Source organism: Mixophyes fleayi, chromosome 3 (genome assembly GCF_038048845.1).
Source record: "Mixophyes fleayi isolate aMixFle1 chromosome 3, aMixFle1.hap1, whole genome shotgun sequence".
Taxonomy (NCBI): Eukaryota; Metazoa; Chordata; class Amphibia; order Anura; family Limnodynastidae; genus Mixophyes; species Mixophyes fleayi.
Window position 1 is genome coordinate 120,362,941 of NC_134404.1, and position 115,981 is coordinate 120,478,921.

Genomic DNA, 115,981 nt, shown 5'->3' on the forward strand with positions numbered 1-115,981 from the left:
AAATACTCCTACTCCTTTTGTCACAATATATAATAGCTATGCACATATAATAAAGAAAATACAAAAATCAGATAAATGATTTAATAGGTTAAAGAACATATTCACCAACTTAACTAGCATGTATATTCTCCCATTCAATAAGATGATTAACATTTATACCCTCTCTAAAATTAGGTCTAATTATACTTAAAAGTGAAAGTCATCATTAAAGCAGTTAGTGTTCCCAGCTGGCTACATATTGTTTGCTTTAATACATTAAAAACTTGGTAGAGGTCTCTTAGGTGATCATAAAACCTTGTGAAAATGTTTACCAAACAAATATGCATGTGTGGTGCTTCTGGGTGGTTGTCAATGACAGGTGCTACTTTTCTACTTCTGAAGAGATTGACACTAAACAAAATGCATAGAGAAGTGAGACTACAAATTGCTGTAGGAAAAGAACCCAAGCAGCTGGACACTTTTAAAATAACAATATTTATTATTGTGAGCAAGGGGAACAGATAGGAAGGGCAGAACATAATCATTTTCACAACATCTTAATTGACCCAAAACTATAAATTATTGCTTAATTTATTCTAAGAAAGTATGTAGCATGATTAGATTAGCCAACAAACTAGTCAATAATTTACTTAAAAAGAGTAAAAACAAATAAATAAAAAATAGGTTGACTTATAATTTAGTCAAAAAGATTACATTCCAGTTAGCAATTTTACTATACATATAATCATCTAGTATTAACCTAATCTTAACAAGTAAATATATACAAACTTTACTAGGGTAAACTATATTACTTATAATTTAAGACCATATGCCCTTTTTTATTCAATAATTAGCCTGATAAGAATAAAAATCCTCTGACAGTCTCTACCATCCAGGTATGGGTAGTGATTTCAAAGGGATTTTACATCTTCTGCCTTTCCTGTGGAGTTGTGCCATAAACATCCTTTTGAAGACTGTGAAAGAGTCATCCCTGTCATGTCTCCTTCAGAGAGTCAGCCTATGTTCTCCCTCCTTGCATGTGTCTATGATGCCATGTATATCTTGTTCTCTGAAAGACCATGGGGTAATTTGTACTAAAATGACTGCCTTGATTGCATCCTTCTTCCAGGAGTCTTGAGCTCTGGATCTCATGAAAGACTGGAAAGTTTTAATTCAGAGAGGTTATCCCAATGATTAGGCTTCTTTGTGGAGAACCATTGTGTGAGCCTGATATCTACAGACTTTTTATGGAGCCAGCACTGGTAGGGGGTCCAAATATAAGAGGGCAGTGCCCTGGTCCTTGTCCAGCCCCCAGGAGATAATGGCTGCCAGTCAGGTAGCCAACAGAGATAGCTCCCCTCCCAGAAGCAACAAGTGTGAAAACCAGAACCAAGATAAATAGCTGTGTCCCAAGACCAGTAGACAGATTTGGCTTTGAATTTAGTGGAGGCTTAAAGTCAGTAGTTAGAGGTTACAGCTCCTGCAGGACTGACTAAGAAAAAGCTCTGGATCTCATGAAAAAACTGTAGAGGGTTAATTCAGTGTGGTTACCACAACTAACTTTAATTATTGGTGATTATTCTCCACTGTCAAGAACATTGTGCAAGTCTGATATCTCCAGAATTTGTGGAGCTATTGTTTCAATATTCTTTTGAAACATGAAATCCAAATTACCTGAACACAACCGTGCAATAATTAATGAAGGAGAAGAAAATGAGATGGTGAGTTTAGTCTTATCTGACTGATTTTTAATGTGTAGTTGTCAAAAATTATAATACAGTATTATTTGAAAATATATTACTTTTAAGTTGGCCTTCTGTTGAACCCCAAGTCACTTTGGTCAAAGCCTTATTTACATGCATTTGGCCAGGGAGCTTGGGTAATTGTCATCCTGCAGTTTAGGTCATGCGGTTTATTTCAAACTACAGTGGGATTATTTACTAAAACAATTTTTAGCATTATTAGCAAAAATGAAATAAAGAAATTAAAACAAGTTTATTGAAGGGACATTCATTATATTCATTACACTTCTTGTTAGACTGTGTGCTGTGTATACAGGAAAAATGTTCATGTAAGTGATAAAAACACATTGCATTATTATTGGATAAAGATTATGAACCATGCTTTTGCTTCTATGGAACAAATTTTCTATCTTAAGCAATGTATTTTAGGATGTGATACCCATAAAAATGTATTTCTACATATATTTACCTATCTCTGACCAGGGAGATTAAAAAATGTGACTCCTGTACTTGGTATGTCTGGAGATCTCAGGGGTCAGGGACAATGGCTGCATTCCTGTCTGATCCTTAGGATAATTGTCATTGTGCTAATCAGATAATAAAGATGAATTTCTTATCTCTTTTTAAGTTAAACATAACTGCATTAATGGAAATTTTTTAAACCACTATTTAAAAAAAATAAAATAAAAAAAAATCACATGTAAAACATAAATACGTACATTGTATTAATATACATTATACTTGTACTCTTAACTTTCCTGACGTTCTGTCTCCCCTATCAAATGGGCACTATTCCCTTAAACCCCCCCCCCTTACTTGTTACTGACTGAGTGATTATCGTCTCTAACCTCCTTTTCTGACCTTCAGTTCCTTCTCTTCACTTTCCACTCTTTGATCTGTGTCTTATATCTCTCCCCAATTCTCTGTAAGGGGAAGATCTATCAATGGGTGATTTTGACCAACTCTTTTACTAAATCTTCTATTCTATTTCTGTCTTCTATTTTAATAAACTTACCTGTCACCCAGTGGCGGAACTATCATTGGTGCAACAGGTGCAGTGCACCAGGGCCAAAGAAGATAATTGGGCCAGTTGCATGGCATATGCAGAGAATCGGGAGCCCCAGTTACCTCATGCCCACCTCCCTGCAGAGGGGCCCACAGCTCGCTAGTTCTGCTTTTGCTGCCCCCTACCGCTATTTTCAGCTGTTGGACACTTATTACTAGAGATGGGCGGGCTCGGTTCCCTGAGATCCGAATCCATCCGAATTTCACCTATCCGAGTACCGAGCCGAGCACACTCAGCACTCTGCCGCCCGTTCGGTATCGAAATCGAGGCAAAAAGTCATTGTGACGTATTCGTCTTTCTGAGGTCAGTTCTCGCGAGATTTGAACAGCATAAATACCCACCTTCACAGCAATCCATCGCCATTTGACAGAGGGAGAGAGCAGGGTTAGGTCACAGGCTATATCAGCGCAGGGACAGAGCAATAATTGTACACATTATTGTTTCAATTCTTTTCTATACAATTCTAATATTAATACTAATTGTATTAGCAATTGGTAGAGCAGTAAGAGAGAAGGATAGAGGAGGCTTTTTTTCAATTTTTGGCACTCCAAGTGCTTTTGGGGTGTCCCATATTCCCCAGTGTTTTACAGTAATTTTTCTGGCTGTCAAAAGTCATATTTGTCAGCAGTATCTATAGAAAACAATATTTTGCACTACAAGTGCTTTGGGGTGTCCCATATTCCCCAGTGTGAAACAATAATTTTTCTGTCTGAAATGTCAGACAGTCCCTTTCCTTACTGGGAAGAAAAGCAGGCCATTTGGAAACCCATGTACAAACTTGCTTTGCAATACCTAAGCTGACCACCCTCCAGTGTGTACTCTGAATGAGTATTCAGCACAGCCGGGAACTTAGTCAGTGATCGCCGTAGAAGGTTACTTCCTAAAAATGTGGAGAAAATTATGTTTATAAAAATGAACTACATCTTCCACGAGGAAGGCCTTCACCATACCGTCCATTTCTTTAGATATTTAACTATAAGTGTAGGATGTAATATACATCCAAAGACGATGGCTGCATTGCCAATATGCATAGATGGAGAGGAAGACAATCTGGTTTGTGTTTAGAATTAATGAAGGCCTACCAAAAACCCCAAAACATTGATTTTTAAACAAAATAGCAAAACAAAACCAACCAAAACCAAAACACGCAATGGCGGTTTGGCAAAACCAAAACCAAAACACGACGGTAATCCAGATCCAAAACCAAAACCAAAACACGGGGGTCAGTGAGCATCTCTACTTCTTACTTATTATCTGGTGACCACCAGACAATAAAACCCTACACTGTAAATATTGACAAGAGTACAACCACACCAAAAAATTACTTGTATTATATTCTGTACTATCCCTGAGATACTCTTCAAATTTTCCACTTATTTCGGAAGAGTAGATTAATGGGAGGTGCTACCACTGTAGCAAGTTCATAACCTATCGACCAAAAAAGAAGAAAGAAGTTAATCTAATCTTAACTTAAATCATAACTTTTATTAATTTAAAATGAATTTTTAATCTCATTAGAAACCAGCAAAATAAAATTAAAATTGAATGTGTACAAGAAAATAAAATCTATTATTTTAACTGTATAATGTTGACTTCTAACTGTATTCAATATCAATCTATATGGCTATATTGTATGTCTGTTTCGAACAAATGTTTATTATCTTTACGTAATTAAACATAATAAACCCCTGCCACACAGGGCAGGGAGGTGATCCGTTACTCCTCTGGGGAGCAGGAGAGAAGGAAACTGTTACACAGAGAGGTAAGTTGCTACAGTTGGGGAATAATGAGTTGTATGTAGACTGGGTTGGAGACACAGAGGATGCAGAAATAATACCTGGAGGTATGAGTGTGGTGCTCTTTGCAACCTGGATGACACCATCCTTGAAAAAGTTCTGAGTGAGGTGAACACACAGGAAGACACAGGTGAACGTGTAAGAAAACTGTTCTTCAGTCAAACAATTGTCAAAACAATATGGAAGGACTACAAGTTAAATGTTTATTAGAAAACTAGCTGAAGTACCCGGCGTTGCCAGGTTTAAATCTTCAAGTTATTAAGTTATCAGTGAGATGGATGTAACGGTCAACCTTTTAAAAATAATTAGCAGCATAGCAGCTCTTCCAACACACCCATGAGGTGACTGCCCAGTGTTGTTTATGTTTTTATTTTAAATCCTCATCATTAGTTACTTATACAGCGCCACTAATTCTGCAGCGCTGTACAGAGAACTCATTCACACCAGTCCGTGCCCCATTGGAGCTTACAATCTAAATCCCCTAACTTACACACACACACACACACACACACACAGACAGACAGAGAGACTAAGGGCAATTTAATAGCAGCCAATTAACCTACCAGTATGTTTTTGGAGTGTTAGAGGAAACCCACACAAACACAGGGAAAACATACAAACTCCACACACATAAGGCCATGGTCGGGAATTAAACTCAAGACCCCAGTGTGAGGCAGAAGTGCTAACCACTGGGCCACTGTCATCCAAATCCATCCAGTTGAAGGCCCACAACAGGCTCTCCGGGTCAAAGTTCTGCCCAGCATACACAATGGGAGATCTGACCGGGACCTTAACCCCCTAATATGTCTTCTGGGATCCATTGTTACCAGTCTGTGAAATTTTTGTCCAAATCCATCCAGTGGAAAGTTCAGAATATTCTTCCTGGGTCAAAGTTCTACCCAGCGTACACCAATCGGAGGTCCGACCAGGACCTTAACCCATTAAAACCTGGCCAGGATCCAACTGGACCACATTGCATTGGTTTCATCCCAATCCGTGCAGGTATGTAAGAATGCAGGCTCAGAACAGGCTCCACAGGTCAAAGTAGTCAAGCAAGGTCACTCGGTGTTGCAGGGGTCCGATATATAATGTGTAATAGTTTGTATATCTTAGCAACTTATTTTGTAAATAAACCAAAAATGCTATTTAGAAAAAAAGATTTGTTGCTTGGCCGCATTGTCGTTATGTCGTAAGATTTGGCAGCCTTACCTTGAGAACTGTGGTATTCTCCAACAAACAAACAAAAACAAACATCTTTTTTATATATAGTTAAACTTCGAAAGATACAGCAAGAATAGAGTAGGTATTCCATATGTATCATTGATGTATTAGTCTGATCACCTTGTATTAAATTGTATGCCTACATTTCTCCACAGTGCATTATTTCATTATTTTTGTTCAGCATATAACTTGAGATATCTTGAAAAACTTTTTATATCTTCAGATGTTTACTTTTGCTGAACAAAACATATTTAATGTAAGCTGATCACAAAATCACAAACATACATTAGGTGAAGCTTGTGGCACTATATATGATCATACTACTGGTGTACTGTAGGTTATTTAATAACAATAGTAATAAAAAAAATCCTTCCAGCTACATGTCTATTATTTTGTCATCTTTCTTATCTCTTTATCCTAGTTTATAGCATAAGTTTGTTAGATGGCACTAGAGACAGCTTTTGGGACTTTTGCACTGCTTAGAATATACTACCAAGACAAAAGCACTATACAAAGTAGTAGTACAAACAGGGAAGACATAATTCATTCCATATACTGACAAACAAATATTTGCATATGATTAGTGAGTGTACAGTCTAGAAAGACAAACCTTGGAGATACTTTTGAAGTTTGTTACTAAACCATCTATTATTATTTTATTATAACTGTAGATTTAGCAGCTTGCCTTTCAGCTATAACTTTTGAGGATATTAGAATTTAGGTATAACATAAAACATAGAAAATATCTGGAAATAATTTGTACTGAACATTGTTTTGATATTTTATCTTTATAGACTGTGGGTAATGTTGAACTGTTTACAATCGGATAATATAGCCCTCTATGGCTCTTACTACAAATGTAAATCTTAACTGTGTTTTGTCAATAGGAAATCTTTGGCTACAGAGTGAGTGTTCCCTGGATTATCCTGTGTGTGATTGGTTACTGTATATCAGGTGGAATTCTTCTATTACTCTTTTATTGGAAACCTGAGTGGAGCGTGTGGGCAAACTGTGTCCCATCTTCTCTGGAGAAAGCCAATGTGGTTTTATTAAGATCAACCGTGAGTATTAAATAATATATAATAAATGTATCATGTCTCCCATCTTTAAAATCCTTTCCCCAAGCCCCAAAAAACCTGTGGATATTGCTGCATGAGTAGTTGAGCAAATTGGAGGGTGTGAAGGAGTGAAATTTATTTATTTTATTAAGATGGTGGGAGTTATTCTTTTATCACAAATGCATTACATATGGGATCCTCTTTATCAAATGCATATTTAACTTAGAATGCTTAGTGTTCTAATTAATATTGCTTATGTATCTCTATTATCAGGATTAATGAGACTAGGCACTTGAAATGTATTAAATTAAATTTGATAATTTAATCAAATTATTTAAAAAAAAAGACATACAGTATATGTGTAAAATACTAGCTTGTAGACAATTCAAGGTCAATATTCCTGTAAACTGTACAAGTGTATTTGTCACTTATACTGTATGTTTCTGTGGTATAGCAGGCACTGTTGTCCATTATGAGGAGACAGGCAGGTGTCAAACATGTTAATTTTAATGTCAGAGGTGCAAGAAATACACAGTAGCAGTAAAAGTAATCATTGTCTAAAACGATCAAATGTAGATTACCAAATCATTCAATAATTCATCAAACTGAAGTAGATGGAAGTGTGTTTAGTAATTCTATGAATAAAGCCTAACAAACCTGCGACTGCCTTAAATGCATGTACTGGAAACGTCTTTCTGCTCTGTGAGATCAAAATTGTAATATGTGTGTAAATTAACCAAACCATTGTTTTTCTTATGCTCTAATTCAAAAAGATAATTTGCTCATAATGGGCCTCATTTTGATTTGAACCAAACTGAGGTCTTAGCGTATAGTATGCTTTTATTCTCCTGCGCAAGTGCACAGATCACTAGTTCCGAAACTACTAGTTTATGCGCGTACAACTCGTCATGAGCTCCAATGTGTGTATTTCTTTGTACACAGATGTAATTTCTCAGATATGTAATTGTTTGCTTGAAATCTTTACTCTATGAACCCTTAAACACCAAAAAAATTGTGATATTTATCAATTGAGAAACCACCAACTACACTACATGGGTGTTCCGATATTCTGTTACTAAAAATCCTGAGACCTAGTCCCACATTTAATCAGCATGAATATCTGCCAACTAGGATGAAAGAAAGAAATACACAAGGAAGAAGGTGCGTTGGATTACCCTGGAGGCATTTAAAGACTCACTTTTGAGTGGATCACAGTGTTCTGTCATTTCTGATGAAGACTCCATAGTGAATAGAGCCATAAGAAGGCCAGATCTTAAAGTAAGTCATTCTGTTGTTTTGCAGGAAAGCTGAATTTTTTATTCAATGGATCGACCCAACCATTTGAGGGTTTCGGCATTGTATGTAAATGCACTCAATGGGCCTGAGTCAGTAAGTAGAGTAAAGCATAAAAAAGGAGTTACTTTGCACCTGGGCAAAACCATGTTGCATTGGAGGGGGAAGTAAATTTAAAATGTGGGAACAGATTTATAGTTGGGGTAGGGCATGTCCTAGATCAACTTTAAATTTCAGTGTGAAGTTAAAGCTATCAAGTATTTGTGTGCTATGTGAAAAAACAACCAGTATTTAACTTATGTGCAAAATAATAAACTCATTTGCACCCCTTGCATTGTAACATGGTTTGTCCTGGAGAACATTTACGCCTTTTTTTTGCCTTTCTTTCCTTAATTACTCAGGCCCTTTGTCTCAATGTCTTAGTGGCTGTATATATTTGCAGTTTAGCACATTTTATTTTGTGCCCAGTTAGACCAGCTTTATATAGTTATTGTATCCTTCTCTGATCTGGTTTTGTCTGTATTTCTTACATACAGTTTTCTTAGCATCTATAATAACCATCAATTCCTTGGAAAATGATGAATGGGTTTCTCCTACTTTTGCTTTTACGAACACATCCTGCCCAAAGTTATTTTGCATTTAATTTAAAAAATGGGGATTTGGGGGACTATTTATTAATATGTGGCATTAAAGTTGATTTATTTTTTTTCCTCTGCTTTCCACAGCAAAAAAAAAAGACCTAAAGCTGCAATTTATCACTTGAATATACCTGGGGCAGCTGATACTGACCCAAAGCGGTAATGGGTAACTCACCACTTCACTGGGCCAGTCTTAGGGATATGCGCTTGGGCTGTCAGTTCTACTTGGCAAATCTAAAAAATTAGAAACATATTTAAGATAATAAAAATAAAATAGTACTAAAGTATTCACTTTTGAAGAAAGGCTTTATTTAAATAATGTTTCCATTTATTTTCCTCTGTTATCGCCATCCTTACACATGCTAAATTAAATATACAAATCAAGATGCTTTTAATGCGTACTGTACATACAACGTATTTTATATTCTATAATATATACACTGATCAGCCACAACTTTAAAACCACTGACAATTGAAGTGAATAACAATGCTATAATGTCACATCTGTCAAGGAGTGGGATATATTAGGCGGCAGATTAACAGTCAGTTCTTGAAGTTTATGTGTTGGAAGCAATTTAAGGATCTGAATAACTTTGACAAGGGCCAAATTGTGATGGCTAAATGACTGGGTCAGAGCATCTCCAAAACGGCAGGTCTTGGTGGGTGGTGGGTGCAGTGATTAGTACCTACCAAAAGTGGTCCAAGGAAGGATAACTACTGAACCGGTGACAGGTTCATGGGCACCCAAGGGTCATTGATGAACATAGGAAGAGATGGCTAGCCCGTCTGGTACAATCCCATAGAAGGGCCGCTGTAGCAAAAAATTGCTGAAAAAGTTAATGCTGGCTGTGATAGAAAGGTGTCAGAACACATCTTGATTTGTATGGAGCTGCATAGCTGCAGACCGGTCAAAGTGCAAATGCTGACCCCTGTCCACCATCGAAACCACTTACAATGGACAGGTGAGCACCAGATCTGGACCATGGAGAAATGGAAGAAGGTAGACTGGTCTGATTAATCACGTTTTCTTTTACATCATATGGATGGCTGGGTGCATGTGCGTTGTTTACCTGGGGAAGAGATGGCACCAGGATGCACTATGGGAAAAGGCAAGCTGGCAGAGGCAGTGTGATGCTTTGGGCAATATTCTGCTGGGAAACCTTGGGTCCTGGCATTCATGTGGATGTTACATTGACACATACCACCTAATTAATCATTGTTGCTGACCAAGTACACACCTTCATTTAAATTGAATTCCCTAATGGCAGTTGCCTCTTTCAGCAGGAAAATGCGCCCTGCCACACTGCAAAAATTGTTCAGGAATAGGTTGAGAAACATGACATAGAGTACAAGTTGTTCACTTTGCCTCCAAATTCCTCAGATCGCAATCCGATTGAGCATCTGTGGGATGTGCTGTAGAAAAAAAGTAAGAGTCATGGAGGTCCCACCTCACAACTCACTTAAAGGATCTTGTCTTGGAGCCAGATACCTCAGAACACCTTCAGAGGTCTTGTAGAGTCCATAAATTGATAGATCAGAGATGTTTTGGCGGCACAAGGGGGACCTACACAGTCAGATGGCTTTAAAGCAGGCCTGTCCAACCTGCGGCCCTCCAGATATTGTGAAACTACAAGTCCCAGAATGCCCTTCCAGCTATCAACAGGTTGTCTACTGGCAAAGCATGCTGGGGCATGTAGTTTCACAACACCTGGAGGGCCGCAGGTTGGACAGGCCTGCTTTAAACTTATGGCTGATTGGTGTGTGCATATATTTATATTTATTTTTTTTTAATGTTAGTTGTTTGCATCATGCCATATGATTTCTTAGTGAATTAAAATGTTGTTGCATCCTTATGAAAATGGCTACAAATACACTTTAAATTATGTTTTATGCTCACTCTAAAGGAAAATTCTGTTTACAGGTAAAATTCATACGTGTGCAGAAAATTCGATATGTCTGGGACAATTCTAAAAAGAAATTTGAGAAAATTGGGTAAGTAGAACTCAAAAGAATCAGAACACTGTGTTTACTGGTAATAGAGCACTATGGTGTTGTACGTGTATCTTCATACACAGTGCTGGTCTCAATTTACCAACCTGTGAAGCCCCATAAAAGGGGAGTGGCATTGCTTCTCTCCTGTGACTCTGTCAGCTTACTAGACTATGATCTCAGTAATTTAAAATGTTTTATTAGTCTCTGCAGAATTACCTGGTCTATGGCACTGCTATAGACCAATACATAGGCGGTCAGTACCTCTGCTATAGGGGACTACGCTTGGGAGGTAAGCCCCTACTGTACTATACTCCACTCACATGATGCTCTACTCGTTCCTTTAGTCACATCACTCATAGAATGGAACTGGAACACAAATGGAAATGGTTATTTCTATAGGCAGAATCATTGTTAACAGCATGAAATGAAACCGCCCTGATCAAACCTTTCCCACTCATCTGGTCAAGCCAAGACCTTTGACTGCCCCTTGCTTCTGTGAAATATGTGGACAACCACCTGACCACCAACTTCACCCCAAATCTGGCCATACTTTATCTTCCTCATGGTCCTGAAACCTTCTATTAACCTTATAATAGCAAGCACTACATATAGTATATGCTCTCCAAATTACAGTCTACTTCTATATTCAACATCATTCATCCATGTATTGCTTACAAGTTTATGAATTTCGACTTTTTTCTGTTATGTAAAGTAAAATAATGTGTTGAGTTTTCCTAATCCTATGCATTCTGCTGTGCAGAGGTATGATACACAGAATTGTAGAAGGTGAATTATATACAAATGTATTTTTAGTAAATAGACAATATATCACACAAAGTATGCATTCTGTTTACATGAAATTATTTCTGTAATGGCAGAACTTTGGAAGAAGAACACTCTTGCCATAGCATACATACAAAATATGGACCTGGTCTGAAGAAAGAGGAGCAAGACATTAGGTAAGAAGAACTTCAACTTCTGTGTCTCTTTGTAACAACACAACAGTTATATGCTTATTTTATAAAGTATCCTAAGTTCTAATATGAGTAAACCTCGATGAAGCTATCCCTATATCTTGTTTATACCAATGCTAAAACAGTGTAAGACATACTCATTAGAGATGCTTGAGTTTGTTTCATTAAATGAGCTCTAAAGTTCAAAAACATTGTTCAAATTCAAACTTCTGATAGCCTAAAAAATGTAATAGGCTTGAACATGTTCTAGCATAAATGGCAACAATGTGTTGTATTTTTAAAGGTTTTCCATGCAAACTTGTGAACTCAAGCACAGTAATTTTTTTTTTAAAAAAATAGGCATTTAAGCTTGTTGAGCAGGCAACAATGGTATTTTAATACCTTTTTCTTTCATTGTGAGCTGTGAGCTCAGCAGTGGAACTCAAAATGAACCAACACAAAAATCATGATTGCACCTCAAACATGTTTGAGGTCCTTAAACCAGCCATATTCAGTTTGATTTTTTAACAGGATCACATAATTTGAGCATCTGTTATAATGCAAATTAGAAAATGTACCGGTAGAAGAAAAAACAAAACAAGGTCAAAAAAAGAACGCTGCTTGGTACTATTCTCTTGAAAAGACAGTAACAGTAAGTGAGGTCGACAGATGACAAATGTCTGAAGTGCAACATGTTCTAAGTGTGTTGACCCAGAGGAAGGCAAAATAAGACTAGTAATTAATAAATGAAAAAGTCACATTTTATATATAAAATGTAATTCAATACAAACACAAAATACAAATTAAATAGAAACATCTGTTATTTTCTCTTTGAAAGTCAAAGGGGTAATTTGTTTCCAGAAGTCCAAATAGAAATAGTAGTTAAGTAATGTGAATACATGACCTCGACTTGATATATTCTAGCTGCAGCGTTTATAATTTGGGTACTCAGCTGGAGAGGTTAATACACAATCAGCCAATCAGAAGCCACTCGATAGTGCTGCATATAGTCATCGCCTTCGTTGTGTATTGTTAGATCATCTCTCCAGCTCTTGCAAGAGAATCACTTCCTAAAATATGTATCTGCTGATGCTGTGTTGCAATTAAGTGACTATGCCTTTACTTTAGTCAGCGTGAAGATGGTCTGGTCACATTTTCTCTTACTTCATGTGGACGGCTGGGTGCGTTGTTTACCTGGGAAAGAGATGGCACCAGGATGCACTAAGAGAAGAAGGCACGCTGGTGGAGGCAGTGGGATGCTCTGGGCAATGTTCTGCTGGGAAACCTTGGGTCCTGGTAAACATTGTTGCTGACCAAGTACACCATTCATGGCAAAAAATATATATTGGCACAAGATTATGAATATGATAGAAGGACAAACTGCACGGGATCTGCAAACCCGTAAGTAAAGGTATATATATAAAGGAACAGATTGCAGTACGTCCTCAGATCATAAAATCACTGGCACTGTAATGTGGTATAAAAATATTTTATTAAAACAAATACATAATATTTAGATGATATTAAACACCACCTCTTGAGGATATTAACAACAGTATAGGTGCACCTATATTAATCCAGATATAAATTCCTCAAAGAGCAATGTAAATGGTGATACTACACCAGGCTCATTCCTTTGACCAGCCAAATAATTTCAGAAAGGAGCTCAAAAAACATATCAGTTCTTAATCCTTGTGAATCTCCTTGATACCTTGATTAGATGGTAACTACTCCCAATATTGTCATGTGTGGCAGTAGTAATACCAAAAGGTATTTAATAGTAGTCCCGCAAAGTGTTCTATAGGTAATCAATTGGAGGTAAGTTATGGAGGTATAGATTTTGTTAGAGGTGTAGATATATCCAGAATAACAATGTTCATCGGGTTATTGGAACAGATAGATAAATTCCTTACCAGATACCTGGATTGTATAATGAATATAGATCCTTTCCAACCTCGTATGCACCACGATGAAGGGTGCTAGTGAAAAATCTTCCTCCCAAAATGATTTACCTATTTGGTGGTTCCGGAGCGTAGTTGGTACAAATACCTCTTTCACACACCTTTCCGATATTGTGGATTCCACCGTGTGTAGTGAGAGTCTCCCAAATCAGTCGTGTACATAACATGGAGCCTGGATAAAATCATGCAGTTGGTTAAAGCTGGTAGCTGGGAAACCTTGGGTCCTGGTAAACATTGTTGCTGACCAGTTGGCTGGTAGCTGGTAGCTGGTAGCTTTAACCAACTGCAGGATTTTATCCAGGCTCCATGTTATGTACACGACTGATTTGGGAGACTCTCACTACACACGGTGGAATCCACAATATCGGAAAGGTGTGTGAAAGAGGTATTTGTACCAACTACGCTCCGGAACCACCAAATAGGTAAATCATTTTGGGAGGAAGATTTTTCACTAGCACCCTTCATCGTGGTGCATACGAGGTTGGAAAGGATCTATACCGGGTGATTCATTATACAATCCAGGTATCTGGTAAGGAATTTATCTATCTGTTCCAATAACCCGATGAACATTGTTATTCTGGATATATCTACACCTCTAACAAAATCTATACCTCCATAACTTACCTCCAATTGATTACCTATATGAATACTTTGCGGGACTACTATTAAATACCTTTTGGTATTACTACTGCCACACATGACAATATTGGGAGTAGTTACCATTCATGGCAACAGTATTTCCTGATGGCAGTGGCCTCTTTCAGTAGGATAATGTGCCATGCCACACTGCAAAAATTGTTCAGGAATGGATTGAGGAACATGACAAAGAGTTCAAGGTGTTCACTTGGTCTCCCAATTCCTCAGAACTCAGATATCAGATATCGAGCATCTGTGGGATGTGCTGAAAAAACAAGTAAGAGCCATGGAGGCCCTATCTCACAACTTGCAAGACTTAAAATATCTGCTGCTAATATCTTGGTGCAAAGATAAAAGAAGAAGAAAGGCCTGCACTAGGCAAGGACTCGCCGCATTGCTATTTCATATTTTAACAGAGGGGGTGGTCTTACAACTTGGTAGGAACATATTTACTTTAAGACAAGCATTGAAAAAAACAAAGGCACTCCAGTCCAAAAAATCCTAAATTAGTTTCACAGTGTTAAAAGCACTTTTATTAGTAGCCAAAACGTAAAAATATTCACACATTCACATTTACCAGGTCTGCAGTGGTGAGATATTAAAATAAAGATCTAGCAAGTATAAAACAGAAAGAAATAAAGTGCTCCTAAAAAAAGTGATCCTAATAAAATTAATATATTATGGGGTCTCATTTCTTTGTTTCCCATTCAGTTTAAAGAGTTTATTGTATTACATGTCCTACACATTATTTAAACCACACAGTCTCCCATTAGTGTATATATTTCAGGTATATTACATGTTTATTATAATGCACAAAGTAAATTTGCCAGCGAGGCTTTGACTGTCGAAACGTATGTAACTATAACGGAGACAGATAGTGCAGATATAGTAATAGACATGAAAGATATGTGCTAATAAAGACATGGGAGACTGTCTGGTTTAAATACTGCACAATATATTATGTACATCTGTTATATAAAAACCTCATGTTGGGTATTATATGATCATTAAAACACCACGATATACTAAATAAAATTAAATATAAGTATGATTGTCCCTTATGTCTTACATTCTTTGAAATTTTAAATAGGAGCAAATAAATTGAATGTGAAAAAAAGAAATGAGACCATGCAGTAGTTTAATTTTATTAGGATTAATGTTATAAGTTAACTACAGGGATGTTAGTTTGGTGACATCTGAATGACTTAAAATTAGAGTCCGCTATATGTGGACCTCAGTCTCAGACATTACATTCTGGCCCCACCTTTGGGTTTTATATAAATCATTTTATCAGAGCAATTTATTTATTTCTGTTTTTCACTTTCTAGATCTTTATTTTAATATTTCACCATTATAGACCCGGTAAATGTAAATGTGTAAATATTTTTGAATTTTGACTAGTAATAAAAGTGCTTTTAACACTGTGAAACCAATATAGGAATATTGTGGACTGGAGTGCCTTCGCTAATCTTGGTGCCAGACACCACAGAACAGTGTGCAGCAAGGAAATAGGTATTTTATGCAAAAATATATTGACGTACGTTCAATCTTAAACTAATTTTATTGTTTTACAAATAGGAATGGAATCTTTGGATATTGATATTCACTCATTATATCTTAAAATGGCCCTCCTAGTATCTAAATACATAGAATACAATTAATATTATTACTATACAATATACTACATCTAATACATTAGGTAAAATCTATTGACATGTAAGTATGATACAATCTGCTTTAGCAATGACAATATGAGATCTTATGTCATTTATTATTTCATTATTTCTTATAGGAGATTAGTGTGTGGACATAACACTATTGAAGTTGAAGTTGCTCCACTATGGAAATTATTCATTAATAAAGTATGTACACATATTTATATACATCACATTATTACTGAATTACATTAACAGTTTATTATTACGAGACTGGTGAGAAAAACTGATTTTTATCTCTTTCTGTCATACATAGGTATTACATTTATTCTACGTGTATCAGTTCTTCACTGTGGTTTTGTGGCTGGCTGAAGGATACCTGGGTTATGCAATTGCAATTCTACTATTATGTATCTGTACTATCACCTTATCTCTGATGGAACTCAGACAGGTATATTGATAACTCATTTCTGCTTTCTCACTAGCAAAACAATGATGTGTAATAGAAACAATTGAAAATTGGATTTTTCAAACATGATCCTTAAATCCAGTTTATTTAACTTAATAAATATTTTAAATCTGAAGTTTTCATTGGTGAACAAATCTGAACCTACTTTCTTTGTCTCGTAATACTGATCACACATATAGAGACAAATGACATATTTTGCAGAGCCTAACCTCAAAACAACCATGTTTCATGGGATCCATGTAGTCTGTTTAAATACTAGGAGACAATACACACATGAAAAGTGGTCATCAGCCATCAGGATTTTCAAATCTGTGTGATCACGTTAGACTAGTAGATGTGATCAATTTAGGTCAACAGCCAGCAATTTTGGTCCAAACGATCTAGATAGGATGCAAAAATTGTCATGTGTGTGACCAGCTTAGGCGTTAGCTACTGTTTTCCACAAGAGAGTCCTAGGCATAGAGGACTCACTAGTGAGCTCTTACATGTCTGACACTAGGAAATATGTATTTTATCCGCCTGCACCCCACCTGAGCATATAAGGATGCTAACCTTCCGTTATTGCTGATTCAGTGCAGTACAAACAATATTGCACAACTTTTTCCAGCTTGATCCAGGACAACTTTTAGCAACAGCAATCAGTTCTCAGGAATTTCTTCCTTACTGCTATGCATTTTACTTTAGAGTTTGATACCTTGTCATAAAGAAGTGGATATGATTTTACAGGCATTTTCTATATTTTAATTAAACAGCAATCTACAAAGCTCCACAATTTGGTCAAAGCTCATAATAATATGAAGGTGACTGTGAGTCCACGAGACAAAGGTATTATTTATAATTTCTCACTCTTATAACAATAACTTCAAATTAAAATATAGCATGTAATAGTGCAATAAAGTATAAAGTAATTATCTTGAAAAGCATCTGTGGCACGACCCTTTAGTTTACTTTTCATATCTCAGAAATTGCAAATACAATTGCAAAATACATAAGTTATTTAATCAAGTGAAGTATAACAGATTATAGCGAGACTGCAAATGCAACAAGAATTTATAAAGAGTTACAGACTATGGTGTAGAATTAATTATTAATAATAGTCCAGGCAGCACGTCAGTTTGTGTAGTGAAGAAAAAGCTTAAGGCACAAAGTTGGGAAATAAGTCCACGTTACCCTAAAACATCTAAATATATATGGCAATACAGCCATAGAGTGCAAAGTATTTATTTATCCATACAGAAAACATCGCCCTTATTCTTTATGGGTAAATAAACTTTTCATTTAACGGCTGTATTTGTGCTGCTTTCTTCTATGTCCAAAATTTAGACACTTGACAATAGATAAGATGCATATGGAATCATAAACTAATATTATGTTATTGGCACTACATAGTCATTGTGTTGAGATAACATGTCATATACTGGTAATATTATCACAGTTTATTGTTAGTTCTGTATACTAGTTAGGTAATACATTTCTCTGTTATTGTCATTCACAAATATGTTATGTAACTTACATTTCATAGTTTAATCAATTAGCGAAAACCTCCATAATTAAAAATGTGGTTATTGCAATTATGTGCCCTGTTGCTCTAAAGCAGGCCTGTCCAACCTGCGGCCCTCCAGATGTTGTAAAACTACAAGCCCCAGCATGCTTTGCCAGTAGACAACCAGTTGATAGCTGGAAGGGCATGCTGGGACTTGTAGTTTCACAAGTATCTGGAGGGCCGCAGGTTGGACAGGCCTGCTCTAAAGCATTATTTTTCATGAGTAAAGTTCAGATATTTTTAAGATTACTTTACTAAATAGTGATTTATCTATTGGAAGATGGGAAAAAAAAGTTATTTATCTATTGTTGATATATAAATAAAATTAAAAATGTAATGACTAAAAATGATACAAGATATATTAGCCATACACACTTTTTTGCATTGCACATATCTACAGACATCATTTCTGCCTCACATAATAAAATGATTAATGCGTTATTCAGTTGATGTCTCTATTTCTTTGTCCCCCTTGAAGATTGCAGTCAAGTCGAATCTCCTCATTTGGTCCCAGGGGATATTGTTGTTTTATCTGGCAATTTTTTTTTCATGTCATGCGATGCGATTTTACTCAATGGGACGTGTATTGTGAATGAGGGGATGCTAACAGGTAGGTGAGAGCTGGCATTCCCAGAATCTGTTTCATATGATTAGAGAGCAGTAATATAGATGCCACAATTCTGTGTGTTACTGGTGTCACATATAGTGTCACCAGTTCAGGAGTTGTTAAAATATTACTATCTTTATTGTAGCAATGACACGCATATTTAAACAAGGTAATGGAGACACAGTGACTGGAGAGCAGAATGGTAACAGCAATAAATGTTAATCTGTGATGAAGGAATATGAGAAATATAGTAGCGATGAACTGGTAATGTATCCATGGATGATAACAGTAGTCCACGGACACATACTAGAATACAGGATACAGCAGTCAGTGAGATACTGGATAGGACACCAGTAGCAGGACCTCTGACACAGTGGATGATATACTGGTAGTAAGACTCTAGAATACAGCCTGACACAGATGTAGCGAGGTATACAGGATACAGTCAGTGAGATACTGGATAGGATACCAGTAGCAGGACCTCTGACACAGTGGATGATATACTGGTAGTAAGACTCTAGAATACAGCCTGACATTGATGTAGCGAGGTATACAGGATACAGTCAGTGAGATACTGGATAGAACACCAGTAGCAGGACCTCTGACACAGTGGATGATTTAATGGTACTAAGACTCTAGAATACAGCCTGACATTGATGTTGTGAGGTATACAGAATACAGTCAGTGAGATACTGGATTGGACACCAGTAGCAGGACCTCTGACTCAGTGGATGAACTACTGGTAGCGAGTCTCTGGAAATCAGAATTATAAGAAGATAACTAGGCACCTGAAGCTTGGGTATACTGTACCATTGTAAGTAGGAAGTACAGTCTCTGAAGCACAAGTTTAAGCACAGTTTCTGGGGCAAGGGATTCTCAGGAACAGTTTAGCTCAGTGGTATCAGCAAGCCAGATTATCGCAAAGGCTGCCTAAAAGAGCTGCAGGGTCTGGTTTATGGAAGACACATTGAAATTGTAAGAATTGTTCACAGAGGAAAGTATTAAAAGTCCAGACACAGGTAATTATAAATACCTGCTGGGAAATCGAGCAGTGTATAGTTTAGCTGCTGCATTGTTGGGCAACAAGTAAAGTAATTGATGCAGCAATCCTTCTTGTGGATGTCCATTTTGTATATTAAAGTTTTACATACAAGAGTGAGGATTCCAGTCCTGATGGTATAATCTTATTTACATTGTGACGGCACATTCTCATGGTAAATTGCTCCAGATAATTTTCTTACACCAGTATCATTTATACAATATAAAAATAAAATGCTTAACAAATAAACCTATATTCCAACATTGCATGCCATTTGTCCTTATCTACAAGTTAAATCTCTGTTAGGATTGGAACCCAGGGCTCCTGCCTCTGTGGACTGCTGCTCTGCTTACTGAGCTTTTCTGGGTGCTGGACAGTTCCTTGTCTTTACTCAGTGTTCTAGATCAGTTCCAGTGATCTCCTGATCTTCCAGCTCCACCCCTTGACTTCCTATAAAAGCCTGGCCAGTTCCTCTCTCCAGTGCCTGATTATTGTGCTCTGTGCCTGTGATCTAGCTCCTGCTCCTGTTGCTGTTCCTGTCTACCTGCATATACTACACGTGTACCGACTTAGGCTTGCCCTCCACTACGCTTCTGCCTCAACCTTTGGACCGCTACGCCTCTCTGTGTACCAAACCCAGCTTGTTTGACCTTTCTTCCATCTCATCTCCTGTTAGCCAGCCTTCCTCCTTGCCACTGGGCTCCTATCCAGTCTCCGGACCGTGACAGAATATTCAGGCCCAAAAATGGATCCCGCGGGAGTAGCTGCGCTAAATACTCTGAAAAACCAAGTAAAGGAGTTGCATGAGTTTGTCTGCATTTCTCAGAACAAGATCAGAGAACTAGAAGCCCTTGCTAAAGCTCAGCAGGAACAAATAGCTCAATTGCAGAAAGAATTAAAAGATTATGACGCCACTGCTGCACAAGTTTCACGTGCTATCTACACAGTTCAAAGATGATAAGATGAAGATCTTTTTCATAATCAATCTCCTGATAGGGGAAGCCCTAGCCTGGGTCTCTCCTTACATTGAACAAGTGCTATTCTGCAAGATCTGGAATTGTTTACGTCCGCCATGGGGCAAGTCTTTGATAATCCTAACCGATGTGCCACCGCTGAAGCTAAACTCCATAGACTGCGACAAGGAAGACGCTCGGTGGCTGAGTATACCACTGAATTCCGATGCTTGGTTGCAGACACTACATGGAATGATTCTGCAAAAAAAAAGTCAGTTCCGTCGCGGCCTTTCTGAGCAAGTAAAGGATGAACTGGCCAGAGTAGACACCCCTGATGATCTGGATGATTTTTTCCAGCTGTGCATTCGTATTGATCAAATGCTAAGTGAGAGGAAAAATGAAAGATTAAGAGCCTTCGGTATGAGCAGTAATTTGCATCAGTTTAATAGACCTACAGTGTTCAAAGCTGCACCATCAGACAATCCAAGCATCTCTTCCGAACCAATGCAAATTGATGCAATTAGGAAACCACTCAGTTTTAATGAGAAACAGAGACGTCGGGAGGAGAATCTTTGTTTATATTGTGGTGAGCAAGGACATTATGCCTTCACTTGCCCAAATAAGATTCGCCAGACCATCGCTATGACTGACTTAAAGCAAATGGACTCCAAAGAGTCTAGTAAATCCAGTTCCATCTCGCAATCACTTAATCCCTTGGCTCTTGAAAACGGAGATCCTCTGCCTCAACAATCACATTTTGTTATCCCAATAACACTTTCATCCTGGTCTCTTTTAATTTGCAGTTTGGCTATGCTTGACTCGGGTGCTGGTGGCAATTTAATGGATATCACCTTTGCACAGGAAAACTGCATTGAATCAAAGAGTACACAAGCTCCTGTAAATCTGGAGACTCTAGATGGATCCCCTTTGTCTTCTGGGCCAGTAATTCACGAAACAATCCAGCTACAAATGACTATTGAACCAGGACATCAGGAGGCTATGAGCTTTCATTTGATTGCTTCACCTAAATTTCCCATAATACTGGGAATCCCCTGGCTGTCTACCCATAATCCTTCTGTCAACTGGGATACTCGCACTTTATCCTTTCCTTCTGAGCACTGCAAACTAAACTGCCCATCTAGAACTGTGGTATCGGTTAACCAGCAGGTCACCGAACTTCCTTCTAAAGATTTGAAATTGCCTCCGCAATACAGTGAATTTTTAGATGTCTGTGATAAAAAGAATGCAGATATATTACCTCCTCATCGCCCTTATGACTGTCCCATTGAGCTGTTACCAGGATCATCCATACCTTTTGGGCGACTTTATTCTCTATCCGAACCGGAGTTAAAATTCCTTCGGGAATTTCTAGATGAAAACTTAAAGGCTTCATTCGCCATTCTACTTCACCTGCTGGTGCCGCCTTATTCTTCGTTGAAAAGAAAGATTCTACCTTACGCCCCTGTATCGATTATAGGGAACTCAATAAGATTACAGTTAAGAATCGTTATCCACTCCCCTTAATTCCTGAATTGTTGGAGGGCTAACAGAAGGCAAAGATCTTTACAAATCTTGATTTGCGTGGGGCATACAATCTTGTTCGTATTCGACTCGGGGATGAGTGGAAAACCGCCTTCCAGACAAGATATGGACATTTTGAGTCTTTGGTCATGCCTTTTGGCCTATGTAATGCCCCTGCAACTTTTCAGCATTTCATCAATGATGTCTTAAGAGACTTATTAGATCAATTTGTTGTTGCCTATCTGGACGACATTCTTATATTCTCTAATAATCTGGAGGAACATCGCAAACATGTCTGTACTGTATTCGAAAGACTTCGGAGGAACCAATTGTATATCAGATTGGAAAAGTGTGAATTTGAACAAGCCAAGATTCAGTTCTTAGGATACATAATTTCCCCTGATGGTCTGAGCATGGATCCCAGTAAGATCGATGCAGTCATTAACTGGCCTGTACCTAAGAACGAAAAACAACTACAACGGTTTATTGATTTTGCCAATTTTTACCGAAAATTCATAAGAAACTTTTCTGGAATTGTTTCTCCTATTACACAACTTAAAAAGAAGGGGCGTTCCTTTTGAATGGTCACCTGAAGCTCAAGAAGCCTTTACCCGACTTAAGACTCTTTTCACATCAGCACCAATCCTGATACATCCAAATCCTGAATTACCCTTTATTATCAAAGTTGATGCCTCTGATTTTGCAGTGGGAGCAATTCTTTCTCAACGTGTCGGCGAGAAGATGTTGTTGCATCCTTGTTCTTATTTTTCTCGCCAGATGACATCTGCTGAGAAAACTATGATATTGGGAACAAGGAATTACTGGCCATTAAGTGTGCTTTCTCAGAATGCAGACACCTTCTTGAGGGTTCTATCCACCCTGTGACATTCCTTACTGATCACAGAAATCTTCAATTTTTACGCACCGCTAAACAATTGTCTCCTAGACAGGCCAGATGGACTTTATTCTTCTCTCGCTTTAACTTCACAATTTCTTACCGACTCGGATCCAGAAACGGCAAAGCAGATGCACTCTCAAGAATGTTCTCTGATCCGCATCTAGAAAAAGATTCTGGAAAGACTATCCTACCTAAGCACAACTTCTTAGGGGCTACTGTTCCTACGGATTTACTCTCTCTTTTGAAGAAAGGTCATGACACTGATCCTTTCCTCAGAAGTCCTACTTCAGATGTTAATTTAACTTTTAATAATGGCTATTGGACTCAGCTTCATCGCCTTTATGTACCCGAGTCAGTACGAATTGAAGTACTGAAATTAGTCCATGATTCCAAACCCGCTGGACATTTAGGAGTATACAGGACTCAAGAATTATTGACACGTTCCTTCTGGTGGCCAAAGTGTAAAAGCGATGTTAAAAAATATGTTTCATCGTGTCTGACATGCGCCCGAAACAAGACTCCTCGCTCCTCACCACTAGGTTTGCTGCAACCTCTTCCCATTCCATCTCGCCCCTGGAGCTCTATCTCAATAGATTTCATAGTTGATCTACCTCCTTCGAAAGGGATGACAACAATTCTGGTGGTAGTGGACCGTCTAACTAAGATGGCTCATTTTATTCCTGCTAGAGGAGTACCCACTGCTGAACAGACTGCAGAGCTTCTAATTCAGGAAATATTTAGGCTTCATGGCATCCCTGATGACATAGTCTTTGATCGTGGTGTTCAGTTCACTTCTAAGCTCTGGAAAAGTTTTTGCACTGCTTTGGGAATAAAAATTAATATGTCCTCCGCTTTCCACCCACAGTCTAATGGACAGACTGAAAGGACTAATCAGACACTTGAACAATATTTGAGATGTTTTATTAGGTACCTTCAAGATGATTGGATGAATTTTCTTTCCACTGCTGATTTTTCTTATAATAACTCTGAACACAGTTCAATTTCCCACACTCCTTTCTTTGCCAACTTTGGACTCCATCCAACGTTTATTCCAAATCTCCCAGTTTCCACATCAATTCCAACAGTGACTGATAGAATTAGAACATTACAAGAAGTTCAAAAAAGGCTTATTGAAAATTTGAGAGAAGCCCAGGAACATTACAGACAAGCTGCCAACAGACACCGTAGAGCTGTACCCAATTTTCATGTTGGAGACAAGGTCTGGCTATCCACTAAAAACCTTAAACAGTGGATACCCTCACCAAAATTGGGTCAAAGTTTATTGGGCCATTCAAAATTCTATCCCAAATTGGTCAAGTTGTCTTCCGCTTAGATCTTCCTACCTCTATGAAAATACATCCGGTATTCCATACTTCCCTGCTCAAACCCTTTCGAGACAACCCCTTCCCTGCTCGGATTTCTGCCCCACCACCACCAGTCATGGTCGAAGGAGAAGAAGAATTTATTGTTGAAGAGATCCTGGGCTCCAGAATGCACAGAAATAAATTACAATATTTGGTAAAATGGAGGGGATATGGTCTAGAAGAAAATTTGTGGGAGCCTGCAGAAAATGTCCATGCCTCAAGATTGACCGGACTGTTTCACCAGAGACATCTTGGTAAGCCAGCTCCTGAGACGTCCAGAGGACGTACTGGAAGGAGGGGAGTACTGTCAGGATTCGAAACCAGGGCTCCCCCCTCCGTGGACTGCTGCTCTGCTGACTGAGCTATTCTGTCTTCTGGACAGTTCCTTGTCTTTATTCAGTGTTCTAGATCAGTTCCAGTGATCTCCTGATATTCCAGCATGCCTTAGCTCCACCCCTTGACTTCCTATAAAAGCCTGGCCAGTTCCTCTCTCCAGTGCCTGATTATTGTGCTCTCTGCCTGTGATCTAGCTCCTGCTCCTGTTGCTGTTCTTGTCTACCTGCATATACTACACGTGTACCGACCTCGGCTTGCCCTCCACTACGCTTCTGCCTCAACCTTTGGACCGCTACGCCTCTCTGTGTACCAAACCCAGCTTGTTTGACCTTTCTTCCATCTCATCTCCTGTTAGCCAGCCTTCCTCCCTGCCACTGGGCTCCTATCCAGTCTCCGGTCCGTGACAATCTCTTACTCTCAAATGTGTCTGCCACACTCCTAAACATCATGTTCACTCTTTGTTGTAGTGTTTTCTTGTTTTTATTTTTTTTGTACTTTTTATATGTTGATTTACACTGGAAGTTAGTGCCTAACCTTAACTTTCTGGACTCCCCAGGTGAATGTATTCCTGTGACTAAAACACAACTGCCACATGGAGATGACACAATGCCATGGAAACAGTACAGTGGAGAAGATTATAAGCGCCATATCCTGTTCTGTGGAACTGAGGTGATACGGACTGAATTTACTGCACAGGGCCCAGCCAGAGCTGTTGTGCTAAGGACTGGTGAGTCTAATTATAGAAACACTAACCTTGCCGAAGTCCTATGAACAGGTCTTTTACCCATTTATTGAAAATAATAATGTTTGGAATAAAGGCGCAATTATCAGGGAATGTGGAAGGTATAGGTTTTCTCCAGTTATGCTGATTCAAACACACATCGGTGTTGTTAGTTCCTCCCCACCCCACTCCATGCATTTCCCAGTGCATGCGTTTTCGATGTTGAATGGTAGAGGCATTACGATGTGTGTGAAATAGCCCATTGCAGGAAGTATGCAGACTGGACCATTGACAGTTCAAAATGGTGCATACCAGGTAAGTAAAACTGTGTATTCTATCTTATTATATAGTAAACTCCACTCCAGTGTTTGGAAGAAGGTACTTTTTAAGCTAAATATAATTTCAAGATTTAGGCATGAATTTAGGTTTGGGCTAAAGCTTGTAGTATCAGAATACTTAGTACTTGGGCTAACGTTAAAAAAAAAAATGTGTAGTTTAAGATTAAAAGACATATTCATGTTTTGTTTGTTTAATTAATGTCTCCCAATGTGCATAGTTATTAGGCTTTCTGTCTTCATCTAATGGAAAGAATAATCATATATTTCTAGCAGATATACTTGTGAGCTGGAGATTTCTTCTGGCATGTACTAAATTAATAATAAAAGAAGGGAAGTCTGAATTCTAAACCTCCTACCTTCCATGATTACTACAATAAGACTTGGAAGACAGCTATGACTGTTATTAAGCGCTGTGTAACACAGTCTATTCCCAGAGCTGCAGAGGAGATATGTTTTTTGTCAGTCATTAAATATAAAAATACCGCTTAAGGTTAGTATATTTTTAACATGATATTTTTTAATTATCTATGGCAAACAAAAAGCCACTTTAAATGTGAGACCCCTTTTCCAACAAGGTGTCTTTTACCTTCCTTGGACACCTGATTGGTAGGCGAGAGGTTCCTTTATGGATCTCTTCTACTCAGGATCCATTATTGTGAAGTCTAATGGTAAGCTGTCTGTCACAGTGGGGCAGATATCCCTTTTTCTCATCAACCAGCAGCTGTGCTCACACTTGGGATATAGCAGTTGTAATCTCTAAGCAACAACAGATTACATATACTGTAAACTACCTTACCCTAGACTCTGTTTTTGTTTGTTGTACTTGCAGACAGCAGTTATTGGAAATGGTTCTGCATTACTCTCTAATATCTCTTCCCGGCAGGATAATATATTTTCAAAGAAAAATTATATTCAAGCATTGCTTACTGTGTTAATAATGTACAATTTTGACACATCTGTGAGCCTGTGGACTATTATATTTTGTTGTGTATATTTAATACACACCGGAAAAAAGATTAGCCTCTATTTGTCAATGATCAATATCTTATTATATTGCTTACTATATTCAATTTTTGTTATTGATCATTTCGATTTTTAGAGGGGGTATTTGTTCAATATTAGCTCAAAGCTAATTTTTAACTAGACGATCAGAATGTATTGGATCGAGGCACTCCAAACCACTGAAAATTTAAATATCAAAACTAAATTATATAAAGTATCAAACCTTTCTCAAATTTATTAAAGAACTTGGCAGTGAATTATTTTAAAACAATAAAGTGAATTAAGAAAAAGTGCTTGAGAAATATGAATTGTAGTTGCTTTGCTACGATTCCGTCAGACAGGTTGGGAAAGAGAATTTGCCAAAGGACTTATTTTATGTGCCTTATTCATCTAATTTGATTAATGTTTAAATACAAGTAATATTCTTATATTGATTGATTAAATATTCAATTTTTCACATCATTTTGATTGACTGCCAAATGTATTCCTACATAATAGATTAAATAATTTATTTGTATCACTCAATTTTCTGTGGTGTTTTTCATGTTTTCACATTGTGTATCAGTTAATTGTTCACAAGTTACCACCCACTATATATGTTGTATAATCATCCTATAAATATTTATTTCTGTTTTACATATAATTTATTAATGCTGCAATTAAATAGTCATTGCAACATTTCTGTGTTCTCTCATTTAGTATTACTTCATTAGTTAAGAAACCATATTCAAAAAAATAGATATACCATTTTTCTTGGCCTGCATCATGTCTTTATGTACCAAAATCTATATGACAATACTAATTGAATGTTGTACCAGTTTTTTCATATGTATCATTCTAATATATAGCTTATTTTATTGCACATGTTATAATAATGTCTTATCTTTGTTTCAGTTCTTTAGAAATTAGATTGCTGATTCTTGAATGTAACAAGTGTTCGTACATATGTTCGTACATAGGTATAAATAAACACCACTAACATACACAGTTGAGCAGTTGCTGATTGACAACAGTAATTTTGATATAATAGCTAGGACATTATCATGATAATAATATTCTAGATGTGTGAATATTATATATAATATACTGTATTTAGCTTGTATTTTGTATATATTTAATGTTTGTGATGTTTACACATATGCGTGTATGTAATTTATATTTTCTTTATTTTTATATGTGGAAATCTGTATAGGAAATTTGTGACTTAGTAGTCAATGTTTTCTCTCTTGGTTTTTTTCTTAGGCTTTAATACAACTAAGGGGGATATGGTAAGATCCATATTGTATCCAAAGCCCTTAAACTTCAAACTACACAGAGATGTTAAATGGTTTTTCATATTTTTGGGATTTCTTGCCATTGTTGGCATTATATATGCTGTGATCATATTTGTACAGAGACAGGTAATACAATTTTTATCATAATTATTTCATTTTCGATTGAGATGTGATTTTATTCCAAAATGTTATAGAACATCAACAACATAACTGAACATAAAGGGTACATAACGTACATAAAATCTGTTATATAGATATTTTTGCAACATTGAGGTATTGTCAATACCAATAGAATTGTACATTTTATTTTTTTTAGATTCTTTATAAAATAAATGCAAATTACTAATTGATTAATGTGGGTAACTCCTGTTCTTCTGCATCTGTACTTGTGGAACTGTTTCCATAAATGTCCTATTTAGTCCTCTTCAATCTGGCAGTGGAATTACAGGACACTGAAAGGTACTTTTCCCTGCTAGCAAGTGTCTAACCTTTTGCATCTGTCCTAGGAAAAGACATTCTTACCAAATATTGCTGGTTTTAGAGATGAGTGGTTCAGATTCTGAGAAATCCGCAGATCCGAGTTTTGGGGTTCCGAGTCATACCAACTCATAATTTGTTTTTATGTGACAAAATCGTATCTGAAAACGAGGCAAAACATCATTTCTGGGAAAATTCTGTAACTCGCGAGTTTTAGAACAATATCGTTCATATATAACCCTCCCTCATGTTTTCATCTGCTGTTTTAGAACAGACAGAGTGCGGGGAGGAAGGTAGCTAGCAGGCTGTGCTCCAAAAATTGCATGAAGCAAGTAACTAGAGTGTTAGGGTGAAAGAACAGATTTGCATAGAAAATGATAGCTGTGATTATTTAAAGCAATTTATTTATATAGAGATCAGTCTTCTAGAATAGTTTGCTGATCATACTAGTATAGACTCCAATCTGCACTAGTGTTTCTATTTAGTGGGACATCAGTCTTAACTAGTATTTATATTTAGCAGAGAAAAACAGGGTGCTGTTGCTGTATGCAACACCCCAAACATCAATTAGAATTAGTTTTTCTAAAAAATCCACAGTGTTTTTGAGGAAAAAGCAATCTTGTGAGGGGCAGTCTTAGTGACATCTTTGAAGAGCAGCCAAAAAACAGGGTGATGTGTGAGCAGCACCCCCAAAAACAAATATATTTATTGTTTCATTTTAAAGTGTTTCTAGTGAAAGCAATTTTGTGAGTGGCAGTCTCAGTGACATTTTTATGAAGCAGGCAAAAAATTGGGCGTTGTTTGAGTGTGACCAGCAGTGCAGCACACCCCCCAAAAAATATATTTCTTTCTTTTAAAATCTTTTCTCATCTCTAGCAAAGTAATTTTGTGATGGACAGCCTCAGTGAACAGTTTACTAAGCGGGCAAAAAAGAGGGTGCTGTTTGAGTGTGAGCAGCATACTCCCCAAGATTTCTTTCTTTTTTTTAAAGAACTAATTGTCTAAATTTGAATAGTATTGTGGAGCAGTGTCAGAAGAATCGTAAAGTAATATTCCTTCCTTTCCCTATATCATTGAGTGTTCATGTGTGTGGTGGCAGCTACAAGTAGCTCCAAATTTTTCCAGTAGCATTACTCCTCTTAGCAACCAAAGATCACGCTACATATCAGGAGCATCCCAATACCAGTACTAGCAGTAGCTACGACCTCTACTAGTAGAAAAGGTCACGCGGAAAGATAGTGTAAGAAAGTGTCCTCAAAATACAAACACTGTTTGTCAAATTTAATTCAAAGAGAACATCAACTCTTGATGAAAGGTGGATTAAGAGAGAAGTTTCTGATGAATGCGTTCATTTGTACAAAAAAATGAAAATAGCTAATATTTCATACACCACCCACAGTGGCAAGAAAAGGCTCAGATCATGCCCACTTTTACTAGTAAGGTTCCTGCTACTGCTGATGCATGTACTGGAATGCCCATTGCAAAAAAACATGCACTACATGGTCATGCTTTTACCTTCATTTCCCATGCACCACCTTCTCTCTGAGTGTATGTCTGACACCTCCAAAACAGAAAAATCAGTGCATGAAAAGAAGCTGAACAACAACTTGGGCACTCACAGAATCCTGAGTGCTATATGTGAGTCTGACATTTCAGATTCTGACACTGTAATTATAGTGCTTCCTCCTTCCCAGATTTCTCAACCATTTAAAAATGTGAGGATGAGTTGTGATGAAGATTATTTAGACTTAGAAATTAAGTCTGCTCCTTTGGAACTTACAATTGTCCAAGTGGATGAGCGAGATAATTGTGTATCTGAAAATGATGAAAGTGTTTTACTTGAACAACATAATGAGGATGATGATAAAGATTGTGTTGAACTAAAGCAGCCACCAGTGGTACCACCTCATGCCCATTATAAGTAAATTGTCATGCCAGGGCATAAGCCCAAAAATAGCACCTCTTGTAAATATTTTTATTCAAACTCAGGGAACAATTGTCAAGGCATCTGTAACCTTTGTGACGCTTAAATAAGAAGAGGTAGGGATTTGATCAACTAGGCACCTCAACCCTGTTACGCCATTTAGAGCAAGTTCATTCAAGCTGTTTTTCAAAAGGTGGAAAATTGTGTAGAGTAGCAACCAACCCAGTATCAGGTAGCAGCCGAATGGATAGACGACTCATAAAGTCCTCACCCCGTCAACACCTTCATCATCAACCTCCTCATTGTTAGTAAGTAGTACAGTATCCAGTTTTCCAAGTCCAACTGACTCCCCTAATGCAATCCCTGATTATCAAGAGACATCCTTGGCACTACAGCTGCTGCTAGTGGGGGTGATACATCTATACAGAAGTGGGCCATGTAGAGTAAGCAGCATAATTGTACACAGCAATTCCTCAGCGGTATGGGAGGTTAAACAAACAGTAATTCAGTCCCTAGAAAATGCCACTTTACCGACTGTCCACCTAATTACGGATATGTGAACAAGTGGTACAGGTCAAGCCAAAGATTACATGACTGTGACAGCACACTGGCTAAATGTTTTGCCATCAGTAGAACTGGTAGCTTTACCATTATCCTCCTTTTCCATTCAGAATAGGATTGCTAAAATACAATGGCAGGTCATTCACAGATAAGACACTCTTTGTATCGCGGGATTCACAAACAAACATACCGATGTCAATCTGTTGCAAAATGGCTCACCCCACTTAGACTCTACTCAGGATTCTTCATTGCCGATAACAGAGTGAACATTGTATGTGCGCTACAACAGAGAGCTTTACACACACAATAAACTTTGTGCTGCAGAATTTCTTAAAAAATCAGAGGTCAGGACAGGTGATGCTGTTCGTGGCACGTTAAATTTCTGTGCAGTTTCGGCATTCAGCGACTGCATGTAGAACATTGCAGTGGCTGCAAAAAAATTTCACTCGCCATGCCACCAACTGAAGCAAGCTGTTGTAACAAGATAGAATGCCACACTTTATATGCTTTAGCAACCAGAGGCACAGCGACAAGCCTACACATCAAGCCATGAGATGTGAGGGGAGACGATATGCTACCTTCCTCCAGCACATTGGAGATGTGCTGTTTTATGCAAGCTATTGAAACCATTTGAAATGGTAAGAAATAAAAGGAGCTCAGACCCTGCCAGCCTGAATCAAGTCATATCCCTAAACAAATTACTGGAAAAGTAGCTGGAGAAGTTGAATGAGGAAATGAAACGTCTGCAAAGTATGTTGGCATTGTAGATCAAGTGCTTTATTCACTTTGCCAGGCTTTGCAGAATCTTGAAATTGGATCAATACATTTTGACAACCATGTTTTGTTATAGGTTTAAGTCATATGTAATGTCTTTCTTGCCAACTTAGACAAATCTTCACAGATGCAACAGCTCCTCGTGAGAAAGTTGTCGACTCAAGTCGCACATAACACATCCCCTGCTTCAGCTTCTTCTAAAAATGCTACTGCCAGACAAAAACTTCCCTTTTCATCATGTCACACAGATGAGGAGTCAACACAGCACACCAATATAAAAAGCTTGTGACATCTGGTCAGACTTAAAAGAAATGGCCAAATATATTGATAACTTTACCACATCTTAATCTGATACACCTTTTATTAGTAGAATGGTGAAGAATTACTTTAATAAAAAAATAGAAATTAGCATATCAGACAATCCCTTTCAATTCTGGTAGGATAAAAGGCAATTTGGAGTCCCTTGTACAAACTAGCTAGCCATACAACTAGTGTTCATCAAAATGAACTACAAACTGTATGAAGAATATCATTCTTACCGCCAATTACAAACAGAATCTGTAAGATTCCAGTGGGGATAAACTAATATTGTGTGATGATGATCTTAACATCAGTGATCAGGGTGAAAATGAGGGTGATGACCTTGTCACCATAGAGAGAAATGACCACTGTTAGCCAAATGCCCATTAGTAATTTGTTAAAATCCTTATCCATATATGCTCACTGTTATGGGAGCCCAAACAAATCAAGTACTTTAGCTACAAAAGTGTCAGTCCCTGTTGCTGAAGTGCTTGGTGTGTTAAAATATGTGCATGTCCTTTTTTAACATATCCCAAGGACAATTCCTTCTTGCACTATTTTACATTATGGCCTTGGTTTATGATCTTGTGAAAAAAGCTATGTGTTCAAAAGCTAGACATTCATTTAGTCGACATTCAGAAAGTTGACAACATTAAGTCGTCAATTCACATGGTTAGAGTTAGGAATAGGGCTAGGGACAGGGTTAATGATGGGGCTAGAGATGGGTCTAAGGACAGGGTTAAGGATAGGCCTAGGAACAGGGTTATGGATAGGGCTAGGGACAGGGTTAGAGATAGTGATATTATTGTCAACCTAATAATACTGTTTACATTTAATTGTTGGCCTATTAATGAAGTCTACATTTCAATTGTTACCCTAAGAATATTGTCTGTCATTATTGTCAAGTTTCCTACCCTGTCTATATTAGAGTGCCCATAGAAATGATGATCATGTAATCAGGGGAGGGCTGGCATATTTCAGCCCGGGGGGCAAGCACACAGCAGTGGCCCATCCTTAAAGTGTGTTTTTTGGTACAATATATATTTATCTATATAAAAAGAGGCTATTGTAGTGTTGCTTAATCCATATATACATTTTTATGCCCATTCCCAGAGCTGGATTACGGCTCTGGGGAAGGGGCCTGGGCACTTTAGACTGGGTAACCCCCTATGATGTAGCATGGTTATCATTTTAGACAAATACACAGGCAATACTGTGTGCACTACTGTTAGATGCACACAATTCTGCCTTCACAAGCAGTACACAGTGAAGCGGAACAATCCCTGGCATTAAATTAATATATCACCCACGTTTTATAATTGGGCCCCCGCCTTCTGCCCAGCACCATTAGCCACACATGCCCCCCCTGCCTTCAGCACTTTTAGCCACACATGCCCCCCCCCTGCCTCCAGCACCATTATCCACATATGTCCCCCTCTGCCCCCAGCACCTTCAGCCACACATGTCCCCCTCTTCCCCCAGCACCTTCAGCCACAATTGCCCCCCTCTGCCCCAGCACCTTTAGCCACAAATGCCTCCCTCTGCCCCCAGTACCTTCAGCCACACATGTCCCCCTCTGCCCCCAGCACCTTCAGCCACACATGTCCCCCTCTGCCCCAGCACCTTTAGTCACAAATGCCCCCCCTCTGCCCCAAGCACCTTTATCCACAAATGCCCCCTCTGCCCCAGCACCTTTAGCCACAAATGCCCCCCTCTGCCCCAGCACCTTTAGCCACAAATGCCTCCCTCTGCCCCCAGCACCTTCAGCCACACATGTCCCCCTCTGCCCCCAGCACCTTCAGCCACACATGTCCCCCTCTGCCCCCAGCACCTTTAGTCGCAAATGCCCCCCCTCTGCCCCAAGCACCTTTATCCACAAATGCCCCCTCTGCCCCAGCACCTTTAGCCACAAATGCCCCCTCTCTGCCCCAAGCACCTTTAGCCACAAATGCACCTCCTCTGCTCCAGCACCTTTAGCCACAAATGCCCCCCCTCTGCCCAAGCACCTTTAGCCACAAATGCCCCCCCTGTGCCCCAGCATCTTTAGCCACAAATACCCCCTCTGCCCCAGCACCTTTAGCCACAATTGCCCCCCCTCTGCCCCAGCACCTTCAGCCACACATGTCCCCCTCAGCCCCCAACACCTTCAGCCACAAATGCCCCCCTCTGCCCCAGCACCTTTAGCTACACATGTCCCCCTATAACCTGCAGCATCAATCGCTAACTCCCCCCTTCCTCTTATCTTTTTCTACACGAGTGGCTCAAGGGACAGAGGGAAATGCTGCAGCTCCTGCACAGTTCCATCAGCCCCGCCCACACTTCCTACCATGTGACCATTGCGGTCACATGACCTGATGGTGTGAGCTGCCTGCTACTGAGATGCGATGGAGACATCCTTTGCAGTCTGTGCAGGGGCTGTCACATCGCAGAGTACTCACTGCGGGGGCATCATCCATTCACAGAATATTGTACTACAAGCTGTAGTACAATATTCTGTGAATGAATGATCCTGCTGCAGAGAGTACTACGTGATGTGACAGCCCCTGCACAGACCGCAAAGGCTGTCTCTGTCGCATTATCACTGGACCACCAGATGGCCCAAAATAGAATATTATTGTCTGGCGCGGGTGCCATATGCCCCCCGGGCCAGCCCGCCACTGCATGTAACGGTCGAACATATATATCACACCCGTGTTGGAGGGCCTTGGTCTATCACCATCTGTTAAATGTCTACTGATGCCACCGCTGTCCATCTAATGACCTCTCCTACTGTTGCTGCTGTTGTTATCCACTGTGTTGCTGCTCTCCTTCTGCAATTTGTCACACATGATAAATACTTGGTGTACCTTTTTGAAAATGTAATTGATCTAGACATCAGTGATGAGGATGATGATGGGGTAATGACATTGCATCATCACTAGAGAAGATGACCACTGTTAACTAAATGACCATTAGTAATTTGTTACATTTCTGATCTATTCTCTCCAGTTCAACAACCAAAATGTTTACTTTTGTGGGGGCCCAAACAAATCAAGCACTTCAGTCACAAAGGTGGCATTCCCTGTTGCTGAAGTGCTTGGTTTGTCAAACTATCTGCATGTCCATTTTAACCTACGGGTGGATGGGCCCGGGTGGGTGGGACCAAGGGCAATTCCATCTTGCACTATTTAACATTATATCCTTGGTCTATCACTATCACTAGTAAGTAAAATGATTTTTATACTTTTTACTAGAGTAATTCGTTCCCCATTACACGTCTATAAACAAAAACAAAAAATAGAAACTATGTGCCTCTTATGAATTCTCTCACTATTAGCCCAATTGAGGCAAGTGGGTGCAAGCTGGGGCAAACATTACCAGTGAGGTATTTCTTAAAGTTTGAGAACCACTGCTTTACACTGTAGTTTGTATAGAAATAATATAAAATACTGTATACATTGTTGCCAACTCATTATTTTGATAATAGGTTTCTGCATGGAGAATTATCATGGAGTCACTCGTTCTTTTGACATCTGCAATTTGCCCAATCATACCAGCTGCTCTGACGGTTGGGATTCTCTACGCTCAAAGCAGATTAAAGAAAAAGAGTGTATTTTGCATCAGTCCAGACAGAATTAACATGTGCGGCCAGCTCAACCTCTTTTGCTTTGATAAAGTAAATATATTGTAAAATGTTTCTATACTTTGTCTGGATTATCCTTATGCTTTATACAATTACGCCACTTGCATTCAGGAGAATAGACTTCTAGGTAATGTCATTTATATGGCAGTCCATTTTTATCAATGCTTTATCTACTGGGGCTTGTCAGTGTGAAATAGATTGGAGCTGACATAGAAAATCCACACAAAGAAAACTTGTTTCAACCTTCATAGAACTCCTCATTCAAAGAAATAACTTTCTGCTCAGAATGTGAAGTACTACATGGATAATAGGTTTCATCATGAATAATTATCGTGGAGTCACTCTTTCCTTTGACATCTGCAATTTGCCCAATCATACCAGCTGCTCTGACAGTTGGGAATCTCTACACTTAAAGCAGATTAAATAAATTGCCCCTGCGGAAAACCCCTTATCTCCATGTTCCATAATTATTACATGCAGATATTGCTCACCCTATGAAAATCCAGTTTGCTATGAAAATCCATGTTCAGCCCATTAAAAAAGTCCTTGATTGCTTACTTGAGCTGCTTTGCTGAAATGTATATGACCCAAGTTCAATGGAAGTTAAACCAACAATCAACAAGTAAAATGATGTAATGTTTTATTTATTAAAATATTATGTTGTTTCTATGCATGTGCAGCTAATTTAAGCCAGGTATATGCACCGTACCTTGGAGTATGGGTTAGTTGTTAGTGAATTACAGCAAACCTAGATGGTGTTTTCTAAGCATAAAACATTACTACACATATTAATTAACTACAATTGAGAAATTGATAATTGATCATCTTTGCAACATCAAGTTCTTTTTTATTAATATCTAACTTCAAAGTTAGCCTTTAGCTAATCACCCGCAGACATAACTGACCTGATAACCTATAGCAGAACAGGCAATCTAAAACTATTTGTGACCTCGGAAGAAAAGTTGTCAATAACCTGTTACTTTTGTATGTTTACTATAACCATTTTATGTAATGCTTTTTTACTATGTCATTTGTGAATGTTCTCTTCATATTTCTTTTTCATCTAGACTGGCACTTTAACGGAAGATGGACTTGATTTAATGGGCATTATACTATCAGATGGCACATGGTACTGTTTATTACTACTTATGCTTAGATATCATCTTATTAGTTTACTACTTAGGTGATGAATAGAATGTTTAGAGAGAATCAGACTGCTTCCAAAATATTTGGTCAGTATATTGTATAGATTATTTTTAGAATACATAGTATATGTCTTAGGCTTTTAGATATTTATTTACTGATTTTAATCTTATTTCAATATTTAGTTTTCAGGATATGCTTAGACACGACCAGATGAATGCGCTAACCTGGGGGCCTATGTTTTGTGCTATGACATGCTGTCACTCCCTGATCATGGTTGATGGGAAATTACAAGGTAACCCTTTGGATCTGAAAATGTTTGAAGCCACTGGCTGGGTAATATTGAACTAGCTACGCATCATACTACCACTTACTTTAGTTCCATATAACTAAAATTATGAGCTTGTAATAATGTTATTTCTCTATGGCATGTTTCCAGGTGTTAGAAGAAACCTGCACAGACAATAATGAAGGAGATACAACCCAGAACATGAGTATCCGACCTGGGTCAGATGCATGGATTGTAAGTTCTCAAATCATGGAGAGATACTAAAACTGCAATATAACAACATTTATATAACAACTGTTTATATTTAGGACATAACGGCTGTATTTATATTTTGTACAATACCTCTTTTTCTGAGCTGTACCTCTACCCTTCTCCACATGTAGAATTTCAAATCAGTTCATAGAACACAAATGTGAATTCAGGGTATTTTGGTCATACTCAAAGTTTTAATCCATATATCAACAATTTGATATATCGGATACAGTAATGGTGTTGACTATGCACAAATCCACTTGCAGTAAAGGTGGAATAATGGGTAAATGAGGGTTTAGCTGGGCAAGGGCAAGGACTAAGGGCAATGACTAATTGGCCTTCATACTAATCTGGTCCAGTACACTTGCTGGATTAGTGCATGTTAATAAGCATCAGTTAGCTGTACATTACTCATACATGCCAGTTGCAATTTTTTGCTTTCTGCCTTTGGAGAATAAGGATTAAAATAAGGAGTCAAAATAATGTTTATTGCTAAAAGAGCTAATACAAGTGTATACTATTCCATTCTTTGCAGGATATTCAGCAACATAAAATAATAATTTTCATATTACATGTATGTTATTATATGCTTTATAGAATACAATGGAAGGAGTAAAAGTTATGTTCCAGTACCCATTCTCCTCCGCCATGCAACGTATGTCTGTTATTACTGAGGTTATAGGAGTGGATGGGTTGCTTGTTTACATGAAGGGAGCTCCTGAGATGGTGACCAGTTTTTGCAGACCAGAAACAGGTATAGTATCATATTTTTATTCATTTCATTTTAGAAGCTCACTACAACAATATCAAAACAGTATCTAATAACAATAATATAAAATGTATAAGTAACAAATGCTATGCTATAATTGAAGTTAATATTTTTGAAATAGTATTTAACCCTATTATCTACTAATTGTAAACTTTAAAATAAGTAGAAAGAATGGGAGCAGATCATTGTGTCCTGGATGAATAGGTAATGTCGGAAGGTATTATAATTGTATGTGAAGAGCCCTATCACTGGCAAAAAAATCTTTAAAACTATTTATTTTACTTAACTTTTTTAATATGCAGTTCCCAAAGATTTTTTGAATGAACTGGAGATCTACACGTTTCAGGGCTTAAGAGTCATTGGGGTAGCATCCAAACTTCTCAAGAATGGATATCGTGAAAATTTAGACAGTATTGATAGGTGAGTTAAGAATAACTGACAAATGCAGGTTGGTGTTAGTCTGAGATGTAGAACAATAGCATTGCTTATATGTATTTACAATAAGTTCAGAATAGAATAGAAATGTCTAGCACACCTTTATCTGAGCCTAAAGTTTTAGAATTATATATATATATAGATGTCAGGGCATATTTACCAGTCAGATTTTATATATAACTATGTCATCAATATTGCCACATATTTGCACCCCAAATAAGTACAATCCCAAATAAAAATCTAAAAATATCCGAACTTTTTAAACACACTTGTAAATCAGGTCAGCAGAGTACTGCCATCTGAATATGTGTGGTCATCTGCCAAACACAAAAACAGGCCCTCATGATAACTGGTTGCCCCCATTAAGCATCAAGTAGCTGACTCTGTCCAATTAGGCAACCCACACGTGTGACCAAAATGGAAATTAATTCTGTCTCTTGGTGGAGTGACAGGATTGACCTATGTGTGGCCAGTTTAGAGTAATTATTGATTATTATTATTATCCTTTAATTTTATGGTGCCACAAAAGGCCAATGGTGCTGTACATAGAGCATGGACAAAACATGGCATACAGGGTATTACTAAAACAGAGTGCAATTAAAAATCCAATTCAGCTACGATATAGTGGTATGGGTGAGTACCAGAAAGCATAGAAGCAAGGGAAGGGGAGGAGGAGAGGTGAGGTATGAAACAGGCTGACCTGAGCCCAGCGGTGAGCACAACTAACAGGGACAGAGCAGTGATGGGGAGAGGAAGGAAAAGGAGAAGAGGAAAACCAAGGGCAAATGCAAAAATTAAGCTGGGAAGCCAAAGGCAGAGGTGGCAGAAGGAGGAGGACACAAGGAAAACAGGGCCCGGCTCGTGGGAGCTCACAATCTAAAGAGAAGGGGCCAAATGACAGGAAATGAGGAGGGGTGTCAGCGTGATGGGATCATATTCAGGAGGGGGAGATGAGCAAAGAGGTAGTAAGAGGAGCAGAGGAGGAAAGATGGAGATGAGTGAAAGAGAGTCAAGAAAAGGCAGGAGAGGAGGGGACAGAGGAGATTAGACAGATGACGGGTGGACTTTCCTGAACAGGTGGGTTTTGAGGGAACATTTGAAGATTAGCAGTTTAGGAGATGGCCTGATAGAATGTGGGAGATCATTCCAGAGAAGAGGGACAGTACAGGAGAAAACTTGTATGCGGGATTGAGACGTGGTAACCAGATGATAGGTTAGATGGGACTCGATGGCAGATTGTAGCGGACAAGAGGGAGTATTAATGGAGGTGAGGTTGGAGACATAAGGAGGAGTAGAGTTAGAGAGGGCTTTGTATGTAAGGGAGAGGAGTGGGAGCCAGTGCATAGCTTGACAGAGAGGGCAGGCAAATGTAGACGGCGAGAGAGGATTAGTCAGGCAGCAACTGAGTATGAACTGAAGAGGAGTAAGTCAGGAGTGGGGAGACCAGTAACTAGGAAGTTGCAGTAATCCAGGTGGGGGATGATCAGAGAATGGATGAGAGTTTTGGTGGTATCACTGGAAAGGAAGGGAAGGGTCTGATATGGGCGATATTGCGAAGAAGGAAGCAGCAAGATTGGATAAGGGATTGGATGTGGAGGGTAAAGGAGAGGGAAGTGTCAAGAGTAACACACACAGGCAACAAATTTGGGGAGAAGAGAAGATTTTGGTATTATCAATAGTGATGAAGAAGATGAGAGGGGTGTAGTGTCTAGAAGGATGGAAAACTATAAGGATGGACTTGGCCATTGTTGACTTTGAGGAAATGTTGGGACATTCAGAAGGAGATGGCAATCCTAATAATTAACTAACTTTATAAAAGTAACTGGTAAATAACCCATTGTTTCAATGTTTTTGTATCACTCTGAAGAAATGAAGTTGAATGTGACATGGAGTTTCTCGGTTTGCTAATATTAGAAAATCGTCTTAAACCAGAAACCAAGCCAGTCCTGGATGAACTGAATGCAGCCAACATCAGGACTGTTATGATCACAGGTGTGAATATAAGAAAGAGACATACTTTCAGCTTACAGTATATATGAGCATTCATAGTCTGTGAGGAATACCATATATATCATTGTAATTCAAATGTAATAGATACAATAATAACATTTTTAACTCGATAAGTAACACAGTATGCATACCTCTCATACTCTGGATTGCAAAACTGGGACAATTTAGGCCACACAAAAGATCAATTCATGTCTTTCAAAGGGACATTGTACATTGCCATGATATATCACATAACGGTTCACAAAAAGGAGGGGGGTTTAGGTCCGCTCAAAGGATTGGACTATCCTCACTACCATATACATATAATTATTAATTTGTATTCTGTGAGGGGGAGCTTCCACAACTAAGCAAATAGATATCAGTTTACAATGTGGATTTAGCCACAGGATTAGAGTTGAATATTGGAACACTCCAGTCCACTAGCAATCATAAAAACAGTTTTATTAATGACACATTAAAACATTTTTATTCAAGTCTTGATTCTTAGCCAGGTCATTAAGGAGGCGTAAATATTAAAATCAGATCAATAAAAAGGATATAGAGAATTGTGAAATAAAATAAAAATTATTTTCAGACCCTTCTGTGGAGCCGTCAGAGATTTATGGCTAGATTTACTAAACTGCGGGTTTGGAAAAGTGGAGATGTTGCCTATAGCAACCAATCAGATTCTAGCTTTCATTTATTTAGTGCATTCTACAAAATGACAGGTAGAATCTAATTGGTTGTTATAGGTAACATCTCCACTTTTTCAAACCTACAGTTTAGTAAATATACCCCCTAGTATCATTGTTTATGTTAAACCTTATTGTGTGATATAACTCAGTTTCTTGTGATTAAGATATGGGTATAATCCTACAAATGTCCAGAATATTAACTCAGCAGAGATTAACTCGGATTGACAACACATATCATATTACATAGTAACACACATCATCTCATCTCTTAATACTTGATTGTCACTGGTGTTATCTGTATAGGGCAAGTAGTCGGAGATATCTATAAAATGACTAACATATTCCTATGTGTTATTAACCAATATAGGGAGTGGTGCTTATCAAATAATCATGGCAGAGGTAGAACAGAGTAGGGAAAGGGAATTGGGATTTATGTGTCCAAGCTGGATCCCTTTGTAAAGATTTCCCTGTGTGATAACCCCCTTTCTATTGCACTTAGCTTGGGTTTTATCTATAATAGGGTATAGGTAAAATAATGCAGGTATCCCTATCTGTTCATACAACTCTTTCCAAAGATAAGATTTCTATGTTTGGCAAACAATTTGTAAAGTGGCAAACAGTATTTAGAAATAGTATCTTGGTCTTGTATGTATCAATGCCTTCAGATGTAATCACGTGGACATAATCAGCAACTCCTGCTGGTCTGTCCACAATACTTTCGTGTTGCTTCAATTACACACAATTTATCCACCATATATTGACTACTAGTCTATTAGCCTCACATATGTATCACCATGCACAGACTACTTCATTTCCCTCACATCTGTGTCACTATTTGGTGTACCCGAAGCCTCATATCAACTCTAATCCTGTGGCTAAGTCCACATTGTAAACCTATAACACATTACTGTAATATGACAGATCTTACATTTGTGCATAAATTCAACTGTGCAGAAAAATTGTTCTTTTCTATGCAGGATAATATATCAATCAATATATGTTAGATAAAAATATTTAGGGTAATATTTACTAACGAACACTGCTCAAATGTGCAAATCTAAAACCACAGCAACCAAACAACAATTTTAACTTTTATCTTACTACTGTATGTAGTCAAGTAAAGGAAATATCAGGCATGGTTGCTATGGTTTTAAATCAGATTTGCATTTTGAGCAATTTTAGTTAACACCCTTCAATACCTGCATGAATATAGGTTATATCTTCGGCTACCACTGCAGTAAAAGAACAAGCAATTGATATGAAAATTAGCTGGAGCATAGTACACAATGGTAATAACAGTTACATTCTCTGGTCTACAGGTGACAATACACAAACAGCGACTACAGTTGCCAAAAACTGTGGCATGATTCCTGAAGGCAGCCAAGTGATTCTGGTGGAGGCTCGTGGTCCTGAAGGCTGTTCTCCAGCCTTTGTTACCTACAAACTTCTGGAATATCCACAGAGTGAACAAAATGAATATCAATGTCAGGTGGTGGCAGCATTTTATCTTCATTATTACCATGTTTTAGGAATTCGGGACCAAATCAAAGTTTTTGGGTGCTATCTATCATTATAGCATTCTCCTGCACAATCAACACACAATCATGTTTTCAACTGAGAAACCTTGATTTAAACTTATTCAAATATGTAAAGAAAACATAGAAACACACTGTATCATCAGGTTAGGAATACTAGAGAAACTTCAGTTTGAAATTGAATAACAGATGAAGTCCTACAGACAAACAGACCTTTACTCAAATACTTGTGTTTTACTGGGTAGCTTAAATCTACAGTATATGAATTTAGCTATTTAGATAATTTGTTAGATAACACTTTAACTGCTAGATAGTACATAACTGAAGCTGCTACATAGCAACATTCTGGTTTATACTATTTATGTTGCTTAGTTACATGTGTAAAATATAAGCCAGCAAAAATATTCATACACAGGACTGCCAAGAGGAATTTGGGACCCTGATACAGTAATTTTTGCCCCTTCCCCCCACTAGATGAGCAGTAAAAGGGCTGTGTGCCAATGAAGGGGGTGTGGCCACATTGTGCGCCTCTTTAAAAATGACCTATTATGTACTAAAAAGGTGTTGCTCTCACCTACCATGTAATGCAGCTTTCACAACCTGGTACTGGATCCTTGTATGCATCCTGGAATGTTTGGACCTGTTTGGAAAATGGATAGGTACATGAAATATTGAAAACCGTGCAATAAGTGAACACAATACAGAACAGAGATCACGCTTTATATAATACATACATTATTATAATACAGTACATTTATCATGCCACCCCCGGCACATAACACAACCCCCAGCCATCCCCCAGACACATCATGCCACCACCCACAAACACATTTTAACCCTTCACCCACACGCATTATAACCCTTCCCCCAGACACATTATGACATTGACGCCCCACCCAGCATACTTACTTGTGTTGGTGCAGAGTGGAAACGTTCAGCAGAGTGAGTAGGGAATCCCTTAGTCTTGTAAATTTCCATAATCTTGCAAGATTAGAGCTCCTCAGTTTACACTCTGCAGTCTGTCCAGGGACTGGGAGCAGCCGAAAGCTCCCCCCCCTAACCAAGCCTGTACTCCCCCCCGCCCCCCCCCCTCTAGGGGTGCACACGTACGCACGTACCCGCCTCCTGATGGGTGTGCAGGGCAGACCTGTAAATGTTCTCATATACCTTCTGCAGTGACTGGCTGAAGAATTTACCATATTGTTTGGGATAATTAAAGTTTGATTATTCCATGATAAATATAAAAAAGTAAATAAATTATATGATTGTTAACAGGATATTTCCATCAATATTGAAGAAATGTTGAACACCAAGAAACAGAGCAGTGATTATCATTTTTCAATGAATGGGCAAACGTATGAAAATCTGGAGAAACACTTTGATGAATTATTACCAAAAGTAAGTGAAGTTAGGTTTTCATATAGACTATGCAACTTCATTTATCCTTTATTGTAACAATAATTTCCCATCTCATCAGTATTGATTGATACAATACATGCCATATATTCCACACTATGGCTTGATTAGAAAAAGCCTCACGTTTACAGTCTGAAGGAAAGTGTAAAATTACGGCTGCAAATTCTCTGCCTTACACATGTATTAATACACTATAAATATGCAGCTGCATCAAGATACACCCAAAACTATATTCAGGTGGCTGGAATTAAGATACGTCAATTATCATCAACAAATTGATCACCAACAGCATGCATGTATTTTAATTAAAAGTGTATCAAACATGTATCGGGATACTAAGATTACAATCCTGAATTATTAGAACAACAAAATAATAATACATTGACACAAACTATGTATAAGAAAAGGATTTAATAGTAATAATCATATATATGAATTAGCATTAATTAAGTTGTTAAACAAATGCATTCCTCGGAATCACTGTATGGAGACTCCATATCCAACAAGCAACCCTCAAGTTAATTCATGCATCACAGAATACTGAAACAGGGCCTGATTCATTAACGAAAGTTAAGCAAAATGAAGTAAGTAAGGCAAAACCATGTTGGATTGGAGGGGGAGGTAAATTTAAAATGTGATGGCAGATTTATATTTGGGGTGGGGCATCAAGTATTTGTGTGCTACATAAAAAAAACAGCCAGTATTTAACTTATGTGCAAAATAATAAACTGATTTGCACCCCTTGCATTGCAACATGGTTTTGTCCACAAAACTTAAGTAAGAAAACTTACTCAATTTTTTACTTAACTTTCCTTAATAAATCAAGCCCACAGAGGAGATCTGGTACAGCAAGAGACAACCGTTACAATGACATTGTTAAAGCCATAGCAGTTGAGGCACCAGCTAACGGGCCCTGAAGCATAAGTGGGTTGGACTGAGAGAAAAACAGAAGCCTCTACACATACACAAGCCACCTATGTCTGCATATTGTTACATGGATTCCACCATTGTGAAAGGCATTAAGGAATGTCTCTGGTATACATATAATATGAGTTATTATTCATTATGTTTCATTCTCACTTAAAATAGGAGTAAGAAAATATACATAAGTATATAGGATATCAATAGCGTACAATAATACGTTAACACATAATTCCTCATTTTCGCTACTTTTAGCATCTGTTTTTGCATTAAATTCAAAAGTAACAAAATAACAATAGTGTTGCATTGTCTTACACAGCTACTAATGAATGGTACAGTTTTTGCAAGAATGTCCCCTGGGCAGAAATCGACTATTATTGATGAATTTAGAAAACTTGAGCAAGTGTTTCTGTAATTATATGGAATTACCTATCCAAAAATGTCTAACTTCTACTTTCAAACACACAGAAAGGCAACTATAATCCATTCTAGCTACAATAAAACTAAACTGAAAGCAAAATCTTTTTATACTGTAGAATAGAGTGATCTAGTGTGCTTAGTATGTATGCTCCTGAAGTTACCCCAATATAGAACTTTTCCAAACATTTGATGAAACCTCCCTGTTTCTGTACATTTATTATCTAGTTTTATGTCTTCAGGTCTTTGGATCTTTCAAGGTTTCTGGATGTCCTATTTCTATTTAATTGATCTCATAAATGTTTTAATTAGACTGAGGTATATTGACCGATTTAGAGTTTTTACACGCAGGTCCTCATTTGCAAACTGCAGAATTCTCCTTGGTGCTATCTTGCACCTAGATTTGCATATATTTGTGATTAGGTTTCCCACAAAGCACCTGGGATTGAAGAGCAAGAATAGGGACATTTTGCACTTTGGCAGAAAGCGCTTTTCTAGGTGCTATACAGATCTTCAAACACACAAAAGTGCCACATGTACTAAAGACAGCTCCAACTTCCCATCATTCTCATAATGAAATTAAGCCATGAATTAGGTTAAAATAAGCAGTATTTTGGGAGTAACATCAACTTTAATTTAACAAAAGGAGTGTTTCTTAAGTGGCTGGAGATTGAAGTTTTGATGCTACGTTTACACTTTTCATAGTTCACCTCTTAAGATTGTGCTACATTTAGTACTCTATCAGTTTTCAGAGGTATCTCATAATAGTGGAGAGTACATTTGCGCCTTGATGTGCTCCATGGAGACCATTTAGGTGCATTAGAGCAAAAACAAGGCATGTATCTTATTTGACATTTTGGGGCATATTCAATTGTCCGCGGGATTGCCGAAAATCCTGCGGTCCGCGCACGATTACTGATATTATGGTAATCGTGCGTGGAAAAACATGTAATACGGTAATTTACTTGCTGTATTTCAGCTCGCAGCTCCCTGAGCCACGAGCTGAAATCCAGCTACAAATTACCGTATTACATGTATTACTTTTTCAGCGGCGGGATTTTCAGTGATCCCACCGACAATTGAATATGCCCCTTTGTGTGCAAAAAACAACAGTGGACAGTTTTGTAGAAAGCTACAGGATATAAACTTACATCCCATCATACATTCCCCCTGTGGTCTTAACCAAAAAGTAAACTATAAATAAATGAAATAGAGAGAGAGCAGGATGCCAAAGAACAATACCAAGCACACAGCTACTATGAGCAGGCAGATAACCACTATAGTGACCATGCAGCACAAAAGTGAAAGACTTCTCCAGAAGAAGAAGGTTTGGTTGATATAAATGGTGAGGGACTGTTATGGTTGCCAGCAGTTGACTTTCATTCTTTCATCTGTGTATTCTCATTCCAACCATACCAGACCACCAAAAGTTGAGCAGAAATGCTATTTCACAATGACTGCTTTTATATTGGTAAATATTTATGGTTCTGCCTGACAGTAGCCACTCCCCGCAAACCAGTTACAATAGTTATTCCACTTGCTTATGTTTCCATTTCTCCCCAGCACATATTGGCAGGGCCATCTTTAACTATCTTCTATGTCATTATGTGTAATTTATGTGTCATGATTCCTCAATGTACAGCCCTGCATAATATGTCAGTGCTCAATAAATAAAGAACAATATAATAATAATATAATATATAGCGGAAGTTTGCTTATTCATATAAGGTGAGCTAATAAGGATATTATTAACATATTCTATTTTTTTGTTATATACTTATTGCAGTGTCACAAATTGTAAAGCTGCTGATACATAAAATGAGTTATAAAATTAATTGAACAATTTTGTTTTCCAGCTATTATGTAGGGATGTGTGGAGATGGAGCCAATGACTGTGCAGTAAGTACACCAGCATACACAATTGTAAATTTTTACCTTTACATTACTTGTGTTCTTTCATTTAATATAAGGTGTAGTATTTCCTAGTTGCTAACTAACCTGGAATTTCACAACTTACATCATCATCATGTCCCTGGCAATGCACAATTCTTTTACAGATGTTCACTTTCATAGATGTAATTTTCAATATTTTTAATACACCCCACTGTACCATAATGACAATATACAAACTCTTAACCCATGCAAAGTTACATCAATACAATAATCAGATTTGAGTAAAAATATAAGCATCCACTTGCTATAGGACTTCAGTAGTATAATGCTGAACTTATGGCAAAGAGATACAATTTATGTCTGTTAAAGGTATACAATTTACATGACATAAAGGAAAGCCAAGGAAAAGTAGGCCATTACATGGAAGACAGCACCTGTTTTGACAAGTGCTGCAGCAATTCAAGGTTGCCAAGAGGAATTTGGGGCTCTGGTACAGCATCTTTTTGCCCCCCCTCCGCTAGTGATAAGAAAGGTAACTGTATGCCGCCGTGCAGTGGCAGCTCCAAAGGGGCGTGGTCAACATGGGGCATGGCTGCACTTCTCTAGGCATGACATATTGTGGGGGATTCAATTGCCGGCAATGAGACAGGGTTAACCTGAAACAAATAATATGAGGGGTGGTACTGGGAAGAGCAATAGGTGTGAATCTGACACCCTGGCCCAGAGCTGGATTAAGGCTCTGGGGGGCCTGGGGCACTTTAGACAGGTGGTCCCAATGATGTAACATGGTTATCATTTTATTTTAGACAAATGTTATACAATACAGAGGCAATACTGTGTGCACTACTGTTAGCTGCACGCAGTTCTGCCTTCACAAGCAGTACATGGTGAAGTGGGACATACCTCCCAACTGTCCTTGTAGTTGGACCAAATCCTGACTAATCTAAACAGTCACCCAAATTCGGGACTGTCTCACCAAATTCAGGACAGTTGGTAGACTGTCCTGTTCTCTCCTACCTGTTTTTATCACTTTTACCACTTGTGGCTGCTGGTGTCTTTAGCTCAGTTGCTGCTTGTCTTGCTCCTGGAATGTTGGATTCCCTATTTGGAAAAAAAATTGGGTACATGAGATTTAGAAAACTCCAACCAGTCCTGGTATTAAATTAGTAGCACTCACGTTTTATAATTATGCCTCCTTTCATCCCCAACATTAAAATAATAATATTCACATTTGCTAAATAGATCAATATCCCTCCAACCAGCCCCAACATTAAATTAATAGAATTCCCATTTAATATATAAACCTATTTCTCTCCCTCCAAACAGCCCCAGCAATAAATTAATTAGCATTTACTTTTAACAAATATAACCATTTTCCAAAACCATTCCAGCATTAAATAATTCATATTCAAATGTAATAAATCAACATCATTATCATAATTTATTTATATAGCGCCACTAATTCTGCAGCAATGTGCAGAGAACTCATTCCATCAGTACCTGCCCCATTGGAGCGTACAGTCTAAATTCTCTAACACACACACACACACACACACACAGACAGACAGAGAAACTAGGGTAAATTTGATAGCAGCCAATTAACCTACTAGCCCTAATAGCCCACCTCCCCAAAATCAGCCCCATATTAAATTAATAGCCCCAAACCACCCCAGCATTAAATTAAAGGTCCTGTCCCCTTACCTTAAATTAATAGGCCCCAATATTAAATTAAATATCCCCACCAATAAATTAAATTGCCCCATCATTACCCCACAAATTAAATAGTACCCATTAAATAATTAGACCCCACCTGCACTCCACCATTAAATAGCCTACCTCCCACACTATATTAAGACCCACCCTTCCCTCACATATTATATTAACATACTGTCCCCCCTCAGACACACTATATTAACATAACACACATAGGGGGGAATTCAATGTGTCCACGCTCAATGTGGCATTAATTCTATCACCGTTATTACGATAATTTTAACCCTGACTTCTGCTCCCGGCTCCCTGAGCTGCGAGCAAAAACCAGCATTAAAGGTTACCGTATTAACGGTAATAGTGCGCACTATTACCGTAATATTGGTAATACTGCGTAGACCACTCTCTGCGCACTATTACTATTGAATTCCCCCAATACACTATATTAACATACTGCAATAGAAATGATAAATACAAATACATTTGAGTTCAGGTAAAAGACAGTCCATAGGGTATGTAGAACGATGTCTAGCAAACACAATGGCACACATGGTTTAGTATTACTGTAAAGCAAAAGCATTATGGTCCAGCAAGGAAACTAATTAAAGTGGATGCTGCAAACCAAGAGATGCACATAGTCAGTTTAAAAATCACCAAAGGAGAAATGTGTGTCAGGAGAGCTGGGAACTAGTTCGGAAAGAGTGGGAGTGTCTGGAACTGGAATAATAATAGGGAGAGAAGTATGGAAGATTTTGATAGTATGCAAGGAATAGTAAGGGAGGGTGACTCAGGAACAAGTTATTCACTGATGCAAGAAGAAAGGAGGTTGGGAGGTTGTAGAAGTGGATTGAGATAAACTAAGATCATTGAAAGTGGTTGCAGACTTCCGTAATGTATTTTAAATATACTGGCTTAAACAATTTAATATTAACAGGGGACCTCAGTTTCAGTCTTTTCTGTTGCACATTCCAGAGTAATGGTGAGACGAATATTATGGCACCTCTACCGAAATGCATTAGGGCAGGCTTTCACAAATCTAGTACTAAGGGAGCCCTAACAGTGCATGTTTTTCATATCTCCTTGCTGGAGCACAGGTGTATTCATTACTGACTGACACATTGTAACACACCTACAGGTGGTACTAAGTATTTAATTTGTTACTTGAAAAACATACACAGTTAGGGGTCCCTGAGGACTGGATATGGAAAACCTGCACAGTTAGGGTTACCTGAGGACTGGATATGCAAAACATGCACTGTTAAGGCTCCCTGAGGACTGGATATGGAAAACATGCACAGTTAGGGTTCCCTGAGGACTGGATAAGGAAAACATGCACTGTTAGGGCTCTCTGAGGACTGGATATGGAAAACCTGCACAGTTAGGGTTCCCTGAGGACTGGGTATGGAAAACATGCACTGTTAGGGCTCTCTGAGGACTGGATTTGGGAAACACTATGTCACGATCCAGGACTCACTTGAGCCTGTGTGATGTTTGTGTGACTAAGGGGTAATAAAAAATAACCAACTGGTCTATTTAAAAACATTAATATTTTTTCTCACTATGCCACACACTATCTTTCTGTCTCACCAATTATGCCACCACCAAAGTTTTTAAGAAGAGCTGACACTCTTACTCAGGAAATCTTCGGTTCTCCCTCAAAAGTTAAAACTAATCTATCACCATTTACTCTCCTCAGAGTTATCATAAGCCAAAATGATCTCCCCTGTCTCAAATATGTAGCGTTTTGGAAACCAAGCTGTTTGACACGTGATTTCGTAAGTACACAGAGACCTGAACATAAGTGTGATTTAATATGGAAAGTAAATCTTCAATGCTTAAGATAAAACAGTTAACAAATGACATACAAACATATATTTGTAAAGCGCTATGGAATTTGCTGGCACTCTATAAATAAATGATGATGATGATATTGCAATAGTATCTTTTAAAAATAAAAAGGAAAAACACAGAAATGATAAACTTACGAATGATCAAGATTCTGTTTCCTGGGAGAAGCAGAATAAAGGGACACTCTTCAATATAACATTGACTTTCCGAAAGCGAGTCCATGTTAGATTCACAAGACATTTTAACATGCTGCAGGTGTCCACAGCCACCCTTCCTTTGACATCCAAACTAGAAAGACTGTGTAAATGAAAATTAGGGGTTTATGACCGATGTACAAACACCTTTCAGTGCAGGTTTTATTTATCTTGTCTGAACTTCTTGCCAGAATAGCTTACATAGATATTTCTACTTTCACACAACAGCTCATAAATTTGCCTTCATTTGCATAACCAACTTGTGTCCTTATTTCACCAGTTTGTCATTAACACTTAGACATCTTGACTGCTAAGCCAGGCAGCTGGGTTAAGATATTCCAGTTGTTTGTTGCATTTCACTGCCCTTAGAGAGATGTTTCAAAGACTTCAAATTTTGCGATCTGGTTCATAAATGATATTTGGGAACTCATCAGGAACCAGTGTCTGGGCCCTGTTATCTGTAAACACCTCCTGGGGAAAATAGAAGAGTTTAACAGAATCAAGGGGCTACATTCATTTAGATTCAGTTTTTCATATTTTTTTCCTTGGCTGGACATAGAGCTCATCTGAGCCATATCATGCTAGTAATATAGATCAATTCAGAAACCCATATTTACAGTTTTATATGACTAGTAATTAGCTTGCGTATAACACACTGCATTAAAATATTGCACATTTTCAGAAAAATCAGTAAACCGCTTTCAAGAGCAAAAGTTTCAGAAATATTAGTAGACAGACAATCAACATTATACTGCAGACGTTTGCCTCAGATATCTCTATATGTACAGAGAACTGTATTTGCATTTTGTCTGTAGTGTACGGTGATCAATCCTACAGCTGAAGTTCAGTGTTGGGTGGAGAAGGATAAACCAGTGATAAAGATCAGAGCTTTGTGGTAAAGCATATCCAATATACAATGATATGAATTAGCACATTGGTTGTATAGTCATTTAGGGAAAGAAACATAGACTAAACTAGCTCTTTCTTGACCGATAATTAGTAGAAATTAGTAAGGATAATTATTAACCTGTGCTTGTAAAAGCAGCTGGCAATTGTGGTAAAGGGGTATTCCCCTGCACCCTTCTAACTCACAGTCTTTCCTTGTCACTCAATTCCAGGTGAAGTTCCCTGCTCACCCAGGAAATTATGTATTACACTAATGCAGCTGTCTACTGGCTATGTTGGAAGCTGCCATTGCCAGTAGACAGTCCCTAGCACTCTGATTGGGGGATAGCTTCAGTTGTTCACCAATCCCAATATAGGGTGGTCCTGACTACAAAGGTGAGGGTAGGTGTTCTAGGGGATTTGTAAGGTCAAGGAGAACACTTTGTGACAATATGACCAGTGAATTCCAATAGCAGGCTATATATTAATAGTCTTGCACAAAAGTTAAATTAAAGACTCAGTATTTTTATATACAAGGATGGTTTCCTGAAATTGATTGTTAAATGTCAGCTGCTAGAATAATCCAAAGGGTAGACAAGGATAAAGAGTCAGAGTGGTAGTCTTTCTAAGCAAATGAATGGCAACTGCACTCTTAGGAAGTTTTTCCCAGGGTTCCTGTGTTGCTGTATTAAGCACTGGCAAAGGGGTGTGTGACTGCACAGACTAATAGGAATCAGCATACTGTACTATGCAGCCACCTGCTCTGTTTTGCAGCCAGGTACTGGGATGATTAGTTTGCAGGGGCCCTCAGCTATAATTTGTCTCTGCAAATTCCTAGGGCATTGTTAAAGTGGATAGGGCTGCAGCCCCTTACAGCTCCATCCACCCCTATTATAATCTGCCACTGCTGGAGCCATCAAGCCTGGGCCCAGGTATTTTGTATTCCTTTGGCATCCCATGCCTAGTGCTAATCATGATGGATTCCAGAATCAGCTAAGCTTTCTTTCCAATGCGCAAAGAGATAGTATAATAATTTGGTGTGCATTGTGTTACCACCAGAGATCTGTGGCCTGCATTGTGCCAATACCAGAGATATGGATAGGATCTCTATTGTAAAGCCACAGAGACTTAGGGGTCAATTTTATAGTGGCCTTGTATATCAGTCACTAATATTCTCTTTGTATTGCATAGTGGTTACTAGACTAATATTGCATCAGTCACTAAAATGCTCTTTGATATAACAGGGCTTCATATATTTAATTGGCTGTATAAGTCTATGTTCATATTAGACAAACCACTTCCAACATGTTTTTTTCATGCCCATTTTTCTATTGTGGCTCACTGCTCAAAGAGCTTTGCCTCTTACTTTTGGTTGTAACCCTCTTAGCCCAAAAGTTGTCAGCCTTCCTTCTAAGCCTATATATGAATGTGTGTTATTGTGTTTGCAGCTCTGTTTGATTAGATGTGATTCATAATAACTTGTATTGAAATGCTAAAGTATATGTAAAATAATTTCATGAGAAAGTGCATCATTATGGTATAAATGTATAACAATGTATATACCTGTTTTTTTCCTACCTAATATATCAGTCGTACAGTCATCAGCAGTGAGTTTTCAAAATTGTGTAACTGAGAAATTGTTAAGGGTTAACTAGTTGGATAGTGTTGCCCTATAACATCAATGTAGACCTTCACAAGTTATATAGCTCAGTAGGAATGTGATTTACTGATGGTGTTTATGTGACTTGGGATATAAATAACCCTTAAGCTTTACTTTCAGGCTCTGAAAATGGCCAACGCTGGGATTTCATTGTCAGTGCAAGAGGCCTCTGTGGCTGCTCCTTTTAATTCTCACATCACAAATATTCAGTGTGTCCCAGAATTACTCAAGTAAGCAATGTCTTATCTAAACACAAATAGCATACCATGGGGTAAATGTATCAATCTGCGGGTTCTTCAACACCCGCGTGTTCAGCCTCTTCCGCGATTAAATTTCAAGCGGCGCTGCATTGTAAAGGGAAGTTAACCCTTTACAATGCAGCGCTGCTTGAAATTTAATCGCGGAAGAGGCTGAACACGCGGGTGTTGAAGAACCCGCAGATTGATACATTTACCCCCATGTCTCAGTTATTGAAGGTATTCCCCAATAAGGCAGAACACTAATGCAACAGTTATTTGTATAAAGCATTCTTTTACATCTTATTTTGAAATGTTCTTTTTAACAGGAAAATAAACTAAGTAAATATTTTAAAATAGACATTTATTTTCCAGTATATTCTGTAAAAAGTGGGGAAAAGCTTAAGACAAGACAAAAAAATAACTTATTTGTTTTACTGAAATAAATGCTTTCAATTTTGAGCACATTTCTGTAGAGAAAAATAAGATTATTTGGACACAAATGTTGTTGGCATCATCACTACCCTAAACTGTAGTGCCTCTACTCCAGCGATCTATAAGACTGGCCTGTCGGGTACAGGACAGATAGAGGGAGAGCCAAGAAGCTTCCCCTCACAGCTACAGTGAGACCCGGCCAATCTCAATGGGGTTATTTTGCAGCAAATTCGATAGAATGAACTTCACTGTGATTCACTGCCAGACTGTCCCTGTGCTACTGGTGAACTTAGTCTCAGGTGCAAGACTAAATGTCCCTTTCCTGGAGCATGGAAGACTGGTAGGTTTCTTTCGGGAATAGTTGGTACAGGAAGTGGAGGTGGGATTGTGTTGCTACAGGGGGGATGTATGGCTACTGGAGAAATTAGTTAAATGTGTCACTAGAAAGGTGATGGAGGTGTTACTACGGAGGTGAGGGGGGGGGGGGAGGTGTGCTACCATAGAGGTGATGGTGGATGTGTTACTAGAGAGGTGAGAGGGGAGTGTTGCTGGGTTCTTTCACTTGTGCACTTCTCTGGTTTGCTTTGACACTTGCCCATTTTACTGTAGCAATCTTTAGTATTCTGCTCAGTGTTTCACTTGTTCTATTATTCTTTCTCTGTTTCTTTATACATTTTCCTGGTTTGCTATGACTCTCAAGCTGTTTGTTTTTTCCTGCTCTCTCACTCTTTCCTCATCCGCTCTTATCCAGCTCCTAACAAAACTCCATCCCTTCACTTCCTCTTCCACTCTGTTTTCAGATTGTTCTTTAGCTTGACAACAGTGGGGTATTAAATAACACTAGAATGAATACTATTTTTATTTGTTTGTTTGTTTAAACAGGGAAGGACGAGCTGCCCTAGTCACATCTTTCTGCATGTTTAAATACATGGCTATGTTTGGATTAATTGAATATATCAATACAATGCTGTTATACTGGGTAAGACTTTTATTATGTCTTTGCACTTAGCAAGCTGTTTTTTACATTGCATTTATATAGTACTGGTAGGAATAATATTTGTTATGTCTGTCTTCCAGGACCAGTGGAAGCGCCCTGGGTGCCCTAGGCATGCCATCCCCCTTGGGTGCCCCACTCAGCCACTGGTTCCCTGGCCTCCCTCAATTCTTACCCTGTGTGGGTGTGTGGCCAGTATTCTCTGCTACTTTGTGTTAGACTAGGAGTGTGGTGCTGGGCTGTGACATTATGGCGCAGCAGAACACTCCCAGTAACACTCACTAATATGGAGGAATAGCAGCCAGCAACTCTACAGTTAAGAAGCTACCGGTTGCTGCTCTTCCACGTCAGAATTCCACGCCTTGGCCGTAGTTAAATTGATAACACTAGATGAGTGACACTGTTACTTGTTCAGAATTTTATGCGCCCCCTAAAGGCACCTAATGATATAGCCAGACTACTCTACACCTCAGTGGAAAAAAACCATAACATCATGATAAGACCTGTAATGCAATAACTGTTAAGATTGCTTATTGTACAATAAGTAACAACACTTTAATATATTCTATGTCTTCTAGCAACGAAACATCTTTGGGAATAATCAATTTCTGGTTCATGATTTTGCAATTCTGTTTGTAATTTTCTTAACAAGTGAGTAAAAATGTTACTACAAAAAACAGCATTTATTAAAATTGATTCATTTGATGGGTGACACTGAGAGAATATCTGATTTAAATCCCATTGGCAGCTCTCTTTCAACTCGTTCCTTTAATTTTTTGTGTAACTGCTAATTTAATTTTATTATGAGGCTTATGGGAAAAGAGTACCTAGAAGTGATGCACTTCTTTGTGCAATTATCAAAGTGTATGCACCAAAGAACTTCTGTCACCCAGAAGTTTTAATAATCAATTGTATAAGTATACAACTCACATAGTTTCTAATCACTGTTTATTCCATCTTCTCTTCCAGTGAGCTCCACACCTGCATACCAAAAACTGGCACCATACAGACCTCCAGGACAACTGATTTCTCCATCTATGCTGTTTTCAGTTGTCTACAATGTTCTGTTTACAATAGCCATGCAGACATATGCATTTCTCATAGTCCAGCAGCAGCCATGGTACAGCAGGGATGATGTTTATAGGTAATTCTTTGACCAGATCATTAATGGAAGCGATTGGCAATAAGTGTACTGAGATTGGAGATCAAATACATAGGGCAATTCTGAAACCGCAGCTAGAAATTTAACATATAATGGAGTTGAAATATAATATATATGGAGTTATACTTGAAACATATAAAGCTAGCAACAAATGTCAATAATGATGGTGGTAGTTTAGCTTGGCCTATGATCTATCATCCATGTTTTAGAGTATCAATGCTATTACATTCCAATAATATAGAGATAAGGAAGCAGAGCATTTCCTGCATTATGGATTCATTTAGAACAACAATCACAGTTCTGAGCCTTCCACGGTGAGCAAAATTAACATACGTGGAAAACTAGTAACAAGTATTATTATGAACTGCCAGATCAATGTGGTTGTTGATGATCAGTGTAAAGTTCTCCTGGGGTTTTGAATTCAGGACCTCTGCCCTTCAGTGCCTGCTCCTCAGCCTATAGGCTATTAGAACAGGTGCTGTGGTATGTCTTGCTTCATGTTCCCTTCTTGTGTGTCTTGTCTCTCTATTTTTTCTGTCTTCTTTTCCCTAATGAGTCCAGCTGAAATGAGTTCCCAGCAACCTCCAAGAGTATATAAAGCCTGCTTGTGCATTGTAGGTTGTTGGAGCATTTGGTGACTTGGCCATGTGTGTCCAGCCCTGCTTTGCATTCTTGTCTCAGTCATTGTCCTAACCTGTGGCTTTGTGCCTTCCGCCTTTGTTTTTGACTATGTCTTATATATCTTGTTGTGCCTGTATTGGTAGACCTGAATCTACCTGTTCTGTTTTTGTTGTTGCTGAAAACAGGGATTTATACAATGTTATAACTTATATCAACATGGGTAGGAATTATCTAAGCAAGCAATGGAAGGGTACCCAAAAATTATGGAAAACTAAAGCCGGAGATCTTAAAGATGTGTGATATAGACAAATTGCAAAACACTATAATTGTTAAAATAATAATTTATTTTTATTGAGAATCCAATAATGGAAACATGTTATAACATCTCAATTTATTAATCCAATTAATTCATTACTAATGCAGTTCATGCACTGATGGAAAAAAACCTCATCCTTGTTCAGGAAACAAATGTTCCTTAATTACACATGAGAAAAATATAATCTGCATCACATTGAAAGCCACTCCACTGTCTGTTTTAAACCCATCTATATACATATGTTGATTGTGCTATTATTCAGAATTCAATTAATAATTAAAAAAATAATTCAAACTAGAGAAACCCAGCAATAACCACCTTAAATTAAACTGAAATGTAATGACTGAATTACTTTATTAACAGAATTCAATAACTTTTTATACACTACATTACATGTAGAAATTTTAACAATGGATTATAATGAATAAATAACTATGTTGTCAATAACTATATTAAAGGAACTAAAAACTTTCTTCATACACTGCAATATATGTGTAACTTCTTCCATTGACGTTACATTGCTAGGCATGGTCATCGCAAGACACACTGATATGTGGTTGCAAATAACTGTCACAGTTTGTAGACCACCCAGCAGGTCACATGTTCCAGGTCACCCAGCAGGGCTGCAAATAACGGTCACAGTTTCTAGACCACCCAGCAGGTCACATATTGCAGATCATCCAGTAGGTGCACAGGGAGAGTTCACTAACTCTAACAGTTTCCAGAGCAATCAGCTGGTGCACTGGTGTTTGTCACATTTTCCAGAGAACAATGGTAATGCATTGTTGCAGATGAGGTTGGTTGTTTTGCGAAATTACTTGAAAACAATGCAACTGATTACAACAACAATATTTTTCTTTAAATCTACAGACCAAGACCATTAATTGGTATATGACATGCGCTGCACAGACAACGGCATCATAGAAATAAGTCACTCATAAAAGTTGTACTTATGCTTTTAATTTATAGATATTGTACATATCAAAAATAAGGGAGATCAGTATAAAAATATTGAAAAAATAAAGTGCACTATATAATCAACTGTTAATCATTTTGTATTATCATGTATTTTGGCCATACCACTTCTCTATGAGTTTGGCCTGTTAATGAACTTTATATAAAGTGCAGGCCAAAAAGTGTTTGACCTCCTCAACTCCTGTTTTGAAATCTTTATCCCAATGTATTCCTGTCCCACCTATATTCTAAACAAACTATATTAAATAGAACAATAAAATCACATGACATATGAAATCGTGGATAATTGCTGCAGTCTCTCAAGAATATGATCTGATTTTCTTGGCACCTTATGTTATTTCTGTGTCCTGGTCCTGTACTCCTCAGTTTGCCCCACTGTATTATGTCACACTATTCCATGTCCGGGGGGCACCCGGCACATGAGGGTAGTCCTGAGGTGAAAAGCATCTGTAATAGACTTAGAGCACATGGAGACCAGGATGTCGGTTTTCCAGTAGTGGTTTGGATAATAAGAGTCTGATATCCTTTGTTCTGTCTTCATCCTGTTTATGCTGTAATTTGACTCCTTCTATTCACACCTGATTGATTAACTACTGCGTGTTTTAAACCCACCTATATCACTGCCTGCTCTTGACCTGTCTTTTCGGGATCTGATTTCTTTAATTGGTTAATATATCAATCTTGCTAGGTCTATAAACCCTCTCTACATAATCTTCCAAAATACCTTTTTCCATTTATGTTAATTCCTGTCGTGAGTTCCATTGTTCCTCAGTTCCTGATCAGTGAATCCCTGCTGAGCATTGCTGTCATACCTTCAGTCTAAATGTATCATGCTACTTTTGTATATGGGTGGGGTAAAGAATAATGACTGCCATTATTCAGACAATACTTACCCCTAAGCGGCGACCCCGAACGGCTACTTTACGACCTGGCTCCAGGATGACTGCTGTGACCTGTGACTGCGAGGGATCGCGACGAATGAAGAATCCGGTCACTCTGCATGACGGCACTGCCGACCGCGACGCTCTTCTCCTTGCAGTTAATGTCAAAATGTAAATATGCGGCCATAAACATTCTGCAATGCTAAGCAAAGTACATTGTCTATGGGTGCATACTTACATTTCCACCTTAACAGCAAGGCGAAGACCGTCGCGGTCGGCAGTGATGTCATGCAGAGTGGCCGGATTCTTCATTGGTCACGATCCCTGGCAGTCGCCGGTCACAGCAGTCGTCTTGAAGCCAGGACGTGAAGTAGCCGTTCGGGGTCATCGCATCGGAGTAAGTATTGTCAGGGTAGTCAGTATCGATATGCTGACTACCACCGGGTGCATTGGACAATGCTAAAGGCAGGTTAGATGCAGCAATGTCCCTGAAACTGCACCCACAAGCAAAAACTTGTGCAGAAGAGCTATTTTAATGAACTTCAAGTGGTAAAACCTAAGCACTTTTTCAGTTATGTTAAATGGCCACATTTATAGAGCTTCCCAAATATGTTGGTAATCAGGTCTTGGGTGCTATTTTCAAAGAATTATGTTCTGCCCCATCTAGGCACAATTCATAGTGGTAGGCACACAAAAAACATTTAAGTTAGCAGTATTGCAGGAGAAAAATTTAAATATTCAAATTAATTAAAGGGGCATGTGAAGATACTGGGCTTATGTTTAGTTCTTTTTTCCACTCAGTGCTAGATGGTCAGCCTGAGGCCACCTTATGTGCTAACTGAGAGTACCCAATATTTTCATGAGTTTGGAAACTTGGACAACAACAACTAGAAAAATACAAATGTACATTAATTTTATATAAAAAATAGATACCTGTATTTACCACACAGAGAGCCTATCCTAAGGTTCTATAGTCACCATTCCTCTGCAGCACTGTCTTGGCCACTGAGTCACACCATTCACTCCGTTAATGCAAAGGGATCAAGCCCAATGTCCTCCTGCTTTTGTCAAGTCCACTAGCATCAATGCCTGCAGAAGATTAGCAGATCTCATCCTCAGAACGCTATTATAAACCCAGCCTGGTTCCTATGGTATTGTGGCCTCAGCAGGGCTGGTTCCTAATAACAATTCCATGTTGGTATGGGTATCTGCATCATGGAGAGTGGCTACTGAGCCTCCCTCAGGAAGTGTGGTTTAAGCTGGAGAAGAAGGATAGGCACTCAATTGTTGAGCCAACGATGATAAACATTGATAGACAAACTGGATAAGTCTGTATGTGCCTCTATCTGCAGGTCTTAACCAGGCTAGGTATACAATCTCCAGTTAGTGATTGCTACCTCTGTAAAGGCGAGATAGGGCCCTAAAGTATAGTTCATGGATCAAGGCTGTGCCTAGTGCAAACCTAATACCTAAAGTTCCAATCGGTATTGGTTCCTGATTAAAGTCTTTGGTCCAGCAAAGCTCAATGTTATCCACAGTTATCATAGTAGTAGTAGTACATCCCTGATTAGGTCCAACTGAACCAATGGTCTGCCTGTTTTGATTCCCGTTATTCCAGTGTAGAATAACGGGACCATTGGTTCAGTACTGAAATTCTAACTGTGGATAATTTTAATTGTATCAGAGTCATAATTATTGTAAATATTATAGAATGATTAAATTTGTCCTTTTTGGAATCTATTGTTTAAGGCTAAGCTCTCAGCTGGCGTAAAGAAGTATGAAATATTATAACATAATAAACTGCTAAGCAGAAAATTAGGTGATTGAAATCATTTTTATTTCAGTGCTGTCTAAATATGTGTTTTTATTTAAGATATTCCATTCATCTATGTTTTATAAGCTGTTATAGTTTTCAAAAACAATATATATTTGCCAAACTCAATTACAAAGGTCAACTAGGTAGAAGTAAGTTACATTCCAATTAAACATCTCTGTTCTAAAATAATGCCTGTTATTTCTATTATTTTCAGCGCCTGTTATCTAGGAAACACAAGCTTAAACCAAAATCTTACATTTGAGTTAATCGAAAAAAGAACTAAGAAGAATTATGAAAGTTTTGAGAACTCATCCCTGTGGCTACTCACTGCTGTACACCTGGTAATCTTGGCCTTCATCTTCTCTAAGGGAAAACCATTCCGTAAACCATTGTATACAAACTGTGAGTTACATCATGATTTATATTAAAAAATTTTTACAAAGAGTGTAAATTGTTATTTATATAAGACACAGATATAAAAGGATCCAAACATACTGTATAGATATATTGCAATATATCAAAGAGTATTAATAATCCATAACATAAAGTGTTATATTTAAATATTTTGGATATTCACTTGCAAGACGTTTCTGTAGCAACTGCAAACAGCAAACAACTGTTCTGAGTGCTAATGGCTCACCAAAAGTGACTAGAGTGAACTAATACATTTAATTAAGTCGAGTCAAAAGACTAGTAAAAAGTAGCTGCGTTTCTGCTTAAGTTTCCCACCCAAGCTAAAAACTACAAAGATTTTAGAAAATTGTAATGAAATTTACACCAAATGTCAGCAACAACCCTTGCAATCCACACATGCTAAGAAATCAAACCATAAATGTCCATAATTTAAGTTTTGTATAATAATGTGAAATGACACAGAGAAAAAGTATTGAACACGCTTCCTGAAATTTATTTAATACTTTGTACAAAAGTCTTTGTTGGTAATGCCAGCTTCAAGATGCCTCCAGTATAAAGAAACTAGTCGCATGCATTGCTCAGGTGTGATTTTGCCCCATTCTTCAACGCAAATAGTCTTCACATCTTGAAGGTTCTGTGGGCTTCTTCTATGATCTCTGATCTTTAGTTATTTCCATAGATTTTCAATTGGATTCAAGTCAGATGATTGGCTGGGCAATTCTAGCAGCTTTATTTTCTTTCTCTGAAACCAATTGAGAGTGTCCTTGGCTGTGTGTTTTGGATCATTGTCTTGTTGAAATGTCCACCCTCATTTCATCTTCAGTATCCTGGTAGATGGTAGCAGATTTTTTTTATCAAGAATGTCTCGGTACGGTTTTCCATTCATCCTTCCTTCAATGACATGCAGTATGCCAGTACCGTGTGCAGAAAAACAGCCCCACACCATGATGTTCCCACCTCCAAATTTCACTTTTGGTATGGTGTTTTTGGGGTGATGTGCAGTGCTATGTTTCATCCAAACATGGTGTGTATTATGGCATCCAAAAAGTTCAATTTTGCTCTCATCTGACGACACTATGTTCTCTCAGAATTTCACAGGCTTGTCCAAATGTTGTGCAGCAAACTTGAAACGAGCTTCAACAAGTTTTTTCTTCAGCAAAGGATCTTGTGTGGTGAGCGTGCATATAGGCCATGGCGGTTGAGTGCATTATTTATTGTTTTCTTTAAAACAATTGTACCTGCTAATTCCAGGTCTTCCTGAAGCTCTCCACAAGTGGTCCTTGGTTCTTGGACAACTCTTCTGAATTTTTTTTTCACATATTTGTCAGAAATCTTGCGAGATGTATCTGGTCGTGGCCGGTTTATGGTGAAATAATGTTCTTTTCAATTCCGGATTATGGCCCCAACAGTGCTCATTGGAACATTCAGCAGTTTAGAGATCCTCCTGTAACCAATGCCATCAGTAGTTTTTGCAACAATAAGGTAGTGAAGGTCTTGATAGAGCTATTTGCTTTTACCCATCATGAGATGTTTCTTGTGTGACATCTTCGTAATGAAACACCTTTTTATAGGCCATCAATTGTGACTGAACAACTTGGAATGATTGTTTTCTAATTACTGATAGATTTCAGCTGGTATTTTGGCTTTTCATGCCTTTTTGAACCTCCTCTTCTTCATGTGTTCAATACTTTTTCCCTGTGTCATTTCACATTATTACACAAAACTTAAAGTATGGACATCTATGGTTTGATTTCTTTGTATATGTGAATTGCAAGGGTTGTTGCTGACATTTGGTGTGAATTTCATTACAATAGCCACATTATATATATAAATATTTACTCAGAAAAATGTTGATGTGTTCAATACTTATTTCACCCACTGTATATTATAAAGCATGCAAATTCTAAAATAAAATAACACTACAAACTCTCTTAATTCAATGGACTAAAATGAATGCGAGCAATCTCCACCTGGTGAGAATAGCACTGGTAAATTGTATATCTTAAAGAGAGTCAATTTCCAAACCTTAATGTACGTGCTTTCTGGATGACTATTTAATTTCAGAATATTTAAAGTCAAAATTCCATACAAAAAAGCTGCTAAGCAATCCTGTGATGCCGATATGAAACCCAAACTGCAGAGTGATTAGCTGATATTCAAATCACCAACACATTCTGACCTCTGTATTATCCACATTAGGCATATGCATAGTTGTACCAGTACCTTATTGCGGTGGTCACCTTCAGGGGCAGGGGACATCTACCCCCTGGGCCAGTACCTTAGTAGGCTCTTTTGGGCTGGGTCACCTGCATTTTTTTTTTCCTTTAATATGTTCCTAACAGGCTGCTGAGTCGAGTCTTGCCCCCCGAGTTATCATTTGGCAGTCCTCCCCTGGTCGCCTTTGTATAGCAGCTTCCAGATATATAATCCTTTTACCATCCGACAGAGAGACTAAATGAATATTTTTTGCACGTCTATGCCTCTTCTCTGGGAATTCCAGTATAATAGACCAAATTAGCGTGTTGCAGGTGGAATGCTCTCTCAGAGAGACTTTCTTAAAGAATATATTTAAGGGATTATTGTCATTTTTTGATATTATGAGGTAACCAATGATGATCCAACTTATTTAATCAGATAGTTTAGTATGCATCTGTGGGACTATTCAATTACAAACTGTCAAGCTTGAAGCAACTTCCCTGGTTATAGGTACATTCACATTTACATTTGAAATAAACCAGTGCCGTCCTATTGCTCATTTTTTTGTAAAAACATAAAAAAATGTATATAAAACTTATATTATTATTTTCGTTCCATATACTTGACAACTACTTTCTAATAATAACAAAGTTATGTAGCCCAATCATACGGGATCCAAGTAGCGACATTAATAAAAATTCAACCTAGATCTGAACATACAGAATAATTTGATTTCTAATTATGACAGTAAAAACAATCATGTAACTCAATCATCAAAACCCATGCAGCAACATTAATAAAAATCACAAAAGGGATTTAAATTAAAATGATTTGTTAAGATCCTCTGGATTTAAAGACCTTAGTCTGAACTTTCTATATAGCGCCTTAAATGGATGGTATTGGGAACATGTTTGACTCCTGTAATAGACAAATTCTTAGGATCCACAATATGCTCAATAGCAAAGTGTCTGGAGACACTTTGTTTCATAAATCTATTGAGAATAGTAAGTCTATGTTCTCTAAAGTTAATTTTAACAGTCCTGGTATTTCTACCCACATACTACAGACCACATAGGCACTGCAGTATGTAAATCACATAAGTTGTATCACAATTGATAAAATATTTACTTGGAAAATCTACCCTAGTCAAAATTGATGTTATTTACAAGGTTTCATTGAAGATTAAACTACAAGTGCGGCCTTTAATTTTATTGCTTTTAAAGAATCCTTCTATTCACACCAGTAGCCATATTTTGATAATTTGTTCTTGTTATTTCTTTTAGAAAGCTAGGTGCTATCTAATTTTTTAAACTTCTGTTCATTTTAAAAATTACACATCTTACATGTTTCAATATAGTGTTCAACACTAGATCCTGCTTTAAGATCTCAAAGTTTCTCTAACAATATTCTTAAATTGTATCAACTTATTATTGAGCTTAAAAATAAATGGTATAAAATTATTATTTGTGAACCTCCTCCCTTTGGTTCCAACAAGGACTTTCTGTCTGTATTTCTAACATAGGACATAGTATTATTAAGAATCCCTTCAGGATATCCCCTCCTTGAAAAATCCTTTAACAATACGTTCACCTGATTTTCAAAATCTTCTTCTGAGGTACAGCTGCATGTTATCCTATTTAATTAGCTTGTAGGGATGTTAGTTACCCATGGTCTATAATGATTCCTCTTATAATGGAGAAAATTGTTTGAGTCTACTGGTTTTCTATAGTTAATGGAAGTGATTTTTAAACTCTGAGTGCAGAGTGAGATCAAGAAAATTCACCATAGTGGCATTTAGGAGTGAGTGAAAGTTAAGTCCAATCATTAGTGTTAAGGGGCTGAACAAATTTTTTGTGGTAAATCATAATACCCATCCCAAATAATATTCAAATACATCAATATAACTGCCGAAGTAAACTAGAATTGTCTGAAAAGGGCCATCCCATATATATTGTTGCTCAAACTGGCACATATATATTTTAGCAAAACTCTACATGACTCTAATGCCTATTGTCGTCCCCACCACCTGTAGATAAAACTGTGAATCAATTAAAAAATCTAGGTGTAATTGGGTAATCAATATATAGAAAATCAAATATTTCCATCGAGATCACCACTCTGTAGAGGGCATCGTCCAAAAGTTATTTTATCCCCAATCAGAAAAAAGGGGGTGGGTTCTTCCTTGAATATCTGGTAAACAGAGACTTCTTGCAATTGCTTAAGAGCTTCATTAACATTATATGTACGATCCATGACCATTCCCCCTTATCAGTGTTTTTAATAACAATGGAGCGGTCATCCTAAGGGCAGATTGTCCCCATTTATTTAGATTTGACTTCTTCCCTTTTTTTTTTAATGTAAAGACTTGAAATCATTCATTGCCTTTTATAAAAATAATTAATAGTAGAATTATTTTGATTAGTGTGAAAAAAGATGATTTTAAAAAAAACAAAAAAAACCCCATTGTACTTGTTTGCAGTCACATAGCTTCCTGTTTGATTAATATCAAAGATGTTTTATATACAGTCCATCTCAAAATTAACTGTGTTATTATTGTTCCACAGCATTTCCAAGTCATTCAGTCAGTCTATTTCACTATTTTTTCTATAACAATGGGGGTGGCTTCAATTTTTCTTTTTTTTTTTAATTTTACAAACAAAATAACATTTAAATATAATGATTCAATTCAGCAAAAATATCAAATAAGTTAGGATCTGTATCTGCTACAAAGTTTAAATCTTTTTGTAACACATATAATTGATTAGTTTTCAAGATTCTTTTAGACAAGTTGAAAATACCTACTGCATCTAGTGAGATTTTATATTTCTTGCTTGGTTTCCAACCCCCTCTTGTTCCTGTCTTCCTCTCTTTTTGGTGTTTTAGGATATAGAATTTTGTAGAGATTTCGATGTGCTAATCTTCCTATATTTATGTCTTGTTAATATAATGAAATATTCATCCAGAAAGCATGTACATTAAGGTTTGGAAATTGTCTTTCCTTAAGGATGCTATTTTCACCAGATGGAGATTACTATCATTCATTTTGGTCTGATGAATTGAGAGGGATTTGTTGTGTTAATTTATTCTAATGTTTGTATGCTTTATTTATATATGTTTTAATTGCCAGTACCTTCTAGTTGTGATTTTCTTCTGCTATGTCTACTGATCTGTAACTCAGCACAGGGTTTGTGGTTTTCTGAAGATGCTTTTGTGTATGTTTAATTCTGTGAGCAACAGATTATCATTATGTCACAGTAAAATTCACACTCTATACCATTTCTTATGATAATGCGGTTTATTGTGAGCAAGATAAAAGTGTAGGTCACGGTAAATTAACTAATAGTTATATGATAGCCTCAAACAGTACAAAATGTTGCACAATTTCGGCAATCACCACACTAATTGTTTTGGGTCTTAATAGGGCTGTTACCACCCACAGTCCAAAAATAAACTCATAGGTTAATTGGCTGCTGACAAAAATTGGCTCTCATGTGTGCCTGTGTGATAGAGAATGTATTCTATAAAGTCTAATGGGGCAAGGACTTATGTAAATAAATATTCTTTGTACAGCACTGTAATATGGTAGCGCTTATAAAATAAATGGAAATAACATTCACAGAAATATGTATAAATGTTTCCATACTATGACAAGTAGCTAATATTAATAATGCAAGCTGTTGTCCTCTGTTTTCAGTTGTTTTAGGGTAGGATTGATTGAAATATTCATCTTCAGATAGGAAGTGTGATGTGTCTGTTAAATTGCTCAACATGCCAAGTTAGGTATGTTTTTTTCAGTAATCAAGTGATTTTGTCTTTCAGATGGTTTATTCATTTTCTGTGTGAAGCACTTTTTTTTTTTTACTATAGTGATTTTTGAATATTGTTTAATGGTTTTATTTATCATGTTTTCTAGGACTAGGGATATTATTTTCTCTCCCCTAGAGCACAATTTTTTTTACAATTCAGTTTTGATACCCAATGTGCTCAATGATAACCATTATTCCTCTTTTTATAGATATATTTGTGTTTACGCTAATAGTAGAACTTGCTCTCACCCTGTTCTTCATATTTGCTGATTTCAAGAATGTGTATGTTGTTTTGGAGGTAAGCATATTTAAGACAACGTAATAGATGATTGACTTCATGAAATGCAGTGTGTGTGTGTGTGTGTAAATACCTGTTTACATCACATTAATATGGGAGTGTTTTTCTCTTCTAGCTTGTCTGCACACCCACCAGCTGGAGGATCCACATGTTAGTGATACTGGTCATATGTCTTGTTGTGTCATTTGTGGTGGAGGTCAGTATCATTCTAAACAAAAGCTGCTTAAGATAAAGGAAGAAGGGTTGAGAGGAAGTGACATTGCCACACAGTACAACCAAAGCTGAATGCAAGATGCTGTATTCAAAATAATACTTGTTGCATTTATGTGTGCAACACCAACAATAGAAAACAATGGGAACTAGCAGAAAAGAAATGTTCAGGAACATGATTTTTCAAGTTTGATCATTTTGATTGTCACACCCAGGCAACTATATAATGGGAGTAGATGGAGTTTGTAAAGCTCCAGTTCACAAGTGGAGCTATAGCTCTTTCAAGAATAGTTAACATTCGTGCACCAATCAGGAAACAATAGTAATACAGGAGAACTGAACCAGTTTGATACATACACAATATAGCCAATCCCTGGGCAGAATGCTGGTGTCCACCAGTCCTTGTACTTCATCCTGACAACAAAGCAGTGGTCTAGTCTAGTGTCATCTTGCTATTGGTGGAAACACAACACAGCACAGACTCAATCACATCTACATTGTTGAAAACAGCACATCTCAAGCAACCTTGATGTCTCTGGGATTCCAGTATCCAACAGTTCAGCCGGAAGCAGAGACCTCAGTCAGTCCTGTCACTGAAGGCTCTCTTAGGTCTCCTATCTTTGCCCCATCTCAGCTGATCAGTACTTATGGTAGTGGCCATATTAGCCCACAGCCCTCTACTTAGTGTGTGTACTCAGGTTACCCCAGGGTTAACAAGATCTTTTTGGGACAACTTACACATAACCAACATGAAACATTAACAATACATAAACATCACAGCAATGTTAAAGAACTGTGGGGAAGTGTCACTGGCATTCTTCACAACAGTAATTAGTATTGCCAGGTATCCTACTCTCGTTACAATTAGTTTTATATTTATTAGCTTAAAAGGAGTGGACCTCTAACCATGATGTCTGCTAATAGGCAGAAAATACACAGGTAAACACTAACTATACAGCTCAACATGACTATTCAACTCTGTTGTGCACAATTGAATAGATAATTTTTTTGATAAACGTTTAAACCTATACTGTACTTTCAGAACAAGAAAAGTGGTACCTTCCAGTATGCACAAATATAGTAACACAAAAAATAAAATGTAAAATCCTACAACCCTAGCAGGGACTACAGGTAGTTTTCTTAATCTGCTCTTAATGTACTTGTATATATCTGCATTATCTTTAGTTTACTTTAGTGACCTACTATTTCAGATTACATTCTCTTTTTTTCAGGAATTTATCCTGGATAACAGAGCGCTGTGGTTGGCTCTGAAAAAATGTCTGAAATTAAAACCTGGTAGTAACTATAAAAAATTAAGAGCAATTTTGGAAGAGGACACTGAATGGCCACCACTTGGAACCACAGTATATGGAGAAAGTAAGGTGGCCAATGGCAGCTCTAAAGTCTACACTAATACTGCGTTTGAATATGATGAAGTTGTGTCAAATGGAAAATATGTGACACATGGGAATCATGGAGCCTAGGAAAAGAAGAGAAGGACTTCTACAGCTGCAGTTCTCAAACCAAAAAGGACATTTTACCTAATGCAAATCTGCAGCACCATAGTATGTGCAGCCAACATCATACACAAAGTGCTATCAGTCATACATGTATGGAAAGTGTGATTATTGCCACTCTTTTTCATAACATTCTTTGATACTAAATAGAAATAATGTAATGGTGCCTGAAAATTATATATGTACATGTCCAGTCAATAAAAGTTTATCTAAAAATTGAATGGATTGTCTTTCTCATAAAAGTCTCTCCCTCTCCTTATCAGGGCAGCATCCTCCCTTTAGGGTCTATCTATCCATCGATCTATATTCCAACATGACATTTGAGACAAATGTGCAAAATCATAAAAATACACTTTTACTTAATTCCTTATGCAGCTACTTTTATATACTTGTAACCATTTTAAAAAACTTACCCTGGGACACATTGAAGAGGGGGGGGGGGGGGCGGGGGGCAGGAACTTAAGAAAAAGAGAATTCAGAGACTGGGATGGGATTCCACAGGGACAACTGAGAAAAATAAAATATTAGAAGAAGATAATTCATTGTGAATAATCAATTTATCTAATAAAGAGCTAACACAGGCACAAATTTCTGTTTTGTCTAAAGGGCTTTCTTTCTCTCCAATAGTAAACATGAATAGATTCAAAGTAGAGAAAGATCTACACCTCTTTGGGAGGAAATTATTATTACATACATTTTTAAACAGAAACAAGAAATACCCTTGGATGGGGAAGATAACACCTCCTCTACCCCCAATGAAATATACTACAAAGTCCCTTTTGACATACAAGAACAAGAGGCAATAAAAATATTCGAAGAACTACAATGGGAATCAACTCGTGGAGATTATGAATTAGACCTGATAAACCAAAAGAAAACACTAAAAATAGAAATCCACGTTTGTCCTAACTCCATGACATGTCCACAAGTATCAATATATTTAGAACTAGTCTCTAAAGGCCTCAATGATCTAATTTACAAACCAAATCCAAAGTGCAGTAACATCACGATAGAAAAGTGGAAAGCCTAGAGAGAAATTAATAAATGGTAAGATATTATAATTAAACAATCAGATAAGAGAGTATCTGAATACAAAAATGAAGCTTATAGACAACTTAATAATACTGAATGTTATTTAAAACTAGCCTTTAACCACACCACACTCTTTTTGAAAACTTACCAGGAACTTATTAAGAATGCTCTCATGGAAGGAATAATCAATAAAGGAGATTTTGCATTTCTGTGGCTGGATAACCCCAAAAACATCTACATTCTACATATTCCCTAAGGTACATAAAAATGAAAAAGACCTCCGGGGAGACCAATCGTCTCAGGTTCAGGGAAGCTAACTGAAAAAGTGAGTATGTACGTGGACGTCCATTAAAGAGAATTTGTTCTAACCCTACCCTCATATGTCAGAGATACCCTTGATGTTCTTGGAAAATTACAAATATTACTGTTAAGCACAATACATGGCTATGCACTTATGACATTGAGGCATTATACACCAGCATCAAACATGAAATTGGCCTTGAGGCAGTCCAAAAGGTTTTAGAGACTAAAGTGAAAAATAAGCACAACAACTTCCTCTTGGAACTATTAGAATTCATCCTAATAAGAAATTATTTCACTTTGGATAATATGCTTTTCTTACAGGTGAGGGGCACGGCAATGTTGACAACATGTGCCCCCAAATATGCCAATATTTACTTAGATTGGTGGCAGCGTACATTCAGCATGTCACAATATGGTTAAGACTTATTAATTATCTATTTATCATCTGGGAGGGAGAGAAAGAAACTTTCGTTGAATTTATAAATCATCTGAACAACAACGGAATCAAATTAAAATTGACCTTTTATATAAACTCTGAGAAACTCCCTTTTCTTGATCTAACAATATTCATTACAGATCAGAATGAACTGTCACCTGACATGTTCAGAAAAGAGACTGCTACCAACATTATTCTCCATGTCTCCAGCTCTCACCTCCCATCAACAATTAAAAGCATTCCTAAAGGAGAATTTTTGCGTAAAAGAGGCAACTGTGGAGACTTACATATCTTTACTTGTCAGCTGGCAAAGATCTATAAATCTTCTTTTGGTACACAGCCGTTTTCAAGATAAAACATGAGAGAGTATGATTATAAAGATAATCAATGTTTTTTTTCCCTGCGGCGATTGCAAGGCGTAAAAGTATACAAAGAAAACAAAACAATTTGGGGACAAATTCAACAATGTACATACTATCAATACTTTTATTAACTGTGATACACAGGGAGTAATCTATTGCCTCACATGTACCTGTATCCTTAGTCATATAATGTATAATATTTTCCTAATCGTCTCTTTAAATAATAAATGAGATGAGCAGGTTTCCAAAATATAATATATCTATTATTTACTAAAAGATATTATGCATAGATACAGCCATTACTGGACAAAGCAGATATATGCCCATGGTCTCAAATGCCAATTGACAATCTATATTTGATTAAGTCATTCTTTTATAGAAAATGTTACTCATGATTGCCAAAAACATTACTTATCCTTGCCAAACCAAACCTCTTGACCCACATCAAAACTGACATTTCATCATTAAAGTGACATGTTCTTGGAGGGGTCTTTTGGAAGGGTTTTCTTTTTACCTTATTCTGAGCAAATATGTACTTGGCTTTGTCCAGTCATTGTGTTATAATGGAAATTTAGAAAAAGTGTGTCTCTCGTCCTCTATTGTGTAATATGTAAAACAAATGTCAGTACTTTTCCTCTTAAAAGCACAGGCACATTAACTTAGATTAGTTCTGTATTAGTAATATAAAAGTTTTTATATTTGATATAAAGATATATATTGTTAATTATTACTTTCACAATAAGAAAGACAAGTAGACTTCTAAAACATAGATTGCTGCAACACGTGGAAAACATCTGTAATGCAGAACAAGATGCTAGAAGGATGAAAACACTGACTACAGTAGCCAGACATTTTCTAAAAGTCATGATAGCATTTCTCAGTACGTAACAGTGTACGGCATGGAAAAAATCAGGCTGGGTATTAAAGGTGGAGACATCAAACTGGACTTATTGAAAAAAGAGGCGAGGATGATATTTTTGATGGAAACGATCCAACTGGCAGGACTTAATGAAAATAATAACTATACATTTTTTTTTTTATTAATTACAATAATTTTTGTGAAATATTGGCAAATTTTTCAGACTGCAAAAGTGGTAGATATGTCCACAAGTGGTATTACTATAAAGATAGAGATTAATAAAGTTACAGCTAATAGATTGATATATATATATATATATATATATATATATATATATATATACATATATATATATATATATATATATATATATAGATTGATATATATATATATATATATATATATATATAAAAGGAAAAGAGATCCAGCATGAGTACATTGAGATACAAAAGTATACATATTTAAGATGGAAATATAATCAACTATATATGGATAAGAGGAGTGAGTTGTACTATAGAATTAAAGACTAACAATTCGGGCATATATTTAATACAAGAATGGTTTGGATACCTAATTGACAATAAAGTATTTATTTGTTAAAACCAATTGTAGACAATCAACATATATGAGACTGTTAATTGCATACTAATTGTCTTGTGCAAGATTTTTAGAGGATTATATAGAATTAATAGGGATCAATATAGCACCTTGCGCACCTTGTTAGCCAGAAAAATGACAAAATTACGGCAGAAAATAATTTAAAGCGGCATAGTAATAATATATTATGTTAAAATAGCGCCAGCTTTCATAAGTAATCTTCTTATTAGTGATAGAGCAACTGCCTCTTTTTTGCAGCAGCTTTTTGATATTTTTAAAAGTAATATTTCTAGTGTTTATTCAAAAACCCTATTGACAGCCACTGCCTGTAGATGGGAGGTTGTACTGTACAAGAATGCAACTCATATGAAATGAACATGTCCATATGAATCTTAGTAATGCCTTGCTTGCACCTCTTATGTCTAACTTTCATAAAGATGTCTCTCGTGACATCACCTTTACTGCTCTTCCTAAGGTAGCCTTGGTATTCCAGGATTTCTGCATTGCACCAACAGCATTCATATGCAAATCCTGTTTATACAGATCAGGCAGCCAGAAACCAAAGAAAAAAGTTCCTGACTGTTAACTGTTCTGGATATATCTAATGAGATGTGGGGTTTAGAGTGCTGGTATTAATATAACATTAATATACTGTATATCAAATGCTGTGTTTGACTGAACTGAATAATATATGTCAAACAACTAAAGTATTTATGCTTAAATATATCTATCGTGTTCTCTTCCTCTAACTTTGGTGATCTGCCTCAAGCAACTGAGTGATTCACTTCAACCTTGAACTTCAACAAGTTTAAGTCAGACCCTGAGTCAACTGCCCCAAATAATGAGAGAACAGCCAATCAACACAAGGCTGTCAAATCAGTCTGATTTGATCAAAATTAGAAAACTGCAAATTTGATGAGGCTTTCTGTTAAACAACAGATATAATTCATCATAAACTAAAAGAGACCTTTATTTACTGCGAAGATCTTCAATCAGCTGCTAATCTACACATGTCATTTAGTAGAATGTTTAATTGGCATATGTTCAAATAAATGGAGAGTATTTTTAAATACTATACAACTTATTCTTTTCTTTGTTGATCAAGTCATAAAAGCTTCCAACACAACATTGAATGCCAAAGAGAGGGCTTCAATTTTAAGGAATCCCTTTACCATGAAATACAATACATATAGTAGCACAGACCAGAACCGCCATCAGAGGGATACACTGGGCACTGCTATAAGGGGCCTGTTGATAATCCTGACCACAAATTAACAGACCGACAGATGGAAAAGTGTTTGGAATCAGTGTGTACTCTGTTATCTCTGTGTATGTAGGTTTCATTCCTATGATGTTTATTACTGCCTAACTACTGATTTCTTCTGCTCATATGTGAAGCATCCCTTCCATAAATCTCTGCTAACAGTTTATGGGCCCAGGCTGTATTTTGCTGAAGATAAGATATCTGAAATTGAACCACAATCGGAACACGTGCAAGACAGTAATCTGTGAGATCATCTAACAGTGAATGGAGTGGAGAAAAAACTGTACTTTGAAAAAGTTTTTCCACAAAGAGTGTGTGTGAAAGATGTACAACAAACCATGAGTTTTGTAAAATTAGTAGACTCTGAAAACTATGTCACATGGAAGTTTGCAATGGAAATGCAACTTAAAAGGGAAAAGCTATGGAAAGTCACTAATGACCCTGGAGCAGCTCCCAGTGCAGATGATGTGGACAGATCAATGGGCACAATCAGCTGAACTGTGCAGCAACATGTATATTCTCTCATTAATGGAAAGGTATCAATGCATGAAATGTGGATTGCTCTGCAAAAGGCTTATGAAAACAAAGGGCTAATGAGGTGAATAAATCTAAGGAGGATGTTATATGAAACAAAATTGAATGCGTATAAGGACATGAATGACTACATTGACAAAATGATGTCTATATCACAACAACTGACTCCAACCGGCGTTAAAATAGACCATGCGGAGGAAGCAATGGCGATGCTGCAAAAATTTACCCTGGAATTTGATTTCCCGGTGGGTGCTTTAGAGTCATGTGCGCCCAAGTTATAATGAAAATTGTCCGAACCAAGAGCGCATGCAGAGACAGTTGTGGCTAGTTCTGCCTTACTCTCCAAGGGTGTAAAACCCAAGAAAATAAAATTCTAGTGTTTCAAGTGTCACAAACCAGGGCACAAAGCCTCAGAATGTAAAGTGAATGAGCCAAGTGTTAATTCATTTTGTTGTGAGCGAAAGAACGAATCAGCATTGAATGTAGGAGATTTTCACAGCAAAGATTGCTAGTATATGGACTTGTGAGTCATGACACATTTCAGCTGCAATAAAGGTTGCATTAAATTGCTGAGTGACCCTATGAGAGGTAGAACAATAAGGCTCGCTACACACTACAGACATTTCAGCCAAGTATTGTAAATGACCATTTGGCCCAATATCGCATTAGTGTACATACTTGCACAATGAATAACAGTCATTCCAAAATATTGATTGCTCAGTACAACTTAGAATCTCGTTCAACTTTGAAACAACGTCCTTCCAATCCTGCAGTATGTATGATGCACTCACGATCAGGATCTCCATAGAGTTTACAGAGTAATGATCTTTTCAACCGATGGTTATGACAGTTGAAGAGCACAGATCTGAGGCTAAATCTTTTAAAACATCTATAGTGTGTACACATGAGTCGGCATGCAGAACATTTTTTTTTCCAGTCGTTAGTACAATGGTAGATAACACATTGGTTGAAAATTTCTGCAGTGCGTACCCAGCCTTAGGAATCAGATTAATTGCCACAAAAATTGGAACAGTAAATGTTCGAATAAGAATTAAAAGAAACACAGCAGTCACTAACATTGAGGATGTATTGTAAGTGCCAGACCTGGGGACAAATCTAATAACTTTAGGCGTTTTGGAGAAGAGAGGATTCAGAATGCAATTTACAAGAGGACAGTGTATTGTGCAAAATGGTAGAGGGGCTGTGAAAGCCAACATGTCGCCAGCAGTTTTATGTCCTGGACACAGAAACGTGTTGTGCAATGGCTGCCTCTTATAAGGAATCTTCCATGGAGCTATGGCACAGATTATTAATTCACCTGGGATATGATAACTTACAAAAGATACTGGATGGCATGGTGACGGGAATAACTGTGAAAAATAATGACAGACCAGTGTGTGAAAATTACATAATGGGGAAACAGACATGCTGTCCATTCCCGAAAACAGCGAGCAGAGCTGAGCAGTCATTGGCATTTTTACATACAGATGTATGTGGGCCAATGCAAATGGAGTCATTCAGTGGATTCAGATATTTCGTCGCCCTGATTGAAGATGCAACAAGAAAAATGCAGGTATAATTTTGTGAAGTAGCTATCGCTTCTGACTACGCCCCCCCCCCAGCGATGATGTAATTCCAGAGGGATTCTCAAAGATGGCCACCACATCTTTAGGCAAGCACTGCACAAGCGTCTATTGGCTTCCTGCCGATTCATTTCTAAGAGCTGTGCAATGCAGCTCTATAGGGGGATGGCAAAGCACAGGCTTTGAAGGCTTTAAAAGCCTCCAGCCTGTGGCCTGTGCAGAGAAACACACCTCTCTGGACCCCCTACACTGTACTGCATAAAACTTACCTGGCTACTGGTCAAGTTACTCTGCCACCTCTAAAGGTAATGGTACTCTATATCTCACTCCATATATTTATAATCTAACACTGTAACATATCTATAGTAACACTGTAACACATCTATCTATCTATATATATCTATCTTTATATATATTTATCTATAATTATATATATTTATATATATATGTATATATATATATATGTGTGTGTATATATATATATATATATATATATATATATATATATATATATATATATATATATATATATTAATCTCTCTCTCTATAGTGATTAAATGTGCTGATACGGATGGGTCCATAGTTATCATGTATAAAGAAAAATACATTAAAGAGGTCCATCGCCTTTTAAATTATGTTGACACCTATAAATAATGACCCATTAGAAAAAATACAGATCAAAATGGATTGGTTCATTAAGAAATGTAAAAAACTATATGTTGTTATGGATATATTACCGAAAATTCATAAAGACATAGGTATACCTCCTGGAAGACCAATTGTGGTTAAAAGTAACTCCATCACAGCAAATCTCTCCCAATTTATTGACTTTCACCTTTAACCATTAGTCAGTAAAAGTAGATCTTATATGAAAGACAAATCTGACGTCTTGAAAAAACTTCAGTGTATTAATTGGGATGATAATTGTATTCTGGTAACAGTGGGTGTATGCTTGTTATATACTATCATGAAACATGAGTTTGGTCTAGAAGTCACAAGATATTTTTTGGAGAAAGAAAATATGGATATTAACCTTATATTGTTTTATTGGAAGGTATTCTGCTTATCCTTACCAATAATTATTTTAATTTTGATGAAAAGTATTTTATACAAGCCACAGGTACAGCAATGTGTACCAGGTTCGCCCCAAGCTACGCAAATCGGTTTGGTGTGACAATGAGTTTGGGGTGAACCTGGTCTGCTGATATTGTTTTATAGATGACATAATGTTTATATGAAGAGGATCTATGGATTCACTTATCCTATTTTGTGATTATTTGAATACTAATTCTTAGAATATAGATCTGTCATTTCAAGAGCGTTCAGAGAGTATCAACTTCTTGGATTTGACTATATATATACAAGAGGGTAAGATCCTCACTAAAACAATTTATAAACCAACTGACTCTAATTCATTCATTCCTGCTATTTATTATTATTATTATTATTATTATTATTATTATTATTGCAGATTTGTAAGGCACCACAGTGCCATACATTAGAGAAAACAGTACATATATAAAACAGTGACATACAAGGTAGACAAAATAAACACAAACATGAAAACAAAGGGTATGAACGACCCTGCTCATGTAATAGCTTATATTCTAAGTGAATGTAATTACATGCTACACTCCTTCAAGCAAACACCATCATAATTGGTTCCATACTACACTTTACTACAAACACAGATTAATAGTATGTCTATACAATTTAGAAAAAAGGATATACAGAAGAAGTCATTAATAAAGCCAGATGGACAGAAAATTGATCCTTGAAGGAGGCAATAAGAAAATGTAAAAGGAGGGAAGATGGGAATTTATCAGATGATTTTCAGTGGCCCTTTATTACACAATATAGCTCTCAACATAAAGTAGTTAAGAAAGGCATTAATAAATATTGGAGCATTTTAAAAAAGGATAATGTGATAGGACCAGCTCTCCCTATCAGACCTAAGTTCTTTTATAGAAAATCTAAAAATCTCAGAGATGTAGTAGTAAGAGGAGTTTTAATGGATAAGAGTAAAGAGAGGGAAATTGGCACAAAAGGGTTCCACAGATGTGGGACTTGTCCTATGTGTATTAACACCTACCCTAGTTCCACAAAATAGTAGAATTTAACATACAAGATAATAAATACAAGATCAATCAATTCATCACATGCCATTTCAAAGAATGTTGTATAATTATTGAAATGTTTCTGTGGGAAAAGTTATATAGGAAATATTTCTAGGCCATTGAAAACCTGTATGTCTTAACATCTCAGAAATATCAGATAGGGCCTTTTGACTCATTCACTTCCAATCATTTCAAAAAAATTAATTTCTGTTTTAAAAAATCTCTGATCTTGTTTAGTGGTATTTTAAGAATTACCCTCCATTGGAAGAATAAAGACACCACTACTAGACAAGCTAAGTCAGCAAGAAAATGGATATTTAAATTAAATACATTGATCCCTTAGGGCCTAAACTCTGGTTTTAAGTTAAAATGGTTTCTATAAATGTCCTATACATCTATATTTATCCTTTTTATTTAGAGTTACTATCAAGTTTAGGACACGTTTTGAATAAACCATTTTTCAATAGGTGTAGAATTCCCCTGCCAATTATATAGGAGATATGTGCGATATAATATACTTCCTTCCATTTTACATTTTCACATAACTGTGGAATTTAAGAATCCGGTTCTATTATTGGAAGGATTAGATCATGTGATTGTTTCCACTATTCATATGTATAGCTCTAATTATTTCATCTGGACTTCTTTATTTACAATAATATAATGTGCCTTTCATATTGTATTTTTCCTTTTTTTAACTTATTTATGTGTTGTTACATTTATTTAAATTAGCAACCACCAGAGAAGAATATTTACTTATTTCTGATGTCTACTAGGGCATTGCAAATTCCTTTCTGTAATTGGACATTTGCGATCGTCTCATTGCATTTGATGGTGTTGGATTCCCCCAAGTAGTAATATTCATTCTCTGTAAGGAGAAAACATTAGAGAGGGGTGTATACACTATTCTTAACATTATTTTAACTTATACTATGTGATCATGAATTCCCATCTGCTATTGGATGAGAATGTTCACGTGAAAGCATCTGATGACTATTCATCTCTCTTCCTGTTTATCTGTTTGAGTCTAATTCATTGGCCAAAAGGTATCATGTGACAGTTTTTCATGCCGATCGTGTGACCTGTGATATGTATATAGAAAATGGATTTATAATGTAGATGTGTTACGAGCCACGACGGTACACCGCATCCTGGTGTGAGGTAGCAGCGGAACATGTGTATTAGTTACAATGCACTGTTATCTTTGTGGCATAGAGTAGGAGGGTGTAGGGACATCCTCCAACTCCAGGGGGAGCTCTCGCATGATTCTATTTGTCATTTATACATGTTCCTGGTTTGTGAAATGACCTATGCTAGTTCTAAGCTAGTAATTAATTAGCAGCCTCCTCAGGCTGATTGTCAGCCCTGTCCTCCTCCTTTCTGATTTGTCCATCATAGTATTTAAGGCAGTGAGGACTGGGCCTCACTGTCGGTTATAGTTCCTGCTCTGTGCATACTTACCTGCTCCCTGCTATGTTCACTTTCTCTGCCTTTGGATTGATCTTGCTGTGTATGACCTTGGACCGTGTACTGGACTCTGCTATATTGCCTGTGACCTTGATCTCTGCCTGTTACCTGGATTCGTTGTTTGCCGCCAGCTTGACCCTTTGCCTGGACTTCACTACCGCTGCCTGCTGTACCCCTTGACTTCAGCCTGCTTGGACTTTGCTATTCTTCCACCTTGCCCTCGCCAGCGCTGCGGTAGGGTTATAAACTTGTACTACTTTGAGCTTAAGACCTGGGGGCATCCGAGTACTTGTGAGCATGTTAAGCTCTATGGAAAATGCGGCTGCTATAGACGAAGACCTCTGTGTCCTGTTCTACAAGTTTATGACACTTGCCGTCAGCCATAACATTATAACCGTCCGTAAAAAGAAATACTGGTGGAACCTAGGAATGAGCCTAGTCCAGCCCAAGTCCTTGCAGGTCAGATCCAGACTATTTTGCAGGTAGTCCAAGACCTCTCAATCAGATTGACCACCCAAGAGGAAGCCAAGGCCTCTCAAGCAAACCTGTCACCTGCCATAGAACCTAAATTGAATCTTCTGGATCGGTTCTCCGGCGACAGAATCCAGTTCCGGAACTTTAATGGAAGCTGTAAGCTTTATTTTCACCTCAGACCCCGCTCCTCAGGTTTGGAGCAGCAGAGGGTGGGCATAATAATTTCACTGCTTCAGGGTGATCCACAGTCCTGGGCATTTAGCCTGGCCCCAGTCAGCCCTGCACTGCAGTCTGTGGATGCCTTTTTCAACGCCCTTTGTCTCCTCTATGATGACCCAGACCGAGGGGCTTCAGCAAAGTAGCACCTAAGGGCACTTAGACAAGGGCGGCGTACCGCCGAAACCCACTATGATGTCGGTAATCTGGAATTATTGGCAGTAAAGTGGACATTTAAAGAATGGCGCCACTGGCTTGAGAGAGGCAGTTCATGTGATTACGGTATATACTGACCACAAGAATCTTCAATTCATTCAATCCGCCAAGGTCATAAATTCCAGACAAGCCTGGTGGGTTCTGGTTTTTCTCTAGTTTCAAGTTCTTCATCAAGTTCCAACCAGGATGCAAAAACACCAAGGCTGATGCCTCATCTCACAGCTTTATCTCCACGCATCTTTATCTCGCTGAACCATCTTCTATCATCCCTGCCTCTGACATTGTTCTAGGTCTGAACCAGGATTTAGGCACGATCCTTCAGGACTTCCAGCATTTGGCACCACCAGCGACTCCCACAGGTAGATTATTTGTACCGGACCACCCGAGGAAGACTGTCCTCACCGAATGTCACGACAACAAGACCTCGGGTCATCCTGGAGTATCTAAGACCATTGAACAGCTATCCCGTTCGGTGTGGTGGCCTTCTTTATCCGCTGATACCAGAGAATTGGTGCTTTCCTGTGCAAGTTGTGCCAGGAATAAGTCTTCTCGCAGTCTTCCTACTGGTCCTCTCATGCCGCTGTCTGTTCCAGCTAAACCATGGACATACATATCTATGGACTTTATTGTGGAATTACCTCGCTCATCTGCCTTTAACACCATCTGGGTAGTCGTTGACCGATTTAGTAAGATGGACCACTTCATTCCACTTACAGGGTTGCCATGTGCCAGAGAGCTGGCGTCCTTGTTCATCCAACACGTCTTCCGACTCCATGGACTCCACGTCAATATTGTCTCAGACCGTGGCTCTCAATTCGTTGCCACCTTTTGAAAAGCCTTTTCTATCCAGCTGGGAATCAAACTATGTTTTTCTTCAGGATATCACCCACAGTCCAACAGACAAACCGAGAGGGTCAACCAATCCCTTGAGCAATTTCTTCGGTTGTATGTATCCAAATGGTATAACGACCGGTCCTCTCTGCTTCCATGGGCGCAGTTCGCTTACAACAATGCAAACCACTCTTCTTTACAGGTGTCTCCATTCTTCTGTAACCTGGGATTCCATCCACGGTCAAACTTCTTGTCCATTCTGGCGTCCTCCAATATCCCGGATTCAAACGTTATGCAGACCTGCATTGCAGACCATGTTCTTTCAAAGTTAATGATAAGGTCTGAATGTCAACACGCAACCTCAGACTCAAGCAGCCCTGCAAAATGTTAGGTCCCATATTCATTGGACGCTTTGTTATTACTAAGCAGATTAATCCAGTGGTTTTTAGACTGAATCTTCCTTCTTCTCTCAAGATTCCCAGGACTTTTCATTGTTCTTTACTCAAACCCGTTACTTGGTCTCAAAAATTTAGGCCGCATCAAGCCCGCAAGCCTCATTCTGTTACAGTCAAGGGACACCGGGAATTCATAATCGAAAAAATTCTCGACTCCAAAAAGGTCCAAGGACAAATTCACTTTCTGGTCCATTGGAAGGGCTATGGCCCAGAGGAACGTTCTTGGGTGCCACAGAGACATCTACATTCTGACAAATTGCTCAAGGATTTTTTGAAACGGTTCCCTGGGAAACCAGGTTGTCAGGGTTCCTTGACCCCTCCTCAAGGGGGGGTACTGTTACGAGCCGTGGCGGTATGCCGCATCCTGGTATGAGGTAGCAGCTGAGCATGTGCATTAGTTACAATGCACTATTATCTTTGTGGCATAGAGTAGGAGGGTGTAGGGACATGCTCCAACCCCAGGGGGAGCTCTCGCATGATTCTATTTGTCATTTATACATGTTCCTGGTTTTTAATATGACCTATGCTAGTTCTAAGCTCGTAATTAATTAGCAGCCTCCTGAGGCTGATTGTCAGCCCTGTCCTCCTCCTTTCTGATTTGTCCATCATAGTATTTAAGGCAGTGAGGACTGGGCCTCACTGCCGGTTATAGTTCCTGCTCTGTGCATACTTACCTGCTCCCTGCTCTGTTCCTTTTATCTGCCTTTGGATTGATTTTGCTGTGTATGACCTTGGACTGTTTACTGGACTCTGCTACATTTCCTGCCACCTTGATCTCTGCCTGTTACCTGGATTTGTTGTTTGCCGCCAGCCCTGACCTTTTGCCTGGACTTCACCACCGCTGCCCGCTGTACCCCTTGACTTCAGCACGTTTGTACTTTGCTATTCTTGAACCTTGCCCTCGCCTGCGCTGCGGTAGGGTTATAAACTTGTAATACTTTAAGCTTAAGACCTGGGGGCATCCGAGTACCTGTGAGCACATTCAGCTCTACAGGAAAGGCGGCTGCTATAGGCGAAGACCTCTGTGACCTGTTCTACAAGTTTATGACACTTGCCGTCAGCCATAACAAGATGTGAGTGTTTATATATATATATATATATATATATATATATATATATATATATAATCATCATCAGCTATTTATACTGCACCACTAATTCCGCAGCACTGTACTCACTCACATTAGTCCCTGCCCCATTGGAGCTTACAGTCTAAATTCTCTAACATACACACACACAGACAGACAGAGAGACTTGGGTCAATTTGATGGCAGCCAATTAACCTACTTGTATGTTTTTGGAGTGTGGGAGGAAACTGGAGCACCCAGAGAAATCCCACGCAAACATGGGGAGAACATACAAACTCCACACAGGCCATGGTTGGGAATTGAACTCATGACCTCAGTGCTGTGAGGCAGAAGTGCTAACCACTAAGCCAAATATTTAATTGCATTTTTTCCAAATAAAACAGAAATAAAAATAGCAAAATAACAGATCTAGTTCCATTGTATATCGTGTTCTACACTTAATGAGTATAACAAGTAAATCAATTCTAGATGTTAAATCTTGCATTAATATCAAAGTAGATTTGAAATGTGATGTGTTAAAAGATACATGCATATCTATCCTGGGTACCTTCAAGGGAAGATGTAAAAAAAAACACATGAATGACAATAAGTCAAGTGTCTTAGTATAGCTTAGTCTTATAGAACATGTATATGATTATGGATTTAGTAAGGGGGAGGATGAGGGAGGGGATGTTGGGAGCACTTAACTCGGATCAAAGTTGGCGGACAAAGATTGCACCAAATATTTGGAATTTTCCATCTGGACCACACTTCAAACTATTTTGGCATGGTATTTTGTGAATGTTACATGAATCTCTCAGGCCCTACAGCCTCATTGTGCAGGCACCCAGCTAAATTGAGGTTTCTCTTGGGCCAACCACATTCTAGCAATAATTACTTTGGCCAGGGCAAGAGGATTGAGAACATATTTAGTAGCGCTTCTACTCAGCAAAATATTTATTCCTAGACCAAAGATACATGTCCTGGGGAACAGCAATGGGATCTTGATACCTGTATTTCTTAAAATTCCCCAACGATAGGGCAACTCCATAGTAAGTGCCAGAAGGTAGCATCAGTATCTCATCCTTTACTTACACCCATCCGAAGCAACCTGTGTGGAGAGTAATATACTCTATGCAGGATATACAGTTGAACTTGTCTGTTTCTGGTACAAGAGGAAGCTTCCTTAGCGCTGTCCAACATATAGCTCCAATCCTCGTCAGTTAAAGGACCCAGATCCATCTTTATCCTTGGCATAGTCCCTTTAAGTTATCAGTGGTAAGAAGAGAGAGGACATTAGCATACAATATAGAAATGGCTTTGGTGGAGCTCACCTGTTTAAGGAGTGAGCAGACAGTGAAGAGGATCTAGACCAAAGATGACAGGAATGCTGCCAAACTGTGTTACCAAGGAATGTCAGAGCTGAAGGTAAGTATAGAATAGGCAATTTGGTAGAGGGAAGTTTAATTGTAACTTAACAAATGATTTGATACTGACACTATGGTATATCTATCCAAGATATGTTATCCCCACGGTTTGTCAATAAGGGAATTGTTTTAATTTATAAAGTTTAGGAAGATTATAGTCCATAACGGAGGGTCAGCATCTATTCCCACAGTCTCTAACTTCTCCTTCAATGCGTTTCATAACAATAAGGCCTGTCAAAGTGATGGTGGGATTGTTCTCGTGGCCCTGCTTCTTTCATTGTCCTGCAATTAAAAGCTTGGCTACATTACTTATGTGAGTGATAAGTGAATCTATATCTTTGATAAGTGATTTAAGCAGCTTATTAAGAAGTATTATTATAGGATCAAAAGATAGACTCTAAAAACAAAGAACATTGTTATCCTCTAGTGGTGCACTTAAGAAATCGCAGCAAATAATTCAAAGTTATAAACTTTATTTCTTATATATTAAAATAACAAGGATAGTTTAATCTGTCCTTAAAAAGCAAAATATGAAATATGAAGATAAAAAATTTTGTGAAAGAAAATTAAGATGTGTATTAAAACTAGAGATGTGCGGAGACCCCCACGTTTTGGTTTTTAATTTGGTTTTAAAGCCATCTTTGTGTTTTGATTTTCGTTTTTGGCTAAACCACACTCACGTGTTACAAATCTGTTCCACAAACTAGGTCTTTGCAATCACAGCCATGGAGCCAGACATATGATGAAAACATTAAACTGTTTATTGCAGAGAAAACACAATCCAAATGATACAATGGGAACACAGACCAGGGGGTAAATGTATCAAGCTGACAATTTTGCGGCGGGTTTGAAAAACCAATTAGATTCTAGATATCATTTATTTAGTACATTTTACAAAATGATACCTAGAATTTGATTGGTTGCTATAGGTATCATCTCCACTTTTCAAACCCGCCGGAAAAACTCTCAGCTTGATACATTTACCCCCAGGTCAGAATATAAATAGATTTCCAGATATAGCAGATTAGCAGGAATAATGGAAATATCAGGTTACCTTCAGGAGAAAATATAGGGGAGTGGTTAATGCTTTACAAAGAAGTACGAACTGGCTAAGCAAGGATATCCACAGGAACAGAGAAAGCAAGGCAGTAATCCAAGGTAACAAACATAAACAGGCTCAGAAACATGAATGACCAGCAAAGGATAATGGGAGAGACAGGCATATATAGGACACATTCAGGTGTGGATGATTAACTAGCTATGCTAGTTAACCCCTGGTAGTGGGAAAAGGCAGAACAGCAGCACCTCTGGTGGTTCACATGTACTGCAGGGTAACATAACTAATAGAGTCCAAAATAGTCCCAGAGGCAGGAGCTGCCGAAATGAAACAGCCTTCTTAAGGAATGCTGCAGAAGACATGAGGCAGATCATAACAGTATGTGTTTTGGTTTTGGATCTGGATTTCATTCAAAATAGTCAAAAACAGGTAAAATCATGTAATTTTCAGCTGTTTTTGTACAACCTGGAAATAGTATTTAGTATTTATATCATTAACATAAATTTACAGTCACTTACAATTTATTTTCTAATGACCACCTCACAACAATCAATATTTTTTCCAATATTGATAAAAGGCTGCAGTGATCTGGCTGGCTAAAATCAGTAATTGAGCAGAGGCATTTAAAAAATATACAATACCTATGAATTATAGTGGCATAGCAGCGGCAGACAGGATGTCAGTTTAGTAAAGTAAAGGACATCTATAAAACACACAGGCTGAGCACTGGCTGATAGGATTGTGTTAAAGAGTATTTTTAATAAATCAATATGATTGTATCTTTAATTGTCATTACATTGTATTTTACTATGACACTACTCTGCTCTTAATAAATAGGATAAAAACAAGATTCCTATATTGGATTAATTACCTTTCATTCAGACAGTTTGTCTCTGTGTTAAAACTAGTTACTTTGAATGAATGTTAATAAAGGGTCTCATTTATAACTCGTGAAACTAATCTATATGTAAAAACCTAGATTTGCACTTATACTTAGTATAAACACAGCCTTTTTTTGTATTCACAGTGTTTCATATGTAAAGACAGAACAACTAGCAATATGTATCAAAATCAGACGCTGTTTAACATTCTCATATAGACTGTAATCAATGTTCAATAACTTAATACTAAAATAAGTGTCAAGTAACACTTTTAGAATCTTGGAAAATGTCCCTATCATATCTGTTGTGAAATTCTTATTAATTTAAGACTAAATATGACTTCACTAATTGTAATATTTCTATTTAAGAGTTACTTGTTTTAAATTACCAAAAAGCCAGATGTCAATATTCACTGAGGGACCAAAACCAACAATAGACAGAGCTTATAGCATATTGTAATTAACTTCTTTTTGGAACATTGTATAACACTGTGATGCTTTATGTACATTTGTGAACTGTTTCCATTGTTCAAATGGAATAAAAACTTCCCTTTGTTGACAATTTGGAGAAGGTTCAGTAATGAAACTCCAAACTAATATGTTGGCTGTGTTGCTTTATTTAAACTTAAGCTAATGTTTTATGAAATAAATGTATTTATTACCTCTTTAAGAAACTGGATTTGACAATCAATTATTTCTCCACTTTAACAATTGTCATTTTAGAAAATAAGATATCCCAAGGTAAGCTCATCCCACAAGTGAAATGGTTTGAGAGAATCATCCTATTTTATTCTCAATATTATACAGCATGTGTGACATGGAGAGGGATAGCAGTGGTAGTATTAACAGGTCATTTTAGAGAAGATTAGGCACCATGTGATTATGTGGGTAAAGCCCATAATGTAAAATAATGTAAGAGAGAAACACCAACCCTTATGCTGTATACTAAAAAGGACATACATAGTTTAACAAACTACAGCTACAGGAAATACCTCTTATGTGTCTGAGGTGCATTTTGGTCATTGTTTGTTGAACTGTAGAATAGATAGTGATTTTAACAATTTACAAAAGGGCTTTATGCTAATAGTGGTCTGCTTTCTCAATGTTGAAAATGTGATCAGCATTCTCATCATTGATTTCAATATCATCATCACACAACATTAGTTCATCCCCACTGGAATCCAGCATTAGAGATTCTGTTTGCAATTAACGATATTCCTCATAAAATTTGTAGTTTTATTTGATGAACACCAGTTTTTCAACATTCTTTGAAAGAAGCCTGCTACGGCTGTTGCTCACATTCTTCCTGGCTGTGCTAAAAACTCTTTCAGAGTACACACTTGGAGGGTACAGTACACCATAGCTAGTTTGTACAAGGGCTTCAAAATTCCTTTTTTTCCTTCAAGAATTCAGGGCCTGTTTGAGATGCTTAACCATTCCACTAGTACAAAGTGTATCAGGCTGTATCAAATGTAGTTCATGTGTCAATATATTTGTTTTAATATATTTTTTAAGCCCATTGGTGAACTATGTGGACTCATCATCAGTAGGTAACTTTTTTCTGACAGTAAACTTACCTGCAGCAAAGCCCAAACCTTCTTGCGGGAGTCAAGTGTCAAAGAAGTTTTCAATCTAGATCCCTTCTGCACCAAGGTCTCAATTCAGGCCAATAGTTAATTAAAACAGATTGCGCCTGCGCCCGGCTCACCCTTATGCCGGGAAACGGCGATTGACAGAAGAGCGTCCCGACAGTTGCCTTAGCAATGGCCAATGGTGAACCCAGAAGTGACGTCCCGGTCGTCTTGGCTAGGAAGCAGGCAGATGGGTGCAGTGAGTCACGGCGCTAGAGGCACCGCCTCAGCTCATAACATCCCCTGGGTAAGCCCACTTCAGCGTCACCATCGTAGGAAGGATAAGTACAGCCTGGTGTGCTCTGTGTAAAGTGGTTCGAGTTGTGGGAGATATCGATTTGGCAGGTGTGAAGCAGCCCCCCTTGTCCCCACGGGGACAACTCCATAGGTCACAGCCAGACAAGTGCGTCCCCCACCGGGTCGGTGTATAGGATGGATGGTATCGATGCTATACGAGACAATATCGATAGGCAGGACACGTGTGGCTTGGTCTTCACAAGGTCAACGTCTAAGGACAGGCTGTCAGCAGGCGTGGAATTCGTGCCAGGTCAGATAGAGCAGGGAAGTCATGTCTTGGTCCCCACCATGGCCTCTTGGAGAGCAATGTTGTCGCATGGGAAAGTGATGATGACACATTGGGTTTGAAGGAACAGCAGGCCCGATATCAGGGCTTGACTCCGGGGATTCAGAAAAGTTTTCCATATGTCAACATAAACGCTCCAGCAGAGTACCAGGGTGGTCCACAACTCAATGAAAAGTTCACAACCAACGGAACTCGGCTCCTAGAGTGCTGAAAGCAGATTGTGTGAGAGCATGGAGAGAGAAATTAAAATACGGCCCTCTTGGTGCACTGCCCACAGGAAGTCTAGCGTTTTTTTTATTTTTCTTTAATACATGACTGATAATTTAATTTAAACTTGGAATCAAATTTCTACAAAGAAAAAATATTTTTTTTAGATCTTGATATCTATTCAAAGGGAAGTGAAATAGAAATGATGACCTATTGCCATAAGCCATTGTGGTTAAAAAACATCCCAAAAGGACAATTCAGAAGGCCAGGAAGAATGTACAAACAGAACTATTTTAGTGATCATGCTACAGATTTAAAGAAAGAAAGAAAATCTTATAACTGAAATCTCAAATTGTTTTTAGAAATGAACCAAATATTGAGAACTCCCTGGCTCCAACAGTTTCTCAAAAAACTGAAACTAGCACAGATATTTGGCTCATTATCAGAAATAAAGCGTTTTTTCCATGCACTGATTGGAAAGCATGCAAATATGGATCTAAATCTAACACATTTAGACGTAACATGAACAAGAAAGAATACTAAAGGAAACAGAAAATCAACTTTGGTTATGACTTGTGATTAATCTCTTAGAATGTCCATGTGGTCTGCAATATATTAGAAAGAAATCATGACCCATGAAGACAAGAAAAACAGAACATTTTAAATATACCAAAGGCCTCCAGACCTACAATGACTCTCACTATTTCACGGAAAAGCATAGTAACCACAGCACATGCCTTAAACCAGACCAGTCAAACTCGTGGCCCAAAAGCATATTTTTGTAGCCCAGTATTGCTACGAGAAAGCAAGTGTAATACGGCCTGTGCTTTAATTTATTCGGTTACATGACTAAAAAATTCGCTGAATACGACAGAACAGTTTGTGTGTGAGTACAGTCAACCTTCCTCGTCAGTGTCACGTGACACGTGTGTGCGCCGATTCCACAAGTCTCCTTCCATCCATGCACTAAGTTGCCACACACAGTTAGAACAGTACGCTTTTGTAATTCAAGCGAACTGCTTGGTACTTGGTAACCTGTGACTGTTTGTGCTCAAAACATTATCATTATTTGTTTGGTTAGTTGGTGTCCAAGTACATTTATATGACAGTTTGTCGATTGTTTATCAAATGTATGACCCGTTTGTGCTGATGATGGTTATTTATTTCCTTTTAGTTTTCTTGCAGCCCACACAATCTTAGACTTTGATTATTTGGCCCAATTAGGGCTTTGAACTTGACATGCCTGCCTTAAAGTAATTGGGATCAATAGAGTGTTCCAAAATATAAGAGGTGGAGACAGACAAAAAAGACTATCACAAAGAGAAACCTAATGGATTTACCAGTCAAATACTTTACCTCTCCGAGGCCTTAATATAGATATTGACTTGGCAACCTTTTTGTAGATCACGTTTACTTCAGCACATAGAGAATAATATGCCGACATCATCTTTTCATTCATCATTCCTTTAAATGGTTCTGTTTTCATGGATATTGTTATTAGGAATTTTTTGTGTGCATTTTAGGATATGTAGTTATAATTATTACATCTTCTGGATTAATTTAGGTGTAAAGTTATGTATTTTATTATGGATATTTCAACCTTCTGTTGTGATAAGAACTTGATATACTGATGTATTAAGTTATTATTAATTGATTCCCTTTTGTGATACATTTTATATGTTATATTTTACATGTTATGATCCATAATCAACATGACATACAGTATATATTTAAACGCTGATTATAATTTGATTAGTTTGCCATTTTGATAGTCATCTACCATGGGTTGGATATAATTTGTTGACGCTGAACCTGTCGACAGTCAGACTGTCGATACCAAAATACAACACAACAGAAAACAGCGCTGATGACTGATACACACAATCAATATACAACCATCCGTGGGTGATAAATATATATAAACACTTTATTAAAAATGAACCATAAAATATGCAACACTGGCCAGTGGATAACAACTAGACATATAAAAAATCAGATCAACCGACTGTGTTGACCATCAATAAGGCTGATGAACCATCAAATCGATCACTTCTGAAGAGAACCAGCTAAATGTCCCACATCGTAAAGATACTAGTGTCCAATGACCCCGTACAAGGTCATGAAGTGGAGCTTCAAAATAAGTGTGGCCACACTGGTGGTGGAAAGTGTACGTCACCGCGATGATGGTGAACCCCACTTCAATGCTTCTTACACATGTAGTATGGAGGAGAATATGCCATAAATGCCACAATGAGAAAACCGCCACTCCTGAATGGAAATCAAAGTCGCTAAGCTGCTTAAGCAGTAAGCGCAATACAGACCTGGTCCGATACTCAGTCCCGTATTGTGGTCTGTATGCGCACGCACCTCATACCCAGACGAACTCCGGGACCTCCGTGGTAAATATGTAGGTGAAGACGGCAATCCGTGTAAATAGTGGAATAGCAGCTAACACAATCGTGGCACCAAATATATAGCGATAATATGGCTCAAAAAAGGCAACCTCCAAGAATCCACTAGGGATATGAGCTGGGTCATGGAATAGTGCTATCCAGCGGCTCAATGAACATCCAAATCACCTGACGCGTTTCATCACCTGCCTGGTGATTTCTTCAGAGGAAGATACCAAAATGTCTACAGTCAGAATGTCTACGAGTTCAGTGTGTCTATGTGGGTAAAATGGCAACATTTTGAATGTCGACAGGTAGTAAAGTCGACAGTCACAATGTTGATATTCAAACGGCAATGCCACCGCCAGTCGGCGGAACAATACAGTAAATAATACTTTAATAAAAATAAAAATAGAACATCAATACAAAAAAAATAAAATAACATTCCCCCACCCCCCCAAATAGTATAACCATAGTGCTGCCAGCCTGGTACTAGTAAAACTTGGGGGACAAAAAATGTGGGGTCCCCCCTAATTTTAATAGTACTAGGACTAGACTTTGCCTGCTGGGGCTGGTAGAACTGTAGCAGCGTACCCCTGCCATAAGACAACCATCTCCAGGCTGGTCAGTATGGGGCTGGATTGCCTAGAGAGATGGGGTCCGCAAAGAAAAATGTGGTAAGTGTGGGGTAATAAAAAATATTTTATGGTAAAAACACTATATTGTCCCTGCTTGTAGTACTACAAGCACCAGAGCCGTAACTTAGAATTCTAGTGCCCTGGGCGAGAAAGACAAATGACGCCCCCCTAGCCCTCAATTTTAACCAAATTAACCTAAAATATTCCTAAATTGCGCCCCCCTTCAGCGTTGCGCCCTGGGCGGTCGCCCCTGTTGCACAGCCCTAGTTACGGCCCTGACAAGCACCAGCATACCCATGGCTGCCAGATATTGCTGGCACTTGGAAACCCACAAGTGCCAGCATGCCCTAGCACCCAGGATCCGCTGGGACCTGTAGTGCACCAAGACAAAATGTAAATAAAACATACATCCCCTCTATATAAAATAACTGAATTTGAAATAAATGTAAAAAACCCTGTAGTACTCACTAACATTCAGGTTCTTCATCTGTAGTCCGTGCTTGTCCATAAAATAAAATTGTATCTTTGCAGCTTCAAAGTTAAAAAATAAAACACCATTTCCATAAAATAAAATGAAAAAACACATCCTTGGTCCTGCAGCTGTGCAGCCAAGCCAGATAATCCACAGGATCCTTGCTTGGCAAAATAAAAATAAAGCCTTTTGGACCGTCACAAACTAGCTCTTCACATGAAGGGTTAACGCTGCGCATTAATAGAAATGCGGCCACTGTGGCTATTTATAGCATGGGGTACTCACATATCCTCCCCACACTGTGGGCTTTCCTGCTATAGTGCTACCATCCGCGCCTAGCAAAGCCTAGTATTGGTACTAGTGAAATCGGTGGTACCCCATGCTTTTTGTCACAATGATTTTGCTAGTACCAGCTTAGGCAGCACTAGGGTTTTCATGTATAGTATAAAACCTTTATTTATTACAAATATGTATTACAACTATCTGGGCATCTCACATATTAAATCCACTTTTCGACTTTCGCTCCTTTTTACTATTATTTATATTCACTAGAATCTCTGAGACATGGTGACCTAAACTTAATTTCGGTCATTTCACTTCATTTTTTGTGTCTCCAATCACAGATTTCCTTTTTTAAACCTATTCTACAAAATAGTTATTCAGAGTATTTCACAGTGGTTTCTTTTTTTCCTATCGTTTACAGTGCTATGAAAGCTGTAATCAACCATACATTTGAATTTTAGAACTGTTAACATAAGATTTTAATTAGACATAACCTGTAGGTGGCAATAATCTACTGGTTTATTAATATACTTATAAAAACAACTCTGCGCTGGTGTTGAAAACACAATAATAAATTTCCAATAAAATGTCCAACATGTAGTGACCAGAAAAAGTCTTTCAAAAGTACATCAACAGTATCTTCGGATTATAAATGTGAAGGTTTTATTTCTTCATTGTTGCTCCAATTTAAAATGAAAAAAACAAATTAAAAACATAATAATACATGCTAATCAAAAGTGGCTTCATTCATACTATTAATAAATCCAAACAGGATAAATGTGGATATGTTATTTCTCTAAAAAAGTGAGAATTCTACATCAAACATTACTTTTTACCCTATATAGGCAATATCTATGATGTTCTAATATTTTTCAAATCTTTTAAAAGATTGTGATATAACCAATATCTCCTCATTTATTGTATCATGAGTCGAAAGATCTCACTCCTTGTTCCTCCTACATTAATGGTTCACCAGGTGTTATAAATCATACTTACCAACTCTCCCGGAAAGTCCGGGAGACTCCCGAAATTCGGGTCAGTCTCCCGGGCTCCCATGAGAGCTGGCATTTCTCCCGGAATTCACCAAGAATTCACGGTGAATCATGTCATTTTGGAGGGCGGGAGGAGGCGGAACAAGTCCAATCTCACCATTTTGGCCCCGCCCCCGCGCCGTAAATTACATTTTCGCGCGGGGGGGGGGCTCAAAATGATGCGATTGGCCTCACCCCGCCCCCTCCCGTCCTCCAGTCGCATCCCCTCTCCTGGAAACAGGAGTAGGCAAGTATGTTATAAATTTCCAATACAAGTTGCAATAAAAAAAAAATATTCTTTGTTACCACAATTCCGCTGGAAATGAGCTTTTCAAGGTTAAAACCATAACATTCAAATCTCTGTCTTTTATCCGATACCAATAACGATGTGCGCTTACCCCAAGCAGATGGAAATAAAGCATGTAGAAACTGACAGGTCTCTGCAGAGAAGATGTAACAGTAGCCGGCTGGTTACGGATCCCCAATTACACCAACGCGTTTAGAATTAACTCTTTGTCGAGGTGTCGGGTATTAATTTACTTATTTCATTTATTTATACATGTTGTAAGTAATGACTATTCAATGATTAATCATCCTGTATTCCCTGATTGGGTACTAATAATTCGAATTGCTGAGTCTAGATTAGGCTCCCATATATAATTAATTTCTACATATATTTATTACCTATTAACTGAAGTTCCACTATTTTGAATAAGTTTCTTTGAGATATAGGATTATAAATTAAGCATTATCGACCTGCTAATTAAAATTACTGTCAATTATGCTTAAGGATCTCTTATATATACCAGCTGTTACAATCAGATGGATACTGTAAGACCCACAGAGCCTGCTTGGTCTAGTGCCACCTACAGGGAGGTGCGGAATCTAACAAAACAGAAGGTATTCACCAGTGACCCCAGCAAGGTAGTATGGGCTTTGCCGATTTTGTCTTGCAGGTGTTAGGAACTCCCAAGTCAGTACAGTGAAACTTGGGAACTACTCAGAAGGCCAGGTGTTCGCTGGAGCCCCTAGTGGTGGGGACAGACTGGGCTGCGGGCCGACCGAGGGTCGAGAAACGTATACTGACTTAAAGGAGTTCCCAGAAGTGGAGTGATGGTGGACTGTAGTATGAGAAGAATCCTAGGTCAAAAGGTCACAGGCACAGATGCAATATCCAAGGGCAAGCGAAGGGTCAAATTCACAGGCAGAGAAGCAAAATACGAATTCCAAGCAAAAGGTCAAGGTCAGAAGAGGAGGGTCACAGGTCCAATAACAAGCAGGGGTCAAAACACGGGTAGTCAAATCCAAGGTAGCAGGAACCAAAATGGATAGCACAAGCAGGCAGCAGAACTGAGGACAGAACGCTATAACCAGCAGTGAGGCTGCAGACTTCACTGCCCTAAATACCACAAGCCACCAATCAGAGCCTAGCTCTGAGTCTCACACAGCCCCCATGATAATTGCATTAATCAGCCCACAGGCTGTGTTAAATTACGCGCATGCGCCCAGCCACTAGTACCGCCGGGACGCAGCGCTATATTATCAGCGTCGGACCGTTGCCTTGGCAACGGCCGACCAGGAAGCGGAAGTGACGTCCCGGTCGTCAAAGTGACGGCCGGGACGCAAGCAGAACCAGGAGGCGAGCCGCGGCGGCTCGTAACAGCAGGTCATGGTTCTCCAAGTAGGGACCAATCAAGGCCCAGTGTTGAGTGCTGTGTGTAAGAGGTTACAATAGGAAGTGTAACGGTCTGCAGGCAGGAGTACATGGAGGTCCAGGTAAGCTATAAGCAAGAAAACTGGTTTAGCAGAGGTGTAACGATCTGCGGAAAGGAGAGTACACGGAGGTCCGGGTATGTTAGATTCAAGGAGACTGGATCAATAGAAGTGCAACGATCTGCGGCCGGAATATGTGGAGATCCAGCTATGCTAGAAGCAAGGAGACTGGATCAGTAGAGGCGCAATGGTCTGCGTAACGAATACATGGAGGTCCAGGTATGCTTGAAAGCAAGGTGACTGGATCAGCAGAGGTGTAATGGTCTGTGGCAGTAATACAGAGGGCCAGGTATATTTGGAAGCAAGGTGACTGGATCAGCAGAGGTGTAATGGTCTGCAGGTAAGTATAGCAGGAGCCAGGAGAAGTCACATCTACACAGGTAGGAAAGACTCAAAGATCTGGAACCAAATGAATGAAAGAGGTGCTTTAAATAGTATGGCCATTAGAAGGCACTAGCCAATCCGAGGATATGGGATTTCTTAAAAGGACGGATCTGTGGAATAAAAATGACAGTCACCTGAAGCAGCCGAGGCTATTCTGCCTCTGTAAGCGTAGAGAGGAGCAATAGGGAGATACATCTCAGTCTATGAGCATGCACAATTAGTAAAAGTGCATTTTGTGCTTACGAATCTGACTCTACATGTGAGGCTAGGACTTTAGCTACGTAATGACTATTCTAGAGTTTTTATGGTTTTACAGAAACTTAAAGTGAAATGGACTCAGATAAAGTAGCTAATGGATCATAGTTGCTGACCATGTACATTAGAACACCACCACTGGTAGCTACTTCAAGGCTATTTGATCCAATTTTTTAAAAGGTCATATGAAAAAAGTTGAACAAAATTTCTAAATCTAAACAAATAATAAGAATGTATTCATACAAGAGTGAATATCCCCTAAGTTAGTAATTGCGCACCTAAATTACTCATGCCTGATATCCATCATCAAACATAAAACCGCTTCTAATCTTCCCCCTGAATTGCAGTACCCTTGACATGCACCTAGTTTGCCTATATTGTAAAGACAACCTCGATTAACAGTCCATTTTTTGGGTCAATGACAATGTTTCGAGTACTATGTACATATCTTTCAAATACTATACAATACTATACTTTCAAGGACATTTAAAAGCATTTTCCTTCTCTTGCTTTTATCATAGGCTTCAATACAACTAAAAGTGACATGGTGAGATCCATATTTTATCCAAAACCTTTAAACTTCAAGTTTAACAGAGATGTAAAGTGGCTTTTCATACTTTTGATGGTGTGCTGCAGTGAAATTGTGTCATCATAGCAGGCTAAAGCTTAGGATATATGTAAAGGCATGTACTCTCTCTCTCTCTCTCTCTGATACTCTATTCATACTGCACCAAAACCCCGGGTTTTTGCCAGGGCAAGCCCAGATGACCTGGGTCGAGGTACAGTATGAAGGGTCCCATATCTAATTCCCGGGTCATCAAACCCGGGAATTAGACCGTGTCGTTTGGTGGGGTAAATCCTGGGTCTGCCCCGGGAAGCCTGCACTATGAATGGTGCGACCCGGATTTTTCAACCCAGGTCTCACCAGACACAATGGTAAAGTTAAGAGAGAAAAAAAAAACATCACAAGAGGAGCAAACCAGAGCTCCTCTTGTTATGCTGCCATGGAGACCCCGGGCAGAACCGTGTTCAGTATGAATGCGGTCTACCTGGAATTTTGACTCCGGGGGAGCCTCTGTCCCCTGGCAATATCCCAGGTTCATATACCCGGGATATTGCCTGGGCGGCAGTATGAAAGCGGTATAGGTCTCCAGAGATGTAGTGATCTGCTCATGTTTCTTTGCAGCAGTAAGTTCTGGACAGATGCTACAAGAACATGGACAGTAAAAATTGTGATAGGTTGAAGTGCTTCCTGCAGAAGGTGTCCTGACTCTTGCAAGACTTATATGACAATTAGCAGCTTTAAATCTCACTATTTCTACCTACCTCCTGTATAGTCCTCTGCTAGAGCTGCATCCAGAGGGTAAATGTATCAAGCTGCAATTTTTTAAGCAATTTTAAATTGCTGCAAATTGCTCAACATCATTCCCGACATTCCCGCATACCAGGAGGGATCATCGCTTCAGAATGGATCCACATACCGACATCTACCACCCGCTAGGCATCTGTTAGTCCATGAAGATAAGCGTAGAGTACGCATAGATTACCCTCATCACTCCCACAGGCTGCGGGATGGTCACCAAGCGTTCACTTGAACCAGGGGGATTAAGATGCTCTCGCATATCAGGAGTCATCACCGATTCGGACTGGACTAACATGCCTACATCTGCCATGTAAGTCTCTTTTGGACTTCTCATATACATATATACTTTTTGAACATTTATATCCTACTGGCCATTAGCACCACCTTGTGCATCTATACTACACGTTGCATCTCGCTGTTCCACAACGTGAACTTTACAGCCCCTCAGTGGGTTGCAGCATCCATTTTGTTACTTGTGTGCACTTTGCTCGCTGCATCCCACACTCTTTTCCATTGTTACATTTCTTTATGTGTATTCATTGTGTGCCCTGTGTGCACTATTGTACTTTGCACAATTTGTATTAACTGTGTATGATGATTTGTTCCGGCAGGAACGCATTGTTTACCAGGTCTAATCTTTATTAAACTATTTTAATTCATATCAATAAGCGCCCAGAACCTGTATATATATCCAGTATCTGGTTGGGAGTGTAGGGATCTCCCCCCATTCAATTTCAGGTTCTTACCTGGCTGCTATATACATTTGGAAGAAGCACAACCTATCCCGTTTTTTTCTTTGCTCAACATCATTGGCGATTTTAAGTCGCCATATGTATTAACTTGGGATTTTGACATTCTAAAATTTAATCTCCTGCGATTTGTGTTGATTTTAAAACACGTTTACCTCGTGGTTTAGTAAAACTTTCCCGAGAATGAACAAAAAAAAAAAGTATGCTGTTTAAGTTATCTAGCCAATGTTAACATAACAGGAGACACAAAACAAGTTTTAAATATGAAGGTAATCATGGTTTTTGTATAGAGGGAGCAAAAATTATTATTATTTTATGAGGCCAAATTATTTTTGAAAAAATTTAGGTCAAATTTCATTAATGATTATATGTAAGGCAATTTTTTTATTTTATTATATTACTAGCTGAAGTACTCTTTGTTGCCAGGGATTAAGCCTTCAAGTTTTTAAGTTACCAAGGAGTTGGATGTAATTGTCAACCTTTTGCAAATAATTAGCAGCTGAGCAGCTCTTCCAACACACCCATGAGGTGGCTGCCCAGTGTCGCTTTTGTTTTTATATTAAATGTCCTCCAAATCCATCCAGTGGAAGGCCAAAACACTCTACCCGGGTCAAAGTTCTGCCCAGCGTACCAGTGTACAACAATGGGAGGTGCGACAGGTACCTCAACCCCCTAGCATGTCTTCTGGGATCCAATGTTACCAGTCTGTGATGTTTTCGTCCAAATCCATCCAGTGGAAGTCTCAGAACTGGCTTTCCAAAATCAAAGTTCTGCCCAGTGTCCACTAATGGGAGGTCCGACCAGGACCCTAAACCTCTAATACCTGGCCAGGATCTAACTGGACCACCTTGTGTTGGTTTCATTTCAATCGGTGCAGGGTGTCCGAATGCATGCTCAGAATCAGCTTCCCGGCTCAAAGTTCTGCCCAGTGTACACCAACTGGAGGTCCGACTGGGACCCTAACCCCCATAAAACCAGGCCAGGATTCAACTGGACCACTTTGCGTTTGTTTCATCCGAATCGGTGCAGGGGTGCCCAAATGCATAACAAGACAGACAAACAGACCAATGATTTTTTATAAATAAGATAGTTGTGCAAGTAAATAGTTGTGGCACTACAAGTGGAAGCATGCCCTTGTGGACATGTGCATGCTGCCACTTGTAGTGCCGCAACTATTTACTTTAAATGGTGCTCCCATCTGGAAATATTAAGTGTTGCCACATCATAAAATATAATTATTGCCCCACTGGTAATAAAATAGTAAGGCACAATAATATAATAAAATAAAAGAAATTCCCTTACATTTAATCATTAATGAAATGTGGCCACTAATTTATTCTTAAAATAATTTGGCCCCCATAAGATAATTAATAATCAATGTTACCCCTCTAAACAAGAAATTATGATTAACTTAAACTTGTATTGTGTATCCTGTTATATTAACATTAGCCAGCAGTAGATGAATGATGTGTTTGCTAATCTCGCCTATCCGAAGCTGCGTGTTATATCCAGTCGATTTTCACATCAATCTCGAGTGAGTTTGCAAAACCGCAGTTTGATACATATGGCAGTTTGTATTGCTAGAGTGTCAAAATGTTGGGATTGCGATTTGTAGTGATTTTAGGAATGGCGATTTTAAAAAAATCAGTTTACTGGTGATTTTCTATCAACTCGCACTTTGGTACATCGACGAGTTTAAACTCGCCTGAGAAAATTGATGAAAATGCCAAATCACAGCTTAATACATTTACCCCCAAGAGTGGTTCTCAACAGTAAATATGGTGATGCAAACTATACTAAGGCAGTACTTCCAATAGATGTCATAGGAGATGGGCGGGGTTTTCAATTTTTAATTTCTACAGGGAGTGATTTTTTAAAAAGTGAATTTCATGCCTTTCAATAAATCTAGCATATAATGCTCTCATTTCGTGGATAAGTATTGTTTTTATTATAATTAATTTATAAAGCACCGGCATGTTACACAGCACTTTACATTGAGGTCATCATGATATTAATAAATAACAAACATGAAACAGAAGGTGAAGATGGCTCTGCCCAAATGAGTTTACGATCTTAAGCCCATTTGATATATAGGGTAGCAGAATAACAATTGTAGCTGGTGCTGGAAAGTAAGTGTGGCTGCTGTAAGCCAGAAGCATTATTAGCCACCTATATTAAAGCAGCCTTTGTCGTCTGGGATTTTTCTTCAGCTAATGGTGGTATGGTACTATTGGTTTGAGGGTTGGAATGAAAACGAGAAAGACAGGTGGAACAAGTAACTGTAGAAATATCAAGACAGCTGTTGGCCACCATTACAGTTCCCCACCATGTACAACGTGTCCATTGAGCATGCAACAGAAGGGAACAGTGACCAAGGCACCATGGGAGGCTAAAACAGATCCAAACAAGGTACCTGATCACTTGGCAAAATTGTCAGGGATGAGTTTGGCAATAAATAATCAGTAATCAAATACAGGGGACATCAATACACATTGATATATATGGTAATAATAGAGTAGCTCGCCCATTAGACAATTACTAACTATGTTAGGGCATGGAGCAATCTGAAATGCTTGCTTTTAACGATATTTGGTTTGAACATATAATTACATTTGTCTTTGTACCAGCAGAGGTCAGTGAATCCACATTACTTTGAGGTCTGGTAGAATTGAATAATTAACCCCATTACCATTTCTCCATAGTCTTTCGTGTCTTCTACATGCAAAATACACCAGACATAATTTGATTTAAAAAATTTCATGTAAAAATATGATGCACATATTTTATTTCATTTTATACTGCAGTGCAAAAAAACTGAGATATCGCAAATCTCTATATTAGTAACAGCATGTAAATTATTGAACATGCTTGTTTATATATCCAGGAAAAAACTATTAAATTGAATTGTGAAATATGAAAATGATTTGTTTCAAGGTTTCAGGTTATATCAGGACAATTTATTTAAATTGTATTAAATCTCCAAATCAAAGGGTGGACAGCAGAAAGAAGGGTGTATTCCTAAGTATTTATCATGCATAAATTAATTAAATGCTATAGAGCAATTATTGAATTATTGGACCTATTTCAATGTATTTGGGTTGCCACTGAACACATGGTCTCATACTAATAAAGTACATAAGAATAAAACAAGTACTGTTCTGAGTCACACAGAACAGGAAATGATTTACGCATGTGAGGTGAATCAGAAACAATCAAGTGTTTGAGATGTTATTATTGTTGGATTAAAAGGGTGAAACTAGTTGGACTGTTGACACCTTTTATGCAACATTGAATAATAATTGCTCCTTTGTTATTTAACAAAAGATCTATACTAATCAAAAATAGGAGACTGATAATCAACCATGTCTGTAAGAGCCATCATAGAATGCATTTTAAGTATATTGCCATGGAAAAAAATCTGTTGTGGATGCTAAACATAATATAGATGATAATACTTCAATCCACAGAATTCTCTTTTCGCTGTAAAGAAACTGGGGCTGTCCGGTTAAAAGTCGTAGTTGATGAAAGGTGTTTATAAGAATTTTTAACTAACCTAGAAAAAAAGCAAAATAAAGAAACATGTTTTCCATTTACATAATTTGGAAAATGTTTGCAGTTTTTGAAAGTGTCTTCCTGTAATTTTGAGGGTGCTGTCAGATGCATTTATTGTATATTGTTGCATGTATTATATTATCAAAGAGTCTCCACTCTTTATATTTGTTCCTTTTACTTCTCAAATTAAACCACCAACTGTACTAAGGTTTCACGGTTCCATCTCTGCTCCTTAAAACTGCATGAAGGGCCCACCAGGCTAATACAATGATAGGAACCCATGGAATAGTGTCTGTCGTCATTGTAAAGCCTGAAGGGGTGTGACCAGCCACTAGAGGGGCAGAAGGAAAGTAAAATAAGTTCCATAGTGACCTCACTTGAATAATTCTTCTCTCCTTCTGGCACAGTGTCAAAAGCAAGTGTAGAACTGTCTGAGTTCAAATCAAGAAGAAGAGGCTGAAAAACTATGAAAACATGTCTTTACTATGTGGTATATACTGAGAACTGAAAATCACTGCCAGGTATTTCCTGTCAGCCAGCACATCCTGATTGGCAAGCGGATGGCAGTGATGTCACTTCCATAAAACACACATAACATACATTTACATCCTTTTTTTTAGAACAAAGTAACAATTAATAGGTGTGTGTGTGCAAGGCAGTGGGACAGGTGTTGGATGTGGGACCAGTGTGCAAGTGAAAATACAAGTCCTGGAATTTAGAATTAGGCCTGGAGATTCTACCAGACCTCGTGATGAAGAAAGGGGGTAGTGACACTTCCTGTGTTAAACAGGGCTCACTATTGGTAAGGGATATAGGTCAGTCCTGCATTGCAATAGATGCTTCTTCAGAGGACCCATTGTCCACATTGATAGGTGTTCTGAGACTCTTAGGCGGTATTGAGCCTTAACCTGGACTTTTCCAGAGTACTCTGCACATTGGTCTCAATGGTGGTGTAAGCTTGGCTTTGGTGGTAGGAATAATAGTGCAAGTGCGTCTGGACAGAAAACATTGAGAAGGAAAAGGGAGCTGATCCCTTGGGGTATTTCTCAAATTAAGTAGCCCAATGAATACATCTGAACGATCTATGTAGCATTTGTCTAACAGGTGCTTTGCAGAACGTACTGCCCTTTCTGCATGGTGTTGTCAATGAGCAGCTTGTGTGGTATACATTGGGTATTATTATTATTATCTTTAATTTATAAGGCGCCACAAAGGGTCCGCAGCGCCGTACATGACATACAAAAAACAGTGAGCCATGAAACAACATGATACAGAAAGAACAAAAAATTAACAAACATATATACACAGACACAGGTAACATGGTAATGCAAATCAAATTATTACTGGGACAATGAGTGAAAGTGATGGTAGAAATCAGCAAGAAGTAGGCCAAAGCTTAAGAAAATAGGGCTAGGGAGGCAGGCCAAGAGGTACAGAGGGTGATGGAATAGTAAAAGGAGCACAGAAGGAAAGAGTGCCCTGCTCCTGAGAGCTTACATCCTAAAGGAAAGGGGGATACACAAACAGGGTGGTACTAACTGGGGGAGAGAGTTAGGAGGAGGACTGAGACTTGAATAAAGAAATGAGTCTTAAGGGCATACTTGAAGCCTATGAGAGAAGATAATAACCTGATGGAACGTGGAAGATCGTTCCACAGCTGGAGAGCAGCGTGGGCAAAGTCCTGGAGACAAGAGTGAGAAGAAGTGATCAGTGAGGCAGTGAAGCGGCGGTCAGAGGCAGAGTGAAGGGGGTGGCTAGGAGTGTAGGTAGAGATGAGATTGGAGAAGTAGGGAGGGGAGGATTGATTAAGAGCTTTAAAGATGAGGGTGAAAAGTTTAGATTTAATTCTGTAGGCCATGGGGAGCCAGTGTAGTGACTGCTGGAGGGAGAGAGCAGAGATAGAGAGGTGGGAGAGAAAAATGAGGGTGGCAGCAGCATTGAGGATAGACTTAAGAGGATCAAGGCAAGAATCAGGTAGGCCACAGAAAAGGAGGTTACAGTACTCAAGGTGAGAGATTAAAAGCAAGTGAACCAGGGTTTTCGTAGCTTCCGTGGTGAGAAAGGGGCGAATTTTGGATATATTCTGAAGGTGGAAGTAGCAGGATTTTGAAAGGGACAAAATGTGAGGCTTGAAGGAGAGGGAGAAATCCAAGATGACCTCAAGGCATCAGACTTGAGGGACAGAAACGAGGGTAGTGTTATTAACAGAAATAGAAAGGATAAGTGTCTTTTTATTTTGTTAATGACAGTGGCATTTGTCAGTTTAGGAAGATAGTCTATCTCAAACCAACCAAAATATGAGTCCACTAACACACGGTGCTTTTTCCCCCTCCACACAAAAGATCTGCAGTAACAATTGACCAAGGGAGGTCAGAATCCTCATGGAGAGTGAGTGGTTCTTTGCCATGATAGGTCTGTATAGTATTGCAAAGGGCACAAACAGAGACTACCCGCTCAATGTAAGCAGCCATAGCGGGCCAATATAATGCATCCTTAGCCCATCACAAGGTGGCCTCCTGCCCGGGGTTTCCCTGATAGGCCTGTTGGGCATAAAATCCTTGATGAGCATATGGGATTACAAACCACTGACCACGTAAGAGCATGCCCTCTGAGATGGTCAACTTGTTTCGGAAAGCAAAGAATGACTTAAGGTCACAAGGCAATTCCCTGGAGGATGACGGCCAAGCATGCAGGACGATATGCGACAAACTTTGGCAAAGGTCATCCCTGAGTGTAACATCACGCAGCTCTTCCATGCGCTGGGTGGAGAGGACATCAACTCCATAACATCCATGTCATCATCAGCTTCAGGGACACCTGCCTCTGGAAGGTGACCATGTGATAAAGCATCAGCTACATTGAGGTCCTTTCCACGCTTGCACACCACATCGAATTGGTTCCTTTGGAGCTTGAGCATGAACTGTTGGATACGAGCTGAAGCAGTGTGCATAGGTTTGCGGAGAATAGTGATCAGTGGTTGGTGATCTGTTTCAACCACCACTGGGTGTCCATAAATGAACTTATGGAATTTTTGACAAGCAAAGACAAGGGCAAGCAGTTCCTTTTAAATCTGAGCATATAGTGACTCAGTGTCTGTAAGGACTCTGGATTCTGATGGAGTTGTTGTTCTGCAAACAGACAGCACCAACGACACGCTGGGAAGCATCAGCAGAGATGACCACAGGAACATGTACATCAAAGAACTGGAGTACTGAGGCTAGAAATTATCATAACCTTGAGTAGAGTAATAGCATCAGCATGACAGTCCAAACAACACCATTGAACGTCATTGTGTAAAAGCAGGCAGAGTGAAGCTGTGACATCAGTGCAGCGAGGCAGAAATTTTGAAAGGTAATTTGTCATACCTAGAAATCGCTGCAAACTCAGCTTGTCTGTGGGGTTGGGAATTTTCTGGATAGTCAGTGTCTTGGCTGGATCCGGCTTGACACTCTCTGAGGTAAGAACGTGGCCAACATATAGGACCTCAGTAGCTCTGAAATGACACTTGTCAGGGTTTAACCACATGTTGATTTCATGAATCTTGTGGAAGACTTTGCGGAGGCACATGTCATGTTCCTCTTTGGTGCGACCCCACACAAGGATGTCATCAATGATGATTTCACAAGGGTATCCCTCAAAGAGGTGTTCCATGCTGCGTTGGAACATTTCACTGCCAGTACAGATGCGTAGGCATTCGAAGGAATGCATGACTGCCCAGCAGTGTCATAAATGTAGTTAGTAATGATGACTCTTTGTCCAAAGTGATCTGCCGGAACCCGCACTTGGCAACCAGAGTGGTGAATATCTTTGCATTTGGCATGTCGGCAATTACTTGCTCCATGGTCCTGAGGGTGTGATGCGTGTTATGGAAGTTTTCAGGAACAATTCAACGATTAAGGGCTAGATTTAATAAGCTGCGGGTTTGAAAAAGTGGGGATGTTGCCTATAGCAACCAATCAGATTCTAGCTTTCATTTATTTAGTACCTTCTACAAAATGATAGCTAGAATCTGATTGGTTGCTATAGGCAACATCCCCACTTTTTCAAACCCGCAGCTTAGTAAATCTAGCCCTAAGTCTCTTCAGAATATGCTCGATTTATTCTTGCATGCGCAGTACAGACCATTCAATTAAAAAAAGAAAAATGGTGATTACATATTAACTTTGCAAGCATTTTATGCCCTAAAAGCACAAACTAATACTTAGATAAAGCATCATATGAGATCTTAGACCAATAATATCTCTCCATATGACAGGACCACTCAACATCACCCAACATCCCCCTAGATACAGGTATAAATCCAAGTAGACCTTGCCACATTTTATCTGGTGTAGATTTACAGTAACACAATTTCCCCATTTCCCATCATGAACAATGGAGGGCACTTTTCAGTTTAGATAAGTTACGCTATATAAAATATTTTAGACATGTTTCCTCATATACCTTGAGCAACACTGTCCAAGAAGCAGAAAAACAACTTAATTTGTCAATATATGCGCTGTAGCTTTGTTAACTCTTATGCGTCCTACTACTAATTTATAACCAGCTTTAATTCAACTTCCATTTGTGTGAATTGATTATCCATATTAATGCGGTCTCATCAGAGCTTTATTTCAGATGCACAGTGTCAATACAGACGCGTACTGAACCATCCTTTTTAACTGCAGCAACCATGGTCGACACCCACGGGGTGGCTTCTAAAGTCATACGAATCATTTCTGATATCACCTTATCTTTCATGGCCAAATTCACCCTTCTGGGAGCACGCACTGTAGGAGGAACAGTCCATCAAAATGCATGTGATATGTGACAAGGAGTTTTCCAATTGTCTCGCAATGGAACAGATCAGCAAAGTCTTTTAATTGTGGAATATCTTGTTGCAGCACGTGCACGTCAGCACGTAACGTTATTAACCCCAGTTTTATACTGTCGTAGCAAAGGTTTGACATTACCATCCATAATATGAAACTGTAGTTGGTCACTTGTGGAGTGAAACGTGGCCATATCCCCAAATCTTGATTATCTGGCCACCGTAAGCAATTAGATTCACTGTGTGAGAACAGTCAATAGGTATCTTGGGGTTTGTATGGTGGAGGAGTTCACCCGACATGACATTGCATTTGACGCCAGTGTCAATTTTTATTTTGATGGCGTTATTTGTCTCCTTATCAACTGTGGTGGTAAATATTTCACCCTTTTTAGCCTTGAGGTCAACAGTGAAGACCAGTGTCAGCATTGTTTTCTGGCGGTGTATCTACCATAGGGACTTGGTGCAGTGGGCTGCTGGAACATGCACGATAGTGTGGTCTGTCATCAGGTTTGGGCTTGGACCTACACCAGCGAGCAAAGTGATTTTGTTTACCACAGGCATTGCAGCATTTATTGAAAGCAGGACATTTGTGACATTTATTGGAATGGCGACCGTTGCAATTCACACAGCATGTTTGTCACTGCTCGTGTTCCCGGAGGTCACATATATGAGGCTCTTTTTTCAACTCGATTGCCAGGGCTGCTCATGTAATATGCATATGTGTATAGCAGTGTCAAGTGTCATTGTCTTCTCCCGCAGGAGATGCGTAAGAGTGACATCATAAGTCCAACACACAATTCTGTCTAATAACCTCACTTGATAAGTCACCATATTCACATTTCTTTGCTAATAGTTTCAATCTGGCAGCATATGACTGTATGCTTTCAGAGGGGCTCTGCACAGCAATGCTAAATGCATGTCTGTCCATTATGACATTTTTGACTGGTAAGCATATCTCATCAGATTTTATTATTAGTGTGTCTGGATCCTCCTGATCCTCCCCCTCTGATTAGACAAACGTTTCAGCTTTATCTACAGCTTCAGCACCAGCTAATTTGAGCAGGGTGTATGCCTGTACTTTTCTTGCTTTGTTTGAGATTCCAGCACAGCAGTATACACGTGTTATGGATTTGATAGGATCTGATGCTAATCTAGATTGTCGCTGGCTGACCAGAGGTATGGAGTCTAACCAGATTCCCAGTGTTCACCAAAAACCGCCACAAGTAGGGATGGACTTAGCTGCCTGGAGCTCACAGGTCGCGGCCCCCCAGCCTGTCTGTGGATGTAGCACTTGGCAGAGGTGATGTACAAGTAGTAGTTGAAGATAGAGAGTCAGGCACTTGTAGTCAGATAACCGAATCTAGTACACAGTACAGAACCAGGGGGCAGTCTCAGCATGAAGGGATTCCAGATCTGGTACACGGTCAGACGACCGAAGCAAAATCAGCAGGCAGAATACAAGGTCAGAGAAGCCAGGTCGGGAGCACAAGATAACAGTGGAGGAGGGTCAGCAAGCCAGCTCGGTACACAAACGCAGGGGAGTCAGAACAGTCAGACAGGCAGCACTGGTATACTGGAATCAGATCAGAGATCAAAACAGCAGAAAGATCCACAAAGAATCTGGATCCAGGAAGCATACAAGTTACCGAGTGTCAGAGTGAAGTTTATATAGCCCAGCAAGTTTGAAATCCCCGCCCAGAGTTGCGGTCATATGCCCGTGATACCCGGAAGCGTGGCTTCCGACAGCAGAGAGCGAGCGGCGCTGGAGCGTGGAAGGTAAGTTTATGACAACACGCCATTCCTTCTTGAATTTGAGCCATGCATCCATGATGGCATTGTCAAAAACCAGTGGATCTATGTGTCAGAGACCTTGTGCCTTCGCAGCCAATCTTCTGACACCATATAGAAATGTCTGAGTTCAAATCAAGAGGAGACAGGAGAGCTGTGAAAACATGTTTTTACTATGTGGTATAAACTGAGAACTGAAAATGTCTGCCAGGTTTTTCCTGTCAGCCAGCACTTCCTGGTTGGCAAGTGGATGGTAGTGATGTCTCTTCCATCAAACAAATATAGCATACATCTACAGCAATGATCATCAATCAGCAGACTGGGGCAGTGATTCCAACACATGACAGTTTGAAGTGGAGGTAGGGCAGAAGCAAACAAAATATTTCTACAGGGGAGTTTCCATGCCATGCTACCAGAGTCGGCATGACCTAGCATCATTTTAGCCAGTGCGAGGCTGTTTTGCAAAACCTTCCCATCCACTTCAAATAGACAATAGGCAATGCTGTGTGCACTAATGCTAGGTGCACGCAGCTCGCCTTTCACAAGTAGAGTAGCGTGAAGTAGGACATACCTTACAACTGTCCTAGTGTTGGGGTAAAAGTCCTCACTAACAAAGACAGTCACCCAAAATGAGGACTGCCCCACCAGAATTAGGACTTAGGAATTGAAGACTGCCCTTCTCTCTCTTATCTGTTCTTGCAGGTTTAACTTCCTGCTGCTGCTGGTGTCTTAAGCATGACTTCTGCTTGTCTTGATCCTGGAATGTTGGGTGCATGTTTGGAAAAAGGGATAGGTGAAATATGGAAAACCTCGCAATAAGTGAACTGTCACTCACCGGATCACTGGTTCCTCTAGGTCAAGATCTAAGTCACTCTCTGCTCTGCCGGCACCCGTGCAGCACCGCAACTGTTCACCATATTAGCTATGTTCCTGCGCATGTGCAGACCTGAGGACTGTTAAAACCTTCTCCCTCTTCTCATTGGTTGATTAATTGCCTCTCACTATTTAAGGCACCCCTGCCCTACTTCCTTTGCCTGTTCTTGGTCCTCATTCTGCTGAGGTAACCAAAGGGTCCTTTGCTCCTGGATCGTGTTACCTGTCTGTCGTAGAATCTCTCCAGTGCACTCGCGACTATACCTGTCAACCACAGACCTCTCTATGCTACCTTGTATCACACCTGCAGTCTGGACAAGTCTCTACTCCACATAAGTGGTAATACCTGCCATCCGCAGACATCTCCACGCTACCTTGTATCGTACCTGCAGTCTGGACAAGTCTCATCTCCACGTTAGTGGTAATACCTGTCTACCGCAGTACATTCTTCCATTGCCTGCTATTGTACCCGCTATCTGGATATCTTGTTTCCAGGTCTGTGACGATACTTACCAGCTACAGGATACCTCCTGTATTACTTACCTCTGCATCCGTCAGCTGATTTCCCATTTCCTCGTCTGTGGTATATCCATCAGCCGCAGTTCATTTATATACTACCTACCTTTGAACTGTCTATTTCAGTAGCTCTTTCATCATTGTGCTCATCATCCACTGTCTACAGTACAGTCCCAACTCCCCAGTGACTTTCCTGTTTCTTCAGTAATCCTCCTACTTTCTGGTTCGGGTTAACACCTGATCCCCATCGTGTACAGCTGTAATCCGCTACTCTACCATACTCTCCAGAGAGCCGCGACCTGCACAGTGGAAGCCGCTAAAACCCATACTTCCTTGCGGGAGTTCCTGGAGAAGACCAGCCACTGTGTTAGACTATGCGCCTCTGGTGAGTAAAGCCAACTATTGGTACGTTCTGGGTCGAGACTCCTAGTGACCGTGACATGAACTCTCTAGACCTCCCTCCGACAAACCAGCTCAGACGTTAAATCAATAGCACCCAAGGTTAAAAAATAGGCCTCAGCCCCAGCATTAAATTAATAGCATTCCCATTTAGTATTGGCATATTTGTCCCCAACATGCCTGACATTAAATAATAAGTACTCACATCTAATAAATAAAGAAATCCCCCCAGCAGCCCTGATATTAAATAATTAGTATTCACATTCAATACAGAGCCCTTTTTCTCAGTAAAATCTCCCCAAAATTCAATTATTAGCCCCCAAACCACCCCAGCATTATATAAACAGTACCATCTTTACAAATTAAATTAATAGGTACTACCATTACCCCCTATTAAATTATATAGCCACAACAATAAATTCATATCTCATACTGTTTAAGGACTTTACATTAAAATAACAGCCCAAGCACCCCCCCACCATATTACATAAATTGCCCTATTTCTCCTGACATCTTAGTCACTACCCATCCCCATGTTGGTTCTCTCAAACTCCTAACCCCCAACCCCTCCCACTGGTTTTCTCCACCAAGTCTCTCCTTAACCCTCACCTCAGTTCTCTCCACCATCTGCAGCAAAAAGATGTTTAAATTTGGAATATAAAAAATAAAATCTTGTTTACACTGTAATATATAGTATATGACACCACAGAGCAGTATAAAATCACATATAATATAAATGTGCAAAAACCTTCAACAACTTTAGACAGGACCCAGCCAAATCACTCATGAAGGAGGTAGCTTGGGTGTTCCTTCACTTATAGGGGAGTAGCACAACTTCCATGCCCAATAGTTCGCAGTTTCACTCTTGCTAATATTAAGATGCTGCTCACTGTTACTTTGTGTGCACCAGTAGTGGATTAATATAGCCTTGAGTCCTGGGCTGAAAACTAGGAATGGGCAATGGATGCTTACTAAATATGACTCCTCAGAGTCATACATGCACAATATACTCATACTAAGTACACCAAATTGTGTTCAAAAGCATGGTAGAAATAGTTATAGTTACACAGCATAAACATATACCCAGGATACCAGCTTGTTTCCATGACCTTATACAATTCTCTGTGTAAAACCTTCCTAGCCAGTACTCTGCACCACGCCCCGTCCTTTTTTCCCCCTCTACTCTGATCCCCCCCAAGGTCTCTACAATCACTGAAATGACTTACATACCTGTCAACAGCTTCTCCTCTCTTTACCCCGCTCCCCTCAGCTGCTGCATATGTGACCTATTGAATCACACTGCCGTGCCATTGTGGTCAATATTCAGGGAGCAGCGAGCTGTGTACAGTTTGAATCTTGTCCCCTATGGCAAGGGGAGGGACCCTCAGACATTGGGGCCCAACGGGGATTTCCCTGATATCCCAGTGGGCCAATCCGATGCTGAACACCACCTATAAATGATCTGGTCCTTTCCTCCCTGAAGTCTGTGCAGCTGTTCTTTCCTTGTTTACATAGTTTGTCTCACAGCCACAGATGAAAACCAGGTTGTGTGATACTGCAGAGTTGAGAAGGGAGCAGGAAGACCAATCAGAAGTGAATTGTGTTTTTTAATTGGTCCTGCTAGCACCAGGTCCAGTGCCAGCAGTATGCAGCTTTAGTAGGAGCTTTTGGGGGTGCAAGTCATATTTTGAATGCCTTGGACAGGTCCCAGGCATTTGAATAGACTATGTGGCCTACAATCGTCCACAGAAAGAAAAAGCACCGTCATAATTCTTGTCTCCTATTGCTGCAATAGACTGCCTCTATATCCCCTTCTGCTGGCCCTTCCCTTTGGCAGGCCTTGGAAGGGCAGCAGAGGGGTGGGTCCCCCTCCTCTTCTCCATAGTGTGTATGGGCAGCACTGTTTGGAAGTGGAAGTGCACAGAGGGGAAGTGACATTTAAATAGTTCCCCAAAGGCTACTACAGTGATGGCAGATCAGGAACACTTAGGTGGGAATGGAGGGAGGAATCAATATAATTGGTGATAAGTTAATGTTGATAATTGGGAGTTAATTTTAGGGTGAGGGGTAACTGATCTTAGTGGGGTATTTTTGATTTTCCTGAGGGAGGTAATGATTGAGGGGGTTAATAAATATTAAGGAAATAAAGTAAAGATGTTGGAGTTACTTAATTAGGAGCTTTTGATTAAAAAAGGATTAATTATATTGAAATTAATGCATTTGTTATGCTGATTAAACAGATTTAATAATTATGAGGAAGGTTTAAATAATTATGAAAAGGTGATGTGCAAGTTAATGATTATATGGGTGTTAATTTGCAATGTTGAGGATTAATTAGAGATGGGAAGGTTGACGTTCATGAAGAGGTTATTTCATGATGGTGAGGGATTTCATGATTTTTAGGATGGTATTGACTGAGGATGAGAGGATTGATTTATGAGGGAGTTAATTATTATTATTAGAGGGCTAATTAAAATGAGGGGTTATTTATGAGGATTTAGGGGTTACTTTTGATGGGCCAGAGCTGTGTGTCTCTCCCCAAAGCTAAAACTTGCCAGCCAGACCGTGCATGTAAATGGTGGGGAGAGGGGTGGGGTGGTATTGGTGTAATGTTTTAGAAAACGGTGCGGGAGGTATTAGTGTTATGTGTGGAGAGAGGAAAAGTCAAACCCGGGGGGGGGGGGGGGGGTTCCTAGTCCCTGGATACCCCCTCTTAGCCTGGGGCACTGTATGGTTGAGGTGGCTGGACCTTGCCCCCGGGACCAGCCACTTTGCAGCTTGTGTGCAGATCATTTATGTCTGCACCATTCAGAGTCATCTCTCCCCTGCTGTGTGTCCCCGACCCTTTCTCTCCCACTGCCAGCATGTCTCATGTGTGCAGCAGGAGAACACAAAACACAGCAGTAGATTAAGAGGGTAAATGTGTGAGTGTGTGAATGTGTGTGTGTGAGGGGGGTTCTCATGTTCTTTAAATGTAAGTGGCGGTATTTAAGGTATAAGTACAATAGTTACTTAGTAAACATAGGCTTGCAGGGACTATTAATTTATTGCTGGGATGGTTAGGGTGCTATAAATTGAATGTGTGGCTAAGTTTGGAGAGAAGGAGGCCTGTTTCTTAAAAGTGAATGCTAATTATTTAATGTTTGGGAGGAAATTGTATTTACATTTAATAAATAAACCTATTAATTTAATGTTAGGGTTGTCTGGGGGGAAAATGGATCTTCTTATTAAAGGTGAATGACATTAATTTACTGTCCGGGCTGGTTGCTGGGCGGCCTAATTATTAAACATGGGTGCTTTTGATTTAATATCGGGCTGCTTTGGGGGGAGGGAGGCCTACTGTGTTCACTCATTGCTGGGATTTCTAAATCATGTACCTGTCCTTTTTCCATACAGGGACACAACATTTCAGGATCAAGACAAGCAGTAACTGAGCTTAGGATACGAGCACCAGCAACAAGTATTGAAAGCAGCAAGAACAGGTAGGAGAGAGCAGGACATTCTGCCAACTGTTCTGATACACTCAGTCAGGATTTGTCCTGACTGTAGGGATAGTTGGGAGGTATTTCCCGCTTCACACGGCCTTGTTCGAAAAGGGAGAGCTGGATGCCCCTAACAGTAGTCCACGCAGCCCATGTATATGATGAAGATAGGAAGAGTTGGAGAGCAGCCAAGCACTGTAGAAAATTATAACCACGCCCCCATGCATGCTGGTCACACCCACTGGTGGTGTGGCGTGGAAACCCCTCTTTACAAATCCTGCATTTGCCCCTGCAAGGGGTGGGGTTATTGATACAATGTGTGGCGAGAAGGTAGGTGTGGTATTAGTGTAAATGGTGATAAGAGGGGTGGAGTGGTAATGGTGTAATGTGTTGGGATAAGAATGGGGCTTGTATTGTCATAATGTGTGTGAGTGAAGTAATAATGTGGCTTAGACACTGGATGCCTAGAATTTACATTCCGTTACTTTATATTGCCAACGTGCATACTTGAGAGTTTTGAAGCTTTGCCTAGGTCTTGGTCTTTACCAAGAATCCTTGCACCGGCTCTGCATCCTGCTCGCACACTTTCTCTGCAGCTATTTTAAAATGGAAAGCTTAAATGTTTGCCCATCTTGGTAGTAGTGCAGCTTAAAAACATCAATAAATGAACTGAAGTTACTCTTAACATTTAGAAATATGCATGTGTAGGTTCCTCTTTCCTCTTTCTAGTTCCTGCCCATTAACGGTAATTTGAGTATGTTAGAGAAAATTTGTTTTTGAGATAGGATGGGATTTCATGTTGATGTGTAATTTTGGTAAAAATATTTTTTTTTTTTTTTACTTTACTCACCTTTTTGGTATATTGCTAAGATTGGAGAACTGAGTGCATTTGGCCACATTTATTTGTGGATAGCAGCAGCAATGATGCCTTCATATTATAAAAGGTATTACTGTATGCAATTGCACACTACAATAGATGATGATTGATGATGATGATGATGATGATTATTCTAGTAATTCTAGTAATAAATTACGTCCCAATACTTAAAAAAGCAAAATTGGGACAAAAATATCTCTGCACACGATCCACCCAAAACTAGCTTCTGATATATTTCTTTATGAACAGATTTTTTTTATTTAGTTATTTATTTGTTCAAACCACACCCAGATCAAACCAGCCCAGGCCACATTTTTGTGAAGCCAGGCACACTATACAAGTAGTATCAAAGAAAATACTGGCAACAGGTGCAAATAAGGGGAGAGGCTCACAAAAATCATGGTGTACAAAAAGTGGTATTTTTGAGCTGGGTTAAGTGGATCTTATTTCTATTGTTTTGTCCTTTCTTTTTTTGCACTTTTTCAGCAGGCCATGACCCTTTTAGACTACAAGATTGAAAAATGCCCCATCAAAATCTGGACTATTGGAAGCAAATTGATAATATTTTAAGACAATGAATTTTATTCCATTGACATACTCTGAGTGGCCAATGGTACATCTGTTGAAGAAGTACTCCCTAATTTGCCATCAGAAGAACTTGATTTTGTCTTGGTTCGGACACAATCACAGCATAGGAAACCCAACTCCAATGTTTCCCATAGCTCTAAAGAGCACATTTTAAATAACAAATGGGTTGGGGGATTTATGAGAAAGAATATGCACCATTTGGAAACTACAGATCTTCACTTTATTGTACAATTCAGCAACATGGTTTAAAGTTGTGGCTGCTACTGCTGCAGCATAACAGTAGTCACATGCACTTTCCCCACCAGTACCTACAATTGTTATTCCGATACCTGATGTACCTAGTGCTCCCTTCACCTCTTAGGTTTAAGTTCTCATGGGAAGGTCTTTACTTTATGTTTCATGTCATTATATGTATTTTGTGTGTGTCATCATCTCGTCAATGTACAGCACTGCATAATATATCAGAACTTTATAAATTAAACATAATAAAAATAATAATAATAATAATAACACAAAACTC

At 38.6% G+C, this 115,981-nt stretch overlaps 1 protein-coding gene across 1 annotated transcript; it reads left to right on the forward strand.

The window, feature by feature from the left end:
• The first annotated feature begins 1,637 nt into the window (after positions 1-1,637).
• LOC142143177 (putative cation-transporting ATPase 13A4) lies at positions 1,638-69,827 on the forward strand. The gene is made up of 30 exons (XM_075200885.1): positions 1,638-1,700; positions 6,692-6,865; positions 7,994-8,140; positions 10,715-10,785; positions 11,664-11,744; positions 16,128-16,197; positions 16,307-16,441; positions 17,212-17,284; positions 18,481-18,612; positions 25,277-25,447; positions 28,024-28,181; positions 35,558-35,746; positions 36,781-36,842; positions 37,042-37,192; positions 37,296-37,379; positions 37,995-38,151; positions 38,469-38,586; positions 40,469-40,593; positions 42,605-42,774; positions 44,096-44,218; positions 45,477-45,556; positions 47,431-47,473; positions 53,885-53,994; positions 55,318-55,414; positions 56,008-56,080; positions 56,399-56,573; positions 61,415-61,602; positions 67,826-67,914; positions 68,030-68,110; positions 69,357-69,827. Exons 1-30 carry the CDS (start codon positions 1,638-1,640, stop codon positions 69,606-69,608), a joined length of 3,642 nt encoding a protein of 1,213 aa, XP_075056986.1. The 3' UTR covers positions 69,609-69,827.
• Positions 69,828-115,981: the final 46,154 nt, after the last annotated feature.

Coding starts and splice junctions, on each gene's coding strand:
- LOC142143177 (XM_075200885.1), top strand. CDS start 1,638: ATGAAATCCAAATTACCTGAACACAACCGTGCAATAATTAATGAAGGA. Junction 1,701..6,691: donor AAGGAGAAGAAAATGAGATG/GTGAGTTTAGTC, acceptor TTTTGTCAATAG/GAAATCTTTGGCTACAGAGT. Junction 68,111..69,356: donor TTGTGTCATTTGTGGTGGAG/GTCAGTATCATT, acceptor TCTTTTTTTCAG/GAATTTATCCTGGATAACAG.